This window comes from Heloderma suspectum, chromosome 3, assembly GCF_057233095.1.
Source record: "Heloderma suspectum isolate Gila_16-S chromosome 3, 16-S_ref, whole genome shotgun sequence".
Lineage (NCBI taxonomy): Eukaryota > Metazoa > Chordata > Lepidosauria > Squamata > Helodermatidae > Heloderma > Heloderma suspectum.
The window spans coordinates 43,354,471-43,498,649 of NC_139460.1; the positions used below are offsets into that span (position 1 = coordinate 43,354,471).

The window sequence follows — 144,179 nt, forward strand, 5'->3', positions numbered from 1 at the left end:
TCCACCCAGTACTGTCATGTGGCCCCCGAGAGCTTTTCTGAAATGGAATGTGGCCCTAAGGCTGAAAGACATCCCCCATCCCTGGCTTAGAACCATCTCCTTATCACTACACTCTGCCCAGCCTGCCTTTGCACACAGAAGCTTATAGCAAAATGTGTGGATTCTGTAGCAACTCTGGGCAATCATGGTCTTGGGGATTGTATTGCTCACACACATGATTAAAATGGCGAATGTCTCTAAACAGACAGGGCAGCACAAGGACAGCAAGGGAGAGTGGGCAGAGCCAGGTGTTGTATGAAACGGTGAAAGGGAAAAAGCGGCACACGTGGGACTTGCCCCTTCCATGAGTTTTAACAACACTCAGGTTGTGGAGGGAAGATTTTTCAATGGCAGCCAGGAGTGCATATTCCAGAGTGCAAGCTGTATTTATAATATTACATCCCAAAATTGATTGTGGGGTTAATGGTTCTCTGGTCTTATTTAAACATAACTAAACCAGGGGGCAGAGTGCATTGCTGTATTCTTGGGAACTGGCTTATTTCAGCCTCCATCTATCATGTTTGAGTTTGACATTCACAAACACATTGAATTTTTTTTCTACTTTCATGCCTCTCACCCAGATTACATTTAAATAGAATATTTCCTTCATTCTTGCTGGGTAATAGAAGGCAGGTACGACTCTAGGAGTCAACATAGCACAACTCTATTCATGTTTACTTGGAAGGAAATGCCACTGTCCTTAATGGGTCTTACTCCACAGTAAATATGTCTAGGGGGGCATCTACACAAGCCTTTTACTCCAGGGCAGGTGCGAGTTGAGGTCCTTCTGGTTAGACGATGCAGTCGCCACTTTACAGCTATCCATGGTTTTCTCCTGGAAAATTTCCAGGAAGCATTTTGCTCTGATGTTTTCTTCTGCTGCGGGTTCACTGCTGCGGGGCATGCTGTCTATCCCTTCCTCGGAGTGACACCACAGTTTGCAGTGGGCGTGTGGTGGGCAGTGTTACTGATGGTGTCACTGTGTGATGTCTTTTCACTCCTCCCCGCTCCTTCCTCTTTCTTCGCAGCTGCTCAGTTCCTGAGGCACAAAGAGCAGGCATGCTTTGCTCGATCACACCTTTGCAGCTTCGCAGCTTCGTTGGTTCAGAATGGCTGCTTCCGAGTCAGTGGCCAAGGGTAGGGCTGTTTTGTGGAAACACAACGAGACAGTCAACCTGCTGGATGTATGGGGAGAACAGAAGGTGCAGAACCAGTCCAGACACAGAAACATTGATTCCTATGAGGAGATATCCCGAGAAATGCAAAAATGGGGGCACAACTGGGCCATTGTGGAAAGCTGGACGAAAGCCAAGACTCTCCAACTTGAATACCGCTGGGTAGTGAACCACAACTCCCTGTTTGGTAACAGTGCTGTGACCTGCCCTTATTATGATGAGCTCCATAGTATCCTCAAGGGGATGCTATAATTCAGCCAAAATGATAGAGCCGTAGCATCCAAATTTGGAGGCTGCCTGTGGCTGCTCCAATGGACGCTCCAGTGGATGCTCCAGTATGCCTTGTAGCAGAGGGATTGGAGGAGCTCTTTACACATGACCTGAGGACCATAGGTGTAGAGTGCTACATGGACCAAACTGGACCACTAGGAGGTAAGCTTCTACATGCCCCCAATGCTCCCCCCCCTGTTTAGTAACACTGAATTTGGGATTGGGTTTTGATGCTAGGGAAATTTCTTTTTCCTGAGGAAGACATTCATAACTGGGAGATGGCTGAGGGGGATGCGGTGGAAGCGGAGCTGGCCCAGCGGCTCTTTCCGCTGTAAACACAGAGGTGAGCATATTCAGCTGTACAAAGTTGTGCGGCTGCATCTCCAATATCATACCATTTCCCAGTTGCTGCGCACAGTTGTATGGGTGGGTGGCAGCATTCTCTCTACCCTTTCGCCTCCCCTGCCTTCTGCTCTCCAAAGCATGCTGCCATTTTCCCTGAATCCCCAGGCATGAATTCTGTGGTATGCAAAGCCATTGTCTGGAAAGTCTGGTGTTTTCTCATTGCGGTGTAGGCAACAGCGCAGGTCCATGTTGTACGTACCCCAAACTGTGCAGACATGCATTCCTGATGCATACCTTGGGGTACTTTCCCCTGGCAGTGCAGCCCTGCCTGTCCTTGTCCTTCGCAATGGTGAATGAAGGGGGCACACCTGTTCTGTATTCCTATGCACCTTTGTCCAGCTAGGTGGACCAACAAGGGCCACCTAGCTGTAGTTCACCAAAGGTTCTGTGGTCAGTGGGCAACTGCACAGACCATGGTCACAGTGGCACCATGTGTTTAGGATCGGGGGTGGACAACGGGAGCTATTTGGCCTTGAGTGGGCTGGAAGCATTCTGGTCCAGTGGACCATTTACTACTAGTTCCAAGCCTGGGTGGGGGGTGGGGGGAAAGGCACCCCAGCTGGTGTTGACTCACAGTGTTCAGGTCCTGTCTCTGAGGATGTGAATCCTCCCCGTTCCCTAACCTAGGCCTTGGCCTTGGCCTTGCATGCAGGTTCCAGTTCTGCCACAACTTCGGGGGAGGACTGCCTCTCGGTGATGCAGGACAAATCAGGCAAGACAGAAGTAGAGGCTGACCCTGACCCAGTTTAGTCTCCTGGTGCTGCCCAGAACCAGCACACCGGAGCATGTGCAGAGTGCTTTAAAACCCTAATCACTCCAAGTACTGCCATAATGCTGCTTATCAATAGACAGAAAGGCAGGCAAACACAGTAAAAAAACACAGTAGTCTGTGTCCATGTGATGCTTTGTCTGCTGCTATGGTAATTTCAGAGCTACTGCACTCCCAAAATGTACGGTACCGCTATAAGTCTTTATCCTACACATGATTCCAGGTATGGGTGTAGGCTGTCCAAATCACCATGGTAGGATTACTCAGTGCTACACATAAATAGGGTTGCGACCTCTGGGCTATGCTCTGTCAAAGTAGTCTAAGAAGGTGAGTACCCAGGCACTGCTGGAAAGTGAGCAGTGTTTGCAAGTGCATCAATAACTGCTCTCCAAGGTGTGGGTGGGCTCTGTTTCCACTGCTGCTAGCCCTTCCATGGGGTACAGTCACAGCTTCCAAAGACACAGTGAATGTTCACTGCACCATCTGGAGTACTTATGCGACACGTGAACTGCATCATGAAGCGAGCGGAAGGCCTCCACCAGGTCGGTGGATACCACCATGCATCTTCCCGTCTCTGGACCTGCGGCACCTCTTTCCTCCCTTCTGTGCTGTGGAGCTGGTGGCGGCCCTTCTCCTGCTTGCTCACCTGGCTACTCTTCCACCATATGAGGGTGCGATTTAAGCACCATCACATACCTGCTGTAGGTCAAAGGTCGCCCCTTCTTCCCAGGAAGGAAGGAGCACACCTTTCCCACTGAGCTCTTGGGTGTCGCCTCTCCCGACAAGTGCTGCATTGGGCAGCACATGCAAAGGCTCACCACCAACCAGTGGGGATTACTGGCTGCAGGCAGTTATCAACTTATCAGGCCTTCTGTTTCCCTCCTCCTCCTCCTCCTCTGCAGTGTCCTCTGGAACAGGACCCCAAAGTGCTGGAGAAGAGAGGGGTTGGTATGTAATGGGTATGGCAACAGTCTATCGCTGACCAGTGCTCTGCGACTTACAGGGCTTGTAGTGTCGTTACTGAGTGTTAAGGCATGCATTTTTAGGCAGCAAGTCCTCCTGAATACTCTAATAAGGGGATATAATCAGGAAGCTTGCCAAAACAAGCATTGGGTTGCATTCTGGGTGTGTGTGAGCCTATCATGTTGACATGGAGAGGTGCTTTGGGTTGGGTTGTAACTCCTGCAAGAACTTGGGGTTTCTCCGGTGATAATTTAGCAAATGCACATCCATTCCCATGCCATGGAGAATAACAGCCAATTTGGGGTTGCTCATGTGAGGCCTGGTCCCATGGCGGTGTGAGTGCCAAGCCTTTGGGGGCTGAAATGTGCTGGTAACTGTGACCCCTGGGTGGGGGTGGGGGCTCCAGGCTCCAGTATCATACTGTCATGCCAGTCTGGGGCACCAGGGTGGCCTACTGCACAGCACTGCTGTGGCAGAGGTTGCAGTGAACATGGATGAGAGGGTTGAAACCTAGGGGTAAACTGGAGCCTACTCACTTACTTGCTGACTTTCCTGCCTCCCCTGGCCTGGCCTGGCCCACTCGCTCCCACAGCCGCATCGTTTGGGCGAAGTAGCATGGGTGTTCCCCATGCTGCTCTAGGACTCTAAAAAATGTGGCCTTTATGGCCTTGAATTTGGTGCGGCACTGCACAGGCCCTCTGGGGTAGCCCTCCTGAGTCAGCATGTGGGCAACCCACCTGAAGACATGGGTGGTGGGCAAGCTGGAACGGTGCACCAGCCACTCCACCCAGCCACTCTCCATGAGCAGTTCCAGGAGCCTGGACACCTCCTTGTCTTGTCTGTAAACACCCTGGCGCGCTGCCATTTTCTTAGAGATGTTGAGAGCAGGGGGTGTTAAACTGTGGTAAGGATAGAGTAGCACACCACCTATAGGGGACATCTGGGGAAGTGTGTTGTTGACGACGGGCAGGATCAACGCTATGGAAGCCTTCAGCATCTACACAGATACGTGCTTTGGTTAGTGCTTTGGGATGGAGCTGCGCAGCTCTGCAGGGATCCCTTTATCAGAACTGCTTTCTACAGAGGGAAGGCTTCCATCCCAATGTGCACATTTAAAAGTTCTGGTTCCATTTGGGTTGGCACAACATGTCCACCTCAGTTTCCAACGACCGGAGGAAAAGTTGCCTTTCCCCAGATGGGCAATCCATTCAGTTGTAGTAGTGTCTATCTTGGGGGGGGGGATCCCCCAGTAACTGAGACAGTCAAGGCCTTAGCCTGTCTGTGAACAGGCACTGCTATACACCCCACCCCAAGAAGGTTTATGTGCTGCTCTGGGTTGAGCACACACACTTCCTATCCCAGTTTTATGAACATGCACAGCATTAGTTAAAGATAGGGCAGATTTTAGTGTTCTCCAAAGCAGAAAACAGTGCGCATGAAAGACTACATGAAGATGTCTCCATGTACTGCCTTTGTTCTATCATTTGGGGCTACTGAGTGTTATATAAATAAATGATTAGAGAACTTGGGCTGGGGGGTTGCACTCTTACTGAATGAGGTTGCCCTCAGGAAAGTCCCTCTATTGCCCCCCCCCCCAATCCACTATATCACCTTTCCACAACCTGGTGCCCTCCCGGTGTGTTAGACTAAAACTCCCAGCACACTAGCTGGTGGAAGCTTGGTGTTGTTGCCCAACATGTTGGACTCCATGCTTGGAGCTGTTGTCTATCCCGGTTGGCACCAAATTTGGCATGCCTGCATTTCGTGTTCAAAAGTCCAAGATACATGTAAATTCTCTCTGTGCTCTCACACAATGTCACTTTCACAAGTGGGCTGTTCCTGGTAGGAACTGCCTGCGGTTTCCCAGGACAGTGGTCAACTCAAGTCCCGGGGGGACCTAATTGTTTACAAGCACAGCTCGAGTTGCTGTAACTAGGGCCTCTTCTCCCAAAGGTGTCCCTGTGGAGAAATGCAGAACTGCATCTGCGTAAAGTAAGCGCATGCTGCATTCTGCAGTGTTGTGTGTGTACATGGTGTGGGAGTGCTCACTCTCACTGGAAGACTCACATAGGTTGTACCACCCTTGCCACCGAATCACAGTCAATCTGTACTTGGAACGATGGAAACCAGGCAAGTCTAGGTGCAGGGACCCGTGCTTTATTTTAAGGGTGTGTGGATATGCAAGCATACTGCCATGTCGCATCTAGGGACCAATACCCTAGTCATACCTGTGTGAAGACACAGCAGATTGGAGACTCCATTTTGCACTTTCTCCCCCTATTCTTTATGTCTCTGGTCCTCATTCACTCACTGTGCCCCAAGGGTAGCTAGCTCTGTAGGTTCACTGGGCTCCATGACCTCAGTGACCGCATGGCCCTGCTGTCACACATGTTATGTAGTATTACACAAGAGGTAATTAGAGATATGACATTCTCCTCCGCAATCCCGAGCCGTGCTGTCAAGCAGCGCCAACAGCTTTTGAGACGGCCAAAGGCACACTCCATTTTACCTGTCCTGCTGAGGGAGCGGTTGAAGTGCATCTTGCGGCAGTCCAAATTCCCCCCATAAGGTTTCATTAGCGATTTACGCCCCATCAGCAACTGTTAGCGGTGGAACCTGCACACCATTTACTGTAATAGTTGGGTTTCCAGGTACAACATGGAAGACATATGCATCATGGTTCTTTCCGCTCCAGCCAACATCAATGTCTGTAAAGTGCCTGGTGTGATCAGTGGAGCAGCATGGAGTACTATCTCTTCCTGTTGATCAAGCCATCCCCTGGCCTAGATGGTGAAACAATGGTGAGATTGCACCTATACAATGCCCAAATCCAAGTAGGGATGTCAGAGGATTCCGCCACGAATCTCGGGGAGGCCAGTGCATTCGGCCCCCTGAAATTGGTGGCGGAACGGTCTGCCACCCCTCCGGGATGGGACTTACCTTGGGCGGATCTTCCTGGCGGCAGCGGCTCCGGCAGCGGTTTGGCGGCGGTGCGGCGGCTGCGGCGGCTGGTCTTCTGACCGGCTGCCGCCGCTGCCATTTCCAGTTAAACAAACAAACAAACAAAAAAACGTGATAGGCTACGTAAAGATTTACGTAGCCTATCACGGCTAGATTTTTAAAAAACCCCGTGATAGGCTACGTAAATGTTTACGTAGCCTATCACGGCTGATTTAAAAGAAAAAAAAAACGCACGTATGCAAATGGCAGTGCCCATGGGCACTGCCATTTGTGTTCCTTATTTTGGCACGTCTTAGTCTACGTAAACATTTACGTAGACTAAGACGGTGAAAATAAGGGGAACGCAAATAGTGTAGACGCTATGCTATTTGCGTTCCCCTTATTTTCGCCATCTTAGTCTACGTAAATGTTTACGTAGACTAAGACGTGCCAAAATAAGGAACGCAAATGGTGGCGCCATGGGCGCCGCCATTTGCGTACGGGCACTTTTTTTCTTTTAAATCAGCCGTGATAGGCTACGTAAACATTTACGTAGCCTATCACGGCTAGGGATGGACGAAAGGGACTTACCTTGTCCCGCAGCTTGCTTCGCGGTGGGGGGGATGCGCTTCGCTTCTCCCCCAAAGTTCAGGCAAGGGGGGGAGGCGCCCCGCCTCGCCCGGCCAAAATTCAGGCCGGGGGGGGGAGGCGCCCCATCCCTCGCCGGCAAAATTCAGGCCGGGTAGGAGCGCCCTGTCTACCTGGCCGCGAACAAAAAAGTAAAACACACACACACACACACACACACCCGTGATAGGCTACGTAACGATTTACGTAGCCTATCACGGCTAGATTTCCAAAGTCAGCCGTGACAGGCTATGTAAATCGTCATGAAGCCTATCCAGGGTTGGCGGAGAATTTCTCAACGAATCTTTGGGAGGCCGAGCGCCGACGCATTCGGCCCCCCGAATGTGTTGGGGAAATTCTCCGCCGGCTCCCCGCCCCCCCCGGGACGGGACTTACCTTCGGCGAATGTCGCTCTCGGTGGTGGGTCCCGGCGGCGTTTCGGCGGCGTTTCGGCAGGGGCGGGGGCGGTGGCTGGTCTCCCGACCGGCTGCCGCCGCCGCCATTGCAAAAAAAAAAAGTAAAGTAAAAACAAAACAAAACACACACCCGTGATAGACTACGTAACGATTTACGTAGCCTATCATGGCTAGATTTCCAAAGTCATTCCTTATTTTGGCACGTCTAGTCTACCTAAAGAATTATGTAGACTACGGCGAAAATAAGGGAACGCTATTTGCGTTGCCCTTATTTTCGCCGTAGTCTACGTAAATCTTTACGTAGACTAGATGTGCCAAAATAAGGAACGCAAATGGTGGTCCCCATGGGAGCTGCCATTTGCGTACGTGCTTTTTTTTTTTTTTCAAAGTCACCCATGATAGGCTACGTGACGATTTACATAGCCTATCACAGCTGACTTTGGAAATCTAGCCGTGATAGGCTACATAAATCGTCACGTAGCCTATCACGGGTGTGTGTGTGTGGGTGTGTTTTTTTACTTTTTTTTTCGCGGCCGGGTAGATGGGGCGCTCCTCCCCAGCCTGAATTTCGGCAGCGAGGGATGGGGTGCCTCCCCCCTGGCCTGAACTTCAGCCGGGCGAGGCGGGGCGCCTCCCCCCCCTCGCCTGAACTTCGGGGGGAGAAGCGAAGCACTTCCCCCCCACCGCGAAGCAAGCTGCGGGACAAGGTAAGTCCCTTTCGTCCATCCCTAAGCCTATCACGGGTAACTTTGAAAAAAAAAAAAAGCGCGTACGCAAATGGCGGCTCCCATGGGGACCACCATTTGCGTTCCTTATTTTGGCACGTCTAGTCTACGTAAAGATTTACGTACACTACGGTGAAAATAAGGGCAACGCAAATAGCGTTTTTTTTCCCAAAGTCAACCGTGATAGGCTACATGACGATTTACGTAGCTTATCATGGCTGACTTTGGAAATCTAGCCGTGATAGGCTACGTAAATTGTTACGTAGCCTATCACGGGTGTGTGTGTTTTTTTACTTTACTTTTTTTTTTTGCAATGGCGGCGGCGGCAGCCGGTCGGGAGACCGGCCGCCGCCCCCGATGAAACGCCGCCGAACCACCGCCGGGACCCGCCGCCGAGAGGGACATTTGCCAAAGGTAAGTCCCATCCTGGGGGCGGGGCGGGGGGCGGGGGGCTGGCGGAGAATTTCCCCAACACTTTCGGGGTGCCGAATGCGTTGGCGCTCGGCCTCCCGAAGATTCGTGGAGAAATTCTCCGCCAACCCTAAATTCACGGCTGACTGCAGGGATGCAAATGGCGGCGGCTACAGCCGCCGCCATTTGCGTCCCTGCTAGCCGGCGGCCAGATGTCCGGCTGCTGGTGGAGCCGGCTGGCGGCTCTGCAGAATCCCTGCAGAGCGGAGCTGGCCGGCCAGAATTTCAGGGGGAGGGACGGAGCGCCTCCCCCCCCAGCCAGAATTGTGGGGGGAGGGATGGAGTGCCTCCCCTCCACCACGAATGTCACCATTTGAAAAGGTAAGTGACTTTTGTACATCCCTAAATCCAAGTCTCCCCAAACCCACCATCACCTGAAAGAGATGTTGACAGTGAATATGGCTGTACAGCTCCCACAGTACTCACAGGTTGGGAGGGAAGGGTGGGATAAGCTAGAACTTATTCCACTGGATTTCCATAGGAATAGTATGCAATAACATTAACAAACAAATTTGGAACTCACATATACCTGCATCGAGTGGAAATCAAAGGAAAGCACTGTTGGACTCCTGGAAAGTATACTCAGATAAAAGCAAAAGAAGGAAAAGGATCTAGAGTTTTGCTGAGTCCAACTGCAGTTCGCACTGCTTCTCAAAAGCGGTTCTGTGTTCTCCCACTCCAATGAAGCGCACAGAGAAGTGTTTCAGTAGGAAATGAAGAACTAGTTGCGTGTAGCCATGTTCCATTCTCCACTGCCCAAACAAAGTAAGCATTAGCAATGTTCTCCTAATAGCAAAAGGATTAGGGATGTATGAAAGTTCCGCCATGGATCTCGGGGAGGCCGAATGCCAGCGCATTTGGCCCCCCGAAATCGGTGGCGGAATGGCCCGCCACCCCCCACCCCTCCGGGACGGGACTTACCTGGGGCAGATCTTCCTGGTGGCGGCGGCTCCGGCAGCAGGGGCTCCGGCGGCGGTTGGGTGGCGGCGGCCGGTCTTCCGTCTGGTTTAAAGACCGTAAATGTTTACGTAGCCTATCACGGCTGACTTAAAACAAAAAACAAAAAAACACGCGCACACAAATGGCGGCGGCCATGGCCACCGCCATTTGCGTCCCTTATTTTGGCACGTCTTACTCTACGTAAACATTTACATAGACTAAGACGGCGAAAATAAGGGAAACGCAAATAGCGTAGACGCTACGCTATTTGCGTTTCCCTTATTTTCGCCTTCTTAGTCTACGTAAATGTTTGCGTAGACTAAGACGTGCCAAAATAAGGGACGCAAATGGCAGTGGCCATGGCCGCTGCCATTTGCATACACGCGTGTTTTTATTTTTTTTTAATCAGCCGTGATAGGCTACGTAAACATTTACGTAGCCTATCATGGCTGACTGCAGGGACGCAAATGGCGGCGGCTACGGCCATCACCATTTGTGTCCCTGCTAGCCAGTGGCTGGATGTCCCGCAGCTGGCAGAGCCAGCCGGCGGCTCCGCAGAATTGCTGCGGAGCACAGCCAGCCGGCCAGGATTCCGGGGGGGGGGGGAGGAATGGAGCGCCTCCCCCCCAGTGAGGATTCCAGGGGGAGGGACGGAACGCCTCCCCCCACACCATCAGCATAATCCCCGAAAGGTAAGTACCTTCCGTACATCCCTAAAAAGGATAACTAAAACCAGGTAGTAAAGACAGCTAAACTAAGGAAACAGGAACCGCAATGAACACATAGGGCATTGGAACAGCCCAAGACAAAGAGAAATAGGCACCTACAGTGGGCACATCTTCGAGTTTCACTGTTCGACACAGCAGCACATACTAGGGATGTTGGAGAATTCCGCCATGGACTCCAGTGAGGCCGGATTCTAAAGAACTCAGAGTCCATGGCAGAATGGACTATCCCCTGCCACCCCCCAAAATCCCCCCTGGAACAGACCTACCTGGCAGCGGTGGCAGCTCCAGGTCATCTTCTAGTGGCTGCCGGGCTGCAGCCACAAATGACGGCCACTATCCCGGCTGCCAATTGTGTCCCTGTCAAGCCGTGTTAGGCTACATAAGTATCTACATAGCCTATCAGGCCAAAAGGCAGGGACGCAAATGGCAGTGGCTATGCCATTTGCGCCCTTGCTCTTTGCCATGATAGGCTATGTAGATACTTATGTAGCCTATCACAGCTTGGCAGAGATGCAAATGGTGGCCGGTGTAGCAGCTGCCATTTGCAGCCACAGCCTGGCAGCAGCCGGAAGTCTGGCTGAGGCTGGCCCCGGTCGGCAGATCCACAGCCTATCGCTGAGTGGAGCTGCCTGGGGAGGATTGGGGGGGGGAGGGACGGGTCGCCTCCCCCCCACACCTCGGACTGCCAGCCGGAATGGGGTAAGTGTTTCGCATACCTCTAGCCCATTTGTTGTTGTTCAGTCATTCAGTCGTGTCCAACTCTTCATGACCCCATGGACCATAGCACGCCAGGCCTTCCTGTCCTCTGCTCTCTCCCGGAGCATGCTCAAGTTCATATGCATTGCATCGGTGATGCTATCTAGCCATCTCATCCTCTTCCGTCCCCTTCTCCTTTTGCCTAGGGATGGACGAAAGTCCCTTACCTGGTCCCGCAGCTTGCTTCGCGGTGGGGGGGAGGCGCTCCGTCCCTCCCCCTGAAATTCTGGGTGGGGTGGGAGGTGCCCCATCCCTCAGGCCGAGATTCTGGCCGGGGGGGAGGCGCCCCGTCCCTTCGGCTGCGAATCTCGTCTCCTGCCAGGACGTAAATGGCGGCGGCCGTAGCCACCGCCGTTTGTGTCCCTGCAGTCAGCCGTGATAGGCTACGTAAATGTTTATGTAGCCTATCACGGCTGACTTTGGGAAAAAATGAAAAGCGCGTACGCAAATGGCGGCGCCCATGGGCGCCGCCATTTGCGTTCCTTATTTGGGCACGTGTAGTCTACGTAAACATTTACGTAGACTATGGCGAAAATAAGGGCAACGCTATTTGTGTTGCCCTTATTTTTGCCGTAGTCTACGTTAATGTTTATGTAGACTACACGTGCCCAAATAAGGAACGCAAATGGCGGCGCCCATGGGCGCCGCCATTTGCATACACGCTTCCCCCCCCCCCCAAAGTCAGCCGTGATAGGCTACGTTAACATTTGCATAGCCTGTCACGGTGTTTTTTGAAAATCTAGCCGTGATAGGCTACGTAAATCTTTACGTAGCCTATCATGTTTGTTGTTTTGTTGTTTTTTTACTTGGAAATGGAGGTGGTGGCGGCCAGTCGGAAGACCGGCCGCCGCCACCGCCGAACCGCCGCCAAACCGCCACCGGGAGCCGCCGCCAGGGACATTCGACAAAGGTAAGTCCCATCCCGGGGGGTGGCGGGGGGTGGTGGCAGACTGTTTCTCCACCAATTTCGGGGGGCCGAATGCGTTGGCATTCGGCCTCCCAGAGATTCGTGGAGAAATTCTCCGACATCTCTACTTTTGCCTTCAATCTTTCCCAGCATCAGGGTCTTTTCCAGTGACTTTTCTCTTCGCTTTAGGTGGCCAAAATATTTGAGCTTCAGCTTTAGTATCTGTCCTTCCAATGAGCAGTCATGGTTGATTTCCTTTAGGATTGACTGATTGGACCTCCTTGCAGTCCAGGGGACTCATAAGAGTCTTCTCCAGCACCACAGTTTGAAAGCATCAGTTCTTCGGCGCTCAGCCTTCCTTATAGTCCAGCTCTCACAGCCATACATTACTACTGGGAAAACCATAGCTTTGATTATACGGACCTTTGTCAGCAAGGTGATGTCTCTGCTTCTTACTATGATGTCTAGGTTTGCCAATGGCAAGGCAGACGTCCATCACGATCACAGCAGCGGTTGTTCTGCCTACCCCAAACTATTCTGCCACTGTGCAGTCGACAGACACGTTGGCCAGGCACTGTCAGGGATGCCTTGTAGCATAGGCAGTGGCAGAGTAGCTCAGAGTCTGAAAAGGAACTGCAAAACATGGGGGAGAAACTTTCCCAGACTCTTCCAGACAGGGAGAGACAGACTCCTCAGGTTTCAGTAGTCCAGCTGGATGGAGAGAACCACTTTTCACACACACACCCTTGAGGGATAGTGAACAGGGAGAGGTGGGGCTTGGACAGCCTGAATTCTTAGATGCCAGGTGCAGACGTAGGGCCAAGAGACAGGTGGCAGGGGCAGAGCTTAGGCGATCTGCCTGATTGGCCCAGCAGGAACAGCTATGCCTAGATACCTCATGAGACAGAGGGCGATCCCCCCCACCCCTTAAGTTAGGGTAGCGTGCCTGCCTTTTCTCAAATGGTAGACAACTTCCAATCTTCCTGGTTACCCTTTGAAATCCCTGAAGCCTTTTCCATTGTAGACTGTGAGTTACTGACAATTAGCGTCTGTATGACCCATTGAAGTAAAAGGATTAAAGAGTCGTGGATAGAAGCCTCTTGTCTTTGTATTGATTTTGCTATTGGGGTTCAACAGGGACAAAAGGGAAACTTGACAGGCACCAAATGCAGAGTGCCATCCTTTTCGTGACCGGGATTGGCTTGCACATGTTAGCAGTTTGCGGCTCGAAGATTGGCCGCAGGTTGTCCGCAATCTGGAATAGAGTCCCCCTGGAATTTGGAAATGTGACATCCGCTGTTTGTCTTCCCATTCTTTAAGTATAAAGTTCTCCGACCAATCATGACTCTTTGGGAAGGACCACCACCACAGCTGGGCTTTCTGTGGACACATTCCTGTGGCTGGAGGACCATGAAGGCATGCACTCTGCTTGTACTTGATGGTGGCCAGAAAAGAGGAACTCAGCCTCCTTCCACACAGCAATGCTTTTTTCCCCCTGCCTCCTCCACCTAGCATCTTGCGCTTCAAGGTCCAGAAATACTTTACAAAGACTTACAGTGTTCCCAAGGACAGCCAAGATTGTGGAGAGGTACACCTGAAGCTGGGAGGGATCCATTTTGAAATGAGGGGCAGGCATGTAGCATTCATGTGGGTGTGACTTCTCAGGTGTGAAGCACTGCAGGAGGACCTGGCTTCCCGACTGTGGCTCCTGTTGTGTACAAGCAGTTGGCATGGCAACGTGGAAGCAGACTGCCAAGTCTTGCCAGAGACACTGAAGGACACCAAAGTAGCCATAACATTCAGAAAGAGTCAGCGGAAACTCTCAATATGGCGCAGAACCCTTACTCATGTAGCTGCGCAGCTGTGCATTTATGCATTTATAAATTAAAAGGGCATGCATCTATAGGAAGGCTCTTTTAAAGCAGTGCAGAGGTTAAAGTTCGCATCGCAGCAACTGCGATGTGTCATGACAGAGCAGAGTTTCTGGCTGCAAAAGTCTAGGGATCGGCAGATTCCCTACCTTCTGGGCCGTGAGGGAATTTGTCCATGGGGGGGGGAGGCGATCCATTCCTCCCCCCCATAATCCTCCGGAGTGGCTCTGTGTCGGGAGGATTCCGCAGAGCAGCACACCAGCTCTGTATTGCTGGCGATATGGTAATGACAGCCGCCATTACCATATCGCTGTGAGGAATACAGCCACAAATGGCTTAATGAATGCCACTTGCATCCGTAAAGTGCTTAGTTTAACCAAAATGCAGCCATAAATGGCTGAAATTAAGTTAAACTAAGAGCTTTACGGACATAAGTGGCGTCCTGTTTGCCATTTGCAGCTGTATTCCTCATTAGGGAAGTATGGATTCCCCACCGTCCGTTCTGGTGGGGAATCCACCCAGGGGGGAGGTGATCCATTCCCCCCCCCCCCGGATCCTCCAGAGCAGCACCGCTCCATGAGGATTCTGCCGAGGTGCCCAGCTTGAGGGCCGCTTACTTGGGCAGCTGGAACCGTTCTCCTCCAATCGACATTTTTTTTTAAAAGGCGATTAGCAGGATGTGCCCGTAGACTTATACGCAAATAAAGCCATGAATCTTGCGTATAAGTCTATGTGTCCATAGGCTAATTCGCAAGATTCATGGCTCTATTTTGCGTATAAATCTATTTTGCTTATAAGTCTACATAGACTTATAGGCAAGATTCATGGCTCTATTTTGCGTATAAATCTATTTTGCTTATAAGTCTACATAGACTTATAGGCAAGATTCATGGCTGTATTTGTGTATAAGTCTATGAGCACATCCTGCTGATTGCCATTTTTCCCCCCAAAAAAGGTGATTGGCAGGATGTGCCCATAGACGTATATGCAAAATAGAGCCGTGAATCTTGCCTATAAGCCTATAAGCCTATGGACACATAGAGTTATACGCAAGATTCACGGCTCTATTTGCATATAAGTCTATGGGCACATCCTGCCTATCACCTTTTTTTTTATTTTAATGGCGATCAGAGCGAAGGAAAAAGGCTCCGGCTGAGCAAGCAGCCAAGTGCTGTCCCGCACGGAATCCTCATGGAACGGAGATAAGTGGAGCTGATCCACTGTGGATTCTGGAGGCCAGATTCTTTGGAATCCAGCCTCATTTGAATCCGTGGTGGATTTCTCTAACATCCCTATTCCTCACAGAGATATGGTAATGGCGGCTGCCATTACTGTATCGCAAGCTGTCTGGAGCTGGCATGCCGTTCCGGAGGAAATCCTCAGGAGGCGGAGGTAAGTGATCCATTCTGCCATGGATTCCGGAGGCTGGATTCAAAAGAATCCAGCCTCATTTGGGTCCGTGGCGGAATTCTCTGCCATCCCTACAAAAGTCTGCATTCAATCTCCCCCATTTACCATACCAGTTGGAGATTTACAGTGCAGGCACTGTGCGGCTCCGATGTAGCTAGGGATGTACGAAAGTCACTTACCTTTTTGCGGATTCTGTTCATGGTGTGGGGGAGGTGTTCCGTCCCTCCCCCGGAATCCTTGACGGGGGGGGAGGCGATCCGGTCCTCCCCCCCAGAATCCTCGACGGCTGGCTGTGCTCCGCAGCGGCTCCACAGAGCAGCCGGCCAGGCCCAGGGCAGGGCCGTCTGCAGCCGGATTTCCGGCCGCGGAGGGCTCTGGGTAAAAAAAAACAAACGCGTACGCAAATGGCGGCGGCTATGGCTGCCGCCATTTGCGTTCCTTATTTTTCACCGTCTTAGTCTACGTAAATATTTACGTAGACTAATACAGAGAAAAGAAAGGGGAATGCAAATAGTGTACTTTGCCCTATTTGCATTCCCCTTTTTTGTCTTAGTCTATGTAAATATTTACGTAGACTAAGACAGTGAAAAATAAGGAACGCTTTTTTTTTTTTTTACCCATACGCTTTTATTTTTTTTACCCAGACGTGATAGGCTACGTAAGTCTTTACGTAGCCTATCACGTCTATGGGGGGGAAAAAAAAACACAGACTGCAAATGGTTGCGGCAGCCGGTCGGAAGACCAGCTGCCGCTGCTGCCACTGCTGAAGCTGCCGCTGGAGCTGCTGCTGTCCGAAACATCCGCCCCAGGTAAGTCTCGTCCCAGGGAGGATCCCTGGGGGGCGGGGGGGGGGCAGGCAGTTCTGCGATGGATTTCAGGGGGCCAAATGCACTGGCATTCGGCCTCATTGAGATCCATCGCAGAATTCTTTGACATCCCTAGATGGAGCGAACGACAAAATCAGCACCAAGTAGACACCCTCTAGGATTACAACCCCTATTTCACAAAAGGACTCTTCAGCTAAAGAAGGGAAAGGAAAGACCTTATGTCTTGAACTAAGATAATGGAAAGAATTGTAGCGTATATGCAGAGAAAGAGGATCCTGTGATTGAAAGTACTGTGTGAATTAAGGTTGGATTACTAATAGGGATGTCAGAGAATTCTGCCATGGACTCCAGCCATGGACTCCGAATCCCACTGGGACAGATCTACCTGGTGGCGGATGCGGCGGCGGTGGCTCTGGCGGCGGCGGCAGATGAAGCGGCAGCAGAGGCTCCAGCCGCTGCCGGGCTGCTGCGGCTGCAAATGGCAGCTGTTGGAGCTGCCGCCATTTGCGTCCCTATGCTTGCCCATAATAGGCTACGTATATATTTACGTAGCCTATCACAGCTAAAGCAGGGACACAAATGGTGTCCCCTACGTCATTTGTGTCCCCGCTTTAGCTGTGATAGGCTATGTAAATATTTACGTAGCCTATCACAGGCTAGCGTAGGGACGCAAATGGCGGCCCCTTCTCAGGACACCATTTGTGTCCGCAGCAGCCCGGCAACAAATGGAGGCTGTACTGTGGATCGGCCCAGATGGCGGCTCCGCAAACTGGCTGAGGAGTGGAGCCGGCCGGGCAGGATTCTGGGGGGGTGGTACAGATCGCCTCCCCCCCATCGAGGATTCTGGGGGGAGGAACAGATCACCTCCCCCCATGTGCAGACCCCAGTGGAGCCAGGTAAGTGGGGTTTCATACACCCCTAATTACTAATGCTGTTAGCTCATATTAGATGGTGCCTATGACATCACTCTGCAAGCAGGACAACAACTCCATATAATGGGAAAGGACCATTTCAATGTTCAGTGTTCAATGGCAGAGCTCATGCTTTCCATGCAGATCATCCCAGTGTAAATCACTGTCATCATCCAGTTAATAGTGTGGCCAAGTGTCTTACTTTACAGTCCTCTGTTTGGTTGATATGGCAGAGGACAGTCCTCTATTTGAAGAGGTTTTCCGTCCAGGTCTGATAAATAACCAAAAGGAGGGAGAGCAGCAGAGGCCTTGGAGTTGCCCATCAATGTTAAGCACCTGGACAGTAGACTGAGCAGGTGCACAGGTCACCTGGTCAGTCTTCTCCACTTTAGGGATGTATGAGAAATTCATTTCAGTTTGTTATTTTATTTATCAGGATTTACCCAATTTGCACCTTCTGGACTGAGCACAGACTCAAATGGAATCTGCAGTCGAAGTCTGTACATTTCCGAGCTTGCAATGCAATTCACAAAGCAAAAAAAAGATGTATTCGACAGCATGCATACTTTTGAAAAATGTGTACAAGTATGCTTTAATCAATGAGGAAAGAATGCATACATTTCAAAGATGCACACAACTGATGGATACATTTGGAAAAATACACATGTAAATACACATGGATTTGCATGTGAAAAGAAAAAAAAAACAAGCCTCACAATCTGATACGGACTCGAGTTGGAACGAGCTTCGAGATGGAGTTCAGAGAACTTTGGAGATGTTGAGTTTTTCTGATTTGCACATCTCTAGGTGAGATGCATTGCATTTGTACTTAAATTAGAGTTATTATTTCTAAATGTGTACCTATACATATAAATTTGCCTGTGCACATTTTCTTCTTCATCTTTTTTGGTGATGCATTTCCCTTTTTTGGCCATGAGAAAGTGGCCACCCTACCACTTAAAGTGATCAGGTAGCAGATGGTGGGAAGGCCTCTACCTGAGATCCTGGAGAGCTCTGGATCCTGGAGCTGCCAGTCAAGAGTACACCAGCCTTCCCCAACCTGGTGCCTCCTGATGTTTTGTACTTCAACTCCCTTCAGCCCCAGCTGCCATGGCCAATGGTCAGGAATGCTGGGAATTGTAGTCCTAAACATCTGGTGGGCACCAGGTTGGGGAAAGCTGCAGTAGACAATCCTGGGTTACATGAACTTCTGATCTACTATAAGGCATCTTATACTAGTCAGTTCTACCCTTAAAGGCAGATATAAAATAATTTAAATTAAAAATAAATCCATAAAACTTAAGTTCCATTTTGTTTTCTGATAAAATAATCTTTGAAAGATTTTGATTTTTTTTAAAAAATGCATTCCTTCAAGTCCAAGAGTTCTTCTACCTCTACCAAATGAGTTCACAGTGCTCATGGAATCATTTATAAATAAAGGGATGATTTAGCAGAATTACCCTTTGTCGGACCCTGAAGCCTTTTTGACCACCTCACAATCCCACTTCTAGTCATCACTTGTGGGGTTCCCTTTACCCGAGGGGATGGGGACTCTCTCCCTTCTTCCAACCAGTACCTATGCTCCTGCACTGGAGAGATTCTCCCCCAAATCCCTCTTTTCCACGCATCCCTGGGTGACTACAGAACTCCTTGCCAGTGGGTCTGCCTTTCCAGGTCAGGTGCTTTGGTAGTGTCTCTCCTCACCCTTCCACCTTTAGGCTCTCACCCACAACCTTCTGTTGGTGTACTGTGATGCTTCACCACTCTCTCAATTGCTGCCACCAATAACCCTTTTAGAGCTGCTTTCTTCTTTTTTGGTAGCACAGACCAAGCAGCCAGCACATGGGGGTTACTACACAAAACCCTTCTTAATAAATAAAAAGGTAACTGTCTTTTAAAACTGAAAACAAAGAAGGTTTATTTGGTACAACAGGATTGGAAATAGGAACTGGGTTGGGATGAGGAAAGGATATCAGGAATGATGATTAAAATAAGGCAACACTATAAACTGCACAATATAACTCTTGCTTTTAGTTCTATATTCAAAGCCTTTCACACCCTCTCTCACACTCTCTCTAACCCACAGATTATCTCACTAAATGTTCCCACTCTTATCTCTCAATCTAATCCCTGATTTATCTTGTTGTTCCCAATCTATTTTACTCCCAGACTTATCTCACTCACAGAAGCAATCACTCCTCCTTTTCTGCGCAAGCTCTCATCCAATCACACTGCATTCCATTCTCACTCAGCCACTCCCCCTTTCTTCCACTTGCCAGTCATTCTTGCCTACACTCTGCCAAATCCCGCCCCACACTCACCTGTCAATCATTCCAGATACATACTAGCCACCATACATATATACAAAGCTTTACTATTTAAATATTGTACATGTGGAATCGCCACACCTTTCTTCCACAATGATGTCTTTTCAGTAACATTTCTTTTCCATTTCCTTTTTTTGTGTGGTCCTTCTGTGTGTTTCTCGTCTCCTGCACTGGACTGCACAGCTCCTGATTGCCCATTTAATAAAGGGCATTTTATTTATTAAAAGGCAACCAAGCCTCTCTCAGAGATTCTCTCCCTCATTTAGGTCTGCACAACTTACCATGCAGAAGCAAAACCCAACTCCCAAACCTGGTATGGCAGGGGTCCCCAACCTTTTTGGTCCTGTGGGCATATCTGGGAATTTGACAAACTGCTGTGGGCACCACCACAAAATGGCTTCCATGGAGAATGTGGCTAGTCAAGTAATGGCTGCTGTGGGAATCTGCTAGTCCAAAGAAAGAAATAGTGAGGCTAGAAGCTGGGAGGGAGGGGGAAACAGTAAGGCAAAAGGGGAGAGGGGAAAGAAGCAGCAAGGCTAGAAGCTAGGAGGGAGGGAGAAACAGTGAGGTAAAGGGGGGGAAGAAAAATAGAAAAGCTGGAGACTTGGAAGTGGGAGAAACAGCAAGGTAGAGCAGGAGAGAAAGAGCAAGGCTAGGGGCTAGGAAGGGAGAGAAAGAAGAAGGCTAGTGACAGGGAAAGGAGAGAAATAGCAAGGAAAAGGATTGAGTGGGAAGAAATAGTGAGGTTGAGGGTGGAGAGAGGGAGATAACAGGGGAAAGGTCTGTGTGGACAGAAAATTTTTTGATGGGCCAGGTTGGGAACTGCTGTCGTATGGTGTGTCTTGTCAGGTGCTTGACACAGCTCTCCTGTTTTTGCAGTCTCAGGCCAGCAGGCAAAACAGGAGGCTTATATTAATCTATTTGTGGCTGTGAGGCTGTGTTCAGCTTGGTGGTTCAAAGGTTGTGTGAGCCTGTCCTAGCTCATGGGAGGCCAACCTGCAGCATCCGTGCTACAAATAGCACAATTACACTACAATCCTATACATGTCTACTCAAAACTAAGCCCCACTGAATTCAATCAGGCATATTCCCAGGTAAGGGTGTAAGAATTTCAGCCCGTGTGTGTGTTTGTGTGGGTGGCATGGTTGGGTAAGAGTGGAAGGGACTATAAGCTTGTCTATGGCAGGCCTGTCTCTGTCTCTCTCTGTGTGCGTCTCTCTCTCATAATGTGCTACTGTCTTCTCTCCTGCTCAGTAGACTGGATGCAAAACCATGCCAAGGGACAGGGAGCCCCTTATATTGGGAAGAGTGGCTGCTTTTCCAAGTGCCAGCCAATGCCCCGGCTTTGGGCACCCTGCACCAAATGAAAGGACTCACCCTGAACTGGGAGGAGCAACTGCCCACCTCCCAATGTTATCTCTGATCCCAATGTTATCTCTGATGTCTGATCTCAGACTGGAGATAACGTAAGGGATTCCTTGAGGGGGTCGGACTGGAAGGCCAAGCCCCGCCCCTGGACAAACCTAATGGGATTCTGTGGGCTGGATGGGGAACATCCATAAGATGGATTAGGCTTGTGGACCAGAGGTTCTGCATCCTTGCTTAAGAGATAGTTGCCAAAGAAAAGAAAAAAAGAAAAGAAGAAGAAATGTCCTTCTTCCCTCCACTGTCCACATTTATTCCTTTTGCAGCTGTATACCTTAGCTAAACAGACAGCTTTTATGCATACTCCCTTCCTCTTCATGCCCCAAACTATTATGCTCTACACCTCTACAGCTCTACACCATGGTAGGGCTCCTACCCCAGATACCAGAAAGTTTCATTTTAAAAGTCGACAGCCCTAGAAGACACCATTGGCCCAGGAGCAAGGCTCTCCTCCTCCTCTTTTGACTTATTTAGGCAGGATTGGCAACAGGAGTTGGCGTCCCTGGGCACCTGTTGAGCTCCCTGCCTTGGGGGAGGGCACTGTCAATCCTTGAAACTTCCCCGGTCCTTCTCTTCCTCCTTGCTGTGGTTGCTTTTTCACCCATCCTCTCAAAACGAATGAGCAATTTCAGGAGTGAGTAGAAAGGGCAGCAGCCTCCACTCATCTTCTCACCCTTTTGCTCTGATGGTCCACACAGACTGGGAGAAGAAAAGAGGGCAAGCAAATGGACAGCAGTGGATCTGGCAAATAGGAGGCTGGCAAGGTTCCCTCAAGGATCCCGAAAGCCAGCACTGCCCAGCAGTGTCTTCCTGATAGGATTTTATTAAAACTGGCACCAGATGGGGACAGTATGAATGAGGAGAGTGGGGCAGCAGAGTTTTGTTTTAAACAAACACAAATCATTTGAAAAGAACCTAATGGTTCATTTCTGTTCCCTTCATTCCATTTTTTTTTCAAAGAGGGTGTAAAATGCCACCATACTAGTCTAGCAGTATTTTGCTGTACCCTGGACTCAAAGACTGTAAACTGACACATGGGCAGCAAGGCAGCGGAAAATGGGTTCTCGAACATAAATTAGATCACATCCTTGATCCATGTGCCCTTCGCATCACAGCTCAAATTAAGTCCAAAGACTTTCTTGGCATTTGTGCCTGCTTACGTCTTACATTTAGCTTGAAGGATCTGAATATGTCCTTACCTTGGTATGTTAATACATTACCTAAAGGCATTCAGCCCTGGGCTATAATTTGACTTTTTAAAAAAGTATATTTTTTCATCCTGGGGCTATTTGAAGCTACTCATACAAGCACCAATGAAAAGAAAATATGTATAAAGGGGATACACTGAGAAAAGAAATGCTTAGCAAAACATGAAATCTGGGAACAATTAAAATCAAGCCAATGGCAGAGCCGGCAAGATAGCTCAATAACAGGAAGATAACCCTGTTGTCACTGCAACCCTATTTTCTCTCCCCACCATTTTTTTTTAGCTTTCCAATAAAAAAAAATAAACATTATTATGCTGCATACATCTTAATACTTCTAATCTTCTGACTAGTAGAGCAAAAAATTAATATAATCTTGCCCCAGTGAAAGGAAAGTTGAGAAGCTTTCAGAAGAAGAAAGCAAGGTGAAATGAAGATCAGGCTACACAGAATAGAAAGGACATGGGCACCTATTGTCACACTTGCACACATCAAAAAACAATGCTTTGTTAGAAGAATGCTCTCATAAATGTTTTAGGGGCTCCTTGCTGAGAAGGTCTGCCCATCACTACTGGTCTTCTGCAATGTGCAAGCCACAGAGGACAGTCGTTCTAAAGCTGGAGTGTGCACCCCAGAACTTGTCCCAGAATCCTCTGCAACACATAAGAGTCCCATGCTGTTCAGGGGTTCTTTGGCAGACAAATCAACATTGAAGGTGTTTCTAGAAGGTAGAACCTTGAAAATCAGTTCAGTTTACTGTCATATATAATAAGTACCATTATGTCTCATGATCAAATTCCTGACTGGATATGTTTCCCCCTCTTGTCCCTACACATGGTACGGGAGTGAAACTGTATGATTCCACCAGGCATCCATGCATGGGTGACATGGGTGGAATAGGGTATTCAAGGGGCTGGCTCAGATTGACAATGATAATTTCAAACCTGTTTCACTCAGCTCAAAACAATTATCTCCTCCTCATTAAAATAATTTAGGGTGCAATCCTATGCAATTTTACATACTAAAATTAGGGCTGTGCACCACTTCGGCCCGAGGCCAGAACCCCGAGTCAAAGTGGGCTGCTTTGGGCCACTTTGTGCCCCCTCTGAGGCGAAGCAGAGGGGGCACGAAGTGGCCTGGAGTGGGTTGGGGGCTTTGTGTACTTTGGCCCCCGGCCCAGCCCCCCCAGCACCTCCAGGTCCTTACCTGAGCCGCCTTCTCCTTGCCACCGCCGCCTCTGCCGCCGTACTGACACCACCTCTGCTGCTGCGCCGCATCCTGAGGCCTGGACGTGCGGCGACTCTTCTTCCAGGAAGTCACCATTTTTAAAGTGGCAACCTCATAGAAGTTCCAGGAAGCTGCCATTTTAAAAATGGTGACTCCCTGCAAGAAGAGTCGCTGCGTGTCCAGGCCTCAGGAGATGCTGGCAGTGGTGGCGGCAGTGGTGGCGAAAGCAAGGGCAGCCTGCCACCGCCACCATCATCTCCTGAGGCCTAGACGTGCAAACTTCCAGGAGGTTGCCATTTTAAAAATGTGGTGGTAGCAGCAGCGGAGGAGGCACATCCTGCAGCAGCGGGCCGTGGCAAAGGTGACGGTGGCAAAGGTGGTGCAACGGAGAAGGCGGTGGCAGTGACAGAAGAGGCTGTGGCCCAGGTAAGGAGCTGGGGGGTTGTGTGGAGATGTCGGGGGGAACCCGCTTTGGGTTCAGGGCCAAGGTGGGTCACCCCCCCCCCGAATCTGCCCTAGCCGGATCAGGCCTGCCTCGGATCAGGGGGTCCCTGCACAGCCCTAATTAAAATGTCCTACAACTCCCAGCATTCCCCAGCCAGCGGAGCTGTACTTTCTCTCCACTTACTTACTGAGCTTGTTCGGACTATTGCAAAAGGGGAAGAAGCCATTGTGGCTTCTCCCCCCGCCCCTGTACATGCCATGCACATGACCTACATTTCCATAATTCCCTGTGCTGCAGCGTGGGTTGGCGTGCCATCTGAACCAGGTGTACAGCACTGTAGGGTTAGCTTCGTACCCACCCTACAACCTCTAAGGCACGTCGTGGGTTGTAGGTTGGTTTGAAGCTACCCCCACTGGGCCGCACTCCACATTCAGACAACACGCTAACCTGCACCGCAGCTTGGGATATTATGGAAATGGCGGTCATGCTCATGGCATGCACAGGGGTGGGGGGAGAAGCCATGATGGCTTCTTTCCTCATCACGATCATTTGAACCCAGTCACTTTCACTCTCTGAAACTCTTTCTCTAACTCCTTCAGTGTTACTATTAACTCCCCCCTTCCCTCCTCCCAGTTAAACATTTAATTGCTATCTGGTTGTAATTTCTCAAAAGAAACACAACCCCATCAGTTTCTGGGGAGAATGTCTAATTTAGTGTCTGTTACTCTCTTGAATACTTTATGTGGGCGCTCTGCTACCTTGACTAAGTCTAGAGGTGCATGCTTGGCTCCTTGGACTTTTGTTAAAATGTACTATCCAGGGCCAGCTTTACTAGATAGATAGTGCCAGATAGCATCAGGTGGATCATTCCTCCAGCTGTTCACATTATTTGAGAAGTGCATTGTTAAATACCCCTCCAAAAAAAGGACAGTGACTGAAGCAGGCTTGTTAAAAGGTGAAATAACTGAAGCAGGTCTGTTGAAAATATTATATCACAGTTTGCTGTCCCTTTGAGTTCAATGGGAATCACTCCCAAGTAAATGTGCTGATGAATCAGCAAAACAAAGTTAGAGTGTGGGGGCATATCACAGAACCATTTCTCCTTGAATTACTTGCTCAATTTCACGTAAAAAAAAAATTGCTGACCAGCGTTAACTTGTATAAATTCCAGTTCTTGGAGGCTCAAGTCACCACTGTCTATTCCTGTATGGTGAAACATTGACTGTGCTGTTCAGGCCTATTCATGCAGGATTTTACATATGTTCACCCTAGTCAAATGTTACACTCATGTGTGGATGTTTTGAGCACAGGTGAGCAGAAGATAGATCTTCAGATGTTTTGTACTTGAATCCTCATAAGCCCCTGATAGCATGACCAATGATGGGAACTGAAATCCAAAACATCTGGAGATCTACCTTCTGCCTACCCCTGGTCTACGGGGTGAGACATGCTTCCATGGTAGTTAGGACAAGGAGGTATGATTTCATTCTTACCCCCGAGTAGGGACAAGACCAGGGAGCATATAAGCTGATCTGGGCCAAACACAACTACACAAGTAAATATCAACTGTCTGATATCAAATATTGAAATCAACTTTCATTGACTATTAAATACAGATAACAAATATCTTGTGAATATCTGACAAATATTCAAGCATTCAGATAATTTTAAATCATAATCATAATCAAATATGTCAGTCAGAAGAATTTTGAGGATAATTTGGGGGGAGCAAATTAGTTTTGGCTCTCAAATTAATCCTGTGCTTTTAGGTGGGCTTTTGGGGGTGGAGTTACTTTGACAGAAGAATATTGTTGATGGCCAGAGCTCCTTGCAGTTCTCACCGTTTTCATCTTTTTTAGCTGGTATGCTAATGACTGCAATGTTCAGGAGGCCTTATGCCAGAGAAATGCATAATTGTATTGCTTTCTCTTGGAGCCCACACACAAAACAGAAGAGGAAGCTGATGAATTTTACATGATCAGAGAGCGCCAAGGTATGTGCTGCTCTCCTTTCCCACTGCAGAGGAAGACAAGTAAGTGTAGGCTCTGTGTGTGTGTGGAAGAGCAAACAGCAACAGATACCACCTTTGCATCCTCCTTCCTTCGATTCACCCTCCAGGTCTCATTATTTTCCCCAAAAGTTAATCTGAATTCTTTAAGGAATTAGCTTCAGCTCCTTAGCTGATTGGCTGTGACTGGCTGCATAGCTCTTGATGAAGTGGACCTACCAGGCAACCCAGCAATGCTCCTGCCCACCCTGCCTGCTTAGCCCCTCTGCTTTCCTGGATGTTTTCATTTCGCCTTCTCTTTGGCAGGCACCCCGCCTTCCCTTGCTCATTTTTCCTACTCTCACTCACAGCTTGTACCACCAAGGGAAAAAAATATTATCAAATATGCTTTGGCGTAGGTGCCTGGCTCCTGCTCCATTTTGTCACAAAGGCATATGGCTGCAGTATAGCACATGAAATGGTTTCTTCGTCTTTGGGAGCCTGGCGCCCTCCTGGCTGCCTTATTTCTTGTGTGTAATATGCAAGTCTGTTGTTTACATGAGCCTAAAGAAATACAAATGAGAGCTGCATGACAGTTCTACTAATTGCAGTTCCACGCCATTTTCAAAATGCTGTGTCTGCGGTCCTGTGCATACTTGCTTGGAAACAGTGGAGGCTGGTGGCTCTGACTTTGGCGGGGCTGTGCATCCATTCTGGGTTTCAGCCAGAACTCCAAAGGAGTTACCCAAGGTGCTGAAGCCTATCCACCAAATAGGTTCAGTGCATTGGATAGCTCCTTTGGAGTTCTTGCTGGTTGTGACTGAAACCCAGAGTGGATTTACAGCCCCACCAGAATCAGAGCCACCAGCCTCCACTGCTTGGAAATAAGTTGCGTAGAAATTGATGGCACTTGCCTCGCAGTAAAAAAGAGAAGAAGAAGAAAATGGGATTGGGTTTTAGAAAGGAATTTAAGTTTCTAGGATCGCCACCTGTTTCCCTGACAGAGGCTTTATTCCCTTAGGAGCATAATTCATTAGGTACACAGCTTTAACTGCCACTGGATCTCCAAGACAGGAATAGTTTCATTCTGATGTATGCTGACTGTAATTCAGCTGTTGAAGGCCTAAAGCCTCTGCTCATAAGTGACAACGCTCTGAATTTCCCCCATTTACAAATCAAATAGGGCTTTCTTTGATAGCGGACCTTTAAATAGGCCTTTTTGTTGTTGCTGTGCATTTATCTTAATGTGCAGATATTAGCAGGTGACAATGTTCCTAAAGCTGCATGTGCTGATTTCTGCACATCAAGCTTTGGCAAGGGCAAAAGAACAGTCAGAGTCCATTTGGGAGGTTAGTCGGCAACCCCATGGTTTGAACAATCTCTGGCCCTCAAAATGGCATGGGTTAGGCTGGAAAACAGTGGATGATTAGCACAAGTTTACCCAGTCCCAGTTTAATATACTTAGCTGGGCAAAAAGATGAAATTAGGACTTCCACATCCAAATCCAAGTTACACCTTGGACATTGGAGCCATGGATTCTCCATGGACAGATGCTTCTGATTCTCTGGGTGGAAAAGAGATCACTTGGCTGCTATTGCCTTTCCTGGTGGAGGCCTCTTGTTCTTCAACATCTGTATGACAATGAAATGTTCACCAATAATTTTATTTATTTATTTATTTATTTTAAAATAAATTAAAAATAAATAAAATAAAAGAATAGCTTCTCTTGCCATAGAGCAAAACCCATTGAATTTTCCCCTTTTTGCAAATGCATTTATTAAAGACTAACCAGACTTTTTTGGGAAAAGAAGCTGGAAAGAAGCCCACTGCAGTCTGGTCCTATCCAGATTTGCTCAGAAGAAAACCCCACTGAATAAATTGCCCTTACTCCCAAGTATAGAACTGTAGCCTGACACCCCAGTCCTTTGTTAAGTTAGCCACACCAAAGCCCCTGGAAGAAATCAAGGGGCTTAAGCTTGCCTGACTCTGCACAGGATTCAGTAACAACTTGCAGAGTTTCCATGGCGAATATATTTCCCTATTGCTTTATGCATCACAACAGGAATCTTCTGTGAAATTATCACAAACCTGTACTATGCACTGAAACATAATGTGTTGAATGTATGTGCCTCCAAGTTATAGAGATCGTTTGCATCATTTACCAAGCAAGATGTTACACTGTTCAGCATTACATAAGGTGGCATGAGAAACCATTGGCTTTTGTGACAATCAAACATTTTACCTCCTTGCTCCTTCCCCCATTCATCTACATTTTTTTTAAACTCATGCATATAATTTATTATTATTCTAGCCCAGTAAAGGAGCAGAAGAGATTTTCAGATGCTGCCTCTTTTATTACCATTTTGAAATTTGTTTATTTTGCCTTGGCAAATATGGCTGGATTTAGAAAACTAATTTCCGAACAAATAAAACTGGATAAATGTGGAACAGGTGCTGCTGGAATTTAAAGGGGAGAGCAACAGAAAGGTGTGAATTGAATTCCTTCTGCTCTTCCAAGGAGGATGTTGTAGTCTTACCTGGCCCTAAGAGAACATACACCTTCTTTGCTTTTGCCCAATCACAGCTTAGTTAAGCCTATATGAAGATTTCCTTTGGCTGGAGTGCCTATTGTTAAGTCAGTATGGCAGCAGTAAAGTGGTTTTGGGCCTCTTTGGGTGTAATGATGTTGTGGGTTCATCCTTTGTTCCTTTCTGTGGCTCTGGGGGATTCCAGTAGTTTTAAAGATATGTCAAGCTTGTGGAGCAGTGGTCTACTATACTGTGGTAGGGAAAGCTTGCAGTTCACTTTACCTGCAAATCATACAGATATTATTTCCCTTCTGACTGTTTTAGGTAAGTAAATTTTGTGAAGAAGATTCTTAACAAGACTACTGTTTAAGGAAGATGGAGGCATTGTCCCCTGTGTCTCAGACCACATAGTTATTCCTCAGAAGCTTGCATGCTCATGGCTTATTATGAGATGTATTCTTAAAACACACACCTTCCCTGCCCTTGACTATATTGAGTGTGTCTTTCACAACTCAGCCAAGCTTCAATCTTTTACTTCTGGGCTGTTCCCTCATGGATAGTATTTTCTATTTCTATGTATGCCAAGCTAAAGACTTTAGTCTATGCATGCTTACCCCCTTGTAAGTCTCTCACTGAACTCAGTGGTACTTCATTCCTGCTGTAAGCCAGGGGTGGGCAGCTTGTGGTCCTCCAGCTGTTTTGGCTTACAAGTCCCATCAGCCCTAACTGGCATAGCCAATGCTAAGGGATAGTGGGAGTTGTAGGCCAAAACATTTGGAGGCCCACACATTGCTCGTCCCTGCCCTGAGCAAACATCTGTATATGATCAGAGGGTGTAGCTCACCTTGGCTTGACAACATTATAGGTCCTAAGTTGTTGCTCGAGTGGTTGCCCTCTCTGCTTTAATGTGTGCTTCCTATTCTAACTGAAAATCCAACTCCCAATTGACAAAACACCTGTAGTGAATCTTATCTCTGCTCCTACGGGTTTTCCTTGGAATACAGGGCAAACACTTTCTTACACTGAGTAATATGTTCTTTTATTCTAGGAACTTGCATGCCTCAGTACAACAATCAAAATTCTCATGGGGATTCAAAGGGTGATGGAGCCATAGGGGAAGAAAATCTTATGGGAGCTAGGGTAACATAGGAGATGGTGACAAAGTGCTGGCAGATCTTACTACATGTTTTATTATGTGGGCATGAGTGAGTTGTTATTTTGGCCTCATTTCTCATCCTGACAGAAGCTTTGACCCTTTAACACGGGCAGCAATTCAACAGGAGCATTTCCATGTTGCCCAGGGGGTGGGGCAGAAATGTTCAAAGCTCTGCCTCTAGCTATTAAAGGAACAGAGCTCCCTGGGGTGGAAGGCAGAATGTCAATCTTGCTATAAAATAAGAATGACCTAGGGCTTTTCTACATGAGGATGTTAATCTGCTGCATCTATGCTCAGTTTCAACCCAGAATTGAGATCCAAGCACTATGTGAGGAATGTTTCCTTTACTGCTTTTCTGCTACATAGCCTCTAATTGGCACTGTAGTATAGCAGAAGTCCAGATAAAAGAAGAAATCCCACTTTTTTTCACCATCAGAAATAATACCCAATTTTCCCTGCTCTAAAAACAAAAAAACCTTGACTAAAATGCTGTTTATAAATAGAAGTAAAACTGGACGGTCTTGACGTCATCTAAAGAACCCATAAATGATGGGTCATAAACAACCTTGAGTAGGGGATGATGAGTGCCCAACAAATGCCTCAGGTAGAGAGCTTCAGCTATTGGGTGGTATAGAAATGTAAAAGATAGGTAGAAAAACTCCTAGCTGGAAAGGCTGTTGTGAGGGGAAAACACAATAAGGATCAGGAAGTTATGTAAATTTGAAAGTGCTGTGTAATCGGTACTGTACTACTAACCCCTTGGAAGTAGAGATTGTACCAAGTATACTTGACACCCATACTGCTGGCTATGATGGTGGTTTTAGCTTGCTGACATTTGGTGGTGGCAAGCTAGAGTGGATAGTACAGCCTGGGAACATGTGAACTTAAGTGATAGGACAATAATCCTACCAGCTCTGTAATTTTAGGCCCTTGACCTAATGGTCTTTCAAGGCCCTGCTCCTAAGATAGGAGTACTTCAGTTGCAAAGCTGACAATGAACATTTCTCTCTCTCGCCCTTCCTAGACATGAACATGATTACTCAGAAGTAAGTTATATTGCATTCAAAGGGGCTTACTCCCTAGTAGGTGTGTTTAGGAATGGCGATCTCATTCTGTCTTTGTAAATGATGGAGCCCCATCATGGAGCAGGGTCGTATGAACCTGGGTTGAACACCTAGGCTCATGTTTAAGGATTTCAGACATACCTGACAAATATACATATAGTTGGAGGGGGATGTAAGCAGTGACCTCACAGTGAAATAATATGAAGACTATAGACACTGATAATTACATTACTGTGATAGCTATCACTGTATACTTTGTGCATTTCATTCCCCTGTAACCTCTCTCTCTCTGTGTGTGTGAGTGTGTGTGTGTGTGTATATATATGTATACACACACACACACCTGTAGCATCTGATAAAGTAACCTCTAGTCCAAAAAATATAATGCCATAGTAAATTTGGCAGTCTTTAAGGTGGCACATGATTCTTTGTTTTTGCTGCAACATGGGCCAGAGCTACACCTTGTGTCATATCATTACGATCCCATCATAATGAGACGACATCCCTCTTGTGCATTTTTCTACCTCGTAGGACACAAAGACATTTGCTGTGGTAGTTTGGATAATATGGAATAAAAAGCAGGAAATAACACTACAAAAGCAATATATTAAGTGTTTGGGCACATGCATTCATCAGTGCATGTGTAATAAAGCAGTAGTGAAGTCTAGATTTACTTACACTGCTACATACCACTGCGGTTTTTTTTTTTTTTTTTTTAAAGAATTCTCCTGCTCTGCTTTAACAACAATGGGTCACCCCTCATTGGATGGTCTTCTGCTCCCTTCCAGAATCAGTGATTTGTGGGGGGCTACTTAGCATCTGACATACTCAAGGGTTGGTTTGTGCAGGGGTTGGGCTCTCTAAGGTGGTGAACAGTCCTGGAAGAAGTGGGGGAAAATAGGACAAGACACTATCCTGTTACATGGACCTCCCTTTTCCTAAGCCACTAAAAAGTGGCCCTTCACCTTTCTCTGCAATGGCTGAATGCTTGATCTTTAAAAGAAAGACAGACAGACAAACATAGTGGGATTTATATGGGCCACCAGGTAGTTTGATTCACAGTACAGTTGTTGCTACTCAGATTTCAAGATGTAAAGCATAGCTATTAAACAATTTACATGTTTTTAAAAAACAAGCTGAAAGCTGGCTATAAAGTAACAGCAGGATTAAGCTGCAGGAGCAAATCCATGACAAGGAAAATGCACAGCAGCCTATTTCTTACCGTGTTTACTTAGAAGGAAGCCCCTCTACTGAGTTCAGATGGGCTTACTCACAAGGAAGTATACATGGGATGATTGTGTTATTCATGTTCTGCCCTGCCCGTGAAGCACCCCACTCTTGAGCCTACCCTGAATATAATATGAAGCGCAGCTGGCTAGGAAGAAGGAGGGGGAAGTTTATTTTCATGACGCTTGTCATGTGTGTGTGTGTGTGTGTGTGTGTGTGTGTCTGTCTCTGTCTCTGTCTCTCGGGGGAGAAGCTGCAGGGATGTCACTGTCAGTGCTGCTGAGACTGTGCTGTGTGTGGATCCTTCTTTGCTGCCTGGCTGCTACGCTGCTCAGTGATTTCTACAGTTGGGAGGAGCATCCATCCCATGCCTAAGCACATGCAAGAGCAGAGGCAGAACTGGGCGCATCAAGCTTCCCAGTTCCTGATTCAACCTTCTGCCCCAATATGGCCCAGTACAACACCGCAGCATCTGGCTGGCTCGGGGGGATTGGCAGCTCAGAGAGCCAGCTGAGAGGGGGATGCGTGAGGTGTGATTCCAATCCGTTCTTTGTAATGGTGAGCATCTGAGTCAGAAGCAGTTGGTGGAGACAAAGCAGGACTGGGTTCCGGGTGGGGTGGGGTGGAGAGCCGATGTCCATCTGGTGCTCTATGCCTACCAGTGCCTCTGATCCTACCTAGGATTCCCATTTGAATTTCAAACCCACCTAGGGCTTTGACTTGGATTTCAGTGCTAGCTCAAAGAGGAGTAGGATTCCTGTGCTACCTTAGTGTGGGAATTGACTTTTGACTGCTAAAATATGAATTCTAACCCTATGGCTATGGTGGGCATTCTAAGCTATAAGGGACAAATACAATTACTCACTTTAGAGCAAGAGGACTATAGAGGATGGATAAAAGATTGTAGGGCATGCTTCCCTGAGAGTACTGTATTGATATATAGCAAACCTGACAGCTACGCTGCTTGATAATAAACAATGGAAGGGTGAGAAATCAAACTCTTTCACTTGAAGCTATTGCTGGAAGATCTCAAAAATGGCGTCGATTTCCTCCCTAGATTCTGAAGGCCGGTCCCACCCTCTTCACAAATCTGCTTGTGTCTCCATCTCTTGGAAATATGAAGGCTCTGTGATGTTCACTGTTCCTTATGCTGGATGTTTCTTCACCAAAAAGGTAGTAACTTGACCCTTACCTCTGGGATATAGGTGGATGCTACAAAGAACCATGCAGACAAATCTTTTCAATCATACGTCAGCAAGCCCCCAATAGCTGCTGTAGTCTCAGTGGTGCACATTGATTTGAATTGGTGAACAATAATTTGTAGTAACTGGCATATCTATAACAGAAGAGCTTCTTACATACCTGTTGACATGCGGTACAATTTCAGGGCTTGGTCGCTTTAAGGCAACTTCACATGTTATAAGATCCACACAAGGAGGACAAACGATATAGGAACTGATGCAAAACTGGGGTTCGATGTAGGAAGGATCATTATACCTGGCTCTCCAGACAAGTTTTCACATTCATTCCTAAATGATTTGCCTTGCATATTGGAATCTTGTAACATGTAGAATGGCCCTATGTTGTAGAAAATCCTGTCATTTAGCAACAGTGTGTAACTTATGGGTACTTTTTCTGTCCTGACTTGACTAATGGAAACCTCTAATCATATCTTGCCTTTTTTGTTAATACAGAATGGCAACTTCCTAATGACTCTCAGGATTGAAAGACAGGATACTGTTGGCAAAGTCTTTCTCCATGAAGAGGACCTTCAATGTCCAATTCACTTGCCAGGTGTAGTTTTGGGATTCACCTCTAGAATCTGCTCCTGAGAGTTCTTGACAGAAAAGGGACATCAATTGGGCTGGGGAAGAAAACTATTTGACATCTTGTCTCAACATGGAACTACAGGTTACGATGGATGTATTAATGTCTTCATGCATATGGGTTGATTCTTGTATGAAAAATGTCATTCACCTCACTTCATACAAGAGTCATAAAACCACCATAAATCCCTTATCTTAAGTGACTGTTCTAAATGTGTATCATAAGTATTCCGGAATACCAATGGTTGTAATCACCTTAATTCATAGGTATGCAATAAGACAGGAGCAGTTCAACAATAGCATAGGTGTGTTCCTTGGCTGATAGGGGATTGGTGGACGCATCATTCCTAACACTCTGGCCTTCAGTTCTAGATGCTCCAAGCAGCAGCAGTGTGTGCCTGGGAGTACAGAGGCAAGACCAGCTTCCTTGTGCCTCTCCACCTGTATCTCAGGAAGAATGTGAAGAAAAAGGCTGCTGTTATACCCCTGGTGATCCTCGTGTTCCTTGTTACTATGGTAATACAGGTAGGTTGGAACTCTTAAGGCACCTCCCACTAGAAGGCTGCATAGGTGTAACTTGCATTTTGGCTTGAGGATAAAGCACTTCATGCTGTTGATGCCAGGGAAACTCAATTTTCAGTCCAGTGAGCAACTTTCATCCTCACAGTAAGAATCCACAGCTCCGTGGCCATTCTTTGCACTAATTAAATGTCCTCCAAATCCTGACAAGGCATTTTCTGTTGAAAAACTCTTCTTCTTGACCTAGGTGGTAGTGGAGATCAATTGAGCTGAAGTAAATGCAGGGAAGTGGACTCTTAATGTCCCTGGCCACAAGGTTGAGCATTGAATGTGGCTGTTCTCAATTTTTGGGAAGGGTAAAAGCAATCCTGAGTGGATTATTTTGTAAACTGGCTATGGTATTTCCACTTGATGCAACCGAGCTTCTGCCATGTTGCTTTCCTTTTGGAAAGGATGCTGACCAGATGGCAATAAGCAGGACAGTAACTCACAGAAACCATGAGAAATCTGTGGTGGGATTCCATACTAATGTAGTTGGCTTTCACTTTTCAGTGACTGCACACTGCACACCAGATGGCCACTTCTCAATCGCGGTATCTAGGGATGTGACTCTGCCATCACTAATTCTGGACTCAGTGCATCTTGTCAGTGGACGTGGCAGTAGTTGTTTTCCTGTGACAAAGAATAATGCCTTTGTCCTTTACAACTTCCCACTCTCAGCCTGTGGAACTACTTTTCAGGTAGGAATCAATACAAAATCACCTTTCTTGAAAGCTTCTGTGTTAGTACTGGTTTTCTTTTTTTTCTTTTTTTACTGTGCCACACTATATAGATTAGAATCTATGCCTGGATGCATTGATCTGTGTTTAAATAGCTTGGTGGTGCTACAGTCTGAGCTCAGTATAAGGAACCTCTTGCACGGTCACTCCATAATCTAGGTGTGTCGACATAGTGAGAAGAAGAAGACCCACAAGGGCATCTCTACAACAGCCTAAAAACTTGCATTTAAAATGGGGCTTTCTGCTTCCATTTTAAATGCAGGATCACAATGACTCCTTTTACACATGCTTCCTTTCCCCCTCCCCTTTCCCCCTCCTTCTCCCCATATCTGTCTTCCATTATCTTCCATTGATCTCGCTCTTCTTCTTGCCACTCTTACTCTTTTCACGGGGTAATTTGATAGCTCATTATCTGCGATCTATTTAAGAATAGAACAGAGGGCATTTAGTGCAGGAGGGTCATGGCAGGGTCATTGCGTCATGTAAAGAGCCCGCAAACTTCCGTGAAGGAGCAATCTCAATTGCAGGATAAAAGCCCCATGTGAAGGAGCCTCCAAAAGTGTAGCTATTGCAGGAGGCAGTGTTATAAGGTCCCTGTATAACTAAGCAACACCTTCTGGTCCAAAAGGGTATATGGGGTGGAAAGAGTGCTGGATCACTAGCCAGGTGGGAGGCAGTGTTCTATTCCCCTTTGGGTTGGAGAAGGAAAGGTGTGGAAAAGTGTAGGAGCCGAGCCTTTCTCCTATGTAATAAGGTGAAGCAATGGAGGTAGTAGAAATAGTGTGCATGTCTGAGTAGTGGCTACAGAGGGAAAGAATAAGAGGAAGCGTCTCTTAGATGTCACCTAGCCAATTTAGTTCTGCCTGTGTGTGTGTGTGTGTGTGTGTGTGTGTGTGTAGGAATATAGGTGTACTTGGCAACTCAGCCTTTTTTGGGCAAGGCACACCTTCAATGTGTATATATTGCAAACATTTCACAGAAGCAAGTGATCAAAATAGCTTTTTTTAGTGCTTTCCTGTTGAAACTGGCATCTCACATGAGCCCGCCCTCTACAACAGGTACAACATGTGAACTAGCCTTGACTTGATCTCATGGGTCAGCAGTTACTGAATTTCTTAGAAGCAGAGAAACTTAACAGTTGATAAAGCCCTTTAAATTTAGAGGAATCCTAGTACTTAACGCTGTTGGGTTTCCTCCCTCTATCTGGGTGAAGGAGGATGCAGGAAGACTAAATTGGTTTAATCCAAATTAATCTGAATTGTGTGCTTTTTTAAAAACGAACAAACAGGTAGCTGGAGATCAAGGCATATATACCAATGAGCTGGTGGCACATCATGATGTCCAAAACTGGAACATAGGATCTATTACACGAGACAGCACCTTCAGGTAATGGTATCTGATACTCTCTAGTGCAGCTTTCTCCAACCTGGTGCCCTCCAGATGTTTGTCAGCCCCAGCAAACATGGCAAATGGTCAGGAATTTGGGGTTGTACTCCAAAACATCTGGAGGGCACCAGGTTGGGGAAGGCTGCTCTAGTGTCTTCTTTTCCCACCCAAATACCTAATTGATATTTCTTTCCTATTGGCCAGGATGCATATCAGCTGCAGATACTCAACAGAAGGGTTCCTCCCACTTGCTGTACAAGTCTTCACCCTGCCTCCCCCACCATCAGTCACCCAGTATGGTCCACTCAATCTAGAGCTAAGAATTGCCACTAGTAAGTGCCATTATGTTCATGTGCTAAAATCCAGGGGCTTCCATAGCTCCTGTCACTTAATGTGTTTTTTTTTTTATTGTGAAGTGTTCAGTAGCTTCCTCCACCCATGTACAGTACAGTGAATAGACAAAACTGGAATGTAACTAAATCTTCAGACTTCCAAAGACTAAAGTGAAATAAAAACGGGGACATGCAATCCTCTTAAGTAACTTTGCAAGTGTAGGAAATATAGCCAAGGGTAACACTTCTTGGTGCAGAGTGAAATAGGATAATAAGGTATCTATTGATGTCTTTCCCAATTGCCCTGGAAATAGTGCAATGGCCATTGTGTAGAAGGTGACATGTGGAGGAAGGCTGCTAGACACAATGCAAGACCTTGGTTAGCCAACTGTAAGAGATGGGGGTGACCATCTTGTACAGACATACTATCTGCCTACAAATCATGAGGAAAGCATGACTTCTGAAAAAAGCTTGAGGAGATGCATGCACATTCTTGGCTGGCTCCCAGTATTGAATCCTTCATTCACAACTTCATTCTTCAGTAGCATGTAACCTTTTGGAATCTTGTTCTACAGACCAACGCTACAGTGAATACTATGCTAACTGGGATTACCCTGTAGTTAAGCTCCTGAAGGATCCTGTTTTCCTGGAGGTACGGATTCTGCAACGAACGGACCCAAACCTTGTTTTAGTTCTTCATGAGTGCTGGGCCACACCAAGCACTAACCCTCTACAGCAGCCTCAGTGGCCCATCCTGGTGAACAGGTAATACCTTCAAGAGAAGCTGGGGATTTGAGGCTATTGAAGAGCTCTTATCTTACTGCAGCAGTTCTGTCTCTTTCAGGTGTCCATATGGGGGTGACAATTACCAGACTCAGTTTGTCCTTACTGGAACAGCTTCAGGGCTAGAGCATCCATCTCACTACCAACGCTTGGTTGTCAGCACTTTCACCTTTGTGGACTCTGATCCCCAACAAGCACTTACTGGACCTGTAAGATCTGTTCAATGGCAGAGGTTATACATGAACTGGATTACTGAGACATGGCCTAGAAAATAATATATGCATTTCTTGAGCAGTAGTAATTTACACTAGGGCTGTTTCAGTGTAGCCCTACATCATAAAAGTGGTGCACAAATTTGTTAAATATGGAGGTAGGCTTTGTCTTAAGGAGCTGGTCTTAGGGAAATGGTCAACCACACAGCCTCTTATGAAGTGGCTATTTCTGCTTCTACCAAATATAGTAAAAAGGTGTTGCAATGGTAGAACTCTGCAAAGAGAACTATGTAACAAAGTGATTTGTGTTCTGTTCACAGCTTAACAGGACCAATCCACTGGGAAGGTTCACCTACTCCACCTTAGCACACTAAAGTCTAGTTAAATCATACTACATCAGATTTTCAGATTTTGGGTGGAGCAATTCGTTGGTGTTTGTAAAGCTGTAAGCCCATTAAAGGGATGTGGAAGTATGACTAGGGATGAGCTTCAGTGGGTCAAGATTACACACACATAACCTACACACACACATACACGTACGTGTGTTTGTGTGTGTGTGTGTGTGTGTGTTATGTAGGGGTAATATAAGAACCCTCTCAGGTTTGTACTTTAAAAGATGTAGCTTTTATATTCATTATATATTTTACCAGGTTTACTTCCACTGCAGTGCTGCTGCTTGTGTCCCATCCGCAATGGAATCCTGCATGATTAACTGCCATGAGATCAGAGGTAATGGCTTCCTCAGTATCCAGCTCCCATTCTGTCCTTTTCTTTCACCTAACTGTTGAAAACACATAAGAAGAGCCCTGCTGGGTCAAATCAAAGGCCCATCTAGTCCAAGTTATTATCTTCATTGAGCTGTCCACCATAACTCCACATCTCCTTCTTGATCAGTCACTGCCAGTTCAGATCCCATCAGCATATATGTGAAATTAGGATTCCCCCGTTAAATAAAAACTTGATTAAAACAATAATAAAACAAATACATTGAAATGCAACAAGAACAGAATAAAAGCAGCACTCATCCCAAAAGACAGCTTACACTCCAATGGCCTGCTTGAATAAAAACATCTTTTCCTGATGGTGGAAGGACAGCAGAGATGGAGCCAATCTAGCCTCCCTTGGTAGGGAATTCTACAGCCTGAGAGCAGCCATTGAGAAAGTCCTCTCTTGCGTCATCACCAAATGTGCCTCTGAAAGTGGTGGTTCTGAAAGAAGGGACCCCATGGACCAGAGCACGCCAGGCCTTCCTGTCCTGCGCTCTCTCCCGGAGCGTGCTCAAGTTCATATTCATTGCATCGGTGATGCTATCTAGCCATCTCATCCTCTGCCGTCCCCTTCTCCTTTTGCCTTCAGTCTTTCCCAGCATCAGGGTCTTTTCCAGGGAGTTTTCTCTTTGCATTAGGTTAGGTGGCCAAAATATTTGAGCTTCAGCTTCAGTATCTGTCCTTCCAATGAGCAGTCAGGGTTGATTTCCTTTAGGATTCTTGTTAATACTTTTCACCAATTCACCTGGCAACAGACATTAAGCTAAGTAATCAGCCTGTAATTTCCTGGACCCCCCCTGGATCCCTTCTTTTAATATTGGCATTACATTGGCAACACTCCAGTCCTCTGGGACAGAGGCCAATTGTAGGGACATGTTATATATTTTTGTTAGAATATCAGCAATTTGACATTTGAGTTTTATAAAATCTTGGGGCAGGGGGTGTAGGATACCATCTGGACCCAGTGATCTGTTTGTTTTCAGTTCAGGAATAAGGTCTAGAACTTCATCTCTTGTCACCACTATTTGTCTCAATTTCTCAGACACCCATCCTGAAAATACCAGTTCAGACATGGGTATTCATCCTACATTTTCTGCAGTGAAGACAGATACAAAAAATTCATTTAGCTTCCCTGCAATCTCCTTTTCCTCCTTTAGTATTCCTTTACCTTCCTTGTTGTCCAAGAGCAGTATCTGATTGGGGCTTGGCCAGCCCGGGTCCGCAAGCAGCCCCTACCACTTGTGCAACACAGTGTAGAGCTTCCTAGGGCAAGCCCTGAAATGAGCAGGAACTCTAATTTCTGGAAGGTGCAGGACTCTGGCAACCATTTCTGCTCATTTCAGGGCCTGTCCCTGGAAGTGCTATATTGTGTCACACACATGGTAGAGGTCGCTTGCAGACCAGGGCTGGCAGGGGTGGCTATGCCCAGACCAGAACCAGCAGGGCTGGCTGCATGTGGAAGGCCCCAGTTGGATAAAGCTGCCTTCCTAGTAGGTTTCCTGCTTATGATGTATTTAATTTTTTATTGTTAGTATTAATATTGTTGACTATGCCTTTCAGAATCTATTTTTGCACCCAATATTTGCATTCCCTTTATTTAGGATTGGGTTTTTTTCCCCTTCTCATTTGGGAAAGACTTGCATTTTCTGAAGGAAACCTTTTTGCTCTAATAGTTTCCTTGACACTGCTTGTTAATCATGCTGATCTCTTGGACTTAGTGCTTCCATCCCTGATCTGCAGTGTATATTCCAATTGAGCTTCTATTATTGTCCTCAATAATAGCTTTTTGGAGCTTTTTGGAGATGTGACCCTCCTCATTGCTTTTTGGAGATGTGACCCTCCTCAAGCTTTTTGGAGATGTGACCCTCCTCACTATCCCTTTCAGCTTAGCTTTGACCAGTTCCTTTCTTTTAGAGAAGTGTCCTCTTTTGCAGTTAATTGTGACAGTTGGAGTTCCTTGGCAACTTTCTACTTGAATTTGATAGTACAATGGTCACTGTTTCCAGCTGATTAAACAACATTAATCTCACACTAGGTCCTGAGCAGCACCACTGAGGATTAAGTCCAGGGTCACTCTTCTCTAGAGAGAAGAGCTTCTTGGTCTCATAACAATGCAATTTGTCCTTTAGTAGTTTAATGTAGGAATGGCAGAGAATTCTGCCACAGTTTCCAGTGAGGCCGGATTCTAAAGAATCCAGATTCCCCCAGAATCTGTGGCAGAATGGCCTCCTGCCCCCCCTGAATGGAATGGAACTTACCTGGCGCAGGTGCGGCAGATTTGGTGGCGGCGGCGGATTTGGTGGCGGCGCCGGCAGCTGGTCTCCTGGCTGGCCATGGCCGGGCTGCTGTGGCTGCCATTGCTGTCCTTGCAGCTGTGATAGGCTATGTAAGAATTTACGTAGCCTATCACGGCTACCCCCCCCCAAAAAAACACCAGCGTACGCAAATGGCAGCGGCTACGGCGGCCGCCATTTGCATTCCCTATTTTTTGCCATTCTAGCCTACGTAAATATTTACGTAGGCAATTACGATGAAAAAAGAAAGGGAACCGCAAATATCATAGTGGGTGCTATTTGCGTTCTTTTTCCCCCTGCCGTTTTATTCTACGTAAATATTTACGTAGGCTTTTACGGTGAAAAAAAGAAAGAAACACAAATAGTGCCCACTGTGCTATTTGCTGTTCCCTTTTTTTCCCACTGTAATTGCCTACGTAAATATTTACGTAGGGTAGAACGGCAAAAAATAGGGAACGCAAATGGTGGCCGCTGTAGCTGCTGCCATTTGCGTATGCCGTTTTTTTTGGGGGGGCATACCGTGATAGGCTATGTAAGTATTTACATAGCCTATCATGGCAGCCTGGAAGGATGCAAATGGCGGCTGCTATGGGAGCCGCCATTTGCATCTGCAGCAGCCTGTCCGCGGCCGGAAGTCCGGCTGTGGACGGCCCTGGCTGGCTGCTCCGTGGAGCCGCTGTGGAGCAGAACCGGCTGGGCAGGATTTCAGGGGGGAGGACCGGAGCGCCTCCCCCCCCGTCGAGGATTCCAGGGGCAGGGACGGAGTGCCTCCCCGCCCCCAGTGGATGCCCTGACCGGAACCAGGTAAGGGATTCGTACATCCCTAGTTTAATGGTGGTAATTAATTAGGAACAGTTGGTGCTGAAGCAGGGATGAGGAGATGGTCAAGCAAATTGGATCTTCTGAGAAAATAAAGCTCCTGACAAACTTCAGAGCCCATTGAACTGGATAGCAACATGTTCACTACTTACAAGAGACACTTAAACTGTTTCCTTTATAGTCTGAACTACTTGGTCCTGAGAACCATAATAATTTCTATTTGGTTATCTTTTCAGCCCACATACCCTAATGGGCTGATACAGACACAAAGTACATGATTTTTTTTCCTCTTCTTGAAAAGTAATTTAGTAATTAACTAAAATTTTTCTTATCTTTCCTCTTATTAGCTAAACTTCCTCACCACTTCCCCCAAACTTTACTTAATGAGGCACTGTGAAAATGTTTAGGGTTCGGCTTCCAAATAAATCACCATTGTTCTGCCAACTTGTGTATATAGCCTTTCTTCAGGCTAGTGATCTGATAACTTCTGCTTGATTGCACCTTTCTGGGAGGCACTACTTGATGGGAAATTTCTCATTGGGGAGGTAAACGAAAACTGTTCTGAATATGTGGCTGGGCCTTTTGAAAGATTGTGATCAAGTCCAGTCTTGCCAACTCAACACAGTGTTTTAGACATGAGTTGACTTAACTTTGCAACAAGACTGTAGATATGTTGTGGTCTGGTCCATATTTCTGCTAAATATGGTTGAAGAGGACAAGTAAGCTTTAGGTTCCCTAACCAGAGGGGCATAAATGTGGAGAGTATCATGTTCTGGGGAATATCCTGCTCTGAAAATGTTCATGGTACTTGGTACCTTCTACCAGATGAAGAACTAAACAAACCTCCAATGGCTTGTAGCCTGAGTAGTGGGAAGATACTGGGAGGAGCAATCTTATAGTCCCTTGACAGCATTGGGGGGGGCACATGGGATACTTTGGATTCCTGGATCCAAAGTCAGACATGGTGCTCTAACCTTAGAACCAGGAATCTGTGCTCCCTCCCTCTCCCTTGCAGCTGGTGCAGAAAGAACTGTGCTGGCTGCATCTCCAAGGTCACAAAAGCGACCTCAGAAAGGGGGGAAAGAGGGAGTTTTGGTGGGAGGGGACTGGAGATGCTGGGATCTGAGCTATCTGAAGGCCTCTCCAGCCTCCTTCCCTCCCTCTCTGACATGTCCCAGCTAGATGGGTGAAAAAGCTAGTCCAGCAAAAATGCAGAGTAGGAGGAACAGCAGAGACAATGATTTCCTTTGCCGCTCCTCCCTCTCTGCACTGGATGTTTGTAAGCCTCTGAGTTCAGATGCTTACAAGCATCAGCCATGGAAGTAATAGGATTGCACCCTAAGTATAACATCCATATTCAAGATCCAGAGGGTCCCAGACAGCTAGGAATTGTCTGAAAATGTAGTTGTTCATGAAAAGCTCACCGGATTGCCTCAATGGTAGCTGAGAACTAAAAGGAATGGAAGACTAAAGAAATAGGATATGAAATGAATACATGGGCAGGGACGCTTGCGTATGTCCTAACTTTTTTCCTCAAATAGCTAGGAGAACACCTAAGAACCAGGCCTTACAAGAAACTCCAAGGAGTCTGGTGACAGCAGAAGGACCGGTAGACTTCCAGATGAGTAAAGCACCGAACCATGTTGAGCAGAAAGGTAAGGAGATGTGGCTATCGAACATGAACCTGTCAAGCATAACAGGTCTGTTCTTTCCATGGAATATGTTGAAGCATCAGGTTCTACTCCCCCGCCAACTAGGGATGGCGGAGAAATCCGCCATGGACTCCAATGAGGCCAGATTCTTTAGAATCTGGCTCCCCAGAGTCCGTGGTGGAACGGACTACCCCTTGCCACCCCCTGAAATCCCTCCAGGACAGACCCTACCTGCTGCTGGCCAGTCTGTCCGCTGCCATCCGCTGCTCTGGTCTGTGGCCTCAAATGGCGTCCAGAGTAGCGGACGCCATTTGCGTCCCTGCTCTTTGCTTTGATAGGCTATCTAAATATTTAGTAGTCTATCATGGCTAAAGCAGGGATGCAAATGGTGTCCCCTATGCCAGATGCCATTTGCAGTCGCAGCACAGCAGTAGGGGTGGACGAAAGTCACTTACCTGTCATCGAAGCTTGTTCGCGGTGGGGGGGGAGGCTCTTCGCTGCTCCCCCCGCGAAGTTCAGGCCGGGGGGGGGAGGCTTCCCGCCTCGCCCAGCCGAAATACAGGCCGGGGAGGAGGCTTCCTGCCTCGCCCGGCCGCGAACTCCAAAGTTTAAAAAAACAAAAACAAACCGCCCCCGTGATAGGCTACGTGACGATTAACGTAGCCTATCATGGCTAGATTTGCAAAGTCAGCCGTGATAGGCTACGTAAATCGTCACGTAGCCTATCACGGGGGCGTTTTTGTTTTTTTTCCTTTGATTGCAATGGCGGTGGCGGCAGCCAGTCGAAAGACCGGCTGCTGCTCCCGCCCCGTATGAACACCCGCCGAACCACCGGCCGGATCTGCTGCCGGGAGGGACATTCGGCAAAGGTAAGTCCTGTCCCAGGGGGGGTGCGGGGGTGGGGTGTGTGTGGAGAATTTCTCCCCGAAACTTGTTCGGGGGGCCGAACACATTGGCGCTCGGCCCCCCAAAGTTTCGGGGAGAAATTCTCCACCATCCCTACCCAGCAGCGGACAGAAGTCCGGCTGCAGACGGGCCCGGCCAGTGGCTCTGCGGACTCACCGCAGAGTGGAGCCAGCCGGGCAGGATTCCAGGGGGAGGGACGGATCGCCTCCCCCCCCGGGGATGCCCCCCAAAACCTGGAAGTAAGTATTTTGTACATCCCTGCCCCCAAACCTTGCAGCCTCAGGGCAGGGGTGGGCAGAAGTTAGATCTCTAGATGCTTTGGGCTTCAACTCTCAGAAGCCCCTACCACCATAACTAATGGTTTGGAATGCTGGGAGCTGAAGTCCCAAACATCTGGAGATCTACTTTCTGCCTTCCCCTGCCCTAGGGCATCACCTACTAACTGCCTTTGGGTGGGCGTTGGCTTTGTATTCTAGTATAGACCTAAATTTTCAGTATGCTGAAAATGGTGGAGATCTTGCGTGGATTCAGAGCTAAGGAATAATTTCTGTTTAGGTTTTTTTTTTAAATCTCTCTTTAATGGAGAAATAGCAGGCTGGAAGGCATTATCTTGAGCAAAAAGCTCTATAATAAGGCATATGGGCTTGATTTTTCTAAGCAGCAAGACTTCAACGACAGTGTTGTTGACTAGGCCTGTACAGATGAGTTTTTAATTTAAAGGAGTTTTGCTCCAGAAAATGGATGCCTCTCATGAGGTCTGGAGTCCACCAGCTATCTGTGGCATATCCTCTATGCATCCTGGGTGGGCAAGAATGCAGGTGCAGATCTACCCTTGTATCTTTACTCTTGATGTGAAGTACAAGTTGAGTGAGTAAAGCTGCTAAGTATGGAGCATAGTAGTGGGGTGTGGTATGCTGAACTATGTGAGAAGGTTGCAAGCTGATGCATAAAAGAAGCCTGCTTATTCTTGGCTATGGCTAGTTAAGAAAAGTCAACAAATAATCCTATGGAAGTCGGTAACTGACTATCTTCTCTTGCAGGTTCCCATTGGACTAGTCCAATAATGTCGAAAGAATGGGAGCGAGCACTTTTAATTGCAGTGGGAGCTCTCTCTGTTGCATTGGCTCTGCTAGGACTAAGGAAATATTGGAAAACACCAAAATGTGAACAGGCTAACACTCCTTAATAAAGACCCAGAATCAAGGAAGGTGCTTGTTCTTGATTTCTACCTACACAATCTCCTACATCAGGGGTGCAAAACATGTGGCCCATGGGCCTCATGCTGCCTGTCAAGCAGTTTCTGGCGGCAGGCCACCAGACCACCTTGGGGATGTATGAGAATTTTGTTTGTTTTTGATGAGGATTTACCTGATACGCAGCTTCTGGACTAAATACTGTCTTGAATACAATCTGTGGTCCAAGTCCATACATTGCCAAGCTTGCAATGTAATTAGCAGACTCTCAAAAATGCATTTGACAGAATGCATACATTTGAAAAATGTGCATGAAAAAATGCTCACAAATACACTATAATCAATGCGAGAAGAATGCATACATTTCAAAGATGCGCACAATTGATGCATACTTTTTGAAAAATATGAGCAAAAATGGGCACAGATTTTCATGTGAAAAGAAAAAACAAACATTGCAATCTGATACGGAATTGAGTTGGAACGAGCTTCAAGAGGGGAATTCAGAGAACTTTGGCAAGCTCAAGTTTTGCTGATTCACACATCCCTAGATCATGTTCATCTGTTGCTACAAGAATTGTGGCACAACTGCCCGGGGGTTTCTGTGCTAGCAGTAGCAAGGTAATCCCTTCCTTATCCACAATTTCTGATGAGAGTCTGGAGATAAGTGAAGGGCTTCTTTAGCTAGTGCTAGCAAGAGAAGCCCAGATTTGTGTGTGGCACGCATGTAGGGATGTCAGAGAATTCCGCCACGGATCTCGGTGAAGCCGAATGCCAGTGCATTCGGCCCCTCGAACTCCGTGGAGGAATGGCCTGCCCCCCCGCCCCCCTGCAGATCCCCCCTGGGATGAGACTCACCTGGGGTGGATCTTCCGGGTGGCGGCAGCTCCGGAGGCGGAAGCAGCGTTGGAGGCAGCGCCGGCGCCAGCTGGTCTTCCGACTGGCTGCCGCCGCCACCATTTCCAGGCTTATGTGTAAAAAAAAGAAAGAAGAAGTGATAGGCTATGTAAAGATTTATGTAGCCTATCATGGCTAGGTTTAAAAAAAAGAAAAAAAAGATGTGATAGGCTACGTAAATCTTTACGTAGCCTATCATGGTTGGGTGGGTTAAAAAAAAACGCATACGCAAATGGTGGCGGCTACGGCCGCCGCCACTTGCGTACTTTTTACCATCTTAATCTACGTAAATATTTATGTAGACTATGACGGCGAAAATAAAGGGGAACGCAAATAGCGTAGCGGGTGCTATTTGCGTCCCCTTTTGATTTGCCGTTTTAGCCTACGTAAAGATTTACGTAGGCTAAAACGGTGAATGAAAAAGGGACGCAAATAGCACCCGCTATGCTATTTGCGTTTCCCTTGATTTTCGCTGTCATAGTCTACGTAAATATTTACGTAGATTAAGACGGCCAAAAAGAAGGAATGCAAATGGCGGCGGCCATAGCCGCCGCCATTTGCATACACAGTTGTTGTTGTTTTTTTTTACCCAGAGCCCTCCGTGGCCAGAAATCTGGCTGCGGATGGCTCTGGCCTGGCCAGCTGCTCCGCAGAGTTGCCACGGAGCACAGCCAGCCATTCAAGGATTCCGGGGGGAGGAACGGAGCGCCTCCCCCCCCGGCCAGGATTCTGGGGGGAGGGATGGAACGCCTCCCCCCCCACCATCAACATAATCCGCGAAAGGTAAGTCACTTTCCTACATCCCTACATGCATGTGCAGCCCCCCGTCACAATCTGATCCTGTCCTCATGGTCAAAGAGGTCATGCACCTCTGCCCTAAATAGAAATGCTTGCTAGTACGTCTTGCTCTAATCTAAATGAGTATTTGGATGCTGCTGAGCCATATAGTTTTGAGTTTCTGTTGCTAAAACAGTTGCCTGAAGATTCTAGTGCTTTCATGCATTGCTTATGCGAATAGGGAAATCATGGTGAAAATGGCAATCGGGTTGCATGTCTAGCATGATGACTACTTTCTCATGTCCCTACTTATGGATGACTTTTGGAAAGCTGTTCATTGGGCTAAATGGGATGGCCCCTGTGAATTTTCTTAGGCACAGCACCTGTCCAGCGTTTGCACTAGATTTGCGTCTGTATCTTGAATTGACAAGCCAGCCTAGCCTAAATGTAAAATTCCTATGAGGTGTAAAATGAGAGAACATGATGTATGTTAATTGCAAATGTACATGGGAGCTGTACTACTAAATGCTGCTGCTTCCTCTGCTAAAAATATCACAGGTAAGAAAGTGATGAGAGGTCATGTACTCTAGGGATGTCAGAGAATCCATGGCGGAACGGCCTCCTGCCCACCGCAACCCTGCAGAATCCCCCCGGGATGGAGCTTACCTGGGGTGGATGTGGCTCTGGTGGTGGCGGTTCCAGCTGGTCTCCCGGCTGGTCACTGCCGGGCTGCTGTGGCTGCAAATGGTGGCCGTCGTAGCGGCCGACATTTGCATGCTGGCAGGCAGCTGTGATAGGCTATGTAAGTATTTAAGTAGCCTATCACGGGAAAGAGCAGGGATGCAAATGGTGGCCACTAGGGCATTTGCGTCCCTGCTTTTTCCCATGTTAGGCTACGTAAATAATTAAGTAGCCTATCATGGCTGCCTGCAAGGACGCAAATGGCAGCTGCTATGATGGCTGCCATTTGTGGCCGCAGCAGCCCGGCTGCAGCCGGTGGTTTCTGTGGAGCTGCTGCGGAACAGAGCTGGCCAGGGAGGATTCCGGGGAGAGGGACGGAGCACCTCCCCACCACCATGGATGCCCCGGCGTGGAATAAGGTAAGTGTTTCGTACATCCCTAACGTATTCTAACTTCTATAGTGAGAGAGGTTCTTCCTAGGCATAAAACATCCCCAAAGGATGTCTGCTCAGTCTTCTCAGCCAAAAATATTCAGCTTGTAAAATGGTCCTATCCTTGTTCTGCCTGGCACTGGAAAGTTTCTTGGTCCTTCTGAAAGCCTTTTCTCACTTGGGTTGCAGATTATGGAGAAGACTGTGTGTCTTTTCTTTCTTTCTTTCTTTCTTTCTTTCTTTCTTTCTTTCTTTCTTTCTTTCTTTCTTGTTATGCTCATTTCATTTGGACTATAGTTCCTCCAGTGGGCAGAACTAGAAACGTAGAATCGTAGAATTGTAGAATAGTAGGGCTGGAAGGGGCCTACAAGACCATCGAGTCCAACCCCCTGCTCAATGCAGGAATCCAAGTCAGAGCATCCCCGACAGATGTCTGCCCAGCCTCATCTTGAAAGCCTCCAGTGTGGGAGAGCCCACTACCTCCCTAGGTAATTGGTTCCATTGTATTGCTCTAACAGTCAGGACGTTTTTCCTGATGTTCAGTCAGAATCTGGCTTCCTGTAACTTGAGCCCATTATTCTGTGACCTGCACTCTGGAATGATCGAGAAGAGAGCCTGGCCTTCCTCTCTGTGGCAACCTTTCAAGTACTTGAAGACAGCGATCATATCTCCCCTCAGACTTCTCTTCTCAAGGCTAAACATGCCCAGTTCTTTCCGTCTCTCTTAAATAGGGCTTTGTTTCCAGTACCCTGATCATCTCTGTTGCCCTCCTCTGAACCCTCTCCAGCTTCTCTGCATCCTTCTTAAAGTGCGGTGCCCAGAACTGGACACAGTACTCCAGATGAGGCCTAACCAGTGCTGAATAGAGGGGAACTAGTACTTCCCAGGATTTGGAAGCTATGCTTCTATTAATGCAGCCCAAAAGAGCATTTGCCTTTTTTTGCAGCCGCATCACATTGTTGGCTCATATTCAGCTTGCGATTTACAACAATTCCAAGATCTTTCTCGCTTGTAGTGTTGTTGAGCCATGTATCCCCCATCTTGTAACTGTGCATTTGGTTTCTTTTTCCTAGGTGCAGAACTTGGCATTTATCCCTATGGAATGTCATTTTGTTGTTTTCTGCCCAGTGCTCCAGTCTATCAAGATCACTTTGAATTTTGTTTCTGTCTTCCAAGGCATTAGCTATCCCGCCCAATTTTGTGTCATCTGCAAATTTGATCAGCATTCCCTGCACCTCCTCCTCCAAGTCATTAATAAAAATGTTGAAGAGCACTGGGCCCAGGACTGAGCCCTGCGGTACCCCACTCGTTACCTCTCCCCAGTTTGAGGAGGTCCCATTGATAAGCACTCTTTGAGTCCGATTCTGTAGCCAACTGTGGATCCACCAGATCGTTGTTTCATCTAGCTCACTTCACTTGGAGGTAGTTTGCTCATCATGATATCATGGGGCACTTTGTTGAAAGCGTTGCTGAAGTCGAGGTATATGATGTCCACAGCATTCCCATAGTCCACAAGGGAGGTTACTTGATCAAAAAATGAGATCAGATTCATCTGGCAGGATTTGTTCTTGACAAATCCATGTTGGCTTCAAGTAATCACTGCATTGTTTTCAAGGTGCTTACAGATGGATTGCTTTATCATCTGCTCCAGAATGTTCCCAGGGACTGATGTCAGAGTGACTGGTCTGTAGTTTCCAGGTTCCTCCTTTTTACCCTTTTTGAAGATAGGGACAACATTAGCCCTCCTCCAGTCATCTGGCACTTCCCCGATCCTCCATGATTTCTCAGAGAATAGACAGTGGTTCTGGAGTCCTTCTGCCAGTTCCTTTATTACTCTAGGGTGCAGTTTATCTGGCCCTGGAGATTTGAACTCATTCAAAGTAATTAGGTGTTCCTTGACCATATGCCTATCGATCTTAAGCTGCAATCCTGCCCCTTCAGCCTGTACTTTGCCATTGCCAGGGGGGACATAGACCCTCTTTTGGGAGAAGACTGAGCCAAAGTAGGAATTGAGCACCTCTGCCTTATCTTTATCATCTGTTATCATTTTGCCATCCTTATTTAATAGCTGAACCACCATTTCCTTCCTCTGTCTTTTACTATGCATGTAGCTGAAGAAAGCTTTTTTTTTTTTTTTTTTGCTTTTAGCATCCCTCGCTAACTTCAGCTTGTTCTCAGCTTTAGCCTTCCTGACGCCATCCCTGCAATTCTGTGCTACCTGCCTGTACTCTTCCTTTGTTGCTTGGCCTTCTTTCCACTGCCTATATGTGTACTTTTGTTTTCAGGTCATCTCTAAGCTTTTTGTGAAGCCACATTGGCTTCTTCTGTTGTCTTCCACCTTTTTTTTCTTGTTGGAATTGTTTGTAATTGTGCCTTTAGAATTTCCTTTTTTAAAAACTCCCACCCATCTTGGACTCCTTTTCTCGTTAGAGTCGCTTGCCATGGGACCTTACTTATCATTGTTCTGAGTTTATTAAAATCAGCTTTCCTAAAATCCAGGGTACGGGTTTGACTACACTTGCTTTTGCTTCCTTTAGAACCATGAACTCAAGTATAACACAGTCACTTTCCCCCAGAGGTCCTATAACTGCTACTTTACCCACTAAATTGTCTTCTCTTGGTTAGGATCAAGTCAAGGATAGCCGATCCTCTAGTTCCTACTTCAACTTTCTGTAGCAGGAAGTTATCTGCCACACAAGTCAGGAATTTCCTGGAGGGGCCATGTTTTGCAGAATTTGTCTCCCAGCAAATATCGGGGAAATGGAAGTCCCCCATTACTACTACATCATGCTTCCTTGAAACATTGACTATTCCGCCCAGAGAGCTTCGGCCGCTCAGAGTGCTTCGGCTATTGGGTGGTATAGAAATAAATAAATAAATAAATAACTAAATAACTAAATAAATTGCTTTTCAGAAGTTTCATCCTCAGCTTCTCCTTGATTGGGTGGCCGGTAGTAGACTCCGACCACCAGGTTCACTTTATTCTTTGCTCCATTTATTTTAACCCAGATGCTCTCGATGGGGCTACCAAGCTCATCCTCCTGTATTTCTGTGCAGAGATGTGTATTTTTAACATATAGGGCAACCCAACCTCCCTTTCTGTTCCCCCGGTTGTTTTTGAACAAGTTATATCCTCAGTCACTGTATTCCAGTCAGGAGAGTCATCCCACCAAGTCTCAGTTACACCCATCAAGGCATAATGTGTCCTTCCTGTATTAAGAGTTCAAGTTCGTTATGTTTTTTTCCCATACTCTGGGCATTAGTATATAGACAATGAAAACCATGTGCTTCAGAGTCTGGCTTTCTTCCTACATGTTTTTGAAGGCTATTATTGGGCACTGTTAGAGCTGTTCTCTCCATTACGGTGCATGAGCCTTCATCCGTTGTTACCCCCAACTTTAAGTCTCCCTTCCCCATAGCATTCAGTTTAAAAGCCTCCTGATAAAGCTCTTCATGCTGTGGCCAAACATATTCTTCCCAGCCTTTATGAGGTGCAACCCATCCCTTGCCAACATTTCATCTTCCAGGAAGTATAGCCCGTGATCCCAGAATCCAAATCTCTCTCATCGGCACCACCTAGCCAGTCATTCAACAGGAGTATTTTTCTTTCCCTTTCTATCCCTCTTCTAACTACTGGAAAGATGGATGAGAAAACTATCTGGGCCCCAAAGTTCTTGAGTTTCCTTCCCAAAGCTTCAAAGTCTGACGTGAGTTCTTCGTGGCTCCGCTTGGCGGTATCATTTGTTCCCACATGGATGAGAAGAAAGGGATACCTGTCAGTGGGCTTTATGAGTGCAGGCAACCCTTCAGTCACATCTCTAATCCATCCTCCCAGAAGACAGCATATCTGGCGAATCCACGAGTCTTCGCGACATACTTCGGTTTCGATCCCACGCAGCAAGGAGTCTCCTACTACTACTCTTCTCTTCTTGTAGCTGTAGGCCTTGGTTTCATTTAGGGATGTACGAAAGTCACTTACCTTTTCGCGGATTCTGTTCATGGTGTGGGGGGGGAGGCGTTCTGTCCCTCCCCCCGGAATCCTCGATGGGGAGGGAGGCGATCTGGGCCTCCCCCCGGAATCCTTGACGGCCGGCTATGCTCCGCGGCAGCTCTGTGGAGCAGCTGGCCAGGCCCAGGCCAGGGCCGTCTGCAGCTGGATTTCCATCTGTAGAGGGCTCTGGGTAAAAAAAAAAAAAAAAAAAGCATATGCAAATGGCAGCGGCTACAGCCGCCGCCATTTGCATTCCTTATTTTTCACTGTCTTAGTCTACGTAAATATTTATGTAGACTAAGACGAAGAAAAGAAAGGGGAACACAAATAGCGTACTGGGCACTATTTGTGTTCCCCTTTCTTGTCTTCGTCTTAGTCTACATAAATATTGACGTAGACTAAGACGGCGAAAAATAAGGAATGCAAATGGTGGCGGCCGTAGCCGTCGCCATTTGCGTACGCGTTTTTTTCCTTACCCAGACGTGATAGGCTATGTAAGTCTTTACGTAGCCTATCATGTCTATGGGGGGGGGACACAAACTGCAAATGGCAGTGGCGGCAGCTGGTCAGAAGACCAGCCGCTGCCACCACTGCCGAAGCAGCTGCTGGAGCCGCCGCCGTCCGAAACATCCACCCCAGGTAAGTCTCGTCCCGGAGGGGATCCACGAGGGGCGGGGGTGTGTGGCAGGCCGTTCTGCGATGGATTTCGGGGGGCCGAATGCACTGGCATTCGGCCTCACCGAGATCCGTCGTGGAATTCTCTGACATCCCTAGTTTCATCACCTCTACTTGGCTGACCTTCAGCCTCTTGCTCATTCTCATGCAGGTTCCCCTGTAATTCTTCCTCTGCAGGTTGTCCTCCAGTCTCATCCTCAAGTACCTGGAAATGGTTCCCTAGTTCCACTGTCTCCACTGGTGCCGAGTGTCTTCTAGTTCTTCTGCTCCCAACTGTCACCCTTTTCCAAGGAGTATCCTCTACTGCATTTTTCCTCACCTCAGCAGTTTCCTCTTCTGCTGCAACTTGCTGTTGCTCTTCTAACTTTGCTGCTGTAGTTCCACCATTCTGTCCAAGAATGTGTTCTCTTATTCCCTGGAGGGTCGACAGTCGCCGCTCCAGTCCTCTTACTTTTTCTTCCAGCAGCGTGATCAACTTGCACTTGTTGCACACGTAGGCCATGTTGTTCTCAGGCAAGAAAACAAACATGGCACACACCTTGCAGGTCACCACCACTGGAGAGTCTTGTCCTTCCATAGTCTCTTTTCCCTTTTTGTGTTTAGCTTCCTGGTTGTTCTAGAGTAGCCTGTGCCTGGTCCTCTACTCACTGCTGGTTAAAAACAGAGTCCCACTGGTATGGAAGTATGTGTAACAAGACAAATAAAAAACATTGTAAATGTTAGGGGCCTCCCCCTTGACCTCCCCTGCTGAACTCCCCTGACCAACTCCTGTTTGCTCCCCCTGTTTCCTCGCTCTGGTCTCTCGCTCTCTGGGAGCTTGCTCTCTTCTGTAGTCCCAAGACCAGCTGGAGCAGCTTCCTCTGCTCTGCTCAGCTGGGAGGCGGGAAACAGACTGAAGCTTCCTGCCCACTCAGCTGCTGGAAGTACTCAGGCCACCCCATCCTCCAATTAGTTGAAGCTCTCAGGGGCACCTGGTGAGCTCACAGCCACTCAGCAGGAAATGGACAGTCCTCTGGGCTTCCTCTAGCCCACTTACCTCTTTGCCTTTGTCTCCTTTGTCTCTTCCGCCACTGCAGCTCCCCTGGCCAACTCCTGTTTGCTCCCCCTGTTAGAACAATAAGTGTAGCCTGCAGGGGAGCAGATTTTAGCTAAACATTAGGAGAAACTTTGTAACTGTAAGTATCCACCAGTGGAACAGACTGCCTTGGGAGGGGAGGGGCTCTCATTTGCTGGGGGTATACAAGCAGAGATTCAGTGGTTATCTTTCAGGGATGCTGTAGTGTAGAGGCATCTGATATTGAATAGGAGATTGATCTAGACCTCCAAGTTCCCTTCCAACACTATGGTTCTATAGAGGTGCAATCCTATGCACGTTGAGACAGAAAAAAAGGCCTACAACTCCCAGCATGCCCCAGCTGACATGGCTGGCTGGGGCATGCTGGGAGTTGTAAGCCTTTCTTCTGTCTCAACGTGCATAGGATTGTCCCTTAAATTGCGTATGGCAGACGCTCAAGACCTTTATCTCTCAGCTGATGTTACTTTCAGATGCGGTGACCCAAGCTGCACAAATCACTAGCTGATAAGGAAGGCAGGGAAGGAAAAGCGTGGGCTGCAAAAGGTCCCAAGTCCAAGTGCCTCAAGCCCTGTCTGTCCAGGGAACAGGGTGGCTGTGCCTTTGAAGAGGGAGGGTGCTCAGCTCAGTGGTGGAGCGTATGCTTTGCATGCCAAAGGTGCCAGGTTCAATTAGGCTTCATATAGCAGCACCATCAGTGCACATGGCACTTCATAAGCTCCTGGGGGCATAGCTATAATCTAAAATTCACAACAGGGGAGCCAGGGAAGGGGAGGGGAGGGAAAACCAGGGAAACAGGGAAAGAATAAGCAATTCAGGCACATCACACATGTGCTTAAGTTGCACGGGTTGTTTCAGGAAAAATGTGGGTTTTGAAAGAGATTGGACAGAAGACAACTAAAATGATCAAGGGGCTGGAGCAACTCCCCTATAAGGGGAAGGTTACAACAGCTGGGATTTTTTAGCTTGCAAAAAGGCGAATAAGGGGAGACAAGATCGAAGTGTACAAAATCATGCATGGTGTGCAGAAAGTGGATAGGGAGACTTTTTTCTCCCTCTCTCATAACACTAGAACTCATGCCCATCCCATGAAGCTGACTGGTGGGAGATTCAGGACAGACAAGAGCAAGTCCTTCACACGGTGCATAGTTAAACTATGGAATTCACTACCACAAGATGTAGTGGCAGCCACCAATTTGGGTGGCTTTAAAAGGAGGCTAGAGAAATTCCTGGAGGAGAAGGCTATCAATAGCTACTAGCCCTGATGGTTCTATGCTACCCCCAGAATCAGGGGCAGTATGCCTATGTACACCAGTCACTGAGGAACAGGGGTGGAAGGGTGCTGTTGCACTCATGTCCTGCTTGTGGGTTCCCGGTCGACGACTGGTTGGCCACTGTGTGAACAGAATACTGTACTAGATGGACCCTTGGTCTGATCCAGCATAGATGTCTTATGTTCCTGAGAGGTGGCATCACACATGTCTCCTGGGAGGCAGTTCCAGGTATGAGGATCATGGGGAAGGAGTCTTCCCTCAGTGGGGAGGAGCAGGGAAAAGTATGAGTTCATGGGGGGGACTGTTCTCCATAATCCTAGAAGTTAGGATTTCCTCTGCTGCTGTCAAGATTCCCTTAGCCCCGCACTTCACTTCAATGCCTAAACATACACAGACGAGAGGCTTCAGTCTACAGCTTTTAATCCATTACTTCACAGGGTCATACAGATGCAAATTCTCAGAGAAACTCTCCATCTACAAGGAATACTTTCAGGGGATCCAAATGTAATTTATGAGAGTTGCCCACCATTTGAAGAGGGAGGTAGTCTCTCTAGCCTAACTTAAGGTGGGGAGGTCCCTCTCTTCTTGTGAGGCCTCTAAGCACAGCTTCTCACTCAGGGCCAGTTGGGTAGACCGTCTTAAGTTCTGCCTCTGCCTTCTCTCTCTTTGCTCTGTGCCTACGCCTGGCATGTATTAGGTCAACCTCCTGTTGGCTGCCTCTCACGGGTGTGGGTGTGTGAGGAGGGCCCCTCAAGCTCAGCCATCTGTACATTTGTAACCTGAGAAGCAGGCCTACTCATATCTGGACTAGCCTGGGAAAACACCTCCCCCATGTTTTAATGGTTCTCCTTCAGAATCTGAACCGCTATCCCACTCCCTGCGCTCAGAAACACCCCTGACATCTGCCACTCCACCCCTCTCTGATGGGCAAAGTCATATTATCTTTGCCAGCTATTTAACCAGTAGATATTACAGTATGAAAGCTTTTCATGGTATGAAGATTAGGGACATGTGAATCAGCAAAACCTGAGCTTGCCAAACTTCTCCGAATTCCCTCTCGAAGGTCTTTCTGACTCGAGTCAGAAATATATGAACTTTGACCGCAGATTCCATTTGTTCAGTCTGGAAGGTGTGACGTGGGTAAATTCTGATAAGAAATGATCTGAAACAAATTTCTCATACATTCCTAATGAAGATACATTGGAATGGGAAGCTTGCTTCAGCTGTTGGTTGATTTAGGCACTGGGCATCTGTGGTAATCCTAGTTGGTGGGGGAATGAGTGTTTAGTAGGGATGTCAGAGAAATCCACTGCAGATTCAAATGAGGCTGGATTCTTTGGAATCTGGCCTCAGGAATCTGCAGCAGATCGGGACCACTTACCTCCAATCCAGGAGGACTGGACGCAGAACAGCACTCGGCTGCTTCTTGCTAGCCAGAGCCGTTCGCCTCCTCCCTGTCCCTGCCGATTGCCATGTCTTAAAAAAAGAAAAGAAAAGGCAATTGGGAGGATGTGCCCATAGACTTATACACAAATAGAGTAATGAATCTTGCGTATAAGTCTATGTGTCCATAGGCGTATACGCAAGATTCATGACTCTATTTTGCATATAAGTCTATGGGCACATGCGATCGGCAGGATGTGCCCATAGACTTATATGCAAAATAGAGTGGTGAATCTTGCATATAAGCCTATGGATGCATAGACTTATATGCAAGATTCATGACTCTATTTGCATGTAAGTCTATGGGCACATCCTCAAGATCGCTTTTTTTTAAAAAAAAAGACATGGCAATGGGCAGGGACAGGGAGGAGGCGAATAGCTCTGGCTGGCAGGAGGGAAGGTAAGTGCCCCCAAGCCAGTCCCCCCCCCCGCCAGAATCCGAGCAGAGCAGAACCGCTCTGGAGGATTCCGGGGGGGAGTAATGGATCACCTCCCCCCCACGGATTCCCCACCGGAACAGACAGTGGGGAATCCGTACACCCCTAGTGTTTAGCCTTCTGCCCATTGGCAATTGTAATGGCTGGCTGCACAACTTCCTTGCTCTGAGAAAGGAACACACACCCTCCACTAGTCTGGCCCTGAAGGAAACAGCAGCAGCAGCAGCAGCAGGAAGAGGAAGATCTGAGGCTCCTGCTGGAGAGTAGATAATAAGCCTTTTTTGAAGAGTCCTAAAGAAAAGCTATAGACTTAACAGCGTAGTCCTATCAAGTTTACAAGGAAGTAAAGGCCACTGATTTTCACAGGACTTACTTTGAGGTAAAAATTCATTTGGCTCAGAGGCTTTTAAGGGCTCCCTCTATCAAACTGCTGGCTGGGAAGGAGGGAGCTGCAGCTTTGGCCGCCTCTCACCTAGGAGTGCACGAAAGCCACTTACCTGGTCTCGCAGCTTGCTTGGCGGTGGGGGGGAGGCGCTTCACTGCTCCCCCCAAAGTTCAGGCTGGGGGGGGAGGCTTCCTGCCTCGCCCAGCCGAAATTCAGGCCAGGGGAGAGGCTTCCCGCCTCGCCCAGCCGAAATTCAGGCCGGGGAGGAGGCACCTCGCCTTGCCCGGCCGCAAAATAAAAAGTTAAAAAAAAAACAAAGCGCCCCCGTGATAGGCTACGTGACGATTAACGTAGCCTATCATGGCTAGATCTGCAAAGTCAGCCGTGATAGGCTACGTTAATCGTCACGTAGCCTATCATGGGTGACTTTTTTTTAAAAAAAAAGCGTGTATGCAAATGGCGGCCCCCATAGGGAGCCGCCATTCGTGTTCCTTATTTGGTCGCTGTAGTCTACGTAAATCTTTACGTAGACTACAGCGAAAATAAGGGCAACGCAAATAGCGTTGCCCTTATTTTCGCCGTAGTCTACGTAATCTTTGCAAATCTAGCCGTGATAGGCTACGTTAATTGTCACGTAGCCTATCACGGGGGCGTTTTCTTTTTTTTACTTTTATTGGAATGGCGGTGGCAGCAGCCGGTCGAAAGACCGGCTGCCGCCTCTGCCCCTGTCGATGACCTGACGAACCGCTGCCGGGACCCGCCGCCGGGAGGGACATTCGGGAAAGGTAAGTCCCGTCCTGGGGGGGGTGCGGGGGGCAGGGGGGTGCGGAGAATTTCTCCCTGAAACTACTTCGGGGGGCCGAACATGTTGGCACTCGGCCCCCCGAAGTTTCGGGGAGAAATTCTCCCCCATCCCTACCACCACCTCCTTTTTCTGGCGGCTTTTCTTTTTTGCCTTAATTCCCTTTTGAAGGGCTGATATTTTATTCAGCAACCCCTGCTGTGCCTGAGTCCACAACAGAAGTTTCTCAGAAGCACTCCGAAAAGCACTCCGTCCACAAAATGATAACAGCTGGTCTTTGAAAGTCTGGGAGCTGTAGTGGGGGGGGGGGGAGAAAGAGAGAAAGAGAGAGGGCTGCGAAATGCACTATTTGTTAGGAATAATGAGGCGAAAAAGTGACAGAGGTTTTTATTACAAATAATAGACAGCGAACTTCAAACAGCAGCAGCGAGTCATTAAAAAAAGCAACAAAGTTAAATAAATGCCTAATTAGCAGGCTCCATGAAGGTGGAATTTACTGCTCCACAGCTCCTTAGGGGAGCGTCAATAAATTCACAGCTGGGTTCCCCCCCTCCTAAGTACACAGGAAATGAAATGTGAATTTGCCCAAGATCCTCTTTCCATTATGCCTTGGATTTGCTCCTGATTGGCTGGGAAAGAGAAACAAGGCAGAACTTCCTACAGTATTGTCATGCTGTAAAAATTATCGTTTTATTAAGAACAAAATCAGATACCAAATTTAGTAGTTGTGGTAGAGAGTCAGAGGGACTGGTTCATACATGCATGCATGCAGCTTTGCAAATAAATTTACAAAGGAGGCCAGTTCAGTTGCCCCCACCTATGTGCATTGAGGGAACTTTAAAAAAACATCCTGTAACTTGGCTAACCATTCTTTTGTTAGGCAGACTGCTGGTTAATAACCCATTATGGTCAAATGATGGGTGATAATGGTTAGGAGATAGACTGGAGAAGCTATGTTTGAATTAGTTACTCAGTGGAACCCCGACCTGAGGAGGGGAAGAACAGATGTGTATGAATGTTGGGGGGGGGGGAATGCCATTTGGAAGAAAAACAGAGCTGTGAGCTCACCAAAGGCACCTTGGGGTGTAGAACCTTATTTGTATATTTATGAATAAGGCAAATATTACAAAAGACCATAAGTTTTTAGTGCTCTCTGAGCCAAAGATAGGGATGGCGGAGAATTTCTCCCCAAATCTTCGGGGGGCTAAGCGCCAATGCATTCGGCCCCCCGAAATCAGTGGTGAAATTCTCTGCCCCCCCGCCCCCCCCGGGATGGGACTTACCTTTGGCGAATGTCCCTCCCGGCGGCGGATCCCAGCGGCGGTTCATCGGCCTTTCGTTGGGGGCGGGGGTGGCAGCCGGTCTTCCGACCGGCTGCTGCCACCACCATTACAAAGTGTAAGAAAAAAACAAAAACCCCGTGATAGGCTACATAACGATTAACGTAGCCTATCACGGCTAGATTTCCAGTCAGCCGTGATAGGCTATGTAAATCATTATGTAGCCTATCACGGGTGACTTTGAAAAAAAAAAAAGCATGTACGGAAATGGCGGCGCCCATAGGGCGCCACCATTTGCATTCCTTATTTGGTCCCGGTAGTCTACGTAAAGATTTACGTAGACTACGCTGTAGTCTACGTAAATCTTTACGTAGACTACCGGGACCAAATAAGGAACGCAAATGGTGGCGCCCATAGGCCGCCGCCATTTGCGTACGCGCTTTTCCCCCCCCAAAGTCACGCGTGATAGGCTACGTAACGATTTACATAGCCTATCATGGCTGACTTTGGAAATCTAGCCGTGATAGGCTACGTTAATCATTACATAGCCTATCACGTGTTTTTATTTTTTAGACTTTGTTTCGCGGCCGGGGAGACGGGGCGCTTCTCCCCAGCCTGAATTTCGGCCGGGTGAGGCGGGAAGCCTCCCCCCCCAGCCTGAATTTTGGCCGGGCGAGGCATGACGGCTCCCCCCCCTCGCCTGAACTTTGGGGGGAGAAGTGAAGCGCCTCCCCCCCACCGCGAAGCACCCCTGCGAAAAGGTAAGTGACTTTCGTACATCCCTAGCCAAAGACAACAAGCTCTTAAATAGCTGTGCTGCCCCAGGAACTTCCCATCAGTTGAGGAAGTGGTAGGAATGTATGAATCCCCTTACCTGCTGTCTGCGGGGGTCGGCTGGGGGGGGTTGGTGATCCGTTCCTCCCCCCAGAATCCTCGATGGGGGGGGAGGCGATCCATCCCCCCCCCCCGGAATCCATCCAGGCGAGCTCCGCAGGGCTGGAGAAAGTCAATACGGCCAGCAGCCATTGCCATGCCGTATCTCTGTGTAAGTCAGTCCCCTAGACACAAATGGCGTAGTGGGTGCCATTTGCGGCCGTAAAGCTGGTTCATTAGCCTAAATGCAGCCATTTACAGCTGCATTTAGGCTGATCAACCAGCTTTACGGCCGCAAATGGCGTCTGCTACGCCATTTGCATCCCTGTTTTTGGCCGTGATAGGCTACGCAAAAAAATTGCATAAAAAGTTGCATAAAAAATTTGCATTACAATCCGGTAGGAATGTACGAAAGTCACTTACTTTTTTGCAGCTTGGATTTGCGGTGGGGGGAGGTGCTCCGACCCTCCCCCCGGAATCCTCCCTGGATTCCGCGGAGCTGCTGGCCAGGGCCATCCGCAGCTGGAGTTCTGGCCGTGGACAGGCTGCTGCGGACGCAAATGGCAGCCACTGTAGCGGCCGCCATTTGCGTCCTGTGAAGCTGCCGTGATAGGCTACGTAAGTATTTACGTAGCCTATCATGGCAAGCCCCCCAAAAAAAGCGTACGCAAATGGCGGTGGCTACGGTGGCCGCCATTTGCATTCCCTATGTTTCGTCATTTTAGCCTATGTAAATATTTACGTAGGCTATTATGGCGAAAAAAAGGGGAACGCAAATAGCGTAGTGGGCTCTATTTGCGTTCCTTTTTTTCTGCCGTAATAGCTTACGGAAATAGTTATGTATGCTAAAATGGTGAAAAAAAGGAATGCAAATGGCACCCACTACGCTATTTGTGTTCCCCTTTTGTTTACTGTAATAGCCTATGTAAATATTTACGTAGGCTAAAATGGCAAAAAATAGGGAACGCAAATGGCAGCCGCCACAGCCGCTGCCATTTGCATACGCTGTTTGGTTTTTTTTTGGCTTGCCGTGATAGGCTACGTAAATACTTACATAGCCTATCACGGCTATGATGAAGAAGTGAATGGCGGCCTCATGGCAGCCGCCATTCGCAAGTCAGCACGGATGGCAGCAGGTAAGTGCTCCATTTTTCGCGCCTTTTGTGGGTTGGGGGGCGGGGGCTTTGTTTCACCACGGATTTCAGGGGGCTGAATGCACTGGCATTCGGCCTCACTGAGATCCGTGGTGGAATTCTCTGACATCCCTACGAAGTGGGGAGTGCACAACAATGGGATCAGGCTGGAAGGAAAACAAAAGGGGGACAAAATATTTAGTATTTCTTTCTTGAGTTGAATTTCAGAAGAAATTCTCTTCTAAAATCCAAAGACAATTCATACTTGTTCTGTTGCATAACCTGATACATGTCGCCTAATTCTGAGCACCTTTACTGAGAAGCAAATCCTACTGTTTCTGGTGTCGCTTACTCTCACATAGATGTTCATGCTTAATCATTTGCATATGGATACTGAAGGTTCACTGACTGTTGGACTGAGCATGTTTAGTGGATCTCTTTTTAATGTGCCAGACTTCATGCTGACAACAACTTGCAAAGGGTAGACTCTAGGTCAGCCCTGACTGTCTGAGGGAAAATTATATCCATCCCGCACAAACAGTTGAGTGGTAATGTGAAAGCCTGCATGTGCATCACTTGATTTCTCTACCCTTTATGACTAGTAGCTGAATTTATGAAGTGCTTTCCATTGAAAGGCATTGATTTTGAAGTGCTATGAAAGTTCTAGGGATGGACGAAAGTCCCTTACCTGTTCTCGAAGCTTGCTTCGCGGTGGGGGGGAGGCGCTTTGGTTCTCCCCCTGAAGTTCAGGTGAGGGGGGGGAGGCGCCTCGCCTCACCCGGCCGAAATTCAGGCTGGGGGGGAGGCGCCCCATCCCTCGCCGGCGAAATTCAGGCCGGGTAGGAGCGCCCCGTCTACCTGGCTTCGAAAAAAAAAGTAAAACACACACACACACACACACACACACACACTCACACACCCGTGATAGGCTACGTAACGATTTACGTAGCCTATCATGGCTAGATTTCCAAAGTCAGCTGTGATAGGCTATGTAAATCGTCACGTAGCCTATCGCGGGTGACTTTGGAAAAAAAAAAAAGCGTGTACGCAAATGGCGGCTCCCATGGGGACCGCCATTTGCGTTCCTTATTTTGACATGTCTAGTCAATGTAAAGATTTACGTAGACTACGGCGAAAATAAGGGCAACGCAAATAGCATTCCCTTATTTTCGCCGTAACCTACGTAAATCTTAACGTAGACTAGACGTGCCAAAATAAGGAACGCAAATGGCGGCGCCCATGGGCTGCCGCCATTTGCGTACGCGCTTTTTTTTTTTCAAAGTCACCCGTGATAGGCTACGTGATGATTTACGTAGCTTATCACGGCTGACTTTGGAAATCTAGCTGTGATAGGCTACTTAAATCGTTACGTAGCCTATCACGGGTGTGTGTTTTTTTTTTACTTTACTTTTTTATTTTGCAATGGCGGCGGCGGCAGCCGGGGGGGCAGCCGGAGACCGGCCGCTGCCCCCGCCCCGCCGAACCACCGCAGAACCGCCGCCGGGACCTGCCACCGAGAGGGACATTCGGCCACGGTAAGTCCCATCCCGGGGGGGGGGGCGGGGGGCCGGCAGAGAATTTCCCCACCAATTTCGGGGGGAAGATTCGTGGAGAAATTCTCCGCCATCCCTAGAAAGTTCTGTTGGTGGTGTTAGGTCTCTGATGGGCCATCCACATAGACAAATCACCATAAGATGTACATGGGTGTGTAGACCAACTTGTATTTTTCAGGTGGTGTCTCAATTAAAAGACCATGAACCTTGACTGGCTCATGAAGATATATGAACAAATGTGCATACAGGGAGAAAGCAGCTTGGATAATGCATGTCTAAACCCATTCTTGGTTACTTACAACATGCCACAATTTCAGGCATGTGTACAGAATCAAAGCATGAAGCATGCATAGAAAAAACAGATCTTGAATAATTACACACCTCAACAGAAATGTCACAGAAATGATGCACTTTCCTTTAAACAACCATCAGTCCAACTATTTCTTTGTTATAGTCTTTTGTGTATAGCCATGTGTTTTGTACAAGTGCTAACCCCTCCAAATGGGTCAAACATGATATTACAAGATAGAAGGATGTGATATGAGAATGAAATTGTTTGAATGACTTCAAGAGAGCAAATAAAATAGAAAATGAATAGCCCCAATGGTTTCAATATTTCCACTAGAGAAATTTTGATTTGGTTAATTTGAGAAATGGGAAACTGAAGGAAGTAATGACACCTTCTGAAACCTTCATTGTACATTGGGGAAAAATGAGGAACACACAGTTTCTCAGATTTACCATTTATTATTAGAGTGCAGTGATTCAAATGGGTAAAGTTTTAAGGATAAATAGAAAAATAGTTGGTGTGCCAATTTTGGACATCACTTAGTAAACACATTTTATGAGACATGCCGCAGCCTTCTCCTGCATTAACATAAAAGAAAATCATAGAAAATTATTGACTGTCACCATCTACCTCCTTATATATAAATGGAATACATGAGAATGGAAACACATGTTGAAATGTTCAGTGTAAAACAGATTTTTTAAAAACATCTGGTGGGGATGTCCTGAATTTAAGATTTTGGGTGGTGGTAGGGAAATGTATATGCCAATCGATTTAGTGGTTAAATATGATTTACCGCTCAGTCCTGTAAACAGTTTACTTGACAATTTGAGCACAGTATTCAAGCACAAGCATTTGACTTAAACATTAATTAATGGCTACAAAAATATTGGTGGCCTCCATTCTGAAACAAGTAATTTTGTAAGATGTGGACATGGGAAAATACAGTACTGTTAATCATGCCTGCAAAGCACCGCTGAGTTTTATGCTGGGTATTTAAGAACGATCAGCGATAACAGCAGGAGAACCTTGTGGGCTGGATGTGGCATCCCCAGCAGTTATACCTGGACTGTGGGCTGGAAGTTCCCCATCCCTGAGTTTATAGAATATATTCACACAGGCACCCCAATCCCAGAGTGTATATTGAGCAGTCTTTTTTAAAAAAAACTAGGGATGTACGAAAGTCACTTACCTTTTCGCTGGTGTAATTTGTGGTGGGGGGGGAGGCGCTCCGTCCCTCCCCCCGGAATCCTCCCTGGCAGGCTCCGCTCCGCGGTGGCTCCGCAGAGCCACCGGCCAGGGCTGTCCACAGCCGGAGTTCCGGCCGCAGCCGGGCTGCTGCAGACGCAAATGGCGGCCACTGTAGCGGCCGCCATTTGTGTCCAGCCAGGCTGCCGTGATAGGCTACGTAAGTATTTACATAGCCTATCATGGCAAAGAGCAGGGGCACAAACGGCTGCCGCTACTCTGTTTGCGTCACTGGCTGCTCTTTCTGTGATAGGCTACGTAAATACTTAGGTAGCCTATCACGGCAGCCTGGCCGGACGCAAATGGCGGCCGCTATGGCGGCCGCCATTTACGTCTGCAGCAGCCAGCCTAGAGACCAGCTCCTGCCGCCGCCGCCAGAGCTGCTGCCGCCGGAACATCTGCCCCAGGTAAGCTTCATCCCGGGGGGGGGGATTCCGTGGAGGGAGGCCGTTCTGCCACAGGTTTCGGGGGGCCGAATGCCAGTGCATTCAGCCTCACTGAAATCCATGGCGGAATTCTCCGCCATCCCTAAAAAAAACCCTGAAAAGTCCCCTATTCAGTAGTTATATGGCAAAGGGGAAATAAAAGGAACAGAAACAAATCACTGCATCCACTTTCCCTTGCAAACACCTGATGGACAGAAGTGCCCTAACCCCGGCACCAGCTTGTCTGGCTGCAGGGGGGGGCATTGTGGGCAGGTGGAGTGAGAGGACGTGGCTCCTTGCCATTGTGCAACCCCAGTGGTGCCACTGAGCAAGGAGGGGCAGGCAGAGTTGCCTTAAGTTCTGCCCCCCTCCCAACTGAAGCTCTCTCGCTCAACGTGGCTACAGAGCAGAGAAAGACTGACCTTTGCCTTCCCGACGACAGCCTGAACCTCCTGATCCTCCTCTCCTATCGCCGCCCGGGATGCATCGGACTTTGCCCGCCTGCTCGCCCCATCTCTGTGGCCACCAGTGCTTGCTGTGCCTCCTGGGGGTGCTGGCGCTTGCTGCAGTGGCGCATATGCCCCTTGCCTTGGTGGCTTGGTGCTCCGCCGACTAGCCTTGCCTCTGTGGCCTCTGGCACTTGCCGCACCTCTGGGGATGCTAGTGCTTGCTTTGGCGGTGCCCGCACCCCTCGCCTCTCGCACCCAGCGTACCTGGCGGGCGGCCTTGCTGGTAGCTACAGCTGTGCTCCTTTACCTCTGGGGCAGTGACAGTCCCGGCAGATGGCACATGCGGCACGTGCCTCTCCCGTGTCCTCCGTTCGCCCTGCGGCTTGGGTGACCGGTGGGTCCTTTGCGCACGTTCTCATCAGTGGGCAGCCATTTGGCTTGCTCCACCACGAGTTCGCACCTTCAGGGGGTGCTGCTGCCCCCCCCAGATGCCCTTCACAGGGCCTTCATTCAACCTTCTTGGGCCCAATTATCCTGGGCCATAGGCCCATACATTTCGGGCATTCCCTGTGTGGGGTGGGGGGTTACCCCCGGCCCCTGGAACCTCCGACCTCCATCCCACCAGCACCAGAGGGCTTGGGGTGGTGGTGCAGTCCAATCCTGCAGCCCAGCAGATCTGCCCGGTCTGAATTCCTACAGGAGCTGGGGTGGAGTAGTGGTTAGAGCACCTGGGCCATAGCTGGTGATCCAGGTCTCTACTTTCTGCCAGTTCACAGGCCCGCTTGGTGCCTTTCCCGGTCTCTGATTCCTACACATCCTCCCCTCCCATTTGTCCTTGTTCTCTCCTTCTCCACCATGCCTCCCAAGAAGGGCCAGGGTGTTAAAAAAGGGAAAGGTAAGGCCCCATGACCTCCCGCAAAAAGGCCACAGCATGGGCCTGGCTCCGAATCTGACGATGATACCGGTCTGGTCTTAGCTTCAATCTTTTCCTACCTGGAAGCCGCTGAATGTTCCTCTGGCATCCCCCCACCTCCCCCGGCCAGGCCCAAGAACACCACGGCAGTCGAGCCCAAAAGAACATGACAGCAGATGCAAAGTTCATTGTTGCTGTCTATTACAGCACATCTGGATGCCATCGAGGCCTCTACCTCATCCTCCGCGGTTCTTCTCAACGGGACGCCACTGCTGGCAGCAGTCCACCCTCGGGCATCTTCATCCCCAGTGATGCAGCAACATCATCTCCCTTGTCAGCAGGGGATCCAAGCATGGCTACCTTGGGTTTAGGTGAGACGGCCTTTGCACCTCACTTCACATGGCCAGGTGTGGGACATTCAGGGTCATGGGCTTGGATGCCTTGGTTTACCCCTCAAGGTTGGCCTTCGCCTCTGCCCATGATGTCCCCAGTCACCTTGGCCTCCGCGGCTAGTCAGGTACAGCCAGGGGCTTAAGCTGCAGCCCCCAGTTCTATTGTTCTGATGGGTGGTCCTCTTCCTTCAGTTGGGCTTGGTGCAATGCCTCCCTGCCAGTTACCATTGGGGATGGGGACACCTCCCTCACACCCACCCCGCCACAACAGTCCCAGCCACTTAATTTCTCTTGTGCCAGCGTTTGGCAAGGACCTGCCAGATTGGCTCAGGCCCCCCTTGCTCCCCCCCCGCCTGCTCTCCCAGTATCACCAATGGCACCCGCTGATCCATACACTAACCTGGGAAGGGGAGCCATGCCTACCGGGGCTACTTCTTCGCCTACTGGCTTCCACCTGACAGTGTCCACCAAAGAAAAGATTTTGCGAGGGGAATTTATTAGGGATGTACGAAAGTCACTTACCTTTTCGAAGGGTGACATTCACGGTGGGGGGGAGGTGCTCTATCCCTCCCCCCAAAATTCTCTCCGGCCAGCTCCGCTCCACAGAGATTCCACGGAGCCGCCGGCCGGGGCCTCTGACAGCCAGACATCTGGCTGCTGGGCATAGGGATGGTGGAGAATTCTGCCACGGATTCCAGTGAGGCCGGATTCCTTGGAATCCGGCCCCCTGGAATCCGTGGCAGAATGGCCTCCTGCCTCCCCACCCCGCCGCAGAATCCCCCTGGGTCGGCACTTACCTGGGGCGGATTCGGTGGCAGTGGCTCCGGCGGCGGCTGGCCTCCTGGCCGGCCATGGCAGGGCTGCTGCCGCCGCCATTGCTGTCCTTGGACCGTGATAGGCTACGTAAGAATTTACGTAGCCATCACGGCTAACCTCAAAAACAAAAACAAAAAAATGCAGCGTACGCAAATGGCAGTGGCTACGGCGGCCGCCATTTGTGTTCCCTACTTTTCACCGATTTATCTTATGTAAATATTTATGTAAGATAAAACGACAAAAAAAAAGGGGAACGCAAATAGCGTAGTGGACGCTATTTGCATTCCTTTTTCTTTGCTGTAAAAGCCTACGTAAATATTTACGTAGGATAAAATGGCGGGGGAAAAAAAGAATGAAATAGTGTCCACTACGCTACTTGCGGTTCCCTTTTTTTCGCCGTAATAGCCTATGTAAATATTTACATAAGATAAAACAGTGGAAAATAGGGAACGCAAATGGTGGCCACTGTAGCCGCCGCCATTTGTGTACGCTTTTTTTTTTAAATACTTACATAGCCTATCATAGCTGCAAGGATGCAAATGGCGGCTGCGGCCAGCCAGGAGACCAGCCACCGCCACCAGAGCTGCTGCCGCCACCGCATCTGCCCCAGGTAAGTTCCGTCCTGGGGGGATTCTGTGGGGGGGGCAGGAGGCCGTTCCGCCACGGATTCTGGGGGGCCAGATTCTAAAGAATCCGGCCTCACTGGAATCCATGGCGGAATTCTCTGCCATCCCTACACCTTCCTGTGCCAGCTTTGTTGGGCAATGCACGGTCTTTGACTGCCACATCATCACACCAGAATCATCTTCGCCATGCGCATGGACCTGCGGGTATGGCTTAAATTTTTGCGGGATTTTAATGGCATCTCATTTTGGAGGCGCAAGTTGCTCCTCGGTGCCGACCTGCAGGTTCATTCGGAAACCTCTGGTGCCCTGGGTAATATGGCAGGATCGGTGGTGCCTGGGCCAGTGAGTTCGGCCACCGCTGGTATTTGTCAGGACCTTACCTTCCTGGAATTCTTCCCCATTTATGTAGCCGTACACATCTGGGCCAACCTAATGGCTAATTCAGTCGGTCTCTTTTGGTGCGACAACATGGCCATGGTGCACGTTATTAATACATCTAAGGGTCATGACATTGGTCAGAGCATTTACGCTCCAGTGTCTACGTCACAACATCTGGTTCCGCTCCCACCACATCCTGAGTCTGAGGAACCCAATTGACGATGCTTTATTGCGAAACCAGATCAACAGGTTCCGGGCTCTAACCCCTTGGGCGCATCCTCTACCAGACCCCATGCCAGCAGCACTATGGGAGATTGGCATTCTGAAGTCGAGCACGCTATCCTGAATTCTATAGCTCCCTGCATTAGAGCCACCTACTACAGAGCAGGTAGGGAGTTCTGCACCTTCAGGAGTGGACTTCAGTTACAGGACTCCTGGCCCTTACCTGTGGACCACTTGTTGCAATTTTGCATACATTTAAGGAACAAGGGGCTATCTGCCCAGACCATGAGTGGGAAGCTTGCCACTTTGGCCTTCTGGGCCAAAGTAAAGGGAGTTGACGACTCCATGTCAGATTTCCAAGTTAGGCAAGTGGTGCAAGGTTGGGCATGGATGATGCCTGCCATGCCAGATTCCAGGCACCCCCTTTCTCCGGATATCCTTCTTGGGCTCCAGAGATTATGGCCCTCCACTTTGTTCTTCCCCATACGAGTTTTCCCTGTTCCATGCAGCGGCCTTAACGGCCTTCTTTGGGGCCCTTAGGATTTCGGAATTGGTCTGGGCTTCCAGATCTGATGTGTCCGGGAGGGCTTTGAGGTACTCCCACGTGCAGGTCTGTCCTACCCTGATCCACCTCCACATTCAATCAAAGGTCAATGACCCATCAGTCCGGCAAGGGCGCCATAGTGGCCCTTGGCCAAGCCCAAGCCGATGAATTATGCCCTGTCAGGGCCTTGCAGGTTTTTCTGGGATACTGCGGGGCATCCGAAGGCCCCCTATTTTGCCATATTGACAGTTCTCCACTGACAAAGTTCCAGTTTTGGGCTGTCACCAAGTCTGCCTTATCCGCACTGGGCCTGGGTCATTGTCCTTTCAGGACCCACTCTTTTCGTATTGGGGCGGCCTCTACGGCAGCTGTTGTAGGTTTTTCACACAGGCACGTGATGGCCATGGGGAGATGGCATTCCAGAGCTTTCTGGTCATATGGTCACGATCTATCTGCTCCTCCACAATGCTTTTTGTCACTCCCCCCCTCCCCGATGTGCTTGTTCCTTAGATCGTTGGATTTGACCTACACCAGTATGGGTGCTCATTTGTGGGCACAGTATGGTGTTTTGGGCTGCTTGAAGGGCTTCTGCATCGGCCTTCAGATCCCAGCTGCAGCTACCCCAGCAGGTGTCAATACAGTGGCTCAGCAGACTCCCTCCTTCCCACCTTGTTTCATCAAGGTTTGGTCAGTCTTCCTCTGCAGGTCCTGGTGCTGCTAGGGATGTACGAAACACTTACCTGGTTTCGTCCAGGGACATCGGCAGTGGGGGGGAGGCGATCCGTTCCTCCCCCTCGGAATCCTGCCCGGCCAGCTCTGCGGCCAGGCCAATCCGCAGCGGAGCCTCCAGCCGCTGCCGGGCTGCTGTAGATGCAAATGGCATCCTGAGTAGGGGACGCAAATGGCGTCCTGAGTAGGAGACGCCATTTGCGTCCCTCTGGTAGCCCGTGATAGGCTACGTAAATATTTACATAGCCTATCATGGCTAAAACAGGAATGCAAATGGCATCCCCTACGCCATCTGCATTTCCCTTTTCTCCGTGATAGGCTATGTAAATATTTATGTAGCCTATGACGGCTAAAACGGGAACGCAAATGGCATCCCCTACGCCATTTGCATTTCTGCTTTAGCCGTCATACGCTATGTAAATATTGACGTAGCCTATCACGGGCTACCATAGGGACGCAAATGGCGTCTCCTACTCAGGACGCCATTTGCGTCCCCTACTCAGGATGCCATTTGCATCCGCAGCAGCCCGGCAGCAGCTGGAGCCACCGCCGCCACCACTGGAGCCACCGCCAGAGCCGAAGCTGCAGCCGGAGCCAGAGCCAGGTAGGCTCCGTTTCGCGGGGCTTTCACGGGGTGGTGGGGCAGGTTGCTCCATTCTGCCATGGATTCCAGGGGGCCGAATTCACTGGAATTCAGCCCCCCTGGGATCTGTGGCGGAATTCTCTAACATCCCTAGGTGCTGCACCTGGGAGGGAATGACTTGGGCTGCAAGCCAGGAAAGGATCTGATCGAGCAGGTGTTAGTCAATTTGCAGGTGGTCTGGCATCTTTGGCCGGAAGTACCCATATCGTGGTCTTTGATGATCCTGCAAATCAGTTGGAGGGTGCACAGTAATGCTGCCATGGACCGGGCACATCAGAAGGTGAACAGAGAGATGACATGGGGGCTGTTGGAACATGGCGATGGGTTCATCGCATACCACGGAATTCTGTGGACAAGGTGGGAGCTCTACAGGCAAGACGGTGTCCACCTGTCTAACGCAAGTAATGACATATTTCTGTCTGCTCTGCAAAGGGGCCTGTGGGAAGTCCTTCTGCGCAGGTGGGGGAAGTTTCACAAGCAATAGGCTTGTGATGCCTGTGGCGGCTAGGACAGGCAAAAGCAGAAAGAGATTAGGGATGGTGTGCATGCAGAGGCACCTTATGGTGACAGGTGATGCCTGAGGCCCCCTGAATGGGTTGTGTGGCTTGGCGGGGGGATAAGGGTTGCCTTCATTGGAAGGACAGATACTGAAGCTGAAGCTCAAATATTTTGGCCACCTAATGCAAAGAGAAAACTCCCTGGAAAAGATCTTGATGCTGGGAAAGATCGAAGGCAAAAGGAGAAGGGGACGGCAGAGGATGAGATGGCTAGATAGCATCACCAATGCAATGAATATGGACTTAAGCACACTCTGGGAGAGAGCAGAGGACAGGAAGGTCTGGCATGCTATGGTCCACGGGGTCATGAAGAGTCGGACACAACTGGACGACTGAACAACAAGGGTTGTCTGGGAGACCAACCCTCCTCACTCACCAAGGTTTTGTGCAGCACCGGGAGGGGTGACAGGGGAAGGTCTACCTCCCCCAGAAGGGGCAGTCCAGAGGGGTGGCAAGATCGACGCCACCCCTCAGGCTGAGTGTGTTTTCGCCCAGGAAGTGCCAGCTAGTCGCTGACACAGGTGCCCATCCTAGGTTCCCCTTTGCAGATATTTCAATAAAATGTAGCGCAATTTTCAACTCAAACTTTGTTGTCTGCGTCTTCTTTGGCTAATCTCCGCTCGCAATTAGTGCTGTGCCGAATCCTGCCCCCTATTTTCAGGAATTTTCTCTCTCCTTGCAAAAGAGGCATTGTTTTTTCTCCCTCTTTTGCAGGGAGGAGGAGAACGTTGGAGAATTTTCTCCTTGGGACCAGGCACAGGTTTCAACATCCCTTTTTAAGTTTCGGAGGTGGCTGAAGGATCGTTCTGTTTTGTTTGTTTTTCTACTTGAAAAACGCCCCCAGCGTAGGGATGGTGGAGAATTTCTCCCTGAATCTTCGGGGGGCCAAGCGCCAATGCATTCAGCCCCCCGAAATCGGTGGTGAAATTCTCCACCCCCCCGCCCCCCCGGGACGGGACTTACCTTTGGCGAATGTCCCTCCCGGCGGCGGTTCAGCGGCGTTTCGTCGCGGGCGGGGGCGGCGGGCGGTCTCCCGACCAGCTGCCGCCGCCGCCATTACAAAAAAAAAAAACTAAAGTAAAAAAAAAAACCACACACCCGTGCATAGGCCTACCTAACGATTTACATAGCCTATCACGGCTAGATTTCCAAAGTCAGCCGTGATAGGCTACGTAAATCGTCACGTAGCCTATCATGGGTGACTTTGAAAAAAAAAAGCGCGTACGCAAATGGCGGCGGCCCATGGGCGCTGCCATTTGCGTTCCTTATTTTGGCACGTCTAGTCTACATGAAGATTTACGTAGACTACGGTGAAAATAAGGGCACACTATTTGCGTTGCCCTTATTTTCGCCGTAGTCTACGTAAATCTTTACGTAGACTAGACGTGCCAAAATAAGGAACGCAAATGGCGGCGCCCATGGGCCGCCGCCATTTGCGTACGCGCTTTTTTTCCCCCCAAAAGTCACCCATGATAGGCTACATGACGATTTACGTAGCCTATCACGGCTGACTTTGGAAATCTAGCTGTGATAGGCTACGTAAATCGTCACGTAGCCTATCACGGGGTCTTTTTTTTTACTTTTTGTTTCGCGGCCGGGGAGATGGTGCGCTTCTCCCCGGCCTGAATTTTGGCCGGGTGAGGCGGGAAGCCTCCCCCCCTTCGCCTGAACTTCGGGGGGAAAAACGAAGTGCCTCCCCCCCACTGCGAAGGCAAGCTGCGGAAAGTTAAGTGACTTTTGTACATCCCTACCCCAGCGTGAGAGCCTTCTCCAGTTTGGCAGCACTTCTTGAAACCATGTGACCTCTCCCTCTCCAGTAGGCATTCAGGAAGAACTCCCGTGTTGCAGAAGCTTCTTTGCAAAAAAGCTTCTTTGCAAACAACAAATGGGACTTTTGGAGCTTTAGAAAATACTTATCTTGCTTGCTCTGTGTTGCTGCAAGGAATAGCAGAATTCTTCTAAAGCCTTAAAATCCCCAATTGCTCATGATTTGAAAATAAGCTTCTGCAGCCCCAGAGCCTTTCCTGAATCTATTGGAGAGGGTGGGGTCACGTGGTTTCCTGGGAGTTCAGAAAGAGCTGGCAGGCTGGATAAGAGTCCTGGGTTCCTGCAAGTGCAGGGGGTATTTAGATTTTTTTTTTACAAAGAACACCCCCTCAGTCCCTGTCTACACTTTAAAAGGTAAACTAAAACCCTGTCGTCCTCCACAAGGAGAAAGTTATTCAAAATTCTCACCTCCCCCATCCTCTTTTACCCCCCCCCCACGAAATGCCAACCGCATCCCTCTTCAAATGGCACGCAACTCTCGGAAATTCCATTAGGATCCCCTGAAGGCATTCCTTGTAGATGGAGAGTTTCTCTGAGAATTTGCATCTGTATGACCCTGTGAAGTAATGGATTAAAAGCTGTAGACTGAAGCCTCTTGTCTGTGTATGTTTAGGCATTGAAGTGAAGTGTGGGGCTAAGGGAATCTTGACAGCAGCAGAGGAAATCCTAACTTCTAGGATTATGGAGAACAGTCCCCCCCATGAACTCATACTTTTCCCTGCTCCTCCCCACTGAGGGAAGACTCCTTCCCCATGATCCTCATACCTGGAACTGCCTCCCAGGCGACATGTGTGATGCCACCTCTCAGGAACATAAGACATCTATGCTGGATCAGACCAAGGGTCCATCTAGTACAGTATTCTGTTCACACAGTGGCCAACCAGTCGTCGACCGGGAACCCACAAGCAGGACATGAGTGCAACAGCACCCTTCCACCCCTGTTCCTCAGTGACTGGTGTACATAGGCATACTGCCCCTGATTCTGGGGGTAGCATAGAACCATCAGGGCTAGTAGCTATTGATAGCCTTCTCCTCCAGGAATTTCTCTAGCCTCCTTTTAAAGCCACCCAAATTGGTGGCTGCCACTACATCTTGTGGTAGTGAATTCCATAGTTTAACTATGCACCGTGTGAAGAAGGACTTGCTCTTGTCTGTCCTGAATCTCCCACCAGTCAGCTTCATGGGATGGGCATGAGTTCTAGTGTTATGAGAGAGGGAGAAAAAAGTCTCCCTATCCACTTTCTGCACACCATGCATGATTTTGTACACTTCGATCTTGTCTCCCCTTATTCGCCTTTTTGCAAGCTAAAAAATCCCAGCTGTTGTAACCTTCCCCTTATAGGGGAGTTGCTCCAGCCCCTTGATCATTTTAGTTGTCTTCTGTCCAATCTCTTTCAAAACCCACATTTTCCCTGAAACAACCCGTGCAACTTAAGCACATGTGTGATGTGCCTGAATTGCTTATTCTTTCCCTGTTTCCCTGGTTTTCCCTCCCCTCCCCTTCCCTGGCTCCCCTGTTGTGAATTTTAGATTATAGCTATGCCCCCAGGAGCTTATGAAGTGCCATGTACACTGATGGTGCTATATGAAGCCTAATTGAACCTGGCACGCAAAGCATACACTCCACCACTGAGCTGCCTGCAGCCCTCCCTCTGCAAAGGCACAGCCACCCTGTTCCCTGGACAGACAGGGCTTGAGGCACTTGGACTTGGGACCTTTTGCAGCCCACGCTTTTCCTTCCCTGCCTTCCTTATCAGCTAGTGATTCGTGCAGCTTGGGTCACCGCATCTGAAAGTAACATCAGCTGAGAGATAAAGGTCTTGAGCGTCTGCCATACGCAATTTAAGGGACAATCCTATGCATGTTGAGACAGAAGAAAGGCTTACAACTCCCAGCATGCCCCAGCCAGCCATGTCGGCTGGGGCATGCTGGGAGCTGTAGGCCTTTTTTTCTGTCTCAACGTGCATAGGATTGCACCTCTATAGAACCATAGTGTTGGAAAGGAACTTGGAGGTCTAGCTCAATCTCCTATTCAATATCAGATGCCTCTACACTACAGCATCCCTGAAAGATAACCACTGACTCTCTGCTTGTATACCCCCAGCAAATGAGAGCCCCTCCCCTCCTGAGGCAGTCTGTTCCACTTGTGGACACTTACAATTACAAAGTTTCTCCTAATGTTTAGCTAAAATCTGCTCCCCTGCAGGCTACACTTATTGTTCTAACAGGGGGAGCAAACAGGAGTTGGCCAGGGGAGCTGCAGTGGCGGAAGAGACAAAGGAGACAAAGGCAAAGAAGTAAGTGGGCTGGAGGAAGCCCAGAGGACTGTCCATTTCCTGCTGAGTGGCTGTGAGCTCACCAGGTGCCCCTGAGAGCTTCAACTAATTGGAGGGTGGGGTGGCCTGAGTACTCCCAGCAGCTGAGTGGGCAGGAAGCTTCAGTCTGTTTCCCGCCTCCCAGCTGAGCAGAGCAGAGGAAGCTGCTCCAGGTGGTCTCAGGACTACAGAAGCGAGCAAGCTCCCAGAGAGCGAGAGACCAGAGTGAGGAAACAGGGGGAGCAAACAGGAGTTGGTCAGGAGAGTTCAGGAGTGGAGGTCAAGGGAGAGGCCCCTAACATTTACAATGTTTTTTATTTGTCTTGTTACACATACTTCCATACCAGTGGGACTCTGTTTTTAACCAGCAGTGAGTAGAGAACCAGGCACAGGCTACTCTAGAACAACCAGGAAGCTAGACACACAAAGGGAAAAGCGACTATGGAAGGACAAGACTCTCCAGTGGTGGTGACCTGCAAGGTGTGTGCCATGTTTGTTTTCTTGCCTGAGAACAACATGGCCTATGTGTGCAACAAGTGCAAGTTGATCACGCTGCTGGAAGAAAAAGTAAGAGGACTGGAGCGGCAACTGTCGACCCTCCAGGGAATAAGAGAACACTTTCTTGGACAGAATGGTGGAACTACAGCAGCAAAGCTAGAAGAGCAACAGCAAGCTGCGGCAGAAGAGGAAACTGCTGAGGTGAAGAAAAATGGAGTAGATGATACTCCTTGGAAAAGGGTGACAGCTAGGAGCAGAAGAACTAGAAGACACTCGGCACCAGTGGAGACAGTGGAACTAGGGAACCATTTCCAGGTACTTGAGGATGAGACTGGAGGACAGCCTGCAGAGGAAGAATTACAGGGGAACCTGCATGAGAGTGAGCAAGAGGCTGAAGGTCAGCCAACTAGAGGCGATGAAACCAGGGCCTACTGTTACAAGAAGAGAAGAGTGGTAGTAGTGGGAGACTCCTTGCTGCGTGGGATCGAAACCCAAGTATGTTGCGAAGACCCGTGGACTCACCAGGTCTGCTGTCTCCTGGGAGGATGAATTAGAGACATGACTGAAGGGTTGCCTTCACTCATAAAGCCCACTGACAGGTATCCCTTTCTTCTCATCCATGTGGGAACAAATGATACCGCCAAGCGGAGCCACAGTTTTCTCATCCATCCTTCCAGTAGTTAGAAGACGGATAGAAAGGGAAAGAAAAATACTCCGGTTGAATGAATGGGTAGGAAGGTGGTGCCGACGAGAGAAATTTGGATTCTGGGACCACAGGCTATACTTTAGGGATGTACGAAATGACTTACCTGTTTTGTTTCGTGACATCCGTGGTGGGGGGGGGAGGCGCTCCGTCCCTCCCCCCGAAATCCTTGCCAGCCGGCTCCGCTCCGTGGCAACTCCGCGGAGCCGCTGGCCGGGGTCACCAGCAGCGATGCAAATGGCAGCGGCTGTAGCCGCCGCCATTTGCGTCCCTTTTTTTCGCCACGATAGGCTACGTAAATATTTACGTAGCCTATCATGGCGAAAAATCGTGAAGTGAATGGCGGCTGCAGATGCGGCTGCCATTCGCAAATCAGCACGAACGGCACCAGGTAGGTGCTCCGTTTCGCACGCCTTTCGTGGGGGGGCTTTGTTCTGCCACAGATTTCGGGGGGCCAAATGCCCTGGCATTCAGCCTCACTGAGATCTGTGGTGGAATTCTCTCGCCATCCCTACTATACTTCCTGGAAGATGGATTGTTGGCAAGGTTGCACCTCACAAAGGCTGGGAAGGATATGTTTGGCCACAGCATGAATAGCTTTATCAGGAGGGCTTTAAACTGAATCCTACGGGGAAGGGAGACTAGGGATGTCAGATAATTCCGCCACGGATCTCGGTGAGGCCAAATGCCACCCCCCCTGGATCCCCCCCCCGGATGAGACTTACCTGGGGCGGACGTTCTGGACGGCGGCGGCTCCAGTGGCATCGGCGGCTGGTCTTCCGAATGGCTGCTGCCGCCACTGTGATTTGCGGTCTGTTCCCCCCCCATTCATGATAGGCTACGTAAAGACTTACGTAGCCTATCACGTCTGGGTTTAAAACAAAAAACTAAGACAGACAAAAATAAGGAACGCAAATGGCGGCGGCTGTAGCCGCCGCCATTTGCGTATGCATTTTTTTGTTTTTAACCCAGACGTGATAGGCTACGTAAGTCTTTATGGACTACGTAAGTCTTTATTAAAAGTAAGTCTTCCTTTTAATAAAAGGAACCTGGTGGTCAGAGTCTACTACCGGCCACCCAATCAAGGAGAAGCCGAGGATGAAACCTTTGAAAAGCAAATACTCAATGTTTCGAGGAAGCATGATGTAGTAGTAATGAGGGACTTCAATTTCCCCGATATTTGTTGGGAGACAAATTCTGCAAAACACTATGCTATTTGCATTCCCCTTATTTTCGCCGTAGTCTACATAAAAATGTTTACGTAGACTAAGACGTGCCAAAATAAGGAACGCAAATGGCGGCGCCCATGGGCACCGCCATTTGCGTACGCATGTTTTTTTAAAAAAAAATCAGCTGTGATAGGCTACGTAAAGATTTATGTAGCCTATCATGGCTGACTGCAGGGACACAAATGGCGCCATTTGCATACGCATTTTTTTTTAACCCAGACGTGATAGGCTACGTAAGTCTTTACGTAGCCTATCATAGCTGAATACAGGGACGCAAACGGCAGCAGCTATGGCCGCTGCCATTTGCGTCCCTGCTAGCCAGCGGCCGGATGTCCGGCCGCTGGCGGAGCCAGCCGGCAGCTCCGCAGAATCCCTGCAGAGCGGAGCCAGCTGGCAAGGATTCGGGGGGGGGGAGGGACGGAGCGCCTCTCCCCCTGGCCAGAATTTTGTGGGGAGGGACAGAGCGCCTCCCCCCAGCATCAGCATAATCCGCAAACAGGTAAGTGACTTTCGTACATCCCTACCTAGTGTGGGAGTAACCCAAAACTGTAAAAATCCAGGACCGGCATGGTCATTTTAAAAGGTTTTTTCCTCCTTTAAAACAGCATTGCTTTAAACAAATAGTGTATTGCTCAGGCACACCTAAGACAGTCTTCTTTTGGGAAGCCCCTAGGAAGAGGAAGTGTTTTGGCTGGAAGTAAATGGAGATGGAGGATTTCGGTTTGAAAAAAACACCAACGTAAATATTTACGAAAAATAGCGATTCTTACGGAAGTTATGTAGACTCATGGAGACGTCTGGGCACCGGAATTACAGTTGTCAGTATGGATTTATCTTCATAATTTTCAGAGAGGAAAAAAAGAGTAGAATTCTGGGGGCATGTGAACGGCAGAACGGAGCACTGGCTGCAAACTGTGGAAGTCAAGTGGCATGGAAGGTACACAATTTGTACATCCCTACTTCACACAGTGGTGAACCAGCTGTCGACCAGGTTCCCACAAGCAGGACGTGAGCATAACAGCACCCTCCCACCCATGTTCCCCAGGAACTGGTGTACATAGGCTCACTGCCTCTGGTACTGGAGGTAGCACATAGCCATCAAGGCTAGTAGCCACTGATAGCCTTCTCCTCCAAGAATTTATCTAATCCCATTTTAAAGCCATCCAAATTGGTAGCCATCACTACATTCCCTAGTTTGCCTACGTGCTTGGTGAAGAATTATCTCCTTTTATCTGTCCTGAATCTCCCACCAATCAGCTTCATGGGATGACCCCAGGTTCTAGTATTTGGGGAGCAGGAGAAAAACGTCTCTCTATCTACCTTCTCCACACCATGCATAATTCTGTAGACCACTATCATGTCTCCCCTCACCCTCCTTTCTTTCCAAGCTAAACAGTCCCAGGTGAATGAAGTCCATCAGCTGTTCATTGCCCACCCCTGACATACAGGAACTGGATTTGAATGGAATTTCTGCTGGATTTGCTTGCAAGTCTGTTTCTGAGACTGTAGTGGATGCATGTGTGTTTGTGCAAGAGGATACACTGGCATACATTTGTCATTGGATGATTAATGGCACAGCCTCTGTATCGGGTCCATGATCCTCAGATATATAATTGTTGAACCTGTGGAAGGCTGGCTCACACTTGTGTTGATATCACTTGATCTTTCATTACCTGGTATTCATCGTTTGGTTTTACTCTGAGTCTCAGTCACATGCGGTTCCACTGAAAAGCACTGTGTTTTGGGATGACATCAGACAATATGATGTATTCTCTCAGTGGTTATTTATCTGTGTGGCTCTTTCACACAGGAACATCCTTTCTTCAGGGTGCCATCCATGGGTGAAGAACATGTGCACATGACCTGGCTCTCACTCTATGGATATACTTACATAAAGGTTGTTGTTGTTATTATTATTGTTAAATTGAGAAAAAACATATTTTAAACATAAGGCTCAGTTGGAATAGTTTCTGCAGTATCCTTTCATTGCCATTAATTCCCCTCCCCTTCCCTGCCAGCCTGTGCCAAAAAAACTAGAATGCTTATCTTAGACCATACCACAGTAATCTTCAAACTGATTAATGCAGAAATCAATTATTTTGTATTAACTGTTGTATATGCCAATGCTGCAGAATGAACTCCTAAGTCAGCATTGTTTGCCTCTGTTCTCTCTAGTTTAATCATGTTTTGAAATGTTGATGACCGATGATAAGGAAAAGTACTGCAGGCAGAATAACATTGCTGAACAAAATATGAGAGGATGGCTGTACACATCCATTAAGTTGGGAAGGGGGAAGGAAGACATGACGATGGGCATATTTTGGTTTATTAGACCATGACACACGAGTCCATACATTTCACACCTTTGCCACAACTACATCTCTTCTGTCCACAGTAACCCCTTCAGTTAAAATGGTAAGGAACAAACAGAATAATTCAGAGAAAAGACGTGCTGTTCAGCCCTTTGTGTTAGCTGAACGTGCTGGTTGTACAAAGCACCTCTATCAGCCGAGTGTTTTCTGGGTGTGTGATGGAAGAGATCAGGGCTACCTCATGCATTGGTGAGATGTTGCACTTGCAGGGTATTATCTGTACTACAGAAGGCATTATTCCTGCAAGTGAAGCAACGAAGGAGAACAGGAATTGGATATTGAGGTCACGGAGGGGAACAGCATGAGGCAGCACTTACATGCTGGGAACAAATATTGAGGATACCAGGGTTTGACTCAGAGGCTCTAAAGTACTGATCGGAAAGCACTGCACATCACCTAAGCCCAGTAGGGGTGGTGAAAGAAAGTGCAGGGGAATTAGGAGAAAATAAAGGAACATTGATACACGTGTCAGGGCCACAGAGCATGATTCATCATTCCTAGAAGAAATGGACCACCTCATTGTTCTTCGTGATTTATCTCTTTGCTTACTCATTTAAATGACTGGAACCCTGAACTTTGTATTTTAGACTGCGCTAGGATGAGCATAGCAAACAATTGCGGAAGGCTGATGGGTATTAGGAGTGGTTCACTTGTTGAGACGTCCACCTGCTTTGTCAAGGGGTTGAAAGTCAAGATGCTGCATGCATTACAGTAGGAGATAGGTGGCATCAGAGTGACAGATTAATTCAAGAGACTTTGATAAGAAAACCTTTTGAAATGCACTGAAGAGTACAAGAAAAAGAGGTGTGTGTTGTTGCTGTTCTTGAGGCTCTGGCCATTTTCTCCAGAGTTTCCCTATTCAGATCAATGGGAAATGTTGCAGTGGAATACAGCAAATGAGGTTTCCTGTTTCTGCTGCAAAGGAAAATGAAAGGCAAAGTATGTTTCTACTAAAATATCAGGCAAAATGAAATTTGAAATGAATTCAGGTTGTTGTTATCCAGTGAAACAACTGACAAATGTTGAGGATGAAGCCAAAATGGTTTTCCTGAAACTAGGAGGGGTATATGTGTGTGTGTACAGTTTGCACAACCCTAGCTTGTCTTTGGATTTTGCATAAAGCAAAATTGGAAGCATAATTGAAGCAGCAGATGCACTCTGATGTAGGGCTGCCCTTAAGGCTGGTCCAGAGGCTGGAATTAGTGCGGAATGCAGCAACTCGGCTGTTGTCAGGAGCTGCCACCTTTCCACATGTAACTCCTTTGCTAAGGGAACTGACCTGGCTACCTATTCACTACCAGGGCAGGTTTAAGATTTTGCTACTAGTGTATGAAGCCTAAACAATTACGATACTTAGAGAGCAGCTTCCTCCTTATCAACCTGCCCAGTCACTGAGGTTGTCAGATAGGATGTTCCTCATGGTTCTGCATGGACCTGTGGCCCAACTGGAGTCCACCCAGAATAGAGCCTTCAATGTGGTGGCTCCTGTTCTGTGGAACTCTCTGTCTCTGGAGGTCAGGCATTAATATTGTGTTGTTTTTGGCACCTGCTGAAGACTATTTCAAGAAGCCTTCCTTGATTGACCAGCCATGTTTTTATTGGCCTTCTGTTTTTTTTTTTTTTTTAAAACCTTTTAATATACTGTTTTATTCTTTTTATATTTTATTATTCACTGTTCTGGAATCTGTTTGGATGTGGAGTGGTACATATGTGGTAAAAAAACAAATCTGAGGAATTTCAAAGGGGATGTGAAAGAACTTGGCTAAGATCAATAAAATGTCTTAGGAGGGTGTGTTCATTCACACATGCTGTGTATCTTATGCCTGAGCTAAACTGCTTAATTCCTTATATTTCAAGAAGGGTAACACTGATGTGTAGACAGCATCACTTATGCGATGAATATGGACTTGAGCTCACTCCGGGAGAGAGTGCAGGACAGGAAGGCCTGGCGTGCTATGGTCCATGGGGTCACGAAGAGTCGGTCACGACTGAACGACTGAACAGTAACAACAACAACAACAACAACAACAACACTGATGTGATAAATCATATAAAAATAACTTTAAAAAGAGATTAGGGTCTATATCATAAATGGGGAGAAAAACACTGTAACATTAAACTTAGAAAAATTGTTAGAAGTTAGCTAATGGCAATTATCTTCAAAATATTTTAAAAGTTGCTATTGAGGGCATGGAGAGCATTTTTTTTTAACCATTATCTCAAGGTTCATTCTTCATTCATCTGTTCTGCAGGCACAATGAAGTGATACAACTTAGGGCCAAACTAGATGTGACATTGGTCATGTAATTTGCTCTTGCCTTGTATGGCTCATTTTCTTAATAAACAGCCAGCATGGGAAGGGGAGGGAAGGGATCTGGATCAGACTGTGCATTCCCTCTCCAAATGCCCCTCCCCCAAACACCCCCTGTGCAGAATTAAATAAGAAAAATGCTTCCTGGTCTGGATTATGGGCCCCACATGCTTTCTTTGGGATAAAAAAGTAAGAGGAGCAGATGCATGCTATGTAGTTAACATTATCGTGTGGTTTTTCCCTAAGTGTGCTTTTAAATTTCTATTGAACATACTCTTAATATGGGGGTGCCAGGAGAGTCTTGAATAGGGATGTCAGAGAATTCTGCCACGGATCTCGGGGAGGCCAAATGCCAGCACATTCGGCCCCCCGAAATCGGTGGCGGAACGGCCTGCCCCCCCCCCCGGGATGAGACTTACCTGGGGCTGATCTTCCTGGCGGCGGCGGCAGTGGCAGCGGCTGTGGCAGTGGTTCGGCAGCAGCAGCCAGTCTTCTGACCGGCTGCCGCCGCCGCCATTTCCAGTTAAAAAAAAAAAACGTGATAGGCTCCACTGGCTGCTAGTGGAGCCAGCCAGCGGCTCCGCAGAATCCCTGCGGAGCACAGCCGGCTGGCTAGGATTCCGGGGGGGAGGAATGGAGCGCCTCCCCCCCAACCATAAACATAATCCGCGAAAGGTAAGTGCCTTTCGTACATCCCTAGTCTTGAATAAGCCTTCAGTACCAAGGACAGATGAAGTTGCTTTATAGTGAGCCAAGCCATCTAGCCCAGTATTGTCTCCTCCATCTCCTCAAGTCTACAGAGTTGTGACAATAAAGTTGGGGGGGGGGGCCACCATCGCCAAAATCTGACACAGGGTCATACATGCTTATGCACATCACATCACATTGGTTTAAGCATGCCTAACTGGGTTGGATTGAAGCTGATGTGTATTGCCCTGAACTCCTTGGAGGAAGGGCAGTGAAAAACTAAGAAATGTTGGGTTTCTGATTTTTTCTCCCTTATAGGTAAATTCACTTTGGAACCTGTTTAGTGATAGCAGGAGACAAACGGCAGCAGGGACAGGGAGTCTGTGAGTCAAAGAGCATTTTATAAAAACTTATTGGGGAAAATATTGTAATACCATTTTGCAATTATCTGCCTGGCTGCAGTAAGATGTAGTTACTCAGGGGTGGGCAACAAAAGGCAAATGGGATGAGTTGTTGGTTCATTTTGTACTGCTTTTGGAGAGAGATTGCTGTGATGTGGTTCATTAAATGGAGAAACCAGCAAAACATATCTGCAGTGTCTGTAATAGCTGGAATGTACATTGCTCGGTACAAAATGGAAATCAATATGTGGAGGGATTCTGTTATAAGGATCAGTTAGAGCCACATCTCACTTTTTGATCATTTGTAAAACAGAGGATTGCTGCACATGAAACAATGAGCTTTCCAAATCCAATATGGGAAGAAGAGGAAAAATATCTGCCTTCCAAGGACACACGTCGAAGGCTGCTTAGCCTTTTAATGCCAGCCTGGGCAGGTTCTAATTAACACACCCACAAGCCGTGACATTCTTTAGTGCAGCTGGGTGGCACTTAAATAGGTGGTGTGAAATTTGCTCCTACCTTACCAAAGCATCAAAAGAGGATTGCTTCCCATCTCACTCACTAGATAGTTGAGCAATGCACATGTGGAGATTCTTTTTTGAATGTGTGTATATGTGAAATCACTTTTGATTTCTAGAGCCAAATGATGCCTACAAGAGGATGTACAATGAAAGAGATTTCCAATATAAGGTATCTCTGCAGGAGAAGAGGCATGTGAGTCACAGGTCACGAATTGCCAATTTCCTTAAATGAGACACATAAAGAATGTTTCATAAAAGTCTGTGAAGTTCTTTTAAATCAATCTTATTCCTTTGGTGACTTTGCCATGGATATCCATGGCTCTTTCCTTAGCACATGACCCAAGGAGCATGTTGTATCCATCAGGTTCTGTTTAATGTGCTTCCTGTGGATCCTGATGAGGTCTCAGAACAGGAACTGCTGGTTTTAGTTATGTGTTTACCTTCAAAAACACACACGCTTGGTTTGCATTAGTCCTAGACAATACCCAGTTCAAATAATAATTTAATCAAACAGCAGAGGAAACCAGCTTTAAATCAATTTAAATGTAGTTGCTGAAGAAGCTGCAGTCCTGCACACTGAAATACCATAATGTCTGTTGTCTCAGTTTAAACAGAGAGCTACGGGATGTTTTGAATCCCTAGAGAGCAAGAATCCAAATGCCTCTCAGTTATAAATCTGTCTGTCCATCCGTCTGTCCATCTGTCCATCTCTGTCTGTCCATCCATCTAAAATAATATACTTTAAAAAATGATAATTTGGTGCCCTTTAATGGTACTCCATCATTGTACCATTAAAGGGCTTTCCATCATTGCTGCAAGGAGAGGAAGCCCTTCAGTGTTGCAAGGCAGGTGCTCCTGCTGCTGCCGCCTTGCTGGAGCTCTACCTCCACCTGGGGGACTTCTACACTGCCTCCTTGCAAACCCAGGTCCAGCCAAGCACCACCCCACTCCCAGCTGCAACACCTGTGGGAGCTGGGGCATAAAACCCAGGCCCCGGTGGGGGTGGGACTGCCACCGGTGGGTGTCTCCACTGAAGGGGACGACACCAAAGGGGGTTGCCCCTTTGGGAGCACCACTTTGGGGGAACACGAGGGTGAGGGCCTGTCCCCCTGCTTGAAAGGAGGGAAGGGGACCGGTTGCCTCAGTGTTGCCTGCTTAGGGCTGTACAAAAGTCACTTATCTTTTCACAGGGGTGATTCGCGGTGGGAAATCCTAACCTGGCTGGCTCCGCTCTGTGGCAACTCAGTGGAGCTGCCGTCCGGGTGCATTCGCAGGCCTGTGGGGCCTGTGGACGCAAATGGCGGCGGCTATGGCGGCCGCCATTTGCGTTCATGTTTTTGGCCGTGATAGGCTACGTAAATATTTACATAGCCTATCATGGCGAAAGACAGGGGTGCAAATGGCAGCCGCTATGCCATTTGTGTCCCTGTTTTTTTACTGTGATAGGATACATAACTATTTATGTAGTCTAGCACGGCAAAAAAACAGGAACGTAAATGGCGGCGGCTATGGCGGCCGCCATTTGCGTTCCCTTTTTTTGCCATGATAGGCTACGTAAATATTTACGTAGCCCATCACGGCCTCCGCAGGGACTCAAATGGCGTCCCTGCATTAGCCTGTGATAGGCTACGTAAGTATTTACGTAGCCTATCACGGCGTAAATGGTGAAGCGAATGGCGGCTGCAGACGTGGCTGCCATTCGCAAAGCTGCGTGAATGGCACCAGGTAAGTGCTCCATTTCGCACGCCTTTCACAGGGTGGTGGGGCCACGGATCCGCCACGAATTTTGGGGGGCCGAATGCCGGTGCACTGAGATCCGTGGCAGAATTCTCTGACATCCCTAGGCCTGCTGGACTGCCTGCACTAGACATGTGTTTTTTAAATTTGCGTTCTTTATTTTGGCCACTTGCGTTCCTTATTTGGTCGCTGTACTCTACGTAAATCTTTACGTAGACTACGGCTAAAATAAGGGCAATGCAAATAGCATTGCCCTTATTTTCGCCGTATTGTATGTAATCTTTACGTAGACTACAGGGACCAAATAAGGAACGTGAATGGCGGCTCCCTATGGGGGCCGCCATTGGCTGTACGCGCTTTTTTTTTTTTTAAAGTCACCCGTGATAGGCTACGTGACGATTTACGTAGCCTGTCATGGCTGACTTTGCAAATCTAGCCGTGATAGGCTACGTTAACCATCACGTAGCCTATCACGGGGGCGTTTTTTTTTTTTTACTTTCATTGGAATGGCGGTGGCGGCGGCAGCCGAAACTACTTCAGGGGGCCGAACACGTTGGCACTTGGCCCCCCGAAGTTTTGGGGAGAAATTCTCCCCCATCCCTACCCCCCACCACGAAGCAAGCTGCGAGACCAGATAGTGACTTTCGTGCATCCCTATCTAATTCCAAGGAAGCTGTTGGGGTGCTGAACCTGTGTCTGTTGGCAGTAATGGAGTGGATGAGGGCAAACAAATTGAAGCTTAATCCAGACAAGACAGAGGTGCTCCTGGTCAGGAATAGGGATACAGCTTGTGTTAGATGGGGTTACACAGGGAACCCTGAAGACACAGGTCCGCAGCTTGGGTGTACTTCTGGATTCAGCCCTGAGCCTGGATTCCCAGGTTTCAGTGGTGGCCAGGAGTGCATTTGCACAGTTAAAGCTAGTGCTCCAACTGCACCCGTTCCTTGAGATGTCTGACTTGGCCACAGTGACACATGCCTTAGTTACATCCCATTTGGATTACTGTAACGCGCTCTACATGGGGCTGCCGCAGAAGATTGTTCGGAAAGTTCAGCTGGTTCAAAGAGCTGCTGCCAGGCCGCTGACTGGGGCTGGTTACAGGGAGCATACAACTCCCCTGTTACAACAGCTCCACTGGCTCCCAGTCTGTTTCTGGGCACAATTCAATGTGCTGGTCTTGTCCTGTAAAGCTCTATACAGCTCAGGTCCAGGTTATCTGAAAGACCATATTTTCCCCTATGAGCCTACTTGTGCCCTGAGATCTTCAGGGGAAGCCCTTCTCGCCATCCTGCCACCATCACAGGCACGCCTGGTGGGAACATGGGACAGGGCCTTCTTGGTGGCTGCCCCAAGGCTTTGGAACTGAGTGCCGACGCATTCGGCCCCCCAAAAGTGTTGGGGAAATTCTCCGCCGGCCCCCCACCCCCCAGGGATGCGACTTACCTTCGGCGAATGTCCCTCTTGGCGGCGGGTCCCAGCGACGTTTTGGCGGCGTTTCGGCGGCGTTTTGGCGGGGGTGAGGGCGGCGGCCGGTCTCCTGACCGGCTGCTGCCGCCGCCATTACAAAATAAAAAAGTACAGTAAAAAAAAAACACACACCCGTGATAGGCTACGTAATGATTTACGAAGCCTATCACGACTAGATTTCCAAAGTCAGCCGTGATAGGCTACGTAAATCATCATGTAGCCTATCACGGGTGACTTTGGGAAAAAAAAAAGCGTGTGCGCAAATGGCAGTGCCCCATGGGTGCCGCCATTTGCGTTCCTTATTTGGACAGGGGTAGTCTACGTAAAGATTTACGTAGACTACGGCGAAAATAAGGGAACGCTATTTGCGTTGCCCTTATTTTCGCCGTAGTCTACGTAAATGTTTACGTAGACTAGACGTGCCAAAATAAGGAACGCAAATGGCCAAAATAAGGAACGCAAGGGCGCTGCCATTTGCGTACGCGCTTTTTTTCCCCCCCAAAGTCACCCGTGATAGGCTACGTGACGATTTACGTAGCCTATCATGGCTGACTTTGGAAATCTAGCCGTGATAGGCTACGGAAATTGTTACGTAGCCTATCACGGGTGTGTGTGTGTTTTTACTTTTTTTTCGTGGCTGGGGAGACGGGGCGCTCCTCCCCGGCCTGAATTTCGCCGGCGAGGGATGGGGCGCCTCCGCCCCCCGGCCTGAATTTTGGCCGGGCGAGGCGGGGCGCCTCCCCCCCTCGCCTGAATTTCCGGGGGAGAACCGAAGCGCCTCCACCCCACCGCGAATCAAGCTGCGGGACAAGGTAAGTCCCTTTCATCCATCCCTAGTCCAGAGGCTTTCCTTCCTGAGAATCAGATCTCTGTTATGCCAGGGCACTGCTGTGAAGAGGAAGCCCCTTCCCTCTGATTTTGCAGCATAAATACTGCCCCCCTGCAAAGTCTTGACCACGGCTGTAATGTCTGGAGAAGTAATAAAATTCATAGAGTACCACAAGCATAATCCATTGTTCATATCTTAGGCCCTGCTTGCTGGCTCCTCATTGCCCCATAAATCCTGTGGGCAGCCTTTCAGATCACAGCTGCAGAACTAATTCCAATTTGATCTCTGAAAGACCATCAAGTGGCAACACTTTTTATTATTGAGGCCATCGGACACAGACATATTTGGTACTTATCTCTGGCTCTCTAGCTTCCATGCTGATTAATATGGCCTAGGTCACCTACTTTCACCCCCCCTACACACACACACACACACACACACACACCTTTTCACCTGCATGCAAAGGAAGTGATGACTATATTAGAAGGGGCAAGGGGTACAGATCAATACAGAGAATGAGCCAGGAGGAGAGTACATCAAGATGTCTATCATGACAGAACCACTGGAAGTCAGCAGGGCTCTCGCTTATTAGTGTTCCACACGCATCAAAGGTATATATTTTCACCTACGTACTATATTTGATAGCGCTGTTACAGTAACTGCATGGCAACTTACAACTACAGCCGTGGCTCTTGTGTGATTAGATAAAACAGAGATCAGAGTTATTTTTTAAAATACCATTTAGATACCCTACTTCATCTTGTTTTGTTTCCTCTGGACTTCATGCGGCTCGAGGCATTTTTGAATGAAAGACCCTGTGAAAGTTCAAAACTCAAAGTTCCTGGTCTCAGAAGCCTTCCAGTTTCAGCAGGGAGGTATGAGAAATTTGTTTCAGTTCCCTTTTGATCAGGATTGACCCAGTTTGCGCCTTCTGGACCGAACATGGACTCAAACTCAATCTGTAGTTGACGTCCACACATTTCCGGGCTTGCAGCGTGTTTTGCAGACCCAAAGAGAAATGCTTAACAACATGCATACATTTGAAAAATGCTCCTGCACAGTTTTACACTTTTGAAAAATGTATGGAAAAACGCTTTAATCAATGGGAGGAAAATGTGTATATTTCAAAAATGTGCAGAATTGATGTGTACATTTGGAAACATACACACGAAAACATACACACATTTTCATGCAAAAAGAAAAAAAAACCCCAAAGATCACAGTCTGATACGGACATGAGGTGGAACAAGCTTCAAGGCGGAATTTGGAGAACTTCGACTAACTCACATTTTGCTTGTATGCATATCTGTATGTTTGGGTATGAAAATAATTAAAGCACAAGCAAATAAGCATGATAAACAACAGCAGCTTTAATGAATGAACAACCAAAATGTTAGGATATGTCACCAAGACGCCTCCCTCCCTACCCCATGCAAAATGTTCTGTACACACTTGGGCTGCCACCAAGTTTGAGGGGGCCCTAGGCAACCTGCCCTTCAGCAACCCTCCTCCCAGTGCCATCTTGGTGCCACCCAAGGAAAAAGCGTTTCTTGAAAATCATGTATACCCAGTGGTTCTGCTCTAAGGAGATCAAAGTGAGAAGACGCTATGGGTAGTATCCTGTTGTGCCCATATGCTTACAGGGCCCACTACTTGCACAATGGAGCTTTTGTGGTTTCAAAAATAACCCGAAATGAGTGGAAATTAGGGATGGACAAAAGTCCCTTACCTGGTCCCGCAGCTTTTTTCGGGGGGGGGGGAGTCCCATCCCGGGGGGTATTGGGGGGTGTCAGAGAATTTCCCCACCAATTTCGGGGGGCCAAATGCATTGGCATTCGGCCTCCTGGAGATTCATGGAGAAATTCTCCGACATCCCTAGTGGAAATGCTCATTTCTGGAAGGGGGCAGATCAGCGGAGCTTGCAGAAGGAAGTTCCGCTGACCTGACCTAGTCCAGAAATTAGCATTTCTGCTCATTTCCATAGTTATTTTTAGAAGCAAAAAAGCCCCATTGCAGAAGCAGTGGGTCCTGCAAGTGCAACAGAACCAGTGGAGATAGGATGGCCCTGTTGGATACTGCGCTATGACACTAAAACAACATAAACAAGCAATAACAGACAATAAAACTAAGGATGTTAGGGGAAGCCATCCAGGGGGTTCAGTTTGCCAAATTTTAGCAGCTCCCCCCACTGCCCGGACTTCAACTGGCTTACCCATGAGGTGTCCCATCTTAATGCAGAGCAAGTTGGGTCAGCTTGCGGAGTTTTGGGTTTTTTTTCTTTTCTTAAAGCGACATTTACGCAAATTGTGGCTGCAATTTGCATAACTTGTGCAAAGTTTGACCGTAATTTGCATAACTCACTCAACCCACTTTTCACTGGTGAGTTGTGAACTCACTAGATGATCAGTACTTCATATCGAAATCTTCTAGAGTGCTCGAGACATGGTGAGTTCACCTTAGGAGAGAAAAAAAAAGTTTCTATGAACTTTTGCCTCAGTCGTTAGATATAGCCACTGCTGCAACGTTAATTTTAGCCTCTTCTACACAATCTAATGCATTGTGCCAGAAGAAGAGAGTAGGTGCACTTCCAACATTGCAAGAGCAGGGAACATTATTCATTTTTATTTTACTTTATTTTATTGATTAATTATATTTTTAATCCACCTAATAACAAACGTACTCTGGACGATGAAAAGTGAAGTGAGCCAAGATGTAGTGAGTCATGACTGTGGCATGTGTTACAGCATACAGAAGACCACTTCACCGTACTAAAAACATCCAGAAAAATCAATGGAGCAACAGGAGTCTGTAGAGCAACTACTCTAGCGCAAGGATGGGAAGATTCCTGGCTTGCAGGATCACTTTTGTTTTTGTTTTACTAGATTCCCAAGAGTCCCAAGCGGGGCCTGTTGCAAAAGACATCCATTTGTAAATTAAAGAAATCTGAGACCAGGAATTTGTTCTACGTGGAGTACCAAAACTGAATGGAGCTCACAGCCCTTCCACACAAAAATCTCTTCCTAGTTATCCCAAGCTTTGTTTCATTAGTATAATTTAAGGCTGGTGTGTGTGTGTGTGTAATTTTATTGTTGTTATGGTTAAACAATTGTGAGTCTGAAATACTTGCCAATCTACTGGAAATCACCCAGAAATCTTCTAGTTGATCCAGAACTACCATCTGACCGCCTCTGCTCTTGCTGACTAGCAGGTGGCAAACTAGGGAACCAAGCCCTATTTTACAAGAATAGAAGGGCAGCAGGGCCCCGAATGGCTACCCAGATCACAAGATCTGGCTGGCCTGAGAACCTGAATTGCACCTTTCACCTGTCAGGTGGAAGCTGCAGAGCAGCCAGGATCAGACCAGCCGTTCCCTCTGCCAATGAGTTGAGCTGGTGGCACAGAGAATAAGGCATCTGGCTCTGCCGCCAGATTCCCTGGGTTAAGCCTGCTGACAATTTATTGCTTGTTTACTTAGGGCCAAACTCAATGTTCTCATCAGGCATAGCAGATTGCTTACTTGCATGATTGGTTACTTTACTCCAGTGTAAGTGTGTTACACTGATTTGGATCAAGACTGATTTGGATCAAGACTGCAGTGCTCTGGGAGGGGGCAAATTTCCATCCCCAAATTCCACCCTCCCATGCTGGGGTGGGGGGTTAAAAAAACGGGGGGGGGGAAGTATCCATTTGAGTCAATACTTCTTATGCATGATTAGAAGAATGTTTAGCTTTGGCCTTTGGGGCCAAAACAGACATTACTTTCAGTGTGCATCTAGCAGCTAAGAGAGCAATCCTATGTCACCTAGGCAGTGTCTGGGAGACATAGGATATTTCAGCTTCCTTGATCCAAGGCTGGAGACAGTGCTCTGACTTTGGAGCAAGGACACTGAGCTTCTCACCCCCTCCCTCGCCCCCTTGCAGCCAGCATGGAGAGAACCATGCCAGCTGCTTCAACAAGCTAGGAAATGCGAGCTCATGGAGGGGTTAAAGGGTGTGTGTTGGTTGGCGGGGAGGGGAGGAGACTGGGGACATGGGGATCCCAGCTATCCCCTCCTCCTTCCCTTCCCTGTCCCCAAAGCTTTCACTAGACAGGCAAAAACGACCATTTAGTTAAAATGCAGTTCGGCAGCCCTGTGAGTACCCAGGGCAGATCCGATAGGATTGTGCCCTTAGTCTTCATTTTTACTCCAGAGACTAGGCACAGGGAGCCCCATCCGGATCTTAAAAGTCCTGTCCCCTTCTGCAACCTACCCCCCAACTAGGGTCCCTACCCAGATTGGGGGCCCTGTGCCTACTTTAGATTAAAAATGAAAAAAGGGACATAGCTGCTAGATACACATTTATAGTAATGTCTGTTTTGACCCTTGGACACAGGCTCCAATGTGTTCCCTGAAGCTTAATCTCAAGTCGGTGTGCATAGGATTTCTATCTGACTGGGGGCAAGCAATACTTTTTAGAAAAGCGGGGCTGGACCAAGAGATGTTGTTGCATGAGGCAGAGCAGTGAATGGCACTCTCTTCCCAAGACAAGATGCACAGCACCCAAGCCAGGCAGGGTATTTTTGGAACCTGAGGCAGAAAATCCCACAAGCACCTCTCCCCCTCCCTGGCAGTAAAAATGCAAATATATACATATACATATACGTGTGTGTGTGTGTGTGTAACCATTTGCTGCCCTTTCATGACACTCCATATCTGCTTCCTGAGACAGCCACCTCATTCTGCCTTATGGTAGGGCCGGCCCTGGAAGGGAAAAGCTGAACATTATTTCAGAATCTACTTGACAAAAAATGTGTGATTTTCTCTACAGCTTTTGAAAGCATTTCACTTTTTGCAGCAAAGGCATCCTTTTCTCTCATCTTCAAACTGCCAGTTGGATCCTTGTCAGTTCCTCAGCACTGAATAGCCTTCATCCACACTCCATTATTACTGCTGATGCTAATCTCTGACCATTAAGCTCGGGTCAGAACCAGGGATAATTTTACTCTGTTCTGCCATGCATGGCTCTCTGTGAGTAGTTAATGAATGTTCAGGAAAATAAAGCTGAATGGAGAAAAGAGGGGCTTGTGTTCTGCATACAATGAGACGGAGCATAGGTAGGAAATAGGGAAGGGCACAGTTCACTGATGGGAAAAAAATAAAGAATTATACAGGATCATCAGTAGAGTTGTGGACTTTTCCCATTCCACACATATAGCTGTTGCTAACTGTGTTGTGCAGAATGATAACTCCCCAGGAAGTCATTACATGCTGCTTTCTCTTATGAGAGTTATTATAGAGAGGACTGCCCCTATTGCCACAGATCCAATTTCCATTTTCAACATGAAAAATACTTCTATGTCTACAGCTGTTAGGTTATCGCACAATGAAAGGGCTGCTTGTAGGTCTGGTCCTTATGGATATGTTGTTCCTTAGAGGGCAGGCTCATCAAAGGGCAGAGATTGACTCCACAATGTACAGTTGAACACTAAGCACCTCTCTTGGCCTCTTTGGGGATTCATGATTCCCTTTCCAGCAATCATTGAGGAGGGCTGAGAAGGGCAACATCTACCTATTCATAGAAAGGAAGTTATGGCCCATGTGTGTATGTGCACATTTAAAACATTTCTTGGCTGCTTTTCAGGGCAGAAGCCCTCCCAAGGTGGCTCACATCAATAAAATACATAAAAACATATTTAAAATATTAAAAGCAACAAAAACATTAACATAATAAAATAGCCGTTAAAAACAACAATAAAACCAGCAATGGCAACAATGGCAATAACAGCAACAACAGCAGTCATATCAAGAGAAGGCCACAGTAAAATAATATGCATTCAAGGCCTTCTTAAAAGTCTGCAGTGATGGAGCATGGCAAACCTCTGAAGGCAACTTGTTCCACAGGTGTGGGGCCACTGCAGAGAAGGCCCACCTAACTGCTCTCATGGGTGGGCAAATGAGAAGGGCCTCTCTTTCTGACCTTAAAGTGCAGGCAGGCTGATATGGGTGAAGGTAGTCCTTCGAGTAATTTGGTCCCAAACTGTTTAAGTCTTTAAAGGTCAAAACCAGCACTTTGAATTGGGGTCAGAAACACATTGGTAACCGGTGCAGCTGGTGTAACCAGTGCAAAGATGTGCACTGCAGTTCCAGCCAAGGTGGATGTGCGTACATTTCCCACCCCCCTACCATCAAGCAGTGACCAAAGAGAGGAAGGCCAGGATCTCTTCTTGATCGTCCCAGTGACAGAGTGCAGGACATGAAATAATGGGCTCAAGTTACAGGAAGCCAGATTCCAGCTGAATATCAGGAAAAACTTCCTGACTGTTAGAGCAATGTGACAATGGAACCAATTACCTAGGATGGTGGTGGGCTCTCCCACACTGGAGGCATTCAAGAGGAGGCTGGACAGCCATCTGTCAGAGATGCTTTGACTTGGATTCCTGCATTGAGCAGGGGGTTGGATTTGATGGTCATATAGGCCCCTTCCAACCCTACTATTCTATGATTCTTCATACTTTTGCACAGGTTCAGTATTGAAGTTCTTGTACCATAGGAACCATGTCCTCCCTCCTCATTGACCAATGGGAGACACATGAGGGTGTTCAGGAAGTGCAATGTGCCCTTTCACATGGCCCACAACCTTTCACACGGCCCTCTTGTGATTGCATGTGATAATACAATGATATGTGTTGTCTGAAATATGCCATGACGTTATGGCTTTCTGTCAATGTTCTTGCTCTTGTGGCTCCAGATGTCAGGATCTAGATTAGCACGGGAGTCCATACATTCATTTGCAGCATTAAGAGCCCATCTCAGTGTAATGACGCATGTTTGTACTGCAATACGGTGAGACATCATCAAGGTGTGCACAAATATATGCCATGACCTTATGGCATCAATGACAAGTAGATTTTTGTTTCTTTTGATACCAGTCCACCATCACCCTAACCAAGGAGGCAAGAGCTGTTTCCCAGGTACAGGTCAGTCTACAGGGACAACTCAGATGGAGGCATAAATGAATGCTAAGTGTGTTTGTGTCCATACGAGTCCCCTCTCCTTAATGACGATGTTAATGTGCTCATAAAAAGATAATGGTTCAAGGGAGACGTGACTGCACAGACTGATTAGTATTTTATGGCAGAATTAAGCTGCATGACAAATGTCTCACTGGTTGTGCTGCTTTTACAGCCCAGAAAGATGCAACTTCAACATGTCAGAAGTGCCAGTTTTGAGATTTCATTTTCCCTTGTGATGCTGATTAACTCTAAAAATACTGGGAAGGCATTGTTGGGGTGGGGGTGGGGAATGGATGAGGAATTGTTTGATGATGGCAGCCACCCTTCCTCAATTGTTATCTGATCAAGTAAGTGGTCAAGTGACTGAAAACACAAAACAAAAGCAGGTACTAGGTCTGGGCAGCATACACAACCATACAAACTGAAATTATAATATTATGGGCTTCTTTCACGTATAGTGGGAATGTGCCACAGTTAAGAAATATGAATGCAGTGTTATGGAGATGATCTACAAAGATAGGGACTTTAAAAGAAGGATTTGACCCAGGGCCCATCTACACCCAGCTTTTACTCTGGGGTGGGTGTGAGTTGAAGTCCCTCATGATAGATGACACAGTCATGACTTCGCAGCCATCTGTGGTTCTCGCCCAGAAAATGAGGAGTTCCAAGCAGTTGTTTTGCTGCAATGTTTTTCGTTTGCTGCGGGTTCCCTCCACGCTTGTGAGCTGTCTGTCCCTTCCCCATGTCGACTTCGTATTTTTTAGTGGGCGTGTTGTATGTAGGCGTGCGTAATGCCTGCGATACTCTGTGACGCCCTTTTACTTCCCCCATCCCTTTGCAGATGTGCAGTTACAGAGCCACAGAGAGGTGTTTTCATCTATTTAATCACACTTTCACACATTTTTGCATCTTTGTATCTTTGCAACGATTGCTTTTGGACTCAGTACCCAAAGTTTGGAGGGGGGGTCCTTGGTGGAGGACCAACATTGCTCCGGCCACCATTTCAGAGTGATGGATGGGCACATACCACTCACGCTTGTGGGTGCGAACCATTGCGAGAGTCTTGGGCTGGGGAACTGACAAACTGATGGGGTGGAAATGAAGGAGCACAAAACACTCACTTTAGGGATGGAAAGACACAGCAGAGCCCCTCAAATACAAAACAGCCACTGAAGTGTCACACCCCCATGCTCATGCGACTGCATATCTGCGCATTTCAGTATAATGGCAAAAAAAGGGGCATGGCTAGGGATGCATGAAAAGTCACTTACCTTTTTGCGGAATTTTTTGCAGTGGGGGGAGGCGCTCTGTCCCTCCCCCCTGAATCCTTGACAGGGGGGGAGGCGATCTGGTCCTCATCCCCAGAATCCTGCCCGGCCGGCTCCGCTCCGCAGCGGCTCCATGGAGCAGCCGGCCAGGACCGTCCACAGCCAGATTTCTGGCCGCGGATGGGCTGCTGTGGACGCAAATGGCGGCCGCCATAGAGGCTGCAATTTGTGTCCAGCCAGGATGCCATGATAGGCTACGTAAGTATTTACGTAGTCTATCATGGCAACCCCCCCAAAAAAAACACAAACAGTGTACGCAAATGGTGGTGGCTACGGCGGCCGCCATTTGTGTTCCCTATTTTTTGCCGTTTTAGCCTACGTAAATATTTATGTAGGCTATTACGGCGAAAAAAACAACAACGCAAATAGCGCCCACTATGCTATTTGCATTCCCCTTTTTTTTCGCCGTAATAGCCTATGTAAATATTTACGTAGACTAAAACCACGAAAAATAGGGAACGCAAATGGCGGCGGCCGTAGCCGCTGCCATTTGTGTACGCTTTTTTTTATGTATTTGCCTATCACGGCAAAGACCAAGATGCAAATGGTGGCCGCGGCAGCCATTTGAAAGACCAGCTGCCACTGCCGCCACCAGAACTGCCGCCGCCGCCGTCCGGAACATCCGCCCCAGGTAAGCCTAGTCCTGGGGGGGAATCCACGGGTGGGGGGTGGGGGGGCAGGCCGGTCTGCCAAGGATTTCGGGGGGGCCGAATGCCAGTGCATTCAGCCTCACTGAAATCCATGGCGGAATTCTCCGCCATCCCTAGGCATGGCAAGTCTGTTAGGGAAGCGCGCAGTACATCGTGAGTGTATTGCAGGGCATGCTGAATTGAAGCTGCATTGCTGCGCAGTTGCGACGGGGTGGGGGGTCAAAGCAATGCCATCTAGATGGGGCCCCAATGCTAGTGCTGTTGTGCTTTTTGAAAGACTTATCAAAATAGAACACAATCCACTGACAAGTAGGGCGGCTGCTCATACTCTGCCAAAAAAGAGAAAACGCATCACCAAAAAGAGGATAAAGGAAGACATGGATTTACATAAAATCTAATAAGCTAAATCATACATATAGATGCAAATTGAGAAATAATTATGTAGCAGCCATATCGGGGGTCAGACTAAGTAGCCTCATGCAGTCTCATGCTTCATGTTCTTGCTGAGCTCTTTCTCCCTTGAATATATGTTTGTAAGCTGACGAGACACAGGAATTTCTTATCTTGTCAACAAAGGCTAAGGTCATAGTGATATGTATATCATGTTCTCTGCTGTTCTCTGCTTATCATGGCTACCCTATAACCCATTTCTTGTATTATAAACAATGGTGCTAGGAGAGGAAATGGTGAATACTGCAAACTCACACAGAAAGGGGCGGGGGAGATTTTGCATATGTGTCACAATATCTATAAAAACAATGTGCTGATATAAATCGGGGCTTTTGGCTCTTTGGAAATGATTCCAGCCTTAAGCCCGCGCATTAAATAAAGAAACTCTTTTTCCTTCACTCCATGGTCTCTCTGACTCTGAGTTCTGCAACATAAATGGTGCCGTGACTCGGATTGTGGCAGGCGCTGAGACAGAAAGGTGGCAGTTGCCTGCTCTTAATCGCCACACCGGGAGGGAGGGCTCGGTGCATGCCTCCCTTTCTTGGCGCCACCAACCTTTTTGTCGGGTGAACAGGAGAAAGCCTGTGCCAGGACCGCCCAAACAGCAGCAAGCGACAAGAGAACCTTGGGAAGCGGAGGAAGGGACTTGAGCCCTGCCCATACTGCAGCTGCAATTGAGTTGAAACCCACATTGGAAGCCTTCAGGAGAAAGGCAAGTATATGGAGTAAAAGGAGGGCCCCGCCTTCAGGAGAAAGGCCACTGGGCTGAAAAAAAGAGGGCCCTGCCTTATGAAGAAGGTCAGTGTTAGTATACTTATACAAAAGTGACCCACCCGATTGGGGGTGGAAGGGGGGACTTGATCACTCCCCCGAGCAGGCACTAATACTCAGCAAGGCGCTGAGGAAACTGCTTCGCTCTAGTGGAAAAGTGGGAAAGTGGGTGGCAGGGACATATGAATGAAGTGGTGAAATTGATGATTGTGTGAGTGGCTACTGCGGTTTCTGTTGCATACCGTCGACCGTCCGGGTGCCCAGGCCAGTAGCAAAGTGCGTGGTGTGAAATTCCTTTCGTGTCGGCCAGTGAGACCCCTTACTCGCTGACCAATCCCCTTCCCTCTTTGTGTCCATCTTCATCTTAAGTGGGAGGCTATGGGAGGTGGGGGAAGCAAGACTTGCACCCCCTTGAGATGTATGTTTTAAAAAGAAAAGGAAAAAGATTTTTTTTTTTTTAAAAAAAGGATTCAGAATAGAGAGAGGAAACAGCAAAAAGCTCAAGGTCGAGCTGAGAGAAAAAAAAGAACAAGATCTGAGGCTGTTAATTAGAGAAACGTTGCAGGACAGCCTGGCTTTTAACAAAGCATGGGAGTGTGAGGCCAAAGAAGTAGCCGTTAGCCTAGTGCGCTGAGAGGGGGGGCAGGAAAATTGCCCACAACATTCTGAGTTGTGCAACATCATCACCTCGCCTAATTGAAATGAAATCCCTAAGAAACAGAAACTGAAAATGAAGACCCAGAAGATAAAGGCGCAAAATGGAATAAAGGTAAAGAATCAGCCCCCAGGGCAGAGGCTAGACTCCTCTTCGAGTAGAAAGTGCGCCATAAGACTGTCCCAAGGCAGAATGAAGCAGAAAGACTATGATAAAGATCTCTGTCAAGGTAGCCGTGTTTAGCTTTGAACTGTCCTAGAATTTTGTAGAGCCTGTAGACCATCAGCTATATGATTTCTGAAGAGCGTAACCATTAAGCTTTTGCCGTGGGATTCCCTGCAATGAAGAAATCTCACTAATTTGAGTGTCCAGTGTTAGACTGCCTGAGTGTGTGTGCTGAAGAGACCGAGAAACCAGACAGCATGTTCCTGGCCAAGCCAAAATCATGCTACTACCATGTTCCTGGAAGCTGCAATAAACTGTGTAAGCTGGGAGACCCAACCTGATTGAGAAAAAAAGAAGATATTAGAGTAACTGTCTTAAAAAACAGTGAAATCTGTGTAGCTGGCTAGCTGACGCTGTCAGTGATGTTACAACTTTAAATTAAGACTGTTTTCCTGTTTGAGACCCCAGCGAAAAAAGCTGACCTGAGTTATTTGTTGCCCGTGCCAAAGCAAAGATTTGGCTGCCCTGTACCTCATCGTGTCCTGTTTTGAGCTTGGGATTTACAAATACAAACAAACTGAAAAGCTTGCCTTTGAGGTCCTGCAAATCACCCCACCTCCTCCCCGAAGACGATTAATGGCTGCCTGAAAAATGCAGTATAAGGCGATGCCCATCACCCTCCAGCGTCCAGAGTTTCGGCACTTTGCTTTCATGTACCAAGTTGAAGGGGAAGAGAAGAAAAGAGGTGTGTGTGTGTGTGTGTGTGTGTGTGTGATATTGTAAATTCCTGGCTAGCTTGTCTAGTGATAGATAGCCCCGAGAGCTCCCCCCCCCCCAATTGCTGGATCTGCTTCATCATGCCTTACCATGCAAGAAGTGTTTTCCATTAATTGTGTTAAATTGCAAAAAAAGTTTGTTGTGTATATTTTATGATTTCTTAGATATCATAAAATATATGTGATATTTGCAGATTAGTGTTAGTTGCAACTCCAAATGATACTGAGTGTGGTTCCCAATAGATAACAAGAGAAAAGACAAAGACAAGCAGAGAAAGACAGAGACAAGTAGAAAAGACAGAGAAATAGAGAAAGTGGCAGACAGATAGAGAAGGGGGAAAAAAAAAGAAGAAAGAGAAGGCAAGAGGCAAAGAGAAAGAATATTTGTAAAGAAGAAGCGTGGCCATAGTTGCCCCCAGGGTGAATTAAAAGCAGCTGATTGTGCCTAAAGCTTATTACCTGGGGTGAAGTAGCCACAATAATGTAATAGTTCTTTAAGATGAGAAAATGTAACTAGAAAGACAAGAAGAGCCTATCCCAAATGTGCGTCATTGGGACTAGTGTAGGACAGAAAGGTTTAAGTAAGTGAGTTTAACTTGAAAAAAAGACAAATAAAGATACAAGGCTGGTGCATAGAGAGGAGAGGTTTATGTAAAAAGTTTGAAACATGATCTGCAATACAGGCAGATCAGCAAGAAAAAGAAAGCAAAAGAAAGAGAGAGAGATTTCTCTTCCCGTACTAATGAATGACCCCTTCATGGATCACTGCCTTGTTGTGGCGAAGGGGCTTGCGTAACTCAGTGAAGCCATAAGCTATGCCGTGCAGGGCCACCCAAGACGGACAGGTCATGGCAGAGAGTTCTGACAAAATGTGGTCCACTGGAGAAGGAAATGGCAACCCACTCCAGTATTCTTGCCAAGAAAACCCCATGGAACGTATCACAAGGCTAAAAGAGATGACGCCGGAAGATGAGCCCCTCAGGTCGGAAGGTGTCCAATATGCTACTGGGGAAGAGCAGAGGGTATTTCCAAGTAGCGCCAGAAAGAGTGAAGCGGCTGGGCCAAAGCCGAAAGGACACTCAGCTGTGGATGTGTCTGGTGGTGAAAAGAAAATCCGATGCTGTAAAGAACAATACTGTTTAGGAACCTGGAATGTCAGATCAATGAATCAAGGTAAGCTGGAGGTGGTCAAACATGAGATGGCAAGATTGAACATCGACATCTTGGGAATCAGCGAACTAAAATGGACAGGCATGGGCGAATTTAATTCAGGTGACCATCATATCTACTATTGTGGGCAAGAATCCCTTAAAAGAAATGGAGTAGCACTCATAGTCAACAAAAGGGTGGGAAAAGCAGTACTGGGGTACAATCTTAAAAATGATAGAATGATCTCAGTACGAATCCAAGGCAAACCATTCAACATCACAGTAATTCAAGTCTATGCCCCAACCACTGAGGCCGAAGAAACTGCGGTTGATCGGTTCTGTGAAGACCTACAACAACTTCTAGAACTAACACCAAAAAAAGATGTCCTCTTCATCATAGGGAATTGGAATGCTAAAGGAGGAAGTCAAGAAATCACCGGGATAACAGGCAGGCATGGCCTTGGTGTACAAAATGAAGCAGGACAAAAGCTAATAGAGTTTTGCCAAGAGAACATGCTGATCATAGCAAACACTCTTTTCCAACAGCACAAGAGGCGACTCTACACATGGACGTCACCAGATGGTCAATATCGAAATCAGATTGATTATGTCCTTTGCAGCCAAAGATGGAGAAGCTCCATACAGTCAGTAAAAACAAGACCTGGAGCTGACTGTGGCTCAGATCATGAGCTGCTTCTTGCAAAATTTTGGCTTAAATTGAAGAACGTCGGGAAAACCACTAAACCGTTCAGGTATGACCTAAATCATATCCCTGATGAATATACAGTGGAGGTGAGGAATAGATTTCAGGGATTAGACCTGATAGACAGAGTGCCTGAGGAACTATGGACGGAGGTCCGTAACATTGTTCAGGAGGCAGCAACGAAATCCATCCCAAAGAAAAAGAAATGCAAGAAAGCCAAGTGGCTGTCTGATGAGGCTTTACAAGTAGCTCACAAAAGAAGGGAAGCGAAAAGCAAGGGAGAAAGGGGAAGATATACCCAACTGAATGCAGAGTTCCAGAGAATAGCAAGGAGAGACAAGAAGGCCTTCTTAAATGAACAATGCAAAGAAATCGAGGAAAACAACAGAATGGGAAAGACTAGAGATCTCTTCAAGAAAATTGGAGATCTCAAGGGAACGTTTTGTGCAAAGACGGGCATGATAAAGGACAAAGAAGGCAGGGACCTAACAGAAGCAGATGAGATTAAGAAGAGGTGGCAAGAATACACAGAAGAACTATACAGGAAAGATCTGAATGTCCCTGATAGCCATGATAGTGCGGTCACTGAACTTGAGCCGGACATCCTCGAGAGTGAAGTCAAGTGGGCCTTAGGAAGCATTAGTAACACAAAGCTAGCGGAGATGACAGTATTCCAGCCGAGCTATTTAAAATCCTAAAAGATGATGCTGTTAAAGTGCTGCATTCAATATGCCAACAAATCTGGAACACTCAACAGTGGCCATAAGACTGGAAAAGGTCAGTTTACATTCCAATTCCAAAGAAGGGCAACGCCAAAGAGTGTTCAAACTACCGCACAATTGCGCTCATTTCACATGCCAGCAAGGTGATGCTCAAAATCCTACAAGCTAGGCTTCAGCAGTATGCGAACCGAGAACTACCGGAAGTACAAGCTGGGTTTCGAAGTGGCAGAGGAACTAGAGATCAAATCGCCAACATTCGCTGCATCATGGAGAAAGCAAGAGAATTCCAGAAAAACGTCTATTTCTGCTTCATTGACTACGCTAAAGCCTTTGATTGTGTGGATCACAACAAACTGTGGCAAATTCTTAAAGTGATGGGAGTACCAGACCACCTTACCTGTCTCCTGAGAAACCTGTACGAGGGTCAAGAAGCAACAGTAAGAACCAGACATGGAACAACCGATTGGTTCAAAATTGGGAAAGGAGTACGACAAGGCTGCATATTGTCACCCTGCTTATTTAACTTATATGCAGAGTACATCATGAGAAATGCCGGGTTGGATGAATCAGAGGTCGGAATTAAGACTGCTGGGAGAATTATCAACAACCTCCGATATGCAGACGATACCACCCTAATGGCAGAAAGCGAAGAGGAGCTCAAGAGCCTCTTGTTGAGGGTGAAAGAGGAGAGTGCAAAAGCTGGTTTGAAACTCAACATTAAAAAAATGAAGATCATGGCATCTGGCCCCATCACTTCCTGGCATATAGAAGGGGAAGAAATGGAAGCAGTGACAGATTTTACTTTCTTGGGCTCCAAGATCACCGCAGACGGTGACTGTAGCCATGAAATTAAAAGACGCTTGCTCCTTGGGAGGAAAGCTATGGCCAACCTAGACAGCATAGTAAGAAGCAGAGACATCACCTTGCCGACAAAGGTCCATCTAATCAAAACTATGGTTTTCCCAGTAGTAATGTATGGCTGTGAGAGCTGGACTATAAGGAAGGCTGAGCGCCGAAGAATTGATGCTTTCGAACTGTGGTGCTGGAGAAGACTCTTACGAGTCCCCTGGACTGCAAGGAGGTCAAATCAGTCCATCCTAAAGGTAATCAACCCTGAGTGCTCATTGGAAGGACAGAGACTGAAGCTGAAGCTCCAATATTTTGGCCACCTAATGCGAAGAGAAAACTCCCTGGAAAAGACCCTGATGCTGGGAAAGACTGAAGGCAAAAGGAGAAGGGGACGGCAGAGGATGAGATGGCTAGATAGCATCACGGATGCAATGAATATGAACTTGAGCACGCTCCGGGAGAGAGCGCAGGACAGGAAGGCCTGGCGTGCTATGGTCCATGGGGTCACAAAGAGTTGGACACGACTGAACGACTGAACAACAACAACAACTAATGAATGAAAGTGTTATCAAGCACTTTGCCTGGGAAGCGAAGTTTGTTTACAGGAAGCTGTGCCTGAGAACCAAACACTTCTAGCCTATGCTGAAAATGCTTGCTAGTGTTGTGCTGCCTCATGGGTAAGATGTATAGTATAAAACCCATTTAGCCCAATAGCTCGTGGTTCAGAGAAGCTGTCTGATCCAATGATTAAGTATGCCTGTGTGCTGTAAGTTACCCAATAAAGTCTCCTTGTAAATACCCCCCCCCCCGCTAGAATCCCAAAACACAAGTGGGGCTAGAGCGCCTCACCCAGTATCAAACCCTGCTGTTAGAAGCCATGAAGGCAGGTATGAAGAAGTCAGTTAATATGACCAAGGTGTCTAAAGTGCTGCAAGGTGCCACCGAGGCCCCAGAGCGTACTTGAAGCGTCTTTTAGATGCCTATCGCCAGTATACCCCCCTCGACCCAGAGGCCCAAGAAGATGTGGACGAAAAAATGAAAGGAGACCTAGCAGAGGCAGAGGATTCTTAAGAAAAAACCAGTGTGCCCAGTGTGGACAAGATAGACATTGGTGGCGTGAATGCCCAAATGAAATAAATCAAATACACAAAGGAAAAAACCAAAGAAGCCAGAACGGGCGAGAGAGAAGACAGCTTGAGAGGGGCCGTGACACTGACTGTGAGGGGCCGTGATACTGACTTCATGATTGACACTGGAGTGGCATCAAGAGCAAGCAAATGTTAGCCTTAAACAAGAAGTCCAAACAATGGGCAAAGTTCTTCAAGCCCAGTGTCACTTTGTGTTAAAAAATAAGCCCCCAGTTCCCATCACAGAAGTTCATCCTTTCCAACCAGGAGATGAAGTATGAGTTAAAGAGGGAAAAAATAAGCCTTTAACTCCCAAGTGGAGAAGACCAAAAACTGTCATACTTTCTACCCCCACAGCTATGAAAGTAGCTGGAGTTAAACCCTGGATACATTGGACACGAGTCAAAAAAGCAAAAAGGAAAGTGGACTGTAGCTGAAAATCCTTTAAAAATTATTCTGAAAAAGCTGTAAGAAGACTCAGGCTAGACCTTCCCATGGGTAGGGATGTACGAAAGTCACTTACCTTTTCTCAGGGGTGCTTCGCGGTGGGGGGGAGGCGCTTCGCTTCTCCCCCTGAAGTTCAGGCGAGGGGGGGGAGGCGTCCCGCCTCGCCTGGCCAAAATTCAGGCCGGGGAGAAGCACCCCGTCTCCCCAACCGCGAAACAAAAAGTAAAAAAACAAACAAACAAACCCCGTGATAGGCTACGTAACGATTAACGTAGCCTATCACGGCTAGATTTCCAAAGTCAGCCGTGATAGGCTACGTAAATCGTTACGTAGCCTATCACGGGTGACTTTGAAAAAAAAAAAGCGCGTACGCAAATGGCGGCGCCCTATGGGCGCCGCCATTTGCGTTCCTTATTTGGTCCCGGTAGTCTACGTAAAGATTAAAAATCTTTTATCTACGGGGGCCGTCATTTGCGTATGCACTTTTTTATTTTTTTTAAGTCACCCATGATAGGCTACGTGACGATTAACGTAGCCTATCATGGCTGACTTTGCAGATCTAGCCGTGATAGGCTACATTAATCGTCACGTAGCATATCATGGGGGCATTTTTTTTTTAACTTTTTATTTTGCGGCCTGGTGAGGCGAGGCGCCTCCCCCCGGCCTGAATTTCGGCCGGGCGAGGCGGGAAGCCTCCCCCCCCAGCCTGAACTTCGGGGGGAGCAGCGAAGCGCCTCCCCCCCACCGCGAACAAGCTGCAAGACCAGGTAAGTGGCTTTCGTGCACCCCTACTCACCATACTGGGGAAGACTGTGATGAAGTGACCCATCTGCCTGCTCAGTGTGCTGTTCAGGAGCTAACTTTTGGTGGGCGATTTGAAGTCCCCTGCCTCTCCCTTCTTTTAGTTCTTCATCTTCAAATTGGACTTGGACAGACCTTCAAATATAGGATACCTTCAAATACAGACTGCTTTCTGACTACCATTACTATATTTCTATATACTATATATATACTACTATATATATATTACTATATATATTACTATATATATTTCTGACTACTATAGAGGACTGCCATTTGTAAAGTAGGACAAGTGTCCACCCTACTAAGACGCTATCCTTTGCAAGCTCCATTGAAATGAAAGGACTATTCCCTGTGGGCTTAGAAAACATGTAAGACTTGCAATCAAACTGAAACAGCAAACAATAAAATAATAAAACTGATGCTGTAGTTTATGCTGGATAAAAAATTAAGCAACACAGTTTTATTTCTTTATGTATAACATTTATCTTTTCCATTGCTTTATGTTAAAAAATAACATATTTTGAGCAAATTAATAAATAATCCTTTGCATACTCACATACATTTCAAATCAATGAAAATAAAGTGTATGGATGAATACAATCCTGAAATGTATCATTCCAGAGACAATCTGTCTCTCAATAAATCTATTTTCAAACATCTGTTTCCCTCTTGTTGTTGTTCAGTCGTTCAGTCGTGTCCGACTCTTCGTGACCCCATGGACCATAGCACGCCAGGCCTTCCTGTCTTGCGCTCCCTCCCAGAGCGTGCTCAAGTTCATATTCATTGCGTCCGTGATGCTATCTAGCCATCTCATCCTCTGCCGTCCCCTTCTCCTTTTGCCTTCAGTCTTTCCCAGCATCAGGGTCTTTTCCAGGGAGTTTTCTCTTCGCATTAGGTGGCCAAAATATTGGAGCTTCAGCTTCATTATCTGTCCTTCCAATGAGCAGTCAGGGTTGATTTCCTTTAGGATGGACTGATTTGACCTCCTTGCAGTCCAGGGGACTCGTAAGAGTCTTCTCCAGCACCACAGTTCGAAAGCATCAATTCTTTGGCGCTCAGCCTTCCTTATAGTCCAGCTCTCACAGCCATACATTACTACTGGGAAAACCATAGCTTTGATTAGACGGACCTTTGTCGGCAAGGTGATGTCTCTGCTTCTTACTATGCTGTCTAGGTTGGCCATAGCTTTCCTCCCAAGGAGCAAGCATCTTTTAATTTCATGGCTACAGTCACCGTCTGTGGTGATCTTGGAGCCCAAGAAAGTAAAATCTGTCACTGCTTCCATTTCTTCCCCTTCTAATGCCAGGAAGTGATGGGGCCAGATGCCATGATCTTAGTTTTTTTAATGTTGAGTTTCAAACCAGCTTTTGCACTCTCCTCTTTCACCCTCAACAAGAGGCTCTTGAGCTCCTCTTCGCTTTCTGCCATTAGGGTGGTATCGTCTGCATATAGGAGGTTGTTGATAATTCTCCCAGCAATCTTAATTCCGACCTCTGATTCATCCAACCCAGCATTTCTCATGATGTACTCTGCATATAAGTTAAATAAGCAGGGTGACAATATGCAGCCTTGTCGTACTCCTTTCCCAATTTTGAACCAATCGGTTGTTCCATGTCTGGTTCTTACTGTTGCTTCTTGACCCTCGTACAGGTTTCTCAGGAGACAGGTAAGGTGGTCTGGTACTCCCATCACTTTAAGAATTTGCCACAGTTTGTTGTGATCCACACAATCAAAGGCTTTAGCGTAGTCAATGAAGCAGAAATAGACATTTTTCTGGAATTCTCTTGCTTTCTCCATGATGCAGCGAATGTTGGCGATTTGATCTCTAGTTCCTCTGCCTCTTCTAAACCCAGCTTGTACTTCCGGTAGTTCTCGGTTCGCATACTGCTGAAGCCTAGCTTGTAGGATTTTGAGCATCACCTTGCTGGCATGTGAAATGAGCGCAATTGTGCGGTAGTTTGAACACTCTTTGGCGTTGCCCTTCTTTGGAATTGGAATGTAAACTGACCTTTTCCAGTCTTATGGCCACTGTTGAGTGTTCCAGATTTGTTGGCATATTGAATGCAGCACTTTAACAGCATCATCTTTTAGGATTTTAAATAGCTCGGCTGGAATACTGTCATCTCCGCTAGCTTTGTGTTACTAATGCTTCCTAAGGCCCACTTGACTTCACTCTCGAGGATGTCCGGCTCAAGTTCAGTGACCGCACTATCATAGAATCATAGAATAGTAGGGTTGGAAGGGGCCTACAAGGCCATCGAGTCCAACCCCCTGCTCAATGCAGGAATCCAAGTCAGAGTATCCCTGACAAATGGCTGTCCAGCCTCGTCTTGAAGGCCTCCAGTGTGGGAGAGCCCACCACCTCCCCAGGTAATTGGTTCCATTGCCGTATTGCTCTGACACTCAGGAAGTTTTTCCTGATGTTCAGTCGGAATCTGGCTTCCTGTAACTTGAGCCCATTATTCCGTGTCCTGCACTCTGGGATGATCAAGAAGAGATCCTGGCCTTCTTCTCTGTGACAACCTTTCAAGTACTTGAAGAGTGCTATCATATCTCCCCTCAGTCTTCTCTTCTCAAGGCTAAACATGCCCAGTTCTTTCAGTCTCTCTTCATAGGGCTTTGTTTCCAGTCCCCTGATCATCTTTGTTGCCCTCCTTTGAACCCTCTCCAGCTTGTCTGCATCCTTCTTAAAGTGTGGTGCCCAGAACTGGACACAGTACTCCAGATGAGGCCTAACCAGTGCTGAGTAGAGGGGAACTAGTACTTCCCGGGATTTGGAAGCGATGCTTCTATGAATGCAGCCCAAAATAGCATTTGCCTTTTTTGCAGCCACATCACATTGTTGGCTCATATTCAGCTTGTGATCGACAACAATTCCAAGATCCTTCTCGCTCGTAGTGTGGTTGAGCCACGTATCCCCCATCTTGTAACTGTGCATTTGGTTTCTTTTTCCTAGGTGCAGAACTTGGCATTTGTCCCTATTAAATGTCATTCTGTTGTTTTCTGCCCAGCACTCCAGTCTATCCAGATCACTTTGAATTTTGTTTCTGTCTTCCAAAGTATTAGCTATCCTGCCCAATTTTGTGTCATCTGCAAATTTGATCAGCATTCCCTGCACCTCCTCCTCCAAGTCATTAATAAAAATGTTGAAGAGCACATCATGGCTATCATAGATATCATGGCTATCAGGGACATTCAGATCTTTCCTGTATAGTTCTTCTGTGTATTCTTGCCACCTCTTCTTAATCTCATCTGCTTCTGTTAGGTCCCTGCCTTCTTTGTCCTTTATCATGCCCGTCTTTGCACAAAACGTTCCCTTGAGATCACCAATTTTCTTGAAGAGATCTCTAGTCTTTCCCATTCTGTTGTTTTCCTCGATTTCTTTGCATTGTTCATTTAAGAAGGCCTTCTTGTCTCTCCTTGCTATTCTCTGGAACTCAGCATTCAGTTGGGTATATCTTCCCCTTTCTCCCTTGCTTTTCGCTTCCCTTCTTTCGTGAGCTACTTGTAAAGCCTCATCAGACAGCCACTTGGCTTTCTTGCATTTCTTTTTCTTTGGGATGGATTTCGTTGCTGCCTCCTGAACAATGTTACGGACCTCTGTCCATAGTTCCTCAGGCACTCTGTCTATCAGGTCTAATCCCTGAAATCTATTCCTCACCTCCACTGTATATTCATCAGGGATATGATTTAGGTCATACCTGAACGGTTTAGTGGTTTTCCTGACGTTCTTCAATTTAAGCCGAAATTTTGCAAGAAGCAGCTCATGATCTGAGCCACAGTCAGCTCCAGGTCTTGTTTTTACTGACTGTATGGAGCTTCTCCATCTTTGGCTGCAAAGGACATAATCAATCTGATTTCGATATTGACCATCTGGTGACGTCCATGTGTAGAGTCGCCTCTTGTGCTGTTGGAAAAGAGTGTTTGCTATGATCAGCATGTTCTCTTGGCAAAACTCTATTAGCTTTTGTCCTGCTTCATTTTGTACACCAAGGCCATGCCTGCCTGTTATCCCGGTGATTTCTTGACTTCCTACTTTAGCATTCCAATCCCCTATGATGAAGAGGACATCTTTTTTTGGTGTTAGTTCTAGAAGGTGTTGTAGGTCTTCATAGAACCGATCAACCTCAGCTTCTTCGGCCTCAGTGGTTGGGGCATAGACTTGAATTACTGTGATGTTGAATGGTTTGCCTTGGATTCATACTGAGATCATTCTATCATTTTTAAGATTGTACCCCAGTACTGCTTTTCCCACCCTTTTGTTGACTATGAGTGCTACTCCATTTCTTTTAAGGGATTCTTGCCCACAATAGTAGATATGATGGTCACCTGAATTAAATTCGCCCATGCCTGTCCATTTTAGTTCGCTGATTCCCAAGATGTCGATGTTCAATCTTGCCATCTCATGTTTGACCACCTCCAGCTTACCTTGATTCATTTATTTGACATTCCAGGTTCCTAAACAATATTGTTCTTTACAGCATCGGGTTTTCTTTTCACCACCAGACACATCCACAGCTGAGTGTCCTTTCGGCTTTGGCCCAGCCGCTTCACTCTTTCTGGCGCTACTTGAAAATACCCTCTGCTCTTCCCCAGTAGCATATTGGACACCTTCCGACCTGAGAGGCTCATCTTCTGGCGTCATCTCTTTTAGCCTTGTGATACGTTCCATGGGGTTTTCTTGGCAAGTATACTGGAGTGGGTTGCCATTTCCTTCTCCAGTGGACCACATTTTGTCAGAACTCTCCGCCATGACCTGTCCGTCTTGGGTGGCCCTGCACGGCATAGCTTATGGCTTCACTGAGTTATGCAAGCCCCTTCACCACAACAAGGCAGTGATCCATGAAGGGGGTTTCCCTATTGCCATTATATAATAAGTCAGTTTTATCATAATGGCAACATCTCCTAAACAACCAGTCAGATAAAGCAAGAGTAATATTCATTTCCAATAGAAAGCAATGAAATAGCTCCTTTTAACAAATTAATAAACATTTCCAGATCTTAAATTGTTTCTGTTATCACCCTTCAATTCAAAAATGTCCAGGGTGGTTTACAATAACTAATAAACAATAAAACAGTTTACAACAGTAAAAGGAAGTGCTAAAAACAATCACTAGCCAAATACAAATAAATAAATCAGAGGTTAAAAACCTGGGAGAATGAATACACACACATATTCCCTGCAGTCTAACCCATTGCCACCTGTCTCACACCAGATGGCAACACACAACCCTTAAAAAGAAAGAAAAATGCCGCCCCACGATAGCGACACAAAGAGCGTCTCTATACCAGCCTAAAATCCCGCATTTAAAATGGGGCTTTCTGCTTCCATTTTAAATGCAGGATCACGACGGACGCTCTTTACATGTGCTTCCTTCCCCCCTCCCCCTCCTTTCCGCCCCTTATCTGAGTCTTCCATATGTTTCATTATACAGCTGCTAGATGGTGCTGTGGTCTAGTTCCTCTTACTGTAGCTTTTCCTTTTTCATAAGGGAACTGAAGCAGAACTCAAGTGCTGTAATTTGACAGCTCATTATCTCCAATCTTTTTAACAATGGAATGAAGGAATTTAGTGCGGGAGACACCCTGGAGGTGGGCAGTGTCATCTAAAGGGCCCGCAAACTTCTGTGAGTAACCAGTCTCAATAGCAGGATAAAAGCTCAGTGTGAAGAAGCCCAAATACAACACACCAGAAGTATACTCTGTTACTCAGCCAGCAGAAACATCCCCCCAACAACCAGGAGAGCCACAGCAGATAACTAAATTAAAGAGCCTGTCCCTAAACCAGCCTTCCCCAAAGTGGTGCCCTCCAGATGTTTTGGATTACAACCCCCAGGATTCCTGACCATTGGCTAGGCTGGCTGGGGCTGGTGCAAGATGAAGTCCAAAACATCTGGGGCACCAGGCTGGGCAACAGTGCCCTAAACAGTCCTAATAACCAATAAACCCTCTTAGCATACATGGAGCAGGTGGCTGAAGAAGGATCGGTCCAGGTTCTTCCATCATCACCAGCGTGCGAGGAGAAAAAGCCACCACCAAAACCCGTCCACCTGAATCTATTCTCTCACTACAGGCTCAAGAAGAGGTCAGAAATGGGGGAAGTCCTTGCCTTCACTTGCTCCCCTAAATGGCAACCCAAAGGGGGCATCAGCTCTGCAGGCACTCCCTTCGGAGGCAATTCACTGCCTTCAGTAAACCTCAAAACAAATCCTTCCACTACTTTTGCCCGGAACTAGATTTTGCCCAGGGAGATTCCTCCATTGCCAGCTCCAGGGCCTGGTACAAAGTCCACGCTAGATGCCACACTTCTCAGAGCTCCCTCTGCTATAGGGCTCTCGCTATGTTTTGTGAGAGAGCTCGCCCTTTGCTCATTGCTAGCGGGCGAGCAAAGAGGTCTGCAGAGCAGGGGGCACTCATTTCTTGAGTACAGAGTGAGTGATGGAAGGAAGAGTTTCACTTGGTAAAGAGTCACAGCAGATAACTGCATTTTAAATAATGTCATTCGGAAGACAATCTTGGGAAAGAAATATGACAGGTATTAAGTAGCCAAAGTCAAGAGAATATCCATTTTTATGCCAGAGCTTTTAGATATATGACAAAAGTAGATTTCAAGGAAAATCAATCCTTCTAGTGAATAAGGGGATGTTTGAAAGAGGAGGAGCACAAATCTGATTTTGCTGATGAATCAGAGCTCTGCTACCTATGATGACATTTTAAAATATCAAAGAGCTCCTTTAAGTCACCCTTGACTTTGTCTGAAGGTAAGTCCCGTCCCGGGGGGGGGGGCGCGGGGGGCGGGGGGGGTTCGGAGGATTTCTCCCCGAAACTTGTTCGGGGGGCCGAACACGTTGGCGCTCGGCCCCCCGAAGTTTCGGGGAGAAATTCTCCGCCATCCCTAATCAGGTTACAGATGTAAGGCTGCATGATTAATTTCATCCCCACAAGAAGAAGTCTCTGAACATAAAATACTAAGTCAGGAAGAAAGCTAGGCAGAACCTGTATCCTTGGCATGCTAGTTTCCCATGTGCAGGGATTTCAATTTATTTATTTATTTTTAAGTAAATAAGCAAACATGCAATCCCTCATCCACAGTCTGAAGTGGTGCGCGGTCCAAGAAAAGCTGCTACCGCTCGATTCTGCTGAATATATGAATTGGTCCTTGTTTTCTCTTAGAGAGGCACTTTACGTATTATTGGGAAGCAGAAACAGAAGATGCTTGAGTAATTTGCACATCCATGACCCACATTTCCTTCTAATGTGCAAAGGTGAATGTGTGCATCACCCACACAGAGGTATGAGCCCACATCAGGAACAGACATGTCTGCTCACAGGGCTGATGGATGCATTCATATGATATTCAGAGGTATGGAAAGAGAACAGTGCAGTCTCTCACAGATCATCTATTGGTGTTTCTTTGTGACATGCCAAATGCCCCTGCCCCCCCCCCAGTTGCATGCCCCACAAAAATAGCCCTACTGAGGCCATTCTTCTCCATGTTATTGTGATTGGAATGTTGTAAAAATGCATGGAAGCCTGTTGTGGGGGCATCTATAAGAGGGAACCTGCTGTATGTATGTGAAGGCTTTTGCTATGATTGGGAACTCTGTGCAAAGTTCCCAGGCACGGGGAGAGCCTGTGCACATACAGCAGGCTCCTCTTTGCAGACATCCCCATGGCGCTGGGAAATGACGGTCAGCATGCCAGGAGTTGTAGGACTTCTTTCTGTCTAAACATACATAGGATTAGGGATGCTGGAGAAATTCAAGATGGGTTCCATGAAGAGCTGAATATAAATGTCCCCTCACTGCTCAGAACAGCTTCAGTGGCCCACACTATGCATATGCAATGGTGGCAGAGACATTCGAGTCCTTCACCGCCATCATGGCCATGCAGTAGACCTCAATTGTGTTCTAGCCTGTGTTGGGTCACATACACACATCATGACTCTCCTTCAGCTGATGCTGTAGTATCATCCCTGCTATTCCATCACCCCCATAGGTTTGTGCCCTAAATAGAGCTAAAGACATTTCAGTAGTCTCTCCAATGAAGGCTGGTGGCTCTGATGTCAGTGGGGTGGTGAATCCACTGTGGGTTTCAGTCAGAACCAGTCAAAACCCTAAAGGAGCTATTCAACCTTGGATATCTCCTTTAGAGTTCTGATGGGTTCTGACTGAAACCCGGAGTGGATTCACCGCCCCACTGACATCGGAGCCACCAGCCTCTGCTGAGTCTGTCATTATGAATTTTGGATGGAGACAGCTGTGCAGCTGATTTATCCCATTATTAAGCCACATGTATATGAACCAGAATTGCCTGAAGGTCCCATAAAGTCATCCAGTGGCCTTCACACTGAATAAGGCCAAATCACCCAAACAGAAATATGTGACAACCGCCTTCCCCACAGCCAGAAATTTCACCAATCCTAATAAAAAACAAAATCCTTTTTAACATCCCTTGAAATTCCTACATATAGATGTTTCCCCTAAAGCAAAACCTACCAAATTCACAATGTATTTAACTATAAGTGAAATTCACTGTTTATATTCAGTACTGAGAAGTGTGGGGACGCCAATATCTTAGTCCCTGCAAATCCTCTGTAATCTGGATTCATGAGAACGGGCTACCATGGTGGCTACATAGTGATGTATGAAGGGAACTCAGTACATGCTCAAAGTTACCCTCTCCTCTGTTACTGCCCACACGCTGAAAACATGGAGTTTGAGTCCTGGCACAAATTATGCTCTCTTTGGATTTTGAATGTCCATGGTCACAGCTTAGAACAGTCGTCGAAAATAAAATGGTGTGATATATTCAAAGATCTGTCTGTTTGGAAGAAAACACATACACAGACCATGCACATGTATTGGAGCCAAAACTCACTGAGTAACATCTATTATGAGTTATGTGCTGAGCTTCTTTACTTGGGATTCAGGCCAAAAATGGGAAAAGATTGATGGAACTTTCAAGCAATTGCTTGAACAATTTATCAAATTCCTGTGAATACTTTTGGCTTTGCATGGATGAGAGGCTTAAGCTAGAAGAAAGAAATGTAAGCAGAGCTATTCAGATTTGTCCACCAAATATCTGCACTTCCAACAAACAAGTCCTACAGTTTGGTGCTCCATCTCCCCACAAAAGGTTCATCCACTGGCATTACAATAATTTCCAAATGGGTAGCTGTGTTAGTTTACATTGCAGCAAAAACAACAAAGTCTTGTGGCATCTAACTAATTTATTATGGTATAAGACTTATGATGAAGTGGACTCTAGTCAAAAAAAGTGTATGCCATAATTAATATGTTAATTGCCACAAGACTCTGTTATTTTGGCATTACAATGCAACAGATAGCCTGATGAATGGGGGTATGGGTGAACTCTGACGCAACAGCCACCTTAGCAAAGCTATTTCCTTCTAGGGATGTATGAAAGTTACTTACTGTTTCGCAGATCTGCTTCGCAGTGTGGGGGGGAGGCACTCCGTCCCTCCCCCTGGAGTCCTGCCAGGCCAGCTCTGCTCTGCGAGGATTCCGCAGAGCTGCCGGCCAGCTCCGCCAGCAGCTGGACATCTGGGTGCTGGGTAACAGGGACGCAAATGGTGGCAGCCATAGCTGCTGCCGTTTGCGACCCTGTATTCAACTGTCCACTATGCTATTTGCATTCCCCTTTATTTTCGCCGTAATAGTCTATGTAAATATTTATGTAGACTAAGACGATGAAAAATAAGGAATGCAAATGGCGGCTGCCATAGCCACCACCATTTGCGTATGCGTTTTTTTTTTTTAACCCAGCCGTGATAGGCTACGTAAGTCTTTACATAGCCTATCAGGTCTATGTTAAAAAAAAAAAAAAAAGACCAGACTGCAAATGGCGGCAGCAGCAGCCGGTTGAAAAACCAGCTGCCGCCGCCGCCGAAGCCGCCGCTGGAGCCGCCGCCATCTGGAACATCTGCCTCAGGTAAGTCTCGTCCCAGGGGGGATCTGTGGGGGGGTGGGGGGATGGCAGGCCATTCCGCCACAGATTTTGGGGGACTGAATGCCAGTGCATTCAGCCTCACCGAAATCTGTGGTGGAATTCTCCACCATCCCTATAATTCATTCTCAGTCCTTGTTTAGCAGACTGCTCTGGACTTAATGGACAAACCAGAAACAAGGCTTCCTGTCATCCCTTTGCATGGTATCCTATATACATACGTTGTATTTGATATTCTCATCAGCTATTTTTCCTGCAACCTGTGGCTGATAATTACTTTAGAGCAGGATGCAGCCTGAATTGTATCCTGTGATTCCGCTTTCTGGATTGCCCCACCAGTACTACCTTTTACAATATTTAGAATACTGTGTACTGTTCTGGTCACCCCATCTTAAAAAGTGTATCATAGAGTTGGAAAAGATGGAGAAAAGGGCAAGCAAAATGAGCAGAGAGCTGGGGGTACCCTCCGTATGAGGAAAGACTAAATAATTGGGGCTTTTTGAGTTTAGGAAAAAGAAAACTAAAAGTACGGGATGAGACATGCTAGAGATTTATAACATTATATGTGATGTTGACATGTTTCTCCTTCTCTCATTGGGATAATAATCCAATGAAATTGACTAAGTCAGGAAACACAAAAGGAAGTACTTCTTCACACAACATGTAATCAATTTATGGAATTTTCTGCCCAAGATGTTATAGTCACTAGTTTAGATGGCTTGAAAAGGGGATTAGACAAAGTCACAGAGCACAGATCTATCAATGAGTATTAGTTGTGATATTGAGAGGCAGTATGCTCACTGTGGGAGGGAAAATGTGGAACTAGAAGATCTTTGGTGTGATCTAGTGGGGCTTTTCTTTTATTCTTAAGTAGGCACTACATTTTGCCACAACTGGCCAAAGTGTATTTTTAAACTTTCATTTCCTAGCCATTGCTAGGGACGGACGAAAGTCCCTTACCTTATCCCGCAGCTTGCTTTGCGGTGGGGGGGAGGCGCTCCATCCCTCCCCACTGAAATTCTGGCTGGGGGGGGAGGCGCCCCATCCCTCCGGCCGAAATTCTGGCCGGGTGGGAGGCGCCCCATCCCTCCGGCCACGAATCTTGTCTCCTGCCGGGATGCCAATGGCGGTGGCCGTAGCCGTCGCCGTTTGCGTCCCTGCAGTCAGCCGTGAGAGGCTACATTAGGGTTGGCGGAGAATTTCTCCCCGAAACTTCGGGGGGCCGAGCGCCAACGTGTTCGGCCCCCCGAACAAGTTTCAGGGAGAAATTCTCCGCCCCCCCCGCCCCCCCCCCGGGTTGGGACTTACCTTTGCTGAATGTCCCTCCCGGCAGCGGGTCCGGCTGGCGGTTCGGCGGGTCTTCGTCCGGGGCGGGAGCGGCAGCCGGTCTTTTGACCGGCTGCCGCCGCCGCCATTCCAATAAAAGAAAAAAAAACAAAAACACCCCCGTGATAGGCTATGTGACGATTAACGTAGCCTATCACGGCTAGATTTGCAAAGTCAGCCATGATAGGCTACGTCAATCGTCATGTAGCCTATCACGGGTGACTTAAAAAAAAAAAAAAGCGCGTACGGATAATGGCGGCCCCCATAGGGAGCCGCCATTCGCGTTCCTTATTTGGTCGCTGTAGTCTACGTAAAGATTTACGTAGACTACGGTGAAAATAAGAGCAACGCTATTTTGCTAATTTGCTATGTGCTAATTTGTGCTGTTATGCCCCATTCACCTAGACCAGGGATGAGTGGAAAGTAGATCTTCAGATGTTTTGGATGTCAACTCCCAGAAGCCCCTGCCAGCATGGCCAGTGGTCAGGAATGCTGGGAGTTGTCATCCAAAACATCTGGAGATCTACTTTCTGCCCACCCCTGATCTAGCTATCATGCTAATTTCATTTGCTGGTAGAAACTAAAAACCTACCTGCTTGCTGCTCCCGAACACCACTATTTCCCAATCCTTATTTCTCCATCTTGTCTCAAGTCTCCACTTGTTTTCAGCATATTTATTTATTTATTTATTTATTAAATTTATTAATCGCCCATCTGACTGGTCACCCAGCCACTCTGGGCGATGTACAACCCACCATAAAACAATTTAAAACAATAAAATTTTACCATAATTTTTTTTTTTTAAATACCCTAGCCCACCCCAAATGCCTGCCTGAACAACCACGTTTTTAATGCATGACGGAAGCTCATTAAAGAGGGGGCATGATGGAGTTCCCTAGGGAGGGAGTTCCACAAAGTGGGGGCCACCACAGAGAAGGCCCTCTCCCTCGTCCCCACCAGTCTAGCTGTCCTGGCTGATGGGACAGAGAGAAGGCCATCCGAGGCTGATCTTGTTAAGCGGCCTGTCTGGTGTTGCTGGAGGCGCTCCTTAAGATAGGCTGGGCCGGAACCATATAGGGTTTTAAAGGTCAAAACCAACACCTTGACTTTGGCCCGGAAAACAACTGGTAACCAGTGCAACTCCTTCAGCACTGGAGTGATGTGATCTCGCTGGCGGCTGCCTTTAATCAGGCGAGCCGCCGCGTTCTGTACCAGCTGCAGTTTCCGAACCGTCTTCAAGGGTAACCCCACGTAGAGCGCATTACAGTAGTCCAAACGAGAGGAGACCAGGGCATGTACTACCGATGGGAGCAGATGGTCGGGAAGGAAGGGGCGCAGCCGCCGTATCAGATGGAGTTGATACAGCGCTGTCCGGCTCACAGCTGACACCTGAGCCTCCATGGACAGCTGGGAGTCCAAAATGACCCCCAGGCTGCGGACCTGGTCTTTCAAGGGTAGCTGTACCCCATTCAACACCAGGTCAACATCCCCCAGCCTCCTCTTGTCTCCCACCAAAAGTACCTCGGTCTTGTCAGGGTTGAGCTTCAGCTTATTCCTCCCCATCCAGCCACTCACCGTCTCCAGACATTTGGACAGGGATTCTACGGCCAACCTTGGTGAAGATTTGAATGAGAGGTAGAGCTGCATGTCATCTGCATATTGATGACACTGCACCCCAAACCTCCTGATGATAGCCCCCAGTGGCTTCACATAGATGTTAAATAGCATCGGGGAGAGGATGGAACCCTGTGGCACCCCACAAGTAAGTGGCCACGGGTCCGAAACCTCCTCTCCCAGTGCTACCCTCTGGTACCTGCCAGAGAGGAAGGACCGGAACCACCGCAATACAGTGTCTCCAATGCCCAACCCCTCCAGGCGGTCCAGGAGGATACCATGGTCAACGGTATCAAAAGCCGCTGAGAGGTCGAGGAGAACAAGGAAGGAGCATTCACCCCTATCCAGAGCCCTCCTCATATCATCCACCAAGGCGACCAAGGCCGTTTCTGTCCCATGCCCAGGCCTGAAGCCCGACTGAAATGGGTCTAGATAATCAGTTTCTTCCAAGTGTGCCTTCAACTGCACCGCCACCACCCGCTCAATCACCTTGCCCAAAAATGGCAGATTTGAGACTGGGCGAAAGTTGTTCAGAACTTGAGGATCCAAGGAGGGCTTCTTTAAGAGCGGTCTTATCACTGCCTCCTTGAGGGCTGATGGCATCACTCCCTCCTCAAGGGAAGTGTTCACCACCGCCTTGATCCCCTCACCCAGTCTCTCTCTGCAGCTCATAATGAGCCAAGATGGGCAAGGATCAAGTAAGCAGGTGGTCGGCCTTACAGATGAAAGCACCTTATCCACTTCATCAGGAGGAAGGAGCTGGAACCGATCCCACAAAACCGGTTTGCCACAGGCTGCCTCTTGCTCACTAACTGTATCCACAGTGTGCAGAGTAACACACCTAATCTGATCAATTTTATCTGCAAAGTGCCTTGCCAAAGCCTCACAGGAGGCCTTAGAATGCTCCAGTGGTTCCGGAGCCACAGGACCGACCAGGCTCCGGACCACTTGGAACAGCCTCCTGGGGCAGCACTCTGCAGACGCGATGGAGGCAGCATAATATTCCTTTTTTGCTGCCTTCACCGCCACGTGATAGGCTGAAGATATAGCTCTAGCCCGTGTCTGATCGTCTGAAGCATATTGCATCAAATCTATTGGGTTGGGTGCATGCAAGTGGGTGCATTGGTGTGAATTCAGCATTAAGGAAGGAAACAAATTCCAAGTACACAGTTCCAGAAGGACTCACCATATGTATATGGGAAACATGCAAAGATTATTTCCAGACAAGGATGGTCAAGAGTGAAAATAAATGACACTGGAGAAGAGTGTTGGTGTCATTTGGAGTTGGTGGAGATACAGCCCAGAGCAAGAGATGAGATAGGGATTGGCAATTTGTGCCCTGCTCCTTGGGCATTGGATTGCCCAGGACCAGGATGTAAGCTGTCAACCTCAATTGTACCAGAGGAACAATAGCACTCCCATTCCTTATGTTTTGATCAGGAATGAAATAGCTGGAAGTATTGCCTTTTCTATTACTATCGTAACAACCCCTCAGAAAACACCAGAGACAGTTTTTCATATTTTGTGGCTTTTGGAGAAATTGTCTCTGCATTTCAAATGAGAATTTAAAACTCTCCCTTGTATTTTTCAGCCTCATGCAAATTGTCACTGTGATTCAGCTCTGAACTTACATTGCTTTGGCTCCTCAAAACAATTGCCTCAGAGGGCTGCCACAAAACGTTGTTGTAATATATGTGCTCCATCTTTGACAGAGCTCAATCCAATGTCTTGAAAATAACTAGTGTTCAATCATTATTGTTGATGGGCTGTGTGATGCTTTCAGTGCACACATGAGCCCAGTCTAGAGACAAGACAATGGCAGCTGGACATGTCTGCTATAAATGTTAGCAGCTTTCTCCATTTATGAACTTCTTGGATTTGAAGCCTTTTAGGGACTATGTGAACTGTCAGATGTACTGCTATTTTGATCCATTTTAATCTGGGTTTTTGGCCTCATTTTGGCAGTGGGTAAGCTTTGGTCACCCTGGTGGAGATGCTCTATGCTAGAAGATGGACAGGGAGAGTGTATCCCTCTTAGTTCCATTGGACCTCAGTGGTTTTTTTATATTATCGGCAATGGTATCCTTCTGGACCATCTCTCTGGGTTGGGGTTGAGAGGTACTGTTTTGCTGAGGTTCTGATCATTCCTGGAGAACAGATTCTAGTAGGTGGTGCTGAGGACTCCTGGTTGACTTTTGGGCCTTTGGCCTGTGGTCTCCCATAGCATTTTGTCTTGCCTCATATGCAGCTGAATGTTTACATGAATGAAACCACTGGGATAGGTGGTCCAGAAACATCAACCCTGGGTACTTGTACACCTCTGAACTTAGAGGCTTATGAGTATCCTATGCAGAGTGGGAGGTGTATCACAACTCCTGCTCTGCATTTAACTAGACAGGCATTTCTGCCCATCTAGTACAGGATTCAGGGAGGGGGAGGAAAGGAGGCTGGGGCAGTCATAGGATTTATCATATGGCCACTGCCCCAGTCTCCTCCCCTCCCTGCCCTCGGGAATGCCCCCTTTCCCCCATCTCCACACTCTGTTTTCCAAGTGTGGAGATCTAGCTGGTGTGGTTCTCTCTGTGTTGGCTCCAAGGGGGAGGAGGCATGGCAGGGAGTGCAGTTTCCTGGCTCCGAGGTCAGAGCCCTGTTTCCAACCTCGTAGCCAGGAGGAAACCGAACAATCCTATGTCCCCCAGATGCTGTCTAGGGGGCATAGGATTGCTCTTTAAATTTGATGTCCTAGTATGCAAATGACATGTGTGTTCTCTCTCTCTCTCTCTCTCTCTCTGTCTCTCTTTCATCTCAAGCTAGGAAAGTTGTGGAAGTTCTTGAACTGGCAGATGTGGGCAAACTAAGTGAAACTTAATCCAGATGAAGCAGATGAACTTCTGGTCAGTAGGTTAGCTGTTCCAGTAATAGTTTAGCCTGTTTTGGGTAGGATGGTGTTCACCTTGAAAAACCAGGTTTGCTCTCTGGGGGTGCTCCTTCTTCTGGCGCTGTTTTCACAGGAGGTGCTGGTGGCCAGAAGTGGTTTTGCCCAGTTTCCACTGGTGCACCAGTGCATCCCTATTTCCAGAAAGTAGATCTGTCTATGATTATGCATGCCATAGTTAAATCAAGACTGGATTACTGTAATATCTGATATGTGGCCTTGCCTTGCCTTGGGAGAGTGTTTAGAAACTTCAGCTGATTTGACGTGTGGCTGAGACTTTTGATAGGGGCCAGTTTTTGGGAGCATGTCACTCCACCCATGTTCCTGCTTTACTGGTTGATGGTTGATTTCCAGGCATAATTTACAGTGTTCATTAAAATCCTGAATGTATTAGAGCCAGGATATCTAAACTGCTCCCTGCTATATAGACCTACATGTCCCCTGTGTTCAGCAGGAAAGATACTTCTGCATGGTCCACCAGTAGTGGAGTGGCAATGTATGGAAATAAGAGAAAGGGCCTTTTCCACGGCAGTGCCCAACTCAAGGGATCCCCTTTGACCCATCACTGATGGTCATTATCAGTTAAAGGAGTTTTAAGGCAAGTATTTGGCTTGCCTTCTCTTTGTGTTTTAGTCTCCCTATTGTATTTTGATCTGCTTTGGTGTTATTTTGATTGGTTGGATTTCTATGATTTTAGTGGATTTTTCTGTTGTTTCATATAAATATTGAAAGCTGCCTTGAGCATTCATTTTCAGAGTGGAAAGGCAGGGTAAAAAAACCTATAAATAAATATTGGTTTTATTGACTTGAAGGTGATAATGGGAGGGACTGGGATGATATATGTTTACTCAATTAGATCCCCGCCAGGAAACGGTAAGGTGTGAGATCATCTGGCTCATTCTGAGCCTCGAAAAGGGTAGCATCTCTTGGCATTACTTGGTTTCTAGCACAACCTCATCAGATCCCAGCCATGATGGCAGAGCTCTTCCTCCTCCTTGCTCCCCTTGCCTGATCTCTTGATGTAACTGAGCAGCAATAGGAGAAAGAGGAAGGTGCAGCAGGCCCTGCTCTCCTTGCTGCCTCCCTCTTGGCAGCCATTTGCATTGGGCCGAGAGGAAGAGGGCAAGAGAAGGGCAGTGGTAACACTTAGGGAGGGGCCAGATGATGATGATGATGATAATAGACAAATAATGTCTAGGTAATGGAACCAATGACCTAGGGAGGTGGTGGGCTCTCCCACAATGGAGGCATTCAAGATGAGGCTGGACAGTCATCTGTCAGGGATGCTCTGACTTGGATTCCTGCATTGAGCAGGGGGTTGGACTCGAAGGTCTTGTAGACCCCTTCCAACCCTACTATTCTTTGATTCTATGATACACCCTAGAACTATGAGTAGAATTGACAGACAGCACTGCATCTGGGGCATACCAATAGGGCAAGTTTACCATTTAGGGCAAGCTGCTATCCATGCAGTGGTGACATCCTGTGTCTCCTTTGATTTGACACATTTAAATAAGTGGGATTTCAACCTGTCTTGTGCCTAGCATGCTCTCTCAGGCATCTAACTTGCTGTTCATTGGCTTTCATAGGCCTGGGGAAATGGATAGGGCAGAGAAATCAGGAGACAAAAAATTATTCAAGATACTTACATCAAACAGACTATGAGGAGGTACTAAAATATTCTATATAACAAGATGACTGGGCAATAAAATGGCAGGCAAAGTTCAATATGAATACGTATAAATTAATGTGCACAGGAAACATATTCTTGCCTGCACACAGTGGTCCCCCCCCCCCCTAAATTAGCTGTTACTACTCAGGAAAGAGAACTTTAAGTTATTGTTGCTGAAAACACTGAAAATGGCTTAATGCATTGCAGATGTCAAACTCAAGAAAAGGTAAACAGAGTGCCCATTATGAAAACAATAGAAAATAACACAGGCAATATTAGAATGGCACTATGTAATTTTATGGCAGAAGTATGCACATATCCAAAATGTTTTGTCTAATTCTGCTCACTCCATTTGAAAAAAGATAAACAGAAGAAGCACAGCAGAAGACAAAAATAAGTATGCATATAATGTAGGGGTTCGGCTTAACCTGAAAATTCTTAATGGAGATTTTTCAGTTCTCCATTGTGAGGTTTTCTCTTTGCAGGTCTTCTGAAGACCCACCTACTCTCACTGGCTTTTTAAAACAACTGGGCTGCTGGTTTTATTTATAAGCACTGTTTTGTTGAATTTTATTGTTTTGTATTGTTTGTTTTTATTGTATGCTATCTTGGGAGGGTTCCATCCTAAAAGATGGTTTAAAATTATTTTAGATGGATGGATGGATGGATGGATGGATGGATGGATAGATAGATGATAGATAGATGATGATGATGATAGATGATGATGATGATGATAGATAGATTCCCCCACTCTGTGCTTTGCCTCACAATTACTCTCCCCCACACACAATCCACCTTCCCTGACTCTTCCTCACCCTTTCTCCTTGCTGCTTTTGTTTGTTTCATATTCCAATATTAACAAAAATGTTTTGTGTGTGTGTGTGTGTGTGTGAAGAGCATGCCTTATCTTGAAGCCTTTTTTGCACAACTTACGTTCACACTCCTGACACAATATTGTAAACAAATTTCTTTTAAAAAATATTTGCAATGATAACAAAACAAAACAAGAACAGGAGGAATAAACATCAACACTATCACCAACGAAAAAGTAACCAAAAAAGTGTATCCATTCATAAACTTAATCTGAATTCCAGTAAAGTGGAAGTGTTGATGGTAAGCGGTCCTTGTGACCGTGTGGGAAAATGGGTTGGCTCAAGATGGTGGTTATGACCTTTAGGACACAAACCTATACATGTTTAGACCAGCGTTCCTCAACCAGCTATACTTAAATCCCTAAGCAACCTAGGAAATTGTGTGCCAACAGGGATGTCAGAGAATTTCTCCACGAACCTCCGGAAGGCTGAATGCCAGCGCATTCGGCCCCCCGAAATTGGTGGAGAAACGGTCTGCCCCTCCCGCCTCCCCTGGGATGGGACTTACCTTTGGCGAATGTCCCTGGCGGTGGCGGCTCCGGCAGCGGTTCGGTGGCGGTTCGGCGGCAGCGGCTGCGGCCGGTCTTCCAACTGGCTGCCGCCGCCACCATTTCCAAGTAAAAAAAAAAAAAAAAGTGATAGGCTACATAAAGATTTACGTAGCCTATCATGGCTAGATTTTTAAAAAACACCGTGATAGGCTACTAGGAGTGCACGAAAGCCACTTACCTGGTCTCGCAGCTTGCTTCGTGGTGGGGGGGAGGCGCTTCGCTGCTCCCCCTGAAGTTCAGGCCGAGGGGGGGGAGGCTTGCCGCCTCGCCTGGCCAAAATTCAGGCCAGGGGGGAGGCTTCCCGCCTTGCCCGGTCAAAATTCAGGCCGGGGAGGAGGTGCCTCGCCTCGCCCGGCCGCGAAATAAAAAGTTAAAAAAACAAACAAAAACGCCCCTGTGATAGGCTACGTGACAATTAACGTAGCCTATCACAGCTAGATCTGCAAAGTCAGCTGTGATAGGCTACGTTAATCATCACGTAACCTATCACGGTTACGTGATAAAAAAAAAAAGCGCGTACGCAAATGGCGGCGTCCATAGGGAGCCGCCATTCGCGTTCCTTATTTGGTCGCTGTAGTCTACGTAAATCTTTACGTAGACTACGGCGAAAATAAGGGCAACGCAAATAGCCCCATTTGCCGTATGCGCTTTTTTTTTTTTTAAGTCACCCGTGATAGGCTACGTGATGATTTACGTAGCCTATCACGGCTGACTTTGCAAATCTAGCCGTGATAGGCTACGTTAATCGTCACGTAGCCTATCACGGGGGTGTTTTTTTTTTTTTTACTTTTATTGGAATGGCAGCGGCGGCAGCCGGTCGAAAGACCGGCTGCCGCCTCTGCCCCTGTCGAAGACCTGACGAACCGCCGCTGGGACCCGCCGCCGGGAGGGACATTCGGGAAAGGTAAGTCCCGTCTGGGGGGGGTGCGGGGGGTGGGGGGGTGCAGAGAATTTCTCCCCGAAACTACTTTAGGGGGCCGAACACGTTGGCACTCAGCCCCCCGAATTTTCGGGGAGAAATTCTCCCCCATCCCTATAGGCTACGTAAATCTTTACTAGGGATGGCGGAGAATTTCTCCACGAATCTCAGGGAAGCCGAATGCCAACGCATTCGGCCCCCAAAATTGTTGGTGAAATTCTCCGCCACCCCCCACACCCCCGGGATGGGACTTACCTCCCTCGAATGTCCTTCTCAGCGGCGGTTCGTTGGGGGTGGGGGCGGCGGCCGATCTTCCGACCAGCTGCCGCCCCCGCCATTACAAAATAAAGTAAAAAAAACCAAAACACCCGTGATAGGCTACGTAATGATTTACATAGCCTATCACGGTTAGATTTCCAAAGTCAGCTGTGATAGGCTACGTAAATCGTTACGTAGCCTATCACGGGTGACTTTGAAAAAAAAAAAGCATGTACGCAAATGGTGGCGGCCATGGGCGCCGCCATTTGCATACGCGCTTTTTTCTTTTTTCAAAGTCACCCGTGATAGGATACGTAACGATTTACGTAGCCTATCACGGCTGACTTTGGAAATCTAGCCGTGATAGGCTACGTAAATCGTTATGTAGCCTATCACAGGTGTTTTTTTTCCCCCCACTTTTTTATTTCGCGGCCGGGGAGATGGGGTGCTTCTCCCCGGCCTGAATTTCGGCCGGGCGAGGCGGGGTGCCTCCCCCCCCGGACTGAACTTCGGGGGGAGAACCGAAGCGCCTCCCCCCTACCGCGAAGCAAGCTGCAGGACCAGGTAAATGCCTTTCGTACATCCCTAATCTTTATGTAGCCTATCACGGCTGAGTGGGAAAAAAAAACAGTGTACGCAAATGGAGGCGCCCATGGGCGCTGCCATTTGAGTAACTTATTTTGGCACGTGTAGTCTACGTAAACATTTACGTAGACTACAGTGGAAATAAGGGGAACGCAAATAGCGTTCCCCTTCTTTTTGCCGTAGTCTACGTAAATGTTTATGTAGACTAAACATGCCAAAATAAGGAACGCAAATGGCGGCGCCCATGGGCACCGCCATTTGCGTACACGCTGTTTTTTTTCCCCACTCAGCCGTGATAGGCTACGTAAAGATTTACGTAGCCTATGACGGCTGACTGCAGGGACGCAAACGGTGGTGGCTATGGCTGCCACCATTTGCGTCCCGGCAGGACTAGAGGATTCGCGGCCGGAGGGACGGGGTGCCTCCCCCCCGGCCAGAATTTTGGGGGGGAGGGATGGGGTGCCTTCCCCCCTGGCCAGAATTTTGGGGGGAGGGATGGAGCGCCTCCCCCCCACCGCGAATCAAGCTTCGGGATCAGGTAAGAGACTTTCGTACATCCCTACAATAATCCCTAGAAAGTAGACTTTAAGAATTTTTGTATATTAGCATAGACTTCCCCTCCTGGCACCATTTACATGATATATTTTTAGGGGGGACACTAATATTGGATTTGTGATGGGAAAAGGGAAAACATACTATGTGAATGGATCCTTTAAAAGGACGTAGCCAAGAGGGATATACAATGAAAAACAGTGAATGGTATTGATAATAAACATTGTTATACAGCATCTTCTGTTTGGAATGCATCATTTGGAACATCATTCTTGTATATAACAAGCAGGATCTGCAACAAAATATTGCAGTGTGGAGTGCTCCTGTTCAGGATTCCAGCCAGCCAGCCAATTATGCCAGGATACTCCTTTCCATTTCATTCCTTCCTCCACCACCCCGATTTTCCATCCCCTCTACCGCAACAGCTAGCCAGCATACTCTGTCTTCATTGGGCTTATTTTGAGGGTGGGGTGGGGACTTAGGGTTTTTAACTTTTTAATATTTCTGCAAACATTGTGGTTGTTTCAAAGCTGATGGGCTGCATGCTACAGACTCAGACAATTTCTTAGCTGTTTTTACTGTGGATCCTACTTTGCCATTACTTTGAGAATACCCAGGTGATGAAGCGGCACATTCAAAATCCCAGTCCTTGCTGAATTTCTGGATTTGTGCTACAAAAACTAGGGCCCATTTTCTGAACACAAAGTGTTTGGTATCCCATATAATGCAAAGTATGTTTTTATCTTATGTATGACTGTTCGGGCAGAGATATCTGATAAGAAGTCTATTTCCCTAAAATTTGAAAAGTAATGTACAGTGATCATGTATTCCTTGTCTGCCCAGCTAAACAAATTCATACCTACTTTTGCCCAAGGTCTCTCTGGAATATCATGCTGTAATAGTTTTTCTTTGGGTTGGTCATCATCCCAAGATCTGCACACATCGTATTTACCCATGAAATCAGTTGCTCATTCATTCCCAGCCAGCAGAACAGCTTCCCTGGCCCATCATAGACATCCTTCAATTCCAGGGATGTACGAAAGGGACTTACCTGGTCCCGCAGCTTGCTTCGCGGTGGGGGGGAGGCGCTTCGGTTCTCCCCCTGAAGTTCAGGATGGGGGGGGGAGGCGTCCTGCTTCGCCCGGCTGAAATTCAGGCCGGGGGCGGAGGCGCCCCGCCTTGGCTGGCCGAAATTCATGCCGGGGAAAAGCGCCCCATCTCCCCGGCCGTGAAATACAAAAGTAAAAAACAAACAAAACACACACCCGTGATAGGCTACGTAATGATTAACGTAGCCTATCACGGCTAGATTTCCAAAGTCAGCCATGATAGGCTACGTTAATCGTTACGTAGCCTATCACGGGTGACTTTGGAAAAAAAAAAAAAAGCGCGTACGCAAATGGCGGCGCCCATGGGTGCTGCCATTTGCATTACTTATTTGGTCCCGGTCCCTTATTTGGTCTTATTTGGTCCCTTATGGCAAAAATAAGGGCAACGCTATTTTAAGTAATCGCTTTTTTTTTTCTTCAAAGTCACCCGTGATAAGCTACGTAACGATTTACGTAGCCTATCACGGCTGACTTTGGAAATCTAGCCGTGATAGGCTACGTTAATTGTTACGTAGCCTATCATGGGTGTGTTTTTTTTTTTTACTTTATTTTGTAATGGCGCCGGTGGCAGCTGGTCGGAAGACCAGCCGCCACCCCCGCCACCGACGAAACGCCGCCGAACTCCCGCCGGGACCCGCCACCAAGAGGGACATTCGAGGGAGGTAAGTCCCATCCCGGGGGGGGGTGGGGGGCAGAGAATTTCACTGCCAATTTTGGGGCCACCCCAACATTCGGCCACAACGCATTTGGCCACCCCGAGATTCGTGGAGAAATTCTCCGCCATCCCTATTCAATTTTCAGATGTGATGAATGCACTTCGTGCATGATTTCTAGGGATGTCAGAGAATTTCACTACGAAGCACACCCGAAATGGATGGTGAAACAGTCTGCCCCGCCCCCCAGGATGGGACTTACCTTGGGCGAACCCTCCTGGCGGCAGCGGCGGCTCTGGTGGCGGTTCGGCGGCAGTTCGGTGGTGGTGGCGGCTGCGGTGGCCGGTCTTCCGACCGGCTGCTGCCACCACCATTTCCAGTAAAAAAACCCAAAACAAAACAAAAACGTGATAGGCTACGTAAAGATTTATGTAGCCTATCATGGCTAGATTTTAAAAAAATACCGTGATAGGCTACGTAAATGTTTACGTAGCCTATCACGGCTGAGTTAAAAAACAACAACAACATATGCAAGTCGAACGTTTGCGTTCCTTATTTTGGCATGTCTAGTCTACGTAAACATTTATGCAGACTACAGCGAAAATAAGGGGAACGCAAATAGCGTAGATGCTACGCTATTTGCGTTCCCTTTATTTTCGCTGTAGTCTGCATAAATGTTTACGTAGACTAGACGTGCCAAAATAAGGAATGCAAATGGCGGCGCCCATGGGTGCCGCCACTTGCATATGCGCTGTTTTTTGTTTTTTGTTTACTTAGCCATGATAGGCTACGTAAACATTTACATAGCCTATCACGGCTGACTGCAGGGACGCAAACGGCGGCAGCTACGGCCGCCGCCATTTGCGGCCCGGCCAGCCAGGATTCGGGGGTGGAGGGATGGAGTGCCTCCCCCCCCGGCCAAAATTTCTTTGGGGAGGGACGGAGTGCCTCCCCCCCCGGCCAGAATTTCGGGGGGGAGGGACGGAGCACCTCCCCCCCACCGCAAATCGAATTTCGTTCAAGGTAAGTGACTTTTGTACATCCCTATTCTGTTTGAGGGGCTTCTGGTATAACTGCTTTTTCTTCCTGGAAGGTGATGCCATTCTGCACGCATCATTCATCCTCTGTCTGGGAGAATGGTGCTATCTCTTGTGGTACATGACCTTTTCTTTTTGGCTAACCCTGTAATAACTGGAGGATGTTGTCTTCCTCTGTTTATTGCTGAATCTCTCTCAGTCTTTTTCCTCAGATATGGGTAGGGATGTTGGAGGAATCTGTGTGGAAGTGCACTGAGCTTTCAGCACCTCCTTCACCTTTTGGAAAGCACTTTCATGTTTCTCCATCCACTCCCAGAGTGCCTCTCCATGTGTCAACTGCATCAAGATCTCACAGTTCTCTGAGGTGTTTACAAAACTTAGCTAAATAGTTGGTCATTCCCAAAAATCTCTGGACTCCCTTGACATGTTGGGGCTGTGGCATGTCTTGAATAGCTGTTACTTTTTCTGAATCTACCTTCAGGCCCCTTGAGGTCAGTAACTGGCCAATATATGGTACTTCTGTGACCCTTGGTCTGGGTTTGTCCCTATTCAGTTTGATATTCCTTTATCTGCATCTTTTCCAGAAATGCTATTCATTTATGATCATGGTCCTGCTGTGCTTGCTGTAGGTCATCACCATCTCCCACTATCAGTGCACCATCAGCTATTGCCCAAATTCCTTTCAGACCCTCCAAGGCTTGTGTCAACCTGTTTTGAAATACCTTGGGGGCAGGACTGATGCCCACTGGCATTCTTAGCCAGTGATATCTCACAAAGGGTGTGGTGAATGTTGTCAAATAACTGGATTCTTCATCTAGCTTAATATCTCAGAATCCATTTTTGACATCACAGACAGAGAGTAGTCTTGTTTTTGACAGACCCGGCAATATATCTTCAATAGCGGGCAATGGAAAATTATTTCTCCTTGGTGCTTTATTAAAGGACTGTCAATCTATGCATATTCTGAGTTTCCCTGATGGTTTTTGAATCACCACCAGACTGCTCATCCAGTCTGTACTTTTTTCTACTAATAATTCCCCGCTGTTGTAGACTTCACAGCTCCTCTTTCAGAGGCTGTACTAAAGCTATCAGTACTTTCCTCTTGGGTAACTTAATTGGCTTCACACTTGTATCAATATATAGTTTATAAACTCCATCTAGCTGTCCATCTCTCTCAAACACATCCTAGAATTCTCTGTGAATCCTTTATTGAATCCAGATTCCAGCTTCATCTTAATTTTCCATCACTCCATTATTGTTGTTGTTCAGTCGGTAAGTCGTGTCCGACTCTTCGTGACCCCATGAACCATAGCACGCCAGGCCTTCCTGTCCTCCGCTCTCTCCCGGAGTGTGCTCATGTTCATATTCATTGCACTGCTGATGCTATCTAGCCATCTCATCCTCCGCTGTCCCCTTCTCCTTTTGCCTTCAGTCTTTCCCAGCATCAGGGTCTTTTCCAGTGAGTTTTCTCTTCACATTAGGTGGCCAAAATATTTGAGCTTCAGCTTCAGTATCTGTCCTTCCAATGAGCACTCAGGGTTGATTTCCTTTAGGATTGACTGATCTGACCTTCTTGCAGTCCAGGGGACTCGTAAGAGTCTTCTCCAGCACCACAGTTTGAAAACATCGATTCTTCGGTGCTCAGCCTTCCTTATAGTCTAGCTCTCACAGCCATACATTACTACTAGGAAAACCATAGCTTTGATTAGATGGACCTTTGTTGGCAAGGTGATGTCTCTGCTTCTTACTATGCTGTCTAGGTTTGCCATAGCTTTCCTCCCAAGGAGCAAGCGTCTTTTAATTGCATGGCTACAGTCACCATCTGCGGTGACCTTGGAGCCCAAGAAAGTAAAATCTGTCACTGCTTCCATTTCTTCCCCTTCTATATGCCAGGAAGTGATGGGGCCAGATCCCATGATCTTCGTTTTTTTAATGTTGAGTTTCAAACCAGCTTTTGCACTCTCCACTTTCACCCTCAACAAGAGGCTCTTTAGATCCTCTTCACTTTCTGCCATTACGGTGGTATCGTCTGCGTATCTGAGGTTGTTGATAATTCTCCTGGCAATCTTACTTCTGACCTGTGATTCATCCAACCCGGCGTTTCTCATGATGTACTCTGCATATAAATTAAATAAGCAGGGTGACAATATACAGCCTTGTGGTACTCCTTTCCCAATTTTGAACCACTCGGTTGTTCCATGTCCGGTTCTTGCTGTTGCTTCTTGACCCTCGTACAGGTTTCTCAGGAGACAGGTAAGGTGGTCTGATACTCCCATCTCTTTCAGAATTTGCCACAGTTTGTTGTGATCCACACAATCAAAGGCTTTAGCGTAGTCAATGAAGCAGAAATAGACATTTTTCTGGAATTCTCTTGCTTTCTCCATGATGCAGCGAATGTTGGTGATTTGATCTCTAGTTCCTCTGCCTCTTCGAAACCCTGCTTGTATTTGCAGTAGTTCTGGGTTTACATGCTGCTGAAGCCTAGCTTGTAGGATTCTGAGCATCACCTTGCTGGCATGTGAAATGAGCGCTATTGGGTGGTAGTTTGAACACTCTTTGGCATTGCCCTTCTTTGGAATTGGAATGTAAACTGACCTTTTCCAGTCTTGTGGCCTGGCCACTGTTGAGTGTTCCAAATTTGTTGGCATATTGAGCGCAGCACTTTAACAGCATCATCTTTTAGGATTTTAAACAGCTCGGCTGGAATACTGTCATCTCCGCTAGCTTTGGTGTTAGTAATGCTTCCTAAGGCCCACTTGACTTCAATCTCTAGGATGTCCGGCTCAACTTCAGTGACTGCACTATCATGGCTATCAGGGTCAGGGACATTAAGATCTTTCCTGTGTAGTTCTTCTGTGTATTCTTGCCACCTTTTCTTAATCTCATCTGCTTCTGTTAGGTCCCTGCCTTCTTTGTCCTTTATCATGCCCGTCTTTGCACAAAATGTTCCCTTGATATCTCCAATTTTTTTGAAAAGATCTCTAGTCTTTCCCATTCTATTGTTTTCTTCGATTTCTTTGCATTGTTCATTTAAGAAGGCCTTCTTGTCTCTCCTTGCTATTCTCTGGAACTCTGCATTTAGTTGGATATATCTTCCCCTTTCTCCCTTCCTTTTTGCTTCCCTTCTTTCCTCAGCTACTTGTAAAGCCTCATCAGACAGCCACTTGGCTTTCTTGCATTTCTTTTTCTTGGGGATGCTGCCTCCTGAACAATGTTATGGACCTCCGTCCATAGTTCCTCAGGCACTCTGTCTATCAGGTCTATTCCCTGAAATCTATTCCTCACCTCCACTGTCTGTTCATAAGGGATATGATTTAGGTCATACCTGAATGGTTTAGTGGTTTTCCCTATGTTCTTCAATTTCAGCCAAAATTTTGCAAGAAGCAGCTCATGATCTGAGCCACAGTCAGCTCCAGGTCTTGTTTTTACCTACTGTATAGAGCTTCTTCTTTGGCTGCAAAGGACATAATCAATCTGATTTCGATATTGACCATCTGGTGATGTCCATGTGAAGAGTTGCCTCTTGTGCTGTTGGAAAAGAGTGTTTGCTATGATCAGCGTGTTCTCTTGGCAAAACTCTCTTAGCCTTTGTCCTGCTTCATTTTGTACACCAAGGCCATGCTTGCCTGTTATCCCGGTGATTTCTTGACTTCCTCCTTTAGCATTCCAATTCCCTATGATGAAGAGGACATCTTTTTTTGGTGTTAGTTCTAGAAGTTGTTGTAGGTCTTCACAGAACCGATCAACCGCAGTTTCTTCGGCCTCAGTGGTTGGGGCATAGACTTGAATTACTGTGATGTTGAATGGTTTGCCTTGGATTCGTACTGAGATCATTCTATTGTTTTTGAGATTGTACCCCAGTACTGCTTTTCCCACCCTTTCATTGACTATGAGTGCTACTCCATTTCTTCTAAGGGATTCTTGCCCACAGTGTTGTTGTTCAGTCGTTCAGTCGTGTCCGACTCTTCGTGACCCCATGGACCATTGTTTGTCTTTTGGTTAGAAATTTTGAGTTTTCATTTTCCCACTGGTTTGATGTAGTGTGATTATACATTCTTAAAACTGATTAGTCTCTTCCATTGGAATATTGGGGCTCACTAAGTGGATTGGGATAATGCTGAAACTGGCAGCACAGTCTAACTGAGATGCTTTATCCCCCAGGCACATGGCTGCATACAGTGGTTTATGTTGTCCTGTTGGCTTTTCCTGCAGTGTGTTTACTACTTGATGTATTACCCACAGAATGTCTTCACATTCACTGTCACTCTCCATATTTACAGCACACACTCTAGCTTTGGGCTTTCTCTGTTTTGATAGACACTTGGATGCATACTGGTTAAGTTTGTCACAGTTGTGGCATTTCTTCCCATATGCTCTTTTTATCTTGAGTATTTTCCCTCACAATACTTGCACTGCTCTACGGTGTTCACTGTTGTCCTTACATCTGCTTTCTCCCTCTCTTTCTTCTGTACTATAAGACCAGGTTCCACTGTCTGACTCCTTCCAGAGCCCTAATCCTGTGTTTGGACAATTCAGCTGCCCTGCAAATCTACAAGCTTTTCTCTATGGTCACGTCTGCTTCCCTCAGCAATCTCTCTCATACTCATCTGTCCTGTATTCCACACACTGTCCTGTCCCTTATTGTCTGGAGCCTTTGATATCTCCAAAATTGCAAATGGCTGCTAACATCTTTATACTGGTACAATATTCCTCAATGCCTTCTCCTATTGCTTGGTTCCACATGAAAAAGCTATACCTTTCCACTGTTTCAGTTGTTCTAGGGTTGCAGTGGGCATCAAAACATTGTATTATTGTGTGCTGTGCTTGGGGAATGTTTGCACACAGTGTCTCACTTATTTCTCTCCACCTTTCTCCAATCAAATATAGAAACAGTTCTTTATCTGCCATTGCAATGTCCACATAGAGATTAAATTCCTTTTTCCAGGTTTTCCATGCCTGAGCGAAATTCTGAGCTTATGGGTTTAATGTGCATGGTGGCTTCAGGCCCTCCATTTTCAATGCTTTTTCTCTCTCTGTCTCTCTTTCTCTCCTCATAGTTTGTTATTATTCTTCTGTCTAGGATTCAGGCACCGCTGAGACCATATTTCAAAGCTGGTGGATGCACCGCAGAGATTCAGACAGATTCTGTCTTACAAATAAACCTGTTTTATTTAAACAGAGCCTTTTCCACAGAGCTCTCTCAGGTCATGGCCTCTCTCTCCTCAGGCCAGAAGTAGTGGGTGTTGCCCTCAACTACTTCCTGGCTCCTCCCAGGAAGCACACCACATCCAGCCAAATCCAGTAGTTCTTTCATATTGCAACATGATGAAATTAGCATTTGTGCATGTACAGTGATATTTTGGCTATGTAAGGGTCCACACTCAGCGAATGAGCTTGCTCTTAGTAGACAGGATCTGTTCTACATCTGGGCACATTGAAGCTTACGGAATGCCTTCTGCCTTAGGAGACTCTGATCTGTCTACTGAGCTCTTCTACAGCAGGGGTAAGCAAAGCAACTTGTGGCCATCCAAGTGGTTTGGCCTACAACTCCCATCAGCAGCCCTAATTTTTGGCTGTGCTGGTGGGAGTTGCAGACTCAAAACTCTGGAGATGCAAAACTCTGCCCATTCCTGTCTTAGCATACTGTAGTTCTGATTCCTTCCCCACCATTTCTAGGTATCTTTTGGTTTGCCTCACTCTTCCCCCCCCCCATACCTCCCTCCATCCCGCTGCCCATGTATTTTTACTATTCTATGTTTTCTGGGTTTCAGTCATGGGATGGGGATAGGATACCCAGGGAGGGTAAGCATTGCTGTAAGGTTTGTTTTGTAATGTAACACTGTGAACGTTTGAGGCCTACGGAGGCAAAGGGCTAAAAAAAGGGTCAGACTTAGAAGCTTGGAACTTTTTGTTGGGAGCAGGTATCCCTGAGAGGAGTAGTTTCATTTCCCTGGTTAAGTTTCAATTTCATTTCCCCAGTTAAGTTTCATTTCTTCAGGTTTGAAACAGTACTTTCAGTTTTGAGGGAGGAAGGTATATAAAGAGAGTGAGAGAGCCAGTAAGACAGAGCCAGGAGACCAGAGCCTGAAGAGTCTAAGTACAGCAAGGGTAAAGAAACTTGAGTTTTGCAACTTTTATTTTCTTTTAGTACCTTTTGTCTCACTCATTTCTATTGTGTAAATACCGTTAGTTGTGATTTTCTTGCTTTAATTTACCAGTAAACTGTTGTGGTTAAACCCTGTGTCAGTCACCCCACATCTACAGCCTAAACCCCACATTGGAAAGGGGAAGGTTAGGTAAAAGAAGGAAAGTGGGACTCTTAAGGAGAAAAGAGATCCTTAAGGAGTTGCTCAGGGGGTCTAGGTCATAAGGAACCCTGACAAACATTAACAAAATATTTCAATAAGCTTTAAATTAAAAAAAGCTCATCCTCAAGTTTAAATTTGATCCATAATTGTCTGGAGACACAAGCATTTCTCAAGAAGCGGAAAGCGTTGCCTAAATCCCATATGATGTTGTCTAAACACAGGGGGCCACGGTGGCTTAGTGGTTAAGACGCTGAACTGCAGACTGGAAGGTCGGCAGGTCAGCAGTTCGAGACCTGAGTGCTGCATGACGGAGTGAGCTCCCATCTTCAGTCCCAGCTCCTGCCAACCTAGCAGTTTGAAAGCAAGAAATTGCAAGTAGATAAATAGGTACCACCTCGGCGGGAAAGGTAACAGCGTTCCGTGCACTGCGGTGTTCAGTCATGCCGGCCACATGACCATGGAAGCGTCTTCGGACAGCGCTGGCTCTTCGGCTTAGAAACGGGGATGAGCACCACACCCTAGAGTCGGACACGACTGGTTGGGGACACCTTTAAACACAGTGCTCCTTTTCAAGGTTCCAGACAAACCCAAGCAAGGCTTTCTAGCCTTTGTCCCTTCCCCAAGTTCCATTTTTCTTCTCCCATCATCACTCAACATTGGCTCTGCTGAGTGGGGCTGATGGGAGTTGTAGGACAAAACATCTGGAGAACCATAACTTGCCCATTCCTGTTCTAAAGCTAGGAAGACAATAAACAGAGTAACCCCCCTCTTGAATCTTAGTTACTTATTCCATGAAAAGATGCATGTGACATACTGCTTTAGATAATTCTAAGGGCCAAAACAGTCATCGTGTTAAAAATAGAGCTACCAGCTACATCTTGTTTTAATTTTTACTCTAGTGTGAGCACAGGGGGCTTGATCTGGATTGGCACCCCAATGTGGGGAGGCAGGGGTCTTTAGCCCTTTCCCCCCACTGTGGGCCTGATTTAAATCATCCCCCACCCCTGTACTTTGTATTGCAAAATAGTGCAAGGGAGAAGGGGCTAAAGCCCCTGAACACCTTCCCCTTCCCCAATGGTAGGGGCTCAGTCCAGATTGGGACCCCTGTGCTTACACTACAGTAAAAATGAAAATGGTCATACCTGCTAGCTACATCTTTAACATAATGTCTACTTTGGCCCTAAGAATATTTACGATTTGTCTACTTTGGCCCTAAGAATATTTATGTTTCTTGGCTATGCTAAATCATGGCTATGTGTCATCCAGATGGTGTCAGCAAGGTGTGCATCAAAAATGCATTAATGCACAGTAAGCCCATGGAGCTTGCACTAAATAAATGCCAAAACCTATGGTAACAGAAGCTGCATCCTTCTTGACACACCTCCCGGATGTTACAACATTGCATTTCTAGTGCAGCTGAATGCAAAATAATGCTTATTGACTTGTTCATTCTCTGGTAGCATTTCCAGTGGGCATGTTCTATTAAGCAAATATACTTCTCCTTTTCTTCTGCTATGGCAGATTACATACCCCAGGAAACCAAGGTGATTTCAGAGCTGCAATATGGACCAATTGCAGGTATATTTTTTTAAATGGAAAAAGAATAAATAATTTCAAACATAAATTATTCGCATCTGCTTATATATCACAGGAGGGTTTTTTTGTTCACACAGGGAAAATACTTAAAAAAGCAAAGGTAGCTGTACTTTTTGTACCAGGTAGCTTGATGAAGAGTTCTGGAGAACTCGAAAGCTTGAACATTTTTGTGGATTTTGGTTGGCCTTGATAAAGGTATTGGCCAACTAGGGAAAATATAGTGGTTTCTAAACTTCTGATAGCTGAGGCATATTTTGAATCAAAATGTAAGGCACACTTCACTGTTTCAGCTGACAAGGTCAACCGTTTACATCTGGAGTGTTAAAGAACAAGAACTATGTACTCTCAGAGCAGCCCACACTGTTTGCTTCTGTATGAGTCATTGAACTGGCTGTGCCTTTCTTGCTGCTGCCTCCAGAAAATATCCTGATGCATAGAATGAAGCTAAAATATTCTAGAATTTTATAGAATGTTTCAAGTGAAACTTTCATATGAAAATGTAGCACTGAGTTGTACTGAGTTATTTGTTTGTTTATTTATTCATTTAATCAAATTCTTAGCTGCCTTTCAAGACTATGGCCTTCCCAGGCTGGTTAGAAACAGATTAATAAATTGTATGAAATATAAATAACTGAAAATAAAACCAGTTTCAATTAAATACAGTTTCAAAATATTCACCAGCAGTGAATAATATAAAAGTTTTCAGTTAAAAGCCAGGGAGAATAGATGAGTGATTAAAACCCTCTTAAAAGCAGTCACAGATTGGGCCAGCCAAATCTCTTTCAGGAAGAATTCCACAGGATAGGGGCCATCATTAAGAAGGTCCTATCTCTAGTGCTCACCATCGTTACTCATTGGTCCATCTAGCCTGGTATTGTCTAGTCTAGCCTGATATCTGAATTGACACACACACACACACACACACACCACTGACCATATGAACAATACAGTAAGAAAACAACCATGTATAAACTCATCCAGCCAACCTAACTAGACTATGTCACTCTTTTCTCCAAGTCCCTTAGGCCGCAATCCTATGGGGGTAGGCGACCGCCTATCCAATGCAGGGCAGGAGAAGTACAGAGGGGATCATTCCTCTGCACTTCTCCTGCCCTGCATTTGCAGCTAGACAGCCAATTTCTAAGTTTTTTAGAACAAGCATGTTTTTGAAAAACAACTATCAAAGGTATTTGGATTGAGGAATATTTTTAAAAAAAAAAAAAACGTGGTAAGAAAGATTCAGAAGGAATAGTTTCCTATGTAAAAGTAAATGTTAGTAATGGCTTCAAAGTCAATAGCATCAGGGACTGTTGCCAGATTCTAGTCTGGCATGTGTCTCTCTTCCTGGCTCCGGGCCAGAGTGATTTTGTACACTTTTATAGTTGCCAAAGACTTCAGTGCTAACACTTATCCCACTAGACAAACCTAAAGCAATTCCTAGGCTGAATCTACACATAGCAGTTATACCGTTATCATAACTGTTAGTACACATGACACCAATGGTCACCAATAGTTATGATAATAGTATAATGGTATAACTGCTATGTGTAGATTCAGCCCTAGGGATAGGCAGCAAAAGTTATCCACTGCTCTTTCCATTAGAACATAATTAAAACCCTGCTGGATCAGACCATGGGGTGCATGATCGAAGAGTGCATTCCATTTTGGCACTTCTCCTGCCCTGCATTTATGGCTAGACAGACATCCGACAGCCGATTTCGGCTGTCTAGCCGCAGGAAGGTGGAGCGGGGGAAGAGGCTGCCAGATGACACATAGGATGTGTCGTACCAGCATTTCTGCCTTCCCCACCCCAGAATACCCCCTGGAATACCCCATTTTGGCCACTCCATGCCCCCCTTCTGAGCGAGGCAGCGTGGAAGGGGAGAAGGTCAGTTCCCAGAAAACCACATATCCTATGGCCATCTAGCCGCTGACTAGCAGCCATAGGATTGCTCCCTTATCCAAGGAATATCTTACTGTCATTGATCTAGCTCTCTCAACCAGTTCTCCAGTTCCAGCAGCTCTTACTCATTCTTTCCTCTAGGATCTGGGCCTTCTTTCCTTCCTTGGGGATTTCTACACCTCAAGTTTATTGCACGTTCATGCTTGCTGACTCACTGAGTTGTGCGGGTCTATTACTATTACACGATGTCGTTGTTGTCCAGTCATTATTCCACTATTTCCATTATTCCATTATTCCACCTATTCCGTGTTTTCCTAAAACAGAAAAAATGGGGTATTTTTTTCCAGCCCACAGAACAGGAGTGGCATGACCTCCACATGAAATTCTCTCATAGCAGAAGAAACCACTCTCACTGACTGCTGTGGGCATTTATTTTTGGTTGTTTGGGGTGTGGTCAGGATGAGGAAGGCATTGAGGATGGGAGTGGGGTTGCATGGAAGGAGACCTGAGCAGATTTGACAGGCGCGAGGGCAAGAATTGCCTGCAGATTGTGTCCCCTGCCTCTCTGCATTTCTCAGTCCAAGGGAGAAGAGGGTAAAATGCCTCCCTGCAATGAACGGAGACACATCTGATCCCCCACCCCATCAAGCTCAGAAGCAATGTCCTCTGTTGTTTCAGAGCACCCTATTAAGTTCAATGGGGCTTACTTGAGGGTTGCAGATTTACAGGCGATCTTATTTCTACTCAAAAGTCCCATTGAGTTCAATGTGGCTTACTCCCAAGAAAGTGCCTAGGACAGTACAGCAGAAATTAAGTTACTGGGAGAAGGAGGGAGGGGAGGCGGGGAAGGGAGCGCATGTAAAGGCAGTCAGTGGTGATCCTGTATTTAAAAAGGAAGCAGAAAGCCCTGTTTTAAATGCAGGATTTTAGGCTGGTGCAGTTCCTCTCTTCTTCCCACACTGCCTTTGGCTTATGTCTTCTAAAATCATTTTTCTCTTTCCTCAGCACCAACCAAGCAAAAGGCTACTTTCTTTTTCATTTCTGTAAACTATGTTGCTTTTTCCTGAGTTGAAACTTCCTTTCTCTCTCTTCCTCTGACCTTCTGATGAACTTTATAATCTCCTTCTCCTCAGAACACAACTAAACTTTTGTATTTTATATTGTTTTACTGTGTGCTTTTTGGTTTTATTTTTTGTGAACTGCCCAAAGAGCTTGGCTATTGGCAGTATAGAAATGAAATGAATGAATGAATGAATGAATAAATAAATTTTGACCTCTAACTATTAACCTTTAGGCTGAAACTGACTAGCATACTTACACACATACAAAATTAACCCCATAATATTCTAAAACCAAACTAAATGCAAAAGGGGAGGAGAGTTCTGTTCCTTCATAACTGTAAAATGAAATTAGTTTTGGAATTTTATTTTGAAATTTATAGCAAACAGGCAGGGAATACATTCCAGCCTATGAGATGAAGTAATACACAAAAAAATCAGAGAAAACAAAAGAACACTGTGCATAAATGGATCTTAGGGGAGGAAAAATTGAAGGAACAATGTCTCCAGGCAAATGTAAAATGCAGTGATTACATGGAAAAACAACACAAGATAGGGCAGTTATTACATGCAGGGCTTATAAAGCACAACAGTTAACTCCTACTAAAACAAACAATATCAGGAGAATAAGCTGTATTAAAGCATCAGGTAACATTTACATTCAAGAATTATAGCAAAGAAAACTAGTAGCATTTTTAATTATTTCTGAACTCCATTTTTGCCACCAACTAAAATCCCCACCAGTTCATACTAGGTAAAGCTCACTACATTCCCAGATATATAATAATTTAGCCTAAAGATTAAGGGCAAATGGGAGGTGGGTGATGGAAATGAAATTATAGCTACTTTTCCAAGCAGGGATCCAAGAGGCAGGTACTTATGGGCTCTGCTGAAAGTAGAGGGAGCTTGATCTAAGATCCCGTATGTAAGATCCAGGAAAATCCAGATGAAAATTAGTTCTGGTAAAAACAAGAAAAATGTAAAGTAGTGTGAAGTAGTGTGAAAACAACAACAGAAAAATAGAATAAAAGGCAGGAAAAAATAAAAGCCATAACAACCTAAAACTATTCAAAGCTGTTAGTCAAGTCACTAGCCCCACAAGATCAGCTCAAAAAGTTACAGGAACAGCTTCAACAATAGAGAAGGGATCTCTCTCCAAGCAAGGAATCCTTTTTCTGAAAGAAAAGACAAAAAGGCAAACTGGGATAGAAAAGAGCCCAGAAAAAGTAAAGATATGCTAGCAAAAATTGGAACTAAGCAAAAAGTTAAAATGAAGTAAAACGAAGAAGTGAGCTTCAGTATCAAAGTGTGGTCTCTTTCTGGTCCAGCAGTACCCCTAAATTTCCCTGCCTCTTTTCTTTTCCCCTGTTGTTTCACTAAACATACAGTTCTGCATAGCTGAATGACATGCTTGGGGAGCAGTTTCAGTTTCCCATTGTTTTTGAGGCTTATTGGGGTACATGTGAGGCACATGAAGGTCACCCAGAGTGGCTGGACATAGGGAGTCTGTATCTTCTTTCATGCTGGTTTAGGGCGCAATCCTATGCATGTATAGATAGAAAAAAGACCTACAGCTCCCAGCATGCCCCAGCCAGCCATGCTTAAAGCCCTAAACAGCCTGGGCTGAGGTGCTAACACAGAAAAAGGCCCAAGAAAAAATTCACAATGAAAGGAGGTGGAGCAAGGCCTCCTCAGCAGATCCCAAGAAATGAAGAAATATCCCCACAGATAGTCTGGGCCTAGGATATTTAGGGCTTTAAGCATAGCTGGCTGGGGCATGCTGGGAGTAGGGCTTTCTCTTTCTAAACATGCATAAGAATGTGCCTTTATATCTGTCTTCTGTCTTCCCGGAATCCAGGCAGATGCCTGTCTTCAAGAAAAGCAGGCTTGTTGCTTTGTAGATATAGCCATGTGTCAGACTTTTCTTCTGACCAAAGTCCTTCCTCCATTCCATTCTATAGCTCTTATGCTCTTATAGGCCTCTGACTCCAGTATACCTGAAACACCTTCGCCTTGAATGTATGCCTGCATTGCTCTTGATGCAGACATACAGCAGAATCCGCTGTTCTCAGAGGAGGATGCTTCTGTCTGTCACATCTCTGCATGAGTCTGAGCTCTTTTTTTCAGAGAGAAATAATGTAGCCCATAAACTTAGAAAGCCCTTTTTGAGTTGCCTGAAGAACACCTATTCCATCATACATGCACAAGCTACTCAGGCCTCATCATTCTGTCCCAGTCTGATTAAAACACACACACACACGCACGCGTCACTTTTTCATTGCCTAATTATCACATCCTGCTGCTCTCTTTGCCAGAATGAGAAAGAAAAGTTGCTTCTTTTAGCAGTAAAGTGAATGGCAGAGGGGACGGGGAAAGGTGATCTGATTAAGCTGTAGGATGAATGGAAATTAGTTATTTTCATCCTTAATCGCCCATGGGATAGGCCAATTATGAAGCTGTTAGAGACCGATTAGGTATTAGGGAAGTCACCCTTCCTCCTTCCCTCCTTCCTGTAACCCAGCATGAAATTATTGAAGTCATTCAATTTCACTCTGATTGAAATCCATGAAGGGAGATCTTACCACTGGGCATGGGCTGGCTACAGATGCCTTGTTTTCATTGCCAGCAGAGAGATCCAGATTTTAGAAACTGACTTCATTGATTTTGCAAGAAATTGAGTCCTCAGTATTGGTCTATCCACCCACCCATTCATTTCTCTCTCTAATTCCATCTGTCCATCCATGACTGTGATCCTTATCAGACTATTGTCTTCTATTCAAATAATGGCATCTGTGCCAGATTCTGATTATTATTGAGACCATAACATTGGTCTTCCTGAGACATATGTTGTATCTTTTCCAGATAGGATGCATATAATTAATAAGTGAAAGAAAAGACAATAAAAAAATTGGGCTTTTGATGCTGTCCTAGAGAGGTGGAGATAGTTTGCAAAGTTTTTTAAAACAAGCTTGTTTTTGAAAAACAACTATCAAAGGCATTTGGATTGAGGAATATAAAAAAAAAAACATGGTAAGAAAGATTCAGAAGGAGTAGTTTCCTATGTAAAAGTAAATGTTAGTAATGACTTCAAAGTCAATAGCATCAGGGACTGTTGCCACATTCTAGTCTGGCATGTGTCTCTCTTCCTGGCTCCGGGCCAGAGTGATTTTGTATACTTTTATAGTTGCCAAGGACTTCAGTGCTAACACTTATCCCACTAGACAAACGTAAAGCAATTCCTAGGCTGAATCTACACATAGCAGTTATACCGTTATCATACTGTTATCATAACTATTGGTACACATGACACCAATAGGCACCAATAGTTATGATAATGGTATGATGATGGTATAACTGCTATGTGTAGATTCAGCCCTAGAGAGACGCAGCAAAAGTTATCCACTGCTCTTTCCATTAGAACATAATTAAAACCCTGCTGGATCAGACCATGGGGTGCATGATCTAAGAGTGCATTCCATTTAGGAGAATTCCATTTTGGAGAAGCTCTCAGGGGCCACATCTCAGTAGTGAGCAGCAGGGCCAATGGCAAAAGGGGCATGACCAAAAATGACGACATATTTTAGCTTAAAGTTTTTAATGCCAGTAGCTAAGTGTTAGGAGAAGGCATTTCAACAT

At 47.1% G+C, this 144,179-nt stretch overlaps 1 protein-coding gene across 1 annotated transcript; it reads left to right on the forward strand.

The window, feature by feature from the left end:
• The first annotated feature begins 1,564 nt into the window (after window positions 1–1,564).
• On the forward strand, window positions 1,565–45,215 carry LOC146349610 (zona pellucida sperm-binding protein 4-like). The gene is made up of 12 exons (XM_084841674.1): window positions 1,565–1,646; window positions 32,798–32,913; window positions 33,435–33,534; window positions 33,933–34,091; window positions 34,638–34,825; window positions 36,153–36,250; window positions 36,455–36,582; window positions 37,158–37,347; window positions 37,427–37,574; window positions 38,228–38,306; window positions 42,999–43,112; window positions 45,056–45,215. The coding sequence occupies exons 1-12, from the start codon at window positions 1,622–1,624 to the stop codon at window positions 45,199–45,201; spliced, it is 1,491 nt and encodes a 496-aa protein (XP_084697800.1). The 5' UTR covers window positions 1,565–1,621; the 3' UTR covers window positions 45,202–45,215.
• The last annotated feature ends 98,964 nt before the right edge of the window (window positions 45,216–144,179 follow it).

Coding starts and splice junctions, on each gene's coding strand:
- LOC146349610 (XM_084841674.1), top strand. CDS start 1,622: ATGGACCAAACTGGACCACTAGGAG. Junction 32,914..33,434: donor GATGTTTCTTCACCAAAAAG/GTAGTAACTTGA, acceptor TTGTTAATACAG/AATGGCAACTTCCTAATGAC. Junction 36,583..37,157: donor AGAGCTAAGAATTGCCACTA/GTAAGTGCCATT, acceptor CTTGTTCTACAG/ACCAACGCTACAGTGAATAC.